Genomic DNA, 144,179 nt, shown 5'->3' on the forward strand with positions numbered 1-144,179 from the left:
TTGGTATCAGGGTGATGCTGGTATCATAGAATGGGTTCAGAAGTGTCCCTTCCTCTTTAATTTTTCAGAATATTTTGAGAAGGATAGGTGTTAACTCTTCTTTAAAATGTTTGGTAGAATCCACCTGTGAAGCCATCTGGTCCTGGACTTTTATTTATTTATCTTTTTAATTACTGATTCAATTTCATTACTGGTAGTTGGTCTGTTCATATTTTGTATTTCTTCCTGATTCAGTCTTGAGAGAGTGTATATTTCTAGGAATTTACTCATTCTTCTGTGTTTTCCATTTTATAATTGTTCATAGTTATCTCTTATGGTCCTTTGTATTTCTGTGGTGTCAGTGGTAACTTTTTAATTTTTTTTTTTTTTTTTGCGGTACGTGGGCCTCTCACTTTTGTGCCTCTCCCATTGTGGAGCACAGGCTCCCGACGCACAGGCTCAGTGGCCATGGCTCACGGGCACAGCCACTCTGCGGCATGTGGGATCCTCCCGGACCGGGGCATGAACCCGTGTCCCCTGCATTGGCAGGCAGACTCTCAACCACTGTGCCACCAGGGAAACCCTGATCTTTTCTTCATGTTTTTAGTCTCTATTTATGCTCTGATACTTATTTCTTTCCTTCACTAACTTTGGGTTTTGTTTATTTTCTTCTAGTTCCATAATTGTAAGGTTACATTGTTTATTTGAGATGTTTTTTCCTGACATAGGCTTGTATTGCTATAAACTTCCCTCCTAGAATGGCTTTTGCTTCACCCTATAGATTTTGGATCATTGTGTTTCTATTTTCATTTGTGTCCAGGTATTTTTGATTTCCTCTTTTATTTCTTCAGTGTCCCACTGGTTGCTTAGTAGCATATATTTTAGCCTCCACATGTTTATATCTTTTGCAGTGTTTTTTTTATAGTTGATTTCTAGTCTCATAATATTGTGGTCAGATAAGATGCTTGATATGATTTCAATCATTGTAAATTTATTGAGACTTGTTTTGTGGCATAGCATGTGATCTATCCTGGAGAATGTTCCATGTTCACTTGCAAAAAAAATGTGTATTCTGCTTCTTTCGAATGGAGATTTTATATATATATATATATATATATATATATATATATATATATATATATATATATAGTTGGTATGGTAAAATGTGTCATTTGAGGCCAGTGTTTTCTTATTTCCTATCTAGATGATCTTTCCATGGAGGTAAGTAGGGTGTTAAATCCCCCACTAATATCATGTGACTATTCCTCCCCTTTTGTTTATTAATATTTACATAGTGTAGCATTTCTATATGTATTCATGTAGTCCCATGTTGGAATATATCTTCTTTCTTGTTGGATTGATTCCTTTATCATTATGTAATGTCCTTTTTTTAATTAAAGTCTTTTTTTTTTTGTGAAAGTCTATTTTGTCTGTTGTAAGTATTGCTACCCAGCTTTCTATTTGTATCCATTTGCATGTAATATCTTTTTACATCTGCTCACTTTCAGTCTGGATGTGTTTTTAGATTTGAGGTGAGTCTCTTGTAGGCAGCATGTATATGGGTCCTGTTTTTTTAATCCATTCAGCCACTCTATGTCTTTTGATTGGAGCATTTAGTCATTTACATTTAAAGTAATTATTGATAGTCTTTACTTGTCATTTTATTAAATTTTTTCAGGGTTTGTTGTAGATTTTGTTTGTTTCTTTCTTCTTCTTTTGTTCTCTTACCTTGTGATTTGATGACTATCTTTAATGGTTTGTTTGGATTCCTTTCTCTTTTTTGTGTATATTTATTATAGACTTTTGTGTATATTTATTATAGACTTTTGGTCTGTGGTTACCATGAGGTTCATATATAACTATATATAATCATATATATGATTATTTTAAGTTTGAACACATTTTTTAAAACCTGCATTTTTACCCCCACATTTTCTTTTTCACATGTTTTATATCTTTTGGTTTTATTTGTCCCTTAAATACTTATTGTTGTTATAATGATTTATTACTTTTGTCTTTTAACCTTCCTACTAGTTTTGTAAGTGGTTGATCTACTATGTTTACTGTATGTTTCCTTTTGCTAGTGAGATTTTCCTTAATTTTCATATTTCTGGTTGTCATCTTTTTTTTTTCCCCACTTAGTAAAGTCCTAACATTTCTTGTAAAGCTGGCTTAATGGGGCTGAATTTTCAGTTTCTGCTTGTTTGTAAAACTCTTTACCTCTCCTTAAAATCTGAATGATGGCCTTGGTGGGTATTATTCTTGGTTGTAGGTTTTTTCTTTTCAACAGTTTAAATATATTGCACCAGTCTCTTCTGGCCTGTAAAGTTTCTACTGAGAAGTCAGTGATAGTCTTATGGAAGTTCCATTGTACGTAACTAGCTGCTTTTCTTTTGCTGTTTTTAAGATTCTTTCTTTATTTTTAATTTTTGCCATTTAGTGAATATTGCTGCAATGAACATAAGAGTGCAAAATACCTCTCTGAAATCTTGATTTCAATTCTTTACAATTTATACCCAGAAGTCGGGTTGATAGATCATATAGTAATTTTAGTTTTAGTTTTCTGAAGAACCTCCATACTATTTTCCATAGAAGCTGCACCATTTTACATTTCCTGGCATAAAGACAGATATATAGAGAAATGGAATAGAATAAAAAAACTCAGAAATCAACCCACACATATATCTGCTATTTGACAAAGGAGCCAAAAATACATAATGGGGAAATAATATACTGTTCAACAAATGGTGGTGGGAAAACTTGATATCCACATGCAAAAGAATGAAACTGGATCCTCACCTTATACCATACACAAAAATTAACTCAAAATTTAAAACATCAAAGTTTTTAATGTTTAAAAACTTTGAAACTACAAAACTCTTGGATGAAAACAGAGGGGAAATTTTTCTTGATACTGGTCTTGGCAAGATTTTTTATATATGACACAAAAAGAACAGGTAACAAAAGCAAAACTAGACAAGTAGGACTACATCAAACTAAAAGTCTTCTGCATAGCAAAGGAAACAGTCAACAGAGCAAAAGGACAACCTAGGAAATGGAGAATATATTCATAAATCCTATATCTGATAAGAAGTTAACATACAGATTATATAAGAAACTCCTACAACTTAATAGCAAAAAAAAAAAAGTAAACCAATTAAAAAATGGGTAAAGGACTTGAACAGACATTTCTCCAAAGAAGACATACCAATGGCCAACAGGTATATGAAAAAGTGCTTAACATCACTAATCATCAGAAAAATGCAATTCAAAATCATTTAGTCTTGATTTATTATTCTTTTCATATATTGCTGGATTTGGTTTGCAAAAATTTGTTGAAGATATTTTAAGCTATGTTCAAAAAGTATACTGGACTTTTCTTATACTGTCTGCTTCAGATTTAGTATAATATTCCCTCCTCTATTATTATCTGAAAGAGATTATATAGAATTGGTGCTACTTCTTCTTTTAATGTTTGGTAGAATTTACAAGTCAATATATCTGGGCCTTATGTTTTGAAAGATTTTAAAATATGGATCCACTTTTTAAAATGTTTATAGGAATATTTAGGTTATCTATTATTACTTGATTGAGTTTTGTGATGTAAGAATATCTTGCTCTCAAGAAAATTACATTTTACTGGATGAATAGCTAGAAAACATAGGCTCTTACACAACACTGTGACATAGGCTAAGAGAAGCATTGTCTAGTGAGCAGTATCATCATGATCCTAGATATGCTCCATAATATAGCCAGACTCGAGAGATTATTCATTTAGGATATTGAATAGATTCCATTCTACAGGAGGAAGGATACAGAAGAAACTGGAAAAACTGAGTCTTAAACATATCATCTGTGGTTCAGAAAATACCTTTGGTCTTTGATTATTACACCTCATTGTTCAGTGAGGTGTTTGGTATAAAAATCACACTCAGAAACTGAATCAATACAGGGGGTTAGAATGGCAACTGGGAATATATTTCATGTCTACAAATTGCTATAGGCACATTGGAAAAGGAACCATGCTAGATAATAGATCCATATCTCACAAGTTTGAATTGTTAAGTTACTTATGTACTTCCTCTTCTGCTCAAAGTGTTTTTTTCTTTCTTTAACAACCAATGTGAGGCTGAGCTTATTGGTAAAAGCCTTCAGGATTAGAGCTTCACAGGGTGAGGGAAGAAGTTATGGAATCAGGGATGGATAAAACACTGTTTCATAATTTATTTTAAAAACTAATAAAACATATTCTATCAAGGAAGTCAGTTAACTGGGGCATTTTTTTAAAGTTTAAAAACATCAATTGATTATTAAGTAAAAGTCAATTAAAATCACTATTATAATTAATAACACTATTAAGTTAAATAAACTAAAATATCATATCAGCCCAACAATTTTGCCAAGATACCCTTCTGAGACAGGGGGAAAGCCTTGGTAATGAAAAAATACAGGGCTTATGAGGAATATTTCTATTGAGAACACTTAACAAAAGATGCTAGTCTATGATATTAGTATAAAATCTAGCAACTTAGAGAAGTCCTAGGCAGAGAACAAAGTATTAATCCAAAGAGATAACAAAGGTTAAAAACTGCAAACGAACCTCGGGAATACAACTGAAAAACAAGTAGCTGAAGTGGGTTTGGAGAGGTTGATAAATATTTATCCTGGAGTGATATGTCTGGGTTGGAAGGCAGAAGTAATGTGGTTCAATATAGAGCTATTAAACGCATCATGATGTTTGGATAATTTTGGTCAACTGTAATATTATGAAACAATAACAGCAATAGGACATCTGGAAGCCCTTAAATCTTTGATAAATGGAGGTCAAAGATTCTCTCCTTGGCCAAACTTTAGACAGGCTTCTCTGTGATGTCTTTTTGACTAGACCTCATCCGTGGGCCTTATCTTCAGCTGCATAGGCGTTTTGACAAGAATCCTACTAAGTCAGTCTAGCAAGAATCTCCATCCTCTTGATGTCTCCTCCTAGTAATATTCCAGCCACTGGCCCTTCCTCATTCTGCTCACTGACTATACATCACCTGCTGTCTTTGCTGTATTTGCAGTTGAGCCCCATCTCTCTCCCTTACTGTGAAAGTCTTGACACCTAATACAATAGTCCTGAATAAAGTCTTCTTCATGATTTTAAAAGTGTCAGAATGATTTTTTCTTCAACAGTTGTGGCTCCTGTCTAATAAAATCATAAAACTCTACAGAAAATTTTATGACTTTTGCATTGAGTGTACTCCAAAAATGGTCTAATGAAGAAAAAATATCATGTAACTCTTTTCTAATCTCCAGCATTTTGCAAAATGCTAGGGTAAGACCTCCATAGAAGGATAATTAGATTTGATAGAATTATACATTTCAACCTGAGTTATGAAAACAAGCATAGTATGTACGAACTTGCAGTTACTCACATAAACTGTTCTAATATCCTTAATGATCATTTACAAGCGTAACAGTCCACTGTCTACACAATATATGTAGGAAAAAAACCCCTCTTTTACTGATCATAAAGTCTTAAGCTTGGCTTTAATATTTTATCATGATTCTTTCTCCTAGAATAAGCACTTCTCACTTTTTCTTTGTTGTTGGGCTCTGCATGCAGAATATTCATTACAGGCACTATGTACTGTTGAACCAAATAGTCATGGTCCCTGCACTCTTGAAGCAATTTAAAAGAGGATTTAAACTTAATTTGTATAACACTGAGAAAGAGCTACTGGTATGGTAGAAATATAATCATGGTATTCTGGAATCCAGATTAAGCAAGTATATTAAACAGGAAGGAGTGGTCAATAGTTTTAAATACTGCTGAGTAGTCATTGATGAGATCAGTTTTGGTAGCATGGTAGGTAAGAAAGCCTAATTGGATAGGCTTATGAGAAATGAAAGAGAAAAACTGGAAAAGTGAAAACACACAATTTGAGGAAGTTTGCTTGGGAGATGACCACAGAAACGGGGCAGTAGTTGGTGGGCAAAAATGGAAAATGGAGTCAGGAGAAAATTTATTCATCTGCGGTGTGTTCATTTTAGGAGGGGAAAGACACCAGCATGTTTTAAAATGATGAAATGAATAAAGTGTGAAAGATAATAAAGTGTAGGATAAATCAGGGAGAATTTCTGGAGCAATGATCTTGAGTAGATAAGACAATACAGGGTATACTGCATAAATGAAGGGGCTGATAACATATAAGTGCATGTATATGTCATCTAACTTAATTGGAGGAAAAGCAGAGGAACTAGATGAACATTTTGAGAAATGCATGAATAGGTGGGAATCTGAGGATGTTCTCAGCCAGTGACCAAGAACTAAATTAGAAAATGCATTTGGAGGGGTTCTCTGGTGGCGCAGTGGTTGAGAGTCTGCCTGCCGATGCAGGGGACATGGGTTCGTGCCCCGCTCCGGGAAGGTCCCACATGCCACAGAGTGGCTGGGCCTGTGAGCAATGGCTGCTGAGCCTGTGTGTCTGGATCCTGTGCTCCGCAACGGGAGAGGCCACAACAGTGAGAGGCCCACGTACCGCGCCCCCCCCAAAAAAAAGACAAAAAAAACAAATAAACAAGAAAATGCATTTGGAGATTGTGAGATTAGGTATAAAAGCTATATTAGAGGACAAAGGCACTCCAAGGGCTAAAATAGTCTTGCTTTCTCTCCTCCCACCACTCCTCCCAACTTCTCCAAGTAAGACAATGTAAAACAACAGCAAATAGAAAGTTTGAGTTAGTCTCTCTACCATTCCCTCTCTTAACTGCCCCTAGTCACAATGAAGAAGTAATAAAGACGTAGAGAATGGACTTGAGGACACGGGGAGGGGGAAGGGTAAGCTGGGACGAAGTGAGAGAATGGCATGGATATATATACACTACCAAATGTAAAACAGATACCTAGTGGGAAGCAGCCGCATAGCACAGGGAGATCAGCTCAGTGCTTTGTGACCACCAGAGGAGTGGGATAGGGAAGGTGGGAGGAAGATGCAAGAAGGGGATATGGGGATATATGTATACGTATAGCTGATTCACTTTGTTATACAGCAACAACTAACACAAAATGTAAAGCAATTATATTCCAATAAAGATGTTAAAAAAAAAGCAAATTTGCCACATTTAGGATTTTTGCTAGATTAATACCATCTGAATATAGAGAGGTAGGTTACTCCTCCTCAGGGGAGTGGAAAAAAGGAGGTGTGGCAAAGAGGCCAGGGTGACAATCCCTACCAATGGAAAAGAGAGAAGTGCAGAAGAAGAACTGTGAGGAAAGGCCAGACAAGCAGATCTATGGTAAATGGCTAGTGAAATCTCCTGCCTCCAAAGACCAAATTTGGTTTCAGAAGAGTTATCTAAGTCATTTATGTTTACTTGTCATATTTTAGATACAAGCCTATCTTATTTACTGACACTACTCCTAGATTATGAAGTCATATCATCAGCTAAAAGGAGCAGATATCTTTCAAAATGTGAAAGATGAGCATCTGTGAAACTTTAGTGTCTTCATTTTTTGAGTTTTTTCTGACTCAACTTTGACTTTCCAGTGAAATAACCAGGGACACAGTGTTAGAAGTAGTGTATGACTTGATTTTAGCGACTTGAGTCCTGGTGCTACTGTGTGACTGTGGTCTAAATAATTTCTAAATGCTCTATGGGTTCTAAATTAGTACAACACAATGGTGATTTTTTCATAATTTGAGTCTTGATATACATTTTCTCCACAATATTTATATAGTTTCCTACCATAAATTATTAACATGCATCTTTACATTCTCGGGAAGATTTCAAGTACCTTGATGAATAGACAATGTCTTCCTTAAAGTTTTTTTCACAGTTCTTGTGCCTAGTACATTTAATAATTTCTAGTAGAACCAAAACAAAAGCATTTTAAAATACAAGGATGGTGGTTTAGGACAAGAATTCTAGTTGATATTGTGTTTTGAATATAGACAGTCTCCCCTTTCTTTCTGAGAAAATATTTGTAGTGTAAGTAGTGTCATCCAAAATACATTACAGTCATTTTCTGGGATATTGTGACAACCGAACATATGAATTTACAAAGCCCATATAAATGGAGTCCTCTTGATGGGGTAGTGCACAATTTGCACATCCAAACATGGAACATCAGGTTTCTGACATGTTTTCCCTATGCCATAGAGAAGAGGGAATACTGGTATACATGACATACATCCTGCACTTCCAAAAGGAGTATAGAGGGAAAAAACAGTGTCTTTTCTAATACACATGAAATAGTCAGTGCAGTTTTTTAATGTGTTTTTCAACATTCGTTACCCTATTTTTAGTCATTTCATATTAAAAAATTAAAATATCCTCTACTGTAATCACGTAAAAAAATTCTAAAGATGCCTCAAATATTTTTAAAAGGCTGCTATTGTGGTTACTTGATTCATATCATAAATAGCTATGCATCTCTAAGTACAAAAAAAAAAAGCTTGGGACTTAAATGAAGCACATACTTTAAAAAGATCTTTCCAGTCGCTGTGCCTAAACAGAGTAGTGAGTGAGCCCCAACTGAAATACCCAGCAATAATCACTGCATATACACCAGTCCCTAGTGAGCTGTATATTAATGTTTGGCAATTGATGGCAGAATTCATAATTTCATGGCAGCTCTGGGGGAAAAAAAGGTTAAGAACGTAAGTAAAATATTTTTGAATACTGGATTGTTTTTAAAATTTTCCTGTTCTGCTTTTGGAAAGTAAGGAAGCATATATCGTGATACTAAAAGAAACTGAATCAACATTTGGCATCATTTTATTTAAGTTCTATTTAACATAGTCCAAAGTCAATAATCCACCTATATTTATACTCAAAATTTATTATTTCTGGGAGAAGAACTAATAATGCTAAGAGTGAGTCCCTTTCTTCAGGTCCTATTCTTCTATCTACCTCCTAGTTTTACCTCCACTCTCTCCCTGCACAATTCCCCACTGACTTCATGATGGCAAAATTCCTGGAGGCTTTTTCCTTTTTTTCATGAAAAACCAAATAGAGAAAGCAAATTAATTTTATATTAAGGGATTTAAAAAATGTATTACTGTGAGCTTCAGTATATAGAAATGCCTTCTCTTTTACCAGAGTTGGAGGGAAATATTTTTTTCCCTCAGACAGACATCAGTTTGGCAGAATGTTAACTTTTATAGATAAAGTTGATTTACATTCATAACCACACTACTGAGATAGCAGATGATTTTGAAAATGAACACAAAAGAACTGATGGTACTGTATCTGAAAGCTTGTATCTTCATTCTCCATTCTCCATGCAAAGTAGTCTTCTATGCCTACTCTAGCTCCTTCTCTGGTAGTCAGTCAGGTACATTTTCAGATCAAGATGAACATGCCTAGTTCTCCACAGACTGAACCATCACTCCAATTATTTTCTATTGCCCCCATGGGAAGCAGAATAATGCCCTTCGCTCAAAGATGTTCACACGCTAACACTTGCAGCCTATAAATATGTTACCTTACATGGCAAAAGGGACTTTGAAGAAGTAATTAAATTTACTGACCTTGAGATGGGGAGAATATCCTGAATTATTCATGTGGACGCAATTTAATCACAGGAGTTGTTAAAAATTTTCCAGGCTATGGTCAGAGAGAGATGTGAGATTAAAGAAAAATGAGAGAAATACAACACTGTTGACTTTCAAGATGGAGGAAGGGCCCATGAGCCAAGGAATGTGAAAATCTAGAAAAGGCAAGGAAATGGAGTATTACCTAGTGTCTTCAAAAAGGAATACAGGTGTAGGAGGGGAAGATGGAGGAAGAGTAAGACACAGAGATCACCTTCCTCCCCACAGATACACCAGAAATACATCTACACGGGGAACAACTCCTACAGAACTCCTACTGAACGCTGGTAGAAGACCTCAGACCTCCCAAAAGGCAAGAAACGCCCCACGTACCTGGGTAGGGCAAAAGAAAAAAGAATAAACAGAGACAAAAGGATAGGGACGGGACCTGCACCAGTGGGAGGGAGCTGTGAAGGAGGAAAGGTTTCCACACACTAGGAAGCCCCTTCGCGGGCGAAGACTGGCGCAGGGGGAAGCTTCGGAGCCAGAGAGGAGAGCGCAGCCACAGGGGTCCGGAGGGCAAAGAGGAGAGATCCCGCACAGAGGATCCATGCTGAGCGGCACTCACCGGCCCGAGAGGCTTGTCTGCTCACCAGCCGGGGTGGGCGGGGCTGGGAGCTGAGGCTCGGACTTTGGTCAGAGCACAGGGAGAGGACTGGGGTTGGCGGTGTGAACACAGCCTGCAGAGGGTTAGTGCACCACGGCTAGCCGGGAGGGAGTCCGGAGAAAAGTTTGGAGCTGCCGAAGAGGCAAGAGACTTTTTCTTCCCTCTTTGTTTCCTGATGCGCAAGCAGAGGGGATTAAGAGCGCTGCTTAAAGGAGCTCCAGAGACGGGCGTGAGTCGTGGCTAAAAGTGCGGACCCCAGAGACGCACATGAGACGCTAAGGCTGCTGCTGCCGCCACCAAGAAGCCTGCGTACGAGCACAGGTCACTATCCACACCCCCTTTCCGGGGAGCCTGTGCAGCCTGCCACTGCCAGGGTCCCGGGATCCAGGGACAACTTCTCGGGGAGAATGCACAACACGCCTCAGGCTGGTGCAACGTCACGTCAGCCTCTGCCGCCGCAGGCTCGCCCACACCTGTACCCCTCCCTCCCCCAGGCCTGAGTGAGCCAGAGTCCCCAAAGCAGCTGCTCCTTTAACCCCGTACTGTCTGAGCGAAGAAGAGACGCCCTTCGACGACCTACAAACAGAGGCGGGGACAAATCCAAAACTGAACCCCGGAAGCTGTGCGAACAAAAGAGAGAAAGGGAAATCTCTCCCAGCAGACTCAAGAGCAGTGGATTAAAGCTCCACAATCAACTTCATGTACCCTGCATCTGTGGAATACCTGAATAGAAAACAAATCATCCCAAATTGAGGAGGTGGACTTTGAGAGCAAGATTTATGATTTTTTCCCCTTCTCCTCTTTTTGTGAGTGTGGATATGTATGCTTCTGTGTGAGATTTTGTCTGTATAGCTTTGCTTCCACCGTTTGCCCTAGGGTGCTATCTGTCCGTTTTTTTTTGTTTGTTTTGTTTTTTAAATTTTTTTCTCTTAATAATTATTTTTTATTTTAATAAATTTATTATATTTTATCTTATTTTATTTTAATTTACTTTATCTTCTTTCTTTCTTTCTCTTTTTCCTTCCTTCCCACCTTCCTCCCTCCCTCCCTCCTTTCTTCCTTTCTTTCTTTCTTTCTTCTTCTACTAATTCTTTCTTTCTACTTTTTCTCCCTTTTATTCTGAGCCGTGTGGATGAAAGGCTCTTGGTGCTGCAGCCAGGAGTCAGGTGGGAGAGCCAACTTCAGAACACTGGTCCACAAGAAACCCCCCAGCTCCAAATAATATCAAACGGTGAAAATCTCCCAGAGATACCCATCTCAACACCAGCACCCAGCTTTACTCAACGACCAGCAAGCTACAGTGCTGGACACCCTATGCCAACAGACTAGCAAGACAGGAACACAATCCCACCCATTAGCAGAGAGGCTGCCTAAAATCATAATAAGTCCACAAAACACACCATGAGACGTGGATCTGCCCACCAGAAAGACAAGATCCAGCCTCATCCACCAGAACACAGGCACTAGTCCCCTCCAACAGGAAGCCCACACAACCCACTGAACCAACCTTAGTCACTGGGGACAGACGCCAAAAACAACAGGAACGACGAACCTGCAGCCTGCAAAAAGGAGACCCCAAACACAGTAAGATAAACGAAATGAGAAGACAGAAAAACACAGAGCAGATGAAGGAGCAAGATAAAAACCCACAAGACCTAACAAATGAAGAGGAAATAGGCAGTCTACCTGAAAAAGAATTCAGAAAAATGATAGTAAAGATAATCCAAAATCTTGGAAATAGAATAGAGAAAATGCAAGAAACATGTAACAAGGACCTAGAAGAACTAAATATGAAACAAACAACGATGAACAAAACAATAAATGAAATTAAAAATACCCTAGATGGGATCAATAGCAGAATAACTGAGGCAGAAGAACGGATAAGTGACCTGGAAGATAAAATAGTGGAAATAATTACTGCAGAGCAGAATAAAGAAAAAAGAGTGAAAAGAACTGAGGACAGTCTCAGAGACGTCTGGGACAACATTAAAAGCACCAACATTCGAATTATAGGGGCTCTAGAAGAAGAAGAGAAAAAGAAAGGAACTGAGAAAATATTTGAAGAGATTATAGTTGAAAACTTCCCTAATATGGGAAAGGAAATAGTTATTCAAGTCCAGGGAGCACAGACAGTCCCATACAGGATATATCCAAGGAGAAATACGCCAAGACACATATTAATCAAACTGTCAAAAATTAAATACAAAGAAAACATATTAAAAGCAGCAAGGGAAAAGCAACAAATAACAGTCAAGGGAATCCCCATAAGGTTAACAGCTGATCTTTCAGCAGAAACTCTGCAAGCCAGAAGGGTCTGGCAGGACATATTTAAAGTGATGAAGGAGAAAAACCTGCAACCAAGATTACTCTACACAGCAAGGATCTCATTCAGATTTGATGGAGAAAGTAAAACTTTTACAGACAAGCAAAAGCTGAGAGAGTTCAGCACCACCAAACCAGCTTAACAACAAATGCTAAAGGAAATTCTCTAGGCAAGAAACACAAGAGAAGGAAAAGACCTACAATAATGAACACAAAACAATTAAGAAAATGGGAATAGGAACATACATATTGATACTTACCTTAAATGTAAATGGATTAAATGCTCCCACCAAAAGACACAGATTGGCTGAATGGATACAAAAACAAGACCCATATATATGCTGTCTACAAGAGACCCACTTCAGACCTAGAGACACATACAGACTGAAAGTAAGGGGATGGAAAAAGATACTCCATGCAAATGGAAACCAAAAGAAAGCTGGAGTAGCAATTCTCATTTCAGACAAAATAGACTTTAAAATAAAGTCTATTAGAAGAGACAAAGAAGGACACTACATAATGATCAAGGGATCGATCCAAGAAGAAGGTATAACAATTATAAATATTTATACACCCAACTTAGGAACATCTCAATACATAAGGCAAATACTAACAGCCATAAAAGGGGAAATCGACAGTAACACAATCATAGTAGGGGACTTTAACACCCTACTCTCACCAATGGACAGATCATCCAAAATGAAAATAAATAAGGAAACACAAGCTTAAATGATACATGAAACAAGATGGACTTAATTCATATTTATAGGACATTCCATCCAAAATCAACAGAATACACATTTTTCTCAAGTGCTCATGGAACATTCTCCAGGATAGATCATATCTTGGGTCACAAATCAAGCCTTGGTAAATTTAAGAAAATTGAAATTGTATCAAGTATCTTTTCCGACCACAACGCTATGAGACTAGATATCAATTACAGGAAAAGATCTGTAAAAAATACAAACACACGGAGGCTAAAAAATACACTACTTAATAACGAAGTGATCACTGACGAAATCAAAGAGGAAATCAAAAAATACCGAGAAACAAATGACAATGGATACACGAGGACAAAACCTATGGGGTGCAGCAAGCAGTTCTAAGAGGGAAGTTTACAGCAATACAATCCTACCTTAAGAAACAGGAAACATCTTGAATAAACAACCTAAACTTGCACCTAAAGCAATCAGAGAAAGAAGAACAAAAAACCCCCAAAGTTAGCAGAAGGAAATAAATCATAAAGATCAGATCAGAAATAAATGAAAAAGAAATGAAGGAAGCGATAGCAAAGATCAATAAAACTAAAAGCTGGTTCTTTGAGAAGATAAACAAAATTGATAAACCATTAGCCAGACTCATCAAGAAAAAAAGGGAGAAGACTCAAATCAATAGAGTTAGAAATGAAAAAGGAGAAGTAACAACTGACACTGCAGAAATACAAAAGATCATGAGAGATTACTACAAGCAACTCTATGCCAATAAAATGGACAACCTGGAAGAAATGGACAAATTCTTAGAAAAGAACATTCTTCCGAGACTGAACCAAGAAGAAATAGAATATATGAACAGACCCTTCTCATTTTGCCTAATTCTCTGTTTGTATCAAAGTATTAGGTAAATCAGTTATCTCAGTCTTGAAGGAGTGGCCTGTGGGGATCAGAAGCACAATTCTGCCTGGCTAACCAGAGCCAGGTACTCAAAGGATGTCCCCTATGTGGGCTGTGTGCATCTTCCTGTTGTGGCAGGGCTGCAGTTGTTGCGGAGTGTTGGTGGGCATGGCTATTGTTTGGCTTACTGGGAGGTTTGACCAAGGTGTAGAGGTAGGCAGGGATCTCAGTGGGGTGCATTCATTGGTGCTAATAAGTTAAATGGAAAATTCCAAAATGGTGCCCACCAGCACTGGCATTAGCAAATAGCCTGAAATCATGAAAATGGCTCCTGCCAGTGTCTCAGTTCCCAGGGAGTGTCCCAACTGGTTTCTGCCTCTCTGGAAGATGCTTCAATATTAATAAGTGGGTCTTCTCCACCTATGGTCCATGAGCTTTTCAAAACGGTGTTTTCGCCCTGGTTTTGGGGTAGAGTGAATCTGCGAGTGAGCCCTTTAAGAGAGGATTTTCTGTTCCCTGCAGTTCTATAGTTTTACTGGGTATATTCCCTCTTGTTTTTCAAATCTAGGTGTTTGGGGAGCTTGTCTTTCCTGTTAAGAATCTAGGGGGTGGGGGTGCCTGATATAGAGATTGAATCCCTCATTCCTTAGGGAAAAGATCTATACCTGTGTGATCTCTCTTGACTCTAGATCACTGTGGCTGAGATGTGGATTTTTCCTTGAAGAGACCATATCTCTGCCTCTCCTACCCACCTCAACGATGTCTTTTTACCCTCTGGTGTGGAGGCTGTTCTTCAAACTTTCAGGTCCCTTTTGAGGGAATTATTTCATATTTAGTTGTAGATCTGTTGTGTCCCTGGGAAGTGGTGAGTCCAGAATCTTCCTATACTACCATCTTTAACTTGATCAAAGTTATACAATGTTTTCTGCCTTAAAAATCAATACGTACAGTACCCTAAAATAATAATTACTGTTTCCCCACTGCTTCTCAGGAGGCTTAATGGCTATCGTTGGTGATTTATGTGTTTTCAGTGAATGCCAAATAATTTGAACATTGTCTAAGCTAAACATAATTAAGAATTTTTCAGCTAGGGCTTGAACAAAATTACACACACTAAAGGGAAATATGAATATGTGTGTCTGTGTATATATATACATATATAGATATATTTTTAAATTTTGGTGTGTCTATGTCTATGTCAAACCTCCCCTCTATTGGTCTGGATAATAAAAAATTATGCTCCCACCATTTTTGACTATAGCTAAAAATCAAAATACAAATAAATCAATAATAAACATATGTTAATGTGGCACTGCATTTGGAACTAAAGTTGACCAAAACCAAGTTAACACGTGTCTATCTAGCTATGTCACTATTTTACTGATAAGCCATTGAATCAGCATAAAACTTAAAGCAATCTTGAGCTAACAAACTTCAATGTTCCCTCCATTTTTTCCTGGCCTTTCTCAAGAACAGCAATTCCCACAAATTCCCATTAAGCAGCATTTATTCTAATCATGCCAGTCTCCTCCTGGTCACCTACGTACCTACTGACACTCCTCCGCTGTTGAAGCTTTTGCTGGTTTTACTACATGACCAAAAACTGCAGGAAGCTGAAAAGCAGTGATGAAGTGTACTTTCTCTCCAACTTATTGAGCTTCTTGAGAAATGCTCAATCATAATGATATCTATAGGTTCTTTTATTCATAAAATAGGGAAGGAATGGTTTTAATCTTTATAACATATGTATGCATGCACATATTTCCAAGTTAGATATAGTTACATGAAAATGTATGGACTTAACTATTTTTCTTCTATGAAAACAAGAATCATATTTTATTCATTTTGAGTTCTGTTGTTTAGAAGAGTGCTTTGCACAGTATGAAAAGCTATAATTCTGTCAGATAAATGTGAAATATATGTACCCACTTAGCAAAAGACTATTGTTTCAATAATCTTAGTCACATACAGAAGTTTTTTGAGATAAGAGCTAAATGTTCTGTGTCTCAATTTCTTTTACTTTATAAATGCATGCAACTATAATATTTTTACATACTTTTTTCCTAGTGAAAATCTTGTACCTTTACATTTATCGTACTGCTACTACTGAGTGTCTGGTCTCTTCTTTAATGTGTTCCAGATGAAACTTTTCACTTATGAAGCCAAAAATTATTATGTACACTGACTAAATCTGTATGAATATCATAATGAGGCTAGAACATTTTCATTTTGTAGCAAAGTAGTATTTTGTTTATTAATAAAAACTATATAGAGATTCTAATGATACTTTTCTTCATAATTATCCTGAAATATCTTTGCACAGTATTTTATTTGATAGTCCAACTGCCTGATGAAATTCTGCTAGATTGTGATTGATGGAAACCTTATCCTGCATCCTAAATAATCCCAAAGTAATAATTTGTAAGTAAAAGAGAACTTCAAGATGCTCTGACAATGAATCTAGTCAAGTCTATATGCCTTTGCTTTTAAATCTCTCAACATTCCATATGCTGAAGAACTGTTCATAGAGATATGTGAGCAAAACTCTTATTTGACTATTCAGCAGATATATTATCATAGCTGGGAAAATAGCCACTCTTCAGAATGCTGACCCTGATTTTTATGTATTTGAATGTTCATAAATTGTTTGATTGTAATGGTTCATAAAATTCTAAAAATGACTGAATATTAAACCCACAGTATAAAGGGATCACTTAGTATTTTTATGGCTCATTTTATCTGTGTAATCGTTTCCAGAATACATCAATAAAATTGATCAGAATGTCCCAAAATATTAGTGACAAAGAAGTATTTTGTGCTGATCTTTTCCCTTCTGTTTTAAGTTGCTTCATATTTTGTCTGCCCTTCAATAAGTCCTGTAAGTAATTCTCCAGCTGATTACTCTTATTCCTTGAGTACTTACTTTATTATATAATTCCCTATTATAAATGACACATATCTCCATTTGGGAATAGCTTTCTTTGGCAACTAATGCACCATTACATCTGGCACATGTTACTAGCAAAGCAGAATATTAGGCACTGGTATTCCTTTGTTTTCATTCTATTTCTTAGCATTTCACAGCCCTTGGTCCATGGAGACCGACTCCATGCTCCCTTTTCTCTTCTTTCATCAGGAAAAGGAGAGTGTGATTTGGCAGATGAACAGCACCTGCTTTGACTGCCTCAAGGTTGGTCATTGAGCAGATTACATACAGCAAGTGTTTTTCAAGGGTTGGATTCTTCATGGTACATTCATTTTAAGTATCAAATGTGCAATACTGTTTCTCTCCTTGTTGCCTTCTCAGATCTCTGTGACCCCTGCTGATGAATTATCGTAAACCTTGAAAGTAATCACTGGAATACTTCCTCTTCAATCATCAAAATTTAGTTTTCATAAGAGTTAAGTGTTCAGAAAGCAACTCAATTAAGCTAGATCCACTAAAAATAGGGGTTTTTTTTTAAAGCAAGAAAATATTCTTTGTTCTTATTCCATGGTTCTTTTATTATTGTGTTCTTCAGTGACTTGCTCCAAGACATTTTACGCTTCCTTTGTAGTGGCATGAACTTCTTGCAAAATGATTTATTAGGAAGGCACGCTTTTATTGATAACTTTAATATATGAAAAAACCATATTTCTAGGTAAACTATCATTTTAGGTTTTCTTCTAGTGGAATAGACATAGGAAGTTGTGCTGTCTGAATGACTGTCACTGATATTTTACTAGGAAACTCTTTTTCCTTTAAATGATTATTTAATGACTGAATGTGGTCTAGGTATTGTGTATAGGACAACAAAACAGTCATTTGCTACAAAAAGGTCATTCTATATCATGTGGAGATAAATGTATAAATAAGTCATTTTCAGATTATATGAGACTATATTAAAATATGTTCAAAGGATCATAGGATCACAGGAGAAAGAAAGACTAAGAATATAAGACATGGAATTTAGGGGCCAGACTGCTCAGAGTAAAGAATTTTGAGCTGGGTATTGAAAACTAGTAGTTGGAAATATGTAGCTGACTCTGACTGGAAATTCTAGAGCAAAGAAATAAAGTCAATAATTATTGGTGCAAAGGTGGTTAGAAAGTTAACAGAAGTAGAACAGTGGCAAAGTTTGGGTGTTTTAGGTGCAAATAGGAGAGTTTATTTTGAAATCTTGTGGAACATCAATTGTTAAAATTTTGGATGAAAAAACAGGGACAAGGAAGACTAAGATGTGATAAAAAAGATGAGGGAATATTTAGTAGAAAAGTGTCAAAGCCTGCTGAATGTTGGAAGGGTGGGAAACATATTAAGATATAGGATGCGGGCTTCCCTTGGTGGTGCGGTGGTTGAGAGTCTGCCTGCCGATGCAGGGGACACGGGTTCATGCCCCGGTCCGGGAAGATCCCACATGCCGCGGAGCAGCTAGGCCCGTGAGCCATGGCCGTTGAGCCTGCGCGTCCGGAGCCTGTGCTCCGCAACGGGAGAGGCCACAATAGTGAGAGGCCCGCGTACCGCAAAAAAAAAAAAAAAAAAAAAAAGGTATAGAATGCGCTCAGCTGTGTCAATGGATGTGGGAAATTAAAATAAAGTCTGAAAAAATACTAGTAAGTATAGCCTTAATAATAAACATTTTCAGTAAAGTAGAAATTAGATTTCTGTGAAATATCTAGCCTTTCAAGTCTTGAGTTGTATAGATGACTTCTTTTGATTTTCCTTCAGTATCACTAAAACAATGACTACTGTCCATGGTTCTTCATGGTAGATATGTAAATAGACACGTTTGTATGCAGTCTATGGCTTTGTGCCATAGACACCATTGGCCTCCACATACACATACACATACAAACATGACGTGGATTAAGCAGAGATACCTTACAGAATAAAAACCTCTATCCCTGTATTGGTTTACATTATTATTTTCTTCATTTCAGAGAATATCTACTATTCATGTCTGCTCCTATAACAGCAGCCCAGCTTTTAAAAAGTTCATATTATTCCTTTACATAATTATACATTAGATTTGACTATTGATCCTTTACCTTTATGATTATACATTAATGTTAAAATAAAATTGAGTTAAACTTATTTTACCTCTATATCTGAACTGTATTTCTAATAGGACACATTTCTAGAACGGTAATGATTAGATAAAAGTGTATATGTATTTTAAATGTATTGACAGTTATAAGAGTTCCACAATTCATACTCCCACCAGTAATTATAAGGAATTCAATTTCCCCAGCTCACCAACCTGCTTATTTTCATTATGGTTAAAATTTTACTAATGGGGTGTATGTTCTATCATCATTTTAACTGCACATCTATTTGATTCATACTGGGATTTATCCCTATTGAACATTTTATTTTTTTTCTTTTGTGAAGTGCCTGTTTCTATTTTGTATTGATTTATAAGAGTCACTTAAGTATTATGGATATGATTTATTTAGATCATAATTTATACAATTTTCCAAATTATTGTTTGTAATTAAAATTTTACTTATCTTGTTTATTTTAATAGCATTTACATTTTTCTGTAAGACACATACCAGTTTTTTGTTTTCTATTTGTTGTGTCCTTCTTTTCACTAATACCATACATATTCCAACCACATATTTAATCTTTTAGTACTTTTTTAAAGCTTATTTTTTATATTTATATTTCAAATCCATGACACATTTTAAAATCCATCAAGCATTTAGTACTATATAAAATGGGGCAGGGATATATATTTTAATATTAATTTATGATGTAGATACATTATAAGAAGATGCCTCATTTATCATATTTCTACATGGACTTTGTGTTGCTTTTAGACTTTTTGTTGATTTATTAATCTGCTTGTATATCCTTATGGTAGAATTGTATTTTGGTTATCGCTGATATGGAATACATTTTAATATTTGAAAAAAACACTTCATAATTTTCAGTAACCACATAATTTGAGGGTTTCTCACATAGGTATTCTACCATGTTAATTCTGGAAAAATAAATAAGAATATCTTTGTTACTGAGATCACAGTAAATTACAGATTTATACTTTTAATGTGTTTACTATGTGACTTACAATGGCATTGTTCTGCCATTTAAAAATTTTTTCTGTTCCTTAATGACTTTTTATCTTAGGCAACTTATTATTTTCTTACTGGATATTTCATATATTGTTAATGTTACACAATAGATTTTATTTTTATTGCATTTTAGACAAGTTGCTGTTGACAGGAAAGCTATCTCAGCTACAATACTATGGCATATATAATAGAAAGGATAGTTTTTCTATTGCTTTTTGCCCTTGTTATGCATCTGTCTCTGTTAGCTCCAATCTCTCAGCTGTCCCCAAGATTAGGACACATCCTCATTGAAGAGGTAAATCTGTGACTTGAAATTCTCACTCTTCTTTTTTTTTTTTTTTTAAACGTCTTTATTGGAGTACAATTGCTTTATAATGTTGTGTTAGTTTCTGCTGTATAACAAAGTGAGAGCAGACTGTAAAGTCAGATTTATGTATGATTTATGACTCAGTAAATGGGGATTATTATTTTTTTAGTTCAAGTGACACAAAAAAGTAGAAAGTATCAATATTTATGTGTGTATATGGAAGGATGTATCTATGTGTGTTTCTATGTGTGTATATAGGTGCAATATTGGATATATAAAAATAAAGAAATCCTCCTATAGTTCACCTTTCACATATTCTCATAGATAATTTTCAGTGATTCTATAAGTATTTCTTCATAAGGATTCAGAATAAGCACTCAAAAATATTTATTGGATGAAAATATCGATCCTAATGAGAAACAAAATTTTTAATCTTTGTAAGTTCCACATCACATATAATCAACAAATATTTATTGGTTGACTGAAGAAAACTTTCTGTGATTTACATGAAGTGAGTGTGAAGAGCTAGCTAAATATATGCACTAAAGAATGATGCTTATATAGATTACTGAACTTTTATTTATTAATATTCTTTGTCTCTCTCCATATATATAGAGAGAGATTTCTCTATATATCTATATAGATATTCAGACATATTATCATGTGATATCTAATGTGGTTTTTCTTTAAGGCAGTGTCAAAAAGATGATAGAAGACGACTGTGGAATTTAAGTATTTATTATTCCAAGCATTTGACTATTGTGAGAAACTCCAAAGTTGCTAACCCTACAGTTCTGCTGAGGCACCAGTTCAGCTTTTAAATGCCAAGAGTTGGTGTGGCAGCAGTTGCCACTTAACTAGTAAGTGAACATACAGTAGTAACAAAGTTTTATTAATCAAGACTTATTCTGTATAAAGGATTTGTCCTTGGTGACTTCAGAAATTAACATAATCAGGTAACTACTCGCATTACTGTCCTATATGAAAAATCAGGACACAGGTACACACACACAGAGAAAAATTTGTTCAATTGTTATTGAGGTCCTCAGTGAAGATTATAATTTGTCTTGAATAGTGAAATGAACTTTTCACTTATTCTCAGTGCTATCTTCATTGATGTCAGTAAGAATGTAGATATATTTACTCATACTGTGATAATAACTATATGCCTAATTTTAATTGCTAATTCTACTTGTCGTGTATTTGGCATTATTTCCTGTAGCATATCATGCTGTGAAATACATTTGCACTTAGTTAATTCCTTCTATTCACATTAACACTGAAGAAAAAAACAGCAGCACATAACTTTTTATAAGAATGGTAAGAGCCAGATGCTAAAGAAACTTGCTTTCACTTACATAGCTCTTTTAAGTTAAGTGATTTTCTACTAGTAAGTCAAATACCTGATACACTGCCTCAGAGAAACAGAATTCAATTATGTTTTACTTGATATAATTGTTTCCTTCTCATGGACTTTTGCCCATGCCATATTTCTTGCTATAAATGTAAAATACTCTAATATATTTATCAAATAATTAAAGATGCTAGAGATGTACCAATGTTCATAGGAATTATGAAATATCAAGCAATGTATGAAATATCAAAATTAAATCACATAATCTTTAGATTCATAAAATCCAACAGGGACATTATGGTCTTTCAGTAATTACTTATTTCTAACTACAAATATAAAGCTTCAAGTCTTAAAGAAATATTTATTTACAGGAAATTTTTTTTCTCTCCCTGTGTCACTCCAGCAGAATAGACAAATCCAACACATAATTCACCATATGTTAAACTCCCCTTACCTTATTTTTATTGCCTCACTTACGGCAAGGCTAGTCAAACATGCAACTAAATGTGGAAGTCTCCTTTTTAAAATGAGGAAGAGACCACTAAAAAATGTTATAGGTTTAATTAGAGTAAATCATTTTTAAAACTGTATTTCTTCTGTGAATATCTGTGGCATGACAACATAAGACTGACTTGATATCTAGATTTTCATTCATTTTGAAAAGCCCATCCTAGATAAAAATACATCTTTTATGTAAGTAAATGGGTTTTCTCTTTAGAAAAATGCATCAGATAGAAATAATTTCAATTTTTATAATTAGAATGCTCATGTAAGACAATTATTTTCTTATCTGCTATGATTTCACACTTTCCTAGGAAATCATCCAAAGAAAAGCCAAAATGATTTGTTATTATGAACAATTTGTTATCATTGACTATGGAATGAAAATGTTCTTTAAAAATAACATATTTTCATGGAATAATAAATTATTATTTAGCATTTTTAGTAACAAATCTTTAAATATTATGAATGAATATGTCAAATCTCTCAAGGGATCTTGATAATAACAGGACTGTGGTTAGGGCAAGAGAATTTAGGTACTCACTTCAGGTATAGAATTTAGGGTGTAGCAAAAACTCAGTTTTCAAGATGAATGTTTTCATGCAATTTTAAAAATCCAACTTAATGCAAAAATTCGATGAGCAAAATATAAAACTTTTAAATAAAGAAAAGATCTAACCCTGCGTTTGCATAACTCAACTGCACTCTATTCCCTGCCCTGCTAATAAAAATACACATTTGCTGAATTTTTAAAAAATGACTGCTCAATCAGAATTGGAAAATTTGATTTCCCAACACTAAATTACAAAGCCATGTGATTAAAAATCATGATACTTTGTGGTAACAAATAGAAAAAGAAAGAAGGATGGCTGATAATTTCATACGTATCTACTCTGAGATTAGAGAACATGGTTGTTCCAAAGAGAAAATAATCTTAAAAAGATTAAGTGTAATAAAATCCATTGATCACTATCTTTTGCTTTCTTTTCATTGATTATTCAAATAAAATAACAGTTTACAGGCATAATTTATTTATATTTTAAAATATATAGCTTATTCATACCATCTAATTTTTATATTGGACATAATTTATTATTCACTAATTTTTATGTGGCTAACTACTGTTTTGTGCTTGCCACGAAGAATCATAAATTTTCACTGTGAGAACCACCTGGAAATTTCATCCTTGTACTAGTTAATAAGTAACCAAGAAATCTAGTCAGATCATCTAGAGTAGCAGCCAATGTTAACTCTAAAACTGGGGCAGGAGTTGGTGGAATTACTTACTAATACCAAATAAAGAATATTTTGAAGATCTTCATTTCCAATAAAACACTGACTCTGTCTTGATCTTTAAATCCAATTATCAACTACTTTTGTGCCACTGCACAAAATTTTGTCCTTTTCACAAAATTCTACTGTTTGTTTAAATCTTGAGTTACTTAAGTAAAATTGTATTCAGAATTGTTTAAAAGCAGAAAATTGCTGATTTAGGAAATAAGAGCACTCAGGTTAGGAATATGCTAAATATGGCAATCTTATTTTCTAAAGAATTACTAAAATAGAGTCTGTAATGAAAATGAGAGATAGTAGAAATAACTTACTGAAAGCAGATGGTTGCTATAGTGACAGGATACATCCACACTGGTGTTGATTGAAAGGAACGTATCTCAGAACTAACAGAGGCCACAGAGGATGGATATCTTTGGGAATCTTTCTTTTCTCCAACTTGTCTGTCCTAGTAAAAGATGGAGAGATTGAAGGTCAGGGAGGGCATGAAGATCTTACAAATGAGAAAATTCTTCTTTAATCCAGCAAATATTAGCAGAAGGCGACTCCAAAATTGTGATGGGGCAAATACTTAATAAAAATTTAGAAGTTGAGTTGAGATTTTATCTCGAGTACATCCTTAATTGATTCATCATGGATGCCTGAAGTGGTAGTGCAGTGAGCTACACTTTTATGCTCCACTCAGCATAAAAGAATGCAGTAGTTAACAGACAAGTCACTGGTTGTGGAGACAGGAGTTGAAAGTACTCCTGTTTGCCTCTGGAATGTGAGCCAGGGAGGGCACACAAGAATCATGCTTTTCAGCAAACAGAACCAGCAAAACAGAAGTAATGGTGTATACGAGAGCCTAAACCCCCAAGCAACTTAGTATTATCTATAACCAGTGCCCCTAGCCCAGAGCTATTCATACCTAAAATACCAGCATACAAAACCACAAACAAAAAAAGAAAGAAATTTCTGAGTTTATAAAAAGTGAGATAGCACTTTTTAAAAAATTTGCTCACTTGGACTACTTCTTGGGTTTTAAGCTATAAAATCAATTGCTTTTATTTTGAGTGTATGCTTGTGGAAATATTTTGAAAATTTTCTCTTTGCATTCTCTATTAAGAACACATTTAATAAGTTAAATTCGTTTTTAATCATTTAATTTGATTGGGAAGTTTGTGTCTGGGTCTGCTAAATCTGCTCATCAAAAGAGAGAACAGACCTAACATAAGAAAAGCAAGTAAATTACATTCTACTGAAAACAAAAATAATTTCCAGAGAAATTCTGGGACTCTGAGGGGATGGAACATGATATATGGATTTGTTTATTGGGATATTCTGTAGTAAGCATATTTGTATTGAATTTGCAATAGAGAACAATTTTACTTGGAAAAATGATATAATAATGGTTTCCAACCATTGTCACATCTTTTCTTCAATAAAAATAATGCAGACTTATAATATACAAAGAAGATAAATGCAGAGCTATTTTGGGTGAATCAGGAATGGAGGAATGGGTACCTCAAATGCTCAGATTATTTTGCCACCACTGCCCCCACCACGACCACCTCACAACAGCCTATGAACTGGCAGAGTAGGTTTTTTTTCAGAGTAGTTTTTAATAACTGGAGATATTAATATCCAACAATAGCTTCCTTTCAACTCAAAACAAATGAATGATAATTAGAAATAAAACAAATAGGCTACTGTGTGGAGAACATGTGGACATGGAAATAACTCAGAGCAGAGAGACTTATTAGAAGACTAAACATTAATCCAGGAAAGAAGTGGTTGTGTTCTAAATCATGGTAGTGGAAATTTTGGGAGAGATGCGATAGAAGAGTGGATAGGTTCAAAAAAATATTTGGATGGTAGGATTCAAAGGATTAGAGGGTTGGAGTGCTTTACTTGCTGTGGGAAAGATAAGAAGGAGGGACAAGACAAGGAAGAAGACTGGAATTTTGGCTGGACAGTGGAGTGAGAGTGATACTATTCACAATATAATAAATTCAGGTAGAGTGATTTCAGTTTGACACATGCTGAGTTTTTGAGGTTCCTGAGAACCTTTAAGTGGAGATGCTGATTTCACAGATTTATAAGTCCATATATCAAGGAAAGAGCCAGAAGGACACAGATATACAGATACACAGAATGTGTGTGCGTATATATATACACACATATATGCACACATACATATATATGCACACATACTTACACACACACACACACACAATGACAGTTCAGGCAATGAAACCTGATGAGACCAAGCACCGTGAAGAATGAAATTGGAAGGCAAAAAAAGGCAGAGGAAAGGAGATGGAAATAATAGAAGGGGATCTACAAAAGAGCACTGAGCACAGAGCATGGGAAGAGTTGCCTACCCAGAAGAGTAAAACAGTGATCACAAAATACGTTCCTACAGAACTATTCTTACTCAGGTGAATATCCTTTTGAAACTTCTGTTTCATCGCTTAGCATCGAAAATCCAGATGCATAGCAATATTATTTACTTTATGAACATCAAAACATATTAATAATTGGATAATGAAGTTTAATTACTGGAAAGCTAGAGTTATAACTCCATTTCTAGATATCCTAGATTCAGAAATGATTTAGCTCTATTTTGACTGGTGAATGGGATTGGAAATTCTATTACATATTGGTTTTTGTTTATAAATTGTAAGTCAAAACCGAATAATATGACTGCTATAACAGAATAGAATCATATAATTGTGTTTAATCTATAAATATAATTTAAAATGAGAAAAAAAACTAATCGCCAAAAAAATTCTGCCTTTCAAAAAACAATTTTTCTTGGACGAAAATCTGGGAGTAAATGAATCAAAATTTGAATTGCATACATCAAAGCAATTCTAAATAGTCAAAGTTATACTTAGAGGAAAAATGATGACTGTTCAGAGATTTAAAGGATAACAAGAAAGTAAAACATATCAAACACAAGATTATAGAAACATAATTTTTGCAAGGGGAAGGAATAAAAAGAGAAATGTGAAAAACTAATAAATTTTAAGTAATTTCGTTAAAAGTTATTTTTAGTAAAATGGATCCTAGGTGTCTCAGGCATAGGGGCTTCCTACTGTACACCAAAACAGTGCTTTCCAACCAGCTGTCTTATATTCTTAAATCCTATTCAAATGATGTCTTTACAACTATTACGAAAAGTTAGTATTATCAAAACTATCTTACACGTTAGAAAACTGAGGTTAATGGACATGAAAATTACCCAGGAAGTAAATACTGCAGTAACAATTTACCCTTTGGTGTGTTAAATATAAAACTTGTGATCTTTCCATTCTATAATGGAAAATATGTTGTCTTCAATTTCTTTTATCAGCATTTTATAGTTTTTGGAGTAAAGGTCTTTTGCCTCCTTAGGTAGGTTTATTCCTAAGTATTTTATTCTTTTTGATGCAAAGTTAAATGGAATTGTTTCCTTAATTTCTCTTTCTGATACTTTGTTGTTACATTATTTACTTTTTTAAGTTGTTATGGCATTGTTTCTAGGTTTACATATACTGAACTAGTTTAGCATAGTTGGGATAATACAATAATTACATTAATACAAATAGTTTCTCCCAATTTGCATATACATGCTCAGAATACTTAGCTCAACAGAAGCTGAGGGCTGAGGTCTAGGGGAGGAACCCACAACATGGCAGGGAAGGAGCTGGGCAGATAACATGTTCTGACTTTGCTATATTCCTATCCTCTGTACCATGCCAAACAAACCCTGTTGCTAAACACAACTAGATGTGGGTAAGGGAGTTCTAATTATTTATTCCATGGAAGTTGGCATTACCAGGGCACAGAGTAGATTGAAGAAAGGTGGAAAATGGATTGGAAAGGGTAAATAAAAAATATTCAACATAACTGCTAATTGCAGGGATGTGATACTCTGAATATTTTATGCACTAATGACATCATTTCACATAAGCCACCAAAGATTACCTTTTCTTTTTCTTAAAACATACACATTTAACTTTATTTCATCATTGTCATTTAAAGCTTGATTTTATGAAACATAAAAGGACATTCTTAAAAGTTTGGTATCATAGCAATTTGAACAGTAGGAATATCCATAGCTTCATGGGTTCAAGTTATATAAATTAAAATCAAATAATTGGAAAATTTTTCAATATGGAAACTATACAAATGAAATAAATGGCAAAAGGACCTAATAAGAGCAATATTTTATTACTTATGGACTATCATTAGTTACTTTCAGGATCTAAACAAATATTCTGAATATTCATATTTCTTTTGCTCTATTTTATATTTAAATATTTCTGTACATTCTGAGTCAAGCTGCTTGACCAAAAGGTCTGATTTAGAAAGACATTTATTTTTATGGCAAAAGTTTTTCCATCTACAGTACTATCTTCAAAGGAATTGACATTACAATGTTAATGAAATCTGCTAGTTCCCTTTGGAACAGTGTGCAATAACTTACATCAGCCATATGGAAAGTGAAACAGGTACCAAGGAATGGAACAATTATGCACAGCTTCAGTAAAGTATAATGTTAAGTTTTCCCCATCTAAAAATTAACCAATGAAATATATCAACTGAAGTTGATTTGGTTTCAGGAAAACCACATTTGAGAATACAAGTACATTACTGTCCTTAGCTCGTCCTCAGTCATTGACAGGAATTTTGTAGGCTACCATGCTACTCACTTTGTGAATTGTAGTAGTAAATGAACGAAGACGAACTTCTTCAGAATTGGTAATGAACTGTGGTCCTGACTCTTCCCACTTTTCAGGTACAACCAAATCTTTGTCTGTATAAATCAAGAGATCAAATGAACAAGAAACTTCCAACAGTGGCAGAAATGTCACTGTAGCTGTGATCTGTCTGATCACTGAGCGAATTTCATCTTGGATAGCTTTCTGAGACTTTTCTTTGGGGGCACTGTCATCTTTTGCGGTCTTGTCACACTCAATACCAAATTGCCATCTTTCAAGGACCCCACCACTTTCAATATTTGAGATGACTACCACCAATTTCTGCACTGAACACTTGTATAACCATTCTTTCAGTTGTTCCACCACATTATTTAGGTATTTTATGAGTTCAGGATCAGTAGTTACAAGCAAGGTGAGTCCATATTTCTGCACTCGAGTAAAGGTTTCGGATGGATATAAGCCATGCTGATATAAAATGCTGTTGATGCCAAATGCTGGTCCAGAATGGCGCTTCCTGAACTCTAGTCCATCACCGTCGACCAGTTTCACCTCGCGGGGGTGATGGTGAGGGGTGAGCTCTGCACTTTAAAGAAACTCTCCCGGCGAAGGGGCTGTACTGCGAAGCAGGCCTCAGCAGCACCTAGGCGTCCTCCTCCATCATTAGCAACGCGTCCGGAGGAGGCGCCTGCATCCGCCTCTTCCCAGATTCCTCCTGCCGGGCAGGAGTCTGGGGCTGAGAGGGCTTGGGTTCCGGCCCACCTGGCTTCCCCCCGCCTCAGAAGCCGAGCCACAGGCCTGATGAGCGGCCTGGGCTCCGTTCTCTCAACCTCTTACATTATTTGAAAATAAGAAGCTTTAGAAGCTTCTTTTACTCATTATGCTTTAATTTACATAATATAATTAGTTCACTGATCATACTCTTATTGGTACTCTGATTTGCCATAACAATCCTTCATTTTCAAATACTTCTTGAATGTTTCTTTTAAATTTTGGCTGCATAATTTCCACTTAACTTCTGCACCTGTGTTGCTCTTTCAATTTCCATAACCAACTATTTTCTCTTTTGAGTAATGTACTATAATCCTTACTGGTTTTACTGACTTTTATTTATAAATTGTAATCTGTCCTGTATGTTTTCCTTTTGTCACAGAAAAATTGTGAATCCAGAACAAAACAAATATTTCAAGAGATAATTTTTCCACAAGAAACTTTTTTTAGATAACTAGAATGAGTTACATTGATAGAAAGTGTTCTTCAAAAGACAAATCACTTAAATAAGATATTCCTCACCTAGTAGTCAGTTGTACTTCTTTGGTGTCCTCAGGGAAATACTAATGTCAGATTAATACACCTATTTTCTGTATGTAGAAATTTTAATATATATCTGCATATTATATTTTCTCAACATATATGTTAACTTGTCTCAATGTTTTGCAGATGAGTAAATTGAAACTCAGAAATCCTATGTATACTGCCCAAATAATCAGCAAAAAATGACAAAATAGCAATTCCAGCCAGATTTACTGTCTCAGTAATTTGCACATACTTCACTGTATGTATACATATTTAAGATTTGTGTACAGAGACTCTTAGCATCTCACTTTTAGAGATTAAAATATTAGTAGGTCTTCCATTTTGTTATGATACGGAAGTCCAGAGTTTCTAAATATTTGTAAAAAGGAGCAACTGCTCTTGGAGAGAAAAACAGCAGGCACATATTTAACTTATCAGTCCTTTACAAGAAAATAATTGGACAGCAGAGAGAAATATAACAGGTCACCACCTCAAAAAAGGACAGCATTTACAAGAGACCATGGCATGATAAGAACAATCATATTATGAGTTTGCAACTGTTGTCATCCATCATGTTGGGAATACAAATAAGGATGAGATATGGAAAAAGAATATATGCGGGTTGCTAAAGCTTTTCTCAGGAAGTATTTTTTCTCATTAAAAGCAGTTTAACAAATAACATCACAGGTAGGGCAAATGCAAAATGACAGGCCTAGCAACAGAGGGCAGACATCATTTCTATAATCAAATGGAAATCTCACGAGCATTATGAAACTAACCAGAGCAGCTGCCTTTGAATTTTGCCAAAAAGACATATGCTCTTGGAACAGCCCCTTCCACTGTTGGTGGCTGAAACCCAGTAGGGTACTATTGTAATGCTATTCCACTTATATTTTATTATTTTACTCATAGCCACATTTTACTCAGAATATTGAAACTTTCATGGAAATTAAATGCCATGTGTTCACATTAGACTTCCACTGGCAGCTCCATTCTATGTGAAACAGTCTAGTCTAAGAAGAATTTGACCCCAGTCTTGCTGGAAACATTCCCTCCTTAGTTATCTAAATGTCAACTCCTTCAAATTTAGCACTAATATTTTAAAATACAAAGGTCTCAGTTTTACATACATAAAAGGAAACTATTCAAACTGAAACCAAGCAGGACCCTGCAGGGCCCTCTTGGGGACAGACAACCTCCCCCACCTTAGATCCCCCAGCTCTTGTTTGTAGAAAGTTTTAGCCTCCTCTGCCTTCCATGAGTTACAAAGAGCAAATTTAATCAGAGAAGTGAGCAAATGCAAAAATAAAGGAAAGCAGTCAAGCAAGACAAAATAATAGTTTAGCCATAAAACAAAGTCAAGGACCTTTTAGTTCCTTCTCAAGGGCCATAGATAATATCTTGAGTCATATCCTTGAGTTGTTTTGCTGATACTAAAACCCCTACCAAGCAGAGGAGGTTAACTGCATGCTGACCACCAGCACAAAGACCCCAGGCCAGGTGGAACCAGAAGGTTGGTGTCTGAGATCCCTGAAACAGCACCTTGTTAGTTACCTCAGCATCAACCAATCAGAGAATTGTGCATGAGCTGATCACATTGTCTTTAAAAAACCCTTCCCTGAAATCCATCAGGGAGTTCAGGTCTTCGGAGCACAAACTGCCTATTCTCCTTGCTTGGTGCCCTCAATCAACACTGTACTTTCCTTCACAACCCGGTGTCAGTAGATTGGCTTTTTTCCACGTCTGGTGAGTAGGCCAAAGTTTGGTTTGGTAACAAACCCCGTAGTCACTAGCCCTAAGAAGTTTTTTTACAAATAACATTGTAAAACTATGTCAGAAATACTGAGTAGGAAGTTGTATTTATCAAGGACAAATATTAAATCCTATGTTTCCCATATGCAATGTGCATTGACTGTCATTCCTTCACATTAGGACTAATTGCTTCCTAATCCTTAGGGGGAAAACCCTAAACCATATTGTTCTAATCAGCAGCCCAGAAAGATTTAAACAGAGGAAAATAGTAGCCCAACTTCCTAAGTTGTGTTTGTAAAATGCATTCACAGGTTTTGTGGGGTTTTTTTAATTGTTGTTATTTTAAGATGCTGTGAATTTGAAAGAATGAACATAATCATAAAATGCACAGGATTCTAAACCCATAATCAGGATATTTAGAGTAATTCTCAGTTTCTTGGTTATAACAAGAGCACATAAGCCAAAATAATTTTTAAAATTAAACAAAAATATTGGCTTAGTGGCTTCCCTGGTGGCGCAGTGGTTGAGAGTCCGCCTGCCGATGCAGGGAACACGGGTTCATGCCCCAGCCTGGGAAGATCCCACATGTCGCAGAGTGGCTAGGCCCATGAGCCATGGCCGCTGAGCCAGCGCGTCCGGAGCCTGTGTTCTGCAATGGGAGAGGCCACAACAGTGAGAGGCCCGCGTACCACAAAAAAAAAAAAAAAAAAAAAAATTGGCTTATTTGAGCCTGAAGTTTATTCAGACTATCAAACATGTTGCCCTGAAATTAGCAGGCTTAAGAATGATAAATACAGTGTAATGATTAAGATCATTGGTTTGGAACCATAGTGCTAGGCTCAAAGTGTCTGCAATATAATAACGTGGTGACCTTTGGCAAGTTATTTAAATTCTCGGTATCCCTTCATCTGCAAATCATACAAAATATATGTATGCATATCATGGGGTTATTGTGAAGATTAAATGAGTTAATGATTTTAAGTACTTGGAAATTATCTAGTATACATTAAATGCCCCATTTTTTAAAAAAAACTTAATTTCCAGCTACATGAGTATGTATCTTTTAATGTGTGGAGATTCCTCAAAAAATTAAAACTAAGGGCTTCCCTAGTGGCGCAGTGGTTGAGAGTTCACCTGCCGATGCAGGGGACACGGGTTCGTGCACCGGTCCAGGAAGATCCCACATGCCGCGGAGCGGCTGGGCCCATGAGCCATGGCTGCTGAGCCTGCACGTCCGGAGCCTGTGCTCCGCAATGGGAGAGGCCACAACAGTGAGAGGCCCACGTACCACAAAAAAAAAAAAAAAAAAAAAATTAAAACTAGGACTATCATATGATCCAGCAATCCCACTTCTGGGTATATATCCAAAGGAAATGAGACAGATTCTAAAGAGATATCTGCACACCCATGTTCACTGCATCAATATTCACAGTAGTTAAGATGTGGAAACAATCTAAGTGCCCATCAATGGATGAATGAATAAAGAAGATATGGTGTGTATATATATAAAATGGAATACTATTTAGCTATAAAAAGAACATCCTGAAATTTGCACAACAGAGATGCACCTTGAGGGCATTATGTTAAGTGAAATAAATCAGACAGAGAAAGAAAATACTGTATGGTATCACTTATACAATCAAAAAAAGCTGGACCTGTAGAAACAGAGAGTAGACTGATGGTTGCCAGGGACTGGGGAATGGATAAAATGGGGAGATGTTATTCAAAGGGTACAAACTTAAATTATAAGTCCTGGGTATCTAACGTACAGCATGGTGATTATACAAAATAACAGTGTATTATATATTTGAAAGTTGCTAAAAGAGTAGATCCAAAATGTTCTCACCACAAAAAGAAATGGTAATTATGAGAAATAACTGAGATGTTAACTAATGCTATGATGGCAATCATTTTGCAATATATATGTGTATCAAATCAACATGATGCATACATTAAACTTATACAATGTTTTATACATGTATAATACATGTTAATTATATTTCAATAAAGCTAGAAATACAAATTCTTGGCAAGTGTTCTTTTCTCCATCCCCTATATGCTTTTCTACTAAAAATATGATTAGGTTTTATACATGTATAATACATGTTAATTATATTTCAATAAAGCTAGAAATACAAATTCTTGGCAAGTGTTCTTTTCTCCATCCCCTATATGCTTTTCTACTAAAAATATGATTAGGTTCTCAACTACTGAGACTTACTGGGACAGATAATAAAACGTACAATATGAGCCATGCATAAGATGCACTGAATTGAGAGCAGGTGAAGTGGGTTCAATTTCAACCTCTACCACTCAAAAGCCCTTGTCCTTTAGGCTCACATTATCATTTGTAGAACTAAAAAAGTAGATGTTTGTAAGTAGGTGATATGTTTAGTATAGATGTGAAAGTATAAATGTGACTAGTACTGATGAAATTCATAATAAAGTGCCTCTTCCAAAATATAAAGATATTTTAAAAATATAACGAAGATATATACATGAGAATTCATTACCTTGTATTTGTTATGGTGACATTTGTACAATTTATTCCTATTTTTTCCACATAATATTATGAACTGGTTTAATTATTTAACCATTTAAAAATAAGAAAAAAGAAAATCACTAAAAACATTAAAATAGATGACAGCCTTTTGAACTCCTTATATAAACCAAAGCTGTAAGTTAGGAAGATTTGTTCTTGACACGTAAAGTCACAAAATAAATTTATGACACATAGCAGGTACTAAAAAGTAAAATGTGGAAATTTAAATGTGGATAGACTCCTAGAGGGAAGAATTATAGGTCATGAAATATATCTTCACTGATTGAGGGTTTAAGGCATGCATTAAAAACAGAAACCAATTCTCCAAGTAGTTTGTATTTATATCTCATTACAGCCACTATGATTAGTTGACTTTCAATAAAATAAGTCACAAAGGAAAAAAAATATGCCAGGAATCAGATTAACATGGCGGAGGAGTAGAACATGGAGCTTACCTTCTCCCACAAATACATCTACATGTGGAACAATTCTCACAGAACATCTAATGAATGCTGGCAGAAGACCTTAGATTTCTAAAAGGACAAGAAAATCTCCATATAACTGGGTAGGACAAAAGAAAAAAGAAAAAAAGAGAAAGGAATCAGGGCAGGACCTGCACCCCTGGGAGGGAACTGTGAAAGAGGAAAGATTTCCACACACTGGGCAGTCCCCTCACTGGTGGAGAAATCAGCCAGGACAGGATGGCAGGGGGGAGCTTTGAAGCCTCAGAGAAGAGGAGTGCAACCAATTTGCAGAGGGGAAAGCAGAGAGACACCTGCACAGATGGTTGGTGCCACAGCCCTGCACTCCCCAGCCTGAGACGCTCCTGTGCTTGTGCAGGCGGGGGCTGGGTGCTGAGGCTCTGGCTTTGGAGCAGACCTGGGGAAAGGACTGAGGTTGGCTATGTGGAGACAGCCTGAGGGAGCTGAGGTGTGGTGCACCCCAACGAAGGGAGTACAGGAAGAAGCATAGGCCTGGCAGAGAAGCAAGGTGCCATTGTTGGGGTGCACAGGAGGAGAGGGGCAGGACCACCATAGGAGCTTCTTTCTCTGCATGTATGTACTCTCAAGTGGCAGGGTACTGCCTACAAGAGCTCCAGGGGCAGGCGCGAGCCGCTGCTGCCATCTCAGACTCCAGAGGCAAGTGCAGACCTCTGCCACTGCCAAGGGTCCCATGAGCCAGTGCCAGTCTCTGCCCCCGCCTTCCTGGGAGCCTGCAAGAGCAACGCACCTGCACACCCCCTACTCAAGGGGATAATGGCCAGTACGTGCTAAAGGAAGAGATAGCAAGCATCCAAACTAAAAGCAGCCCTTGCACCAAAAAAATATTATACCCACATAAGCTACTCTGGGACACTCCGGCATATAAATAGCCCTCCAAGACTACAGTAGATAACTGTTTCTCCTAAACTCACAAAGTAAAAGAAATATAAGTAAAATGAAGAAGCAGAGGAACCATTCCCAGTTAAAAGACCAAGAGAATACCCCTGAAAGAACAATGTAACAGACCTCTTTGGTCTAATAGAAACCAAGTTCAAAAGAGGAGGTAAAGAAAATACTGAAGGAATTAAGGCTATCACAGAAATGTAGATTACTGTAAAAAGGAACTAGAAACTATAAGCAGGAGCCAAAAAATATTAGAAAATTCATTTGCCTAGAAGAAAGCTGAGATAAAGGCAATGAATAGCAGAATTAATCATGCAGAAGAAAGAATAGGTGATCTGGAAGTAGAAATACTGGAAATTACACAATCAGAACAGCAGACAGAAAAATGAAAAAAAAAAGAAAGCAATATAAGAGACCTATGGGATAATATAAAACATGCCAATCTATGCATAATAGGGATTCCAGAAGGAGAAGAAAGAGGAAAGGGGATTGAAAATGTATTTGAAGAAATTATGGCTGAAAACTTCCCAAACCTAAAGAAGGAAACATATATCCAGATACAAGAAGAGCAGAAGGTCCCAAACAAGATGAACTCAGACCTACACCAAGACATATAATAAAAATGGCAAAAGTTGAAGATAAAGAGAAGATTCTAAAGGCAGCAAGTGAAAAACAAAGAATTACAAAGGAACCCTCATGAGGCTACCAGCTGATTTCTCTACAAAAATATTGCAGGCCAGAAGGGAATGGCAAAATATATTTAAAGTCTTGTAAGGGAAAAATCTGCAAACCTACAATATACTACCCAGCAAGATTGTCATTTAGAATAGGAGGAGAGATAAAGAATTTCTCAGACTAGCAAAAACTAAAAGAATACAGCAATACAGAGCCTATTCTAAAAGAAATACTGCGAGGTCTTCCTAAATAGAAAAGAAGCAAGAAGATATAGGAAAGAAGAAGTCACAATTGGAAAATAAATCACTTAAATAAGACAATATACATATTAAAAAAAAGAAAAAAAAACTTACTTGTGAAAGTGATGAAAAACCCAAGGAACAGCAAAAGGATAAACGTGAAGATGTAAAAAAGGATATCAAAATCAAGGGGAGTAAGAAAAAAAAATTTTTTTTTTTTCCAGAATCTGTTTGAGCCTATATGACTATCAGTCTAAAGCAAGCAGATATTGGAAGGGGTTAACATACTTGTAAAACAGGGTAACCACAAATCAAAAACAGACAAAAAACAAAAAAAGAAGAGAATACAAGCATAAAATGAAAGGAAATCATCAAACCACACACACAAAAAAAGGAACAAAGAAGAAACAGCATCAACTGTAACACAAGGTTTAAAAAGGCCATAAATACAGATGTATCAATAATTACCTTAAATGTCAACAGACTGAATTGTCCAATAGAAAGACAAAGACTGGCCGACTGGATTTAAAAAAAAAAAAAAAAGAGCCTACAATATGCTGCCTACAAGAGACCCACCTAGGGTAAAGGACATATATAGATTAAAACTGATGGGATGGAAAAAGATATTTCATGAAAATGGAAATGATAAGAAAGTGGGAGTCGCAATACTCATATCAGACAAAATAAACTTTAAAACAAAGGCCATAAAGAAAGATAAAGGAAACTAAAATGATGAAAGGATCAATACAAGAGGAGGATTTTACACCTGTACATATATGCATCTAATAAAGGAGCACCCAGATACATTAAAAAAAATACTAATGGACCTAAAGGGAGAAATTGATGGGACTATAATAAGAGTAGGAGACTTTAACACCCTACTCACATCAATGGACAGATCTTCTAGACAGAAAATCTTAAGGCAACAGAGATCCTAAATGATACAATAGAACAGTTAGACTTAATTGATATTTTCAGGACATTACATCCAAAAAAACACCAGAATACACATTCTTTTTAAATGCACATAGAACATTCTCTAGGGTACAAAACTAAGCTCAAAAAACATAAGAGTATAGAAATTATTTCAAGTGTCTTCTCTGACCTCAACAGCATGAAACTAGAAATCAACCACAGGAAAGAAAATGATTACGTGGAAACTAACAACATGCTACTAAAAAGCCAATAGGTCAATGAGGAAATCAAAAAGGAAATTAAAAAATACCTTGAGGGCTTCCCTGGTGGCGCAGTGGTTGAGAGTCCACCTGCCGATGCAGGGGACATGGGTTCATGCCCCAGTCTGGGAAGATCCCGCATGCTGCGGAGCGGCTGGGCCTGTGAGCCATGGCTGCTGAGCCTGTGCATCCGGAGCCTGTGCTCCGCAACGGGAGAGGCCACAGCAGTGAAAGGCCCGCGTACCGCAAAAAAAAAACCAACAAAAAAAACCCTTGAGACAAAGGACAAAAAAAACACAACCATACAAAATCTATGGGATGCAGCAAAAGCAGTTCTTAGAGGGAAGTTCATAGTGATACAGGCCTTCCTCAAAAAACAAGAAAAATCTCAAACAACCTAACTTGTCACCTAAAATAATTAGAAAAAGAAGAACAAAGCCTACAGTCAGCAGAAGGAAGGAAATAGTAAAGATTAGAGAGGAAATCAATAAGAGATTAAAAAATAATAGAAAGAAATCATAAAACCAGGAGCTGGTTCTTTGAAAGGCTAAACAAAATTGAAAAGCCTCTAGCTAGGCTCACCAAGAAGAGAGAGGAACCACATAAACAAAATAAGCAATGTGAAAGGAGAGTTAATAAACAATAATGCAGAAATTTAAAAAAAGAGAATACTATGAACAATTACATGATAACAAATTGGACAACCTAGAGGAAAGGGAAAAGTTTCTAAAAATATACAGCCCACTGAAACTGAATCAAGAACATATAGATAAGTTGAATAGACTGATCACTAGAAGTAAATTAGACTCTGTAATAAAAACAACAACAACAACAATTCCCTACAAACAAAAGTCCAGGACCAGATGGCTTAAGGGTGAATTCTACCAAACATAAAAAGAACTTGTACCGATCCTTCTAAAAGTCTTCTAAAAGACTGAAGAGGAAGAACACTCCCAAAGACATTCTATGAAGCCACCATCACCCTGATACCAAAACCAGACAAAAACATTACCAAAAAGGAAAATTACAGACCAATATCTTTGATGCATATAGATGCAAAAATTCCCAACAAAATACTAGCAAACCAAATCCAACAACACATAAAAAAGATCATATATCATGACCAAGTGGGATTCATCCCAAGTTAACAAGGATGGTTCAACATATGCATATCAATCAGTGTAACATCTATGATCATCTCAATAGATGCAGAAAAAGCATTTGACAAAATTCAACATCCCTTCATGATAAAAACTCTTACCAAGGTGCGTACAGAGGGAACATATCTCAACATAATAAAAGCCATTCATAACAAACCCACAGCCATATAATACTCAATGGTGAAAAGCTGAAAGCCTTCCCACTAACATCTGGAACAAGACAAAGATGCCCACTCTCATCACTTCTTTTCAAGACAGTATTGGAGGTCCTAGCCACAGCAATTAGACAAGAAAAAGAAATAAAAGGTATCCAAATTGAAAGGGAAGAGGTATAATTGATACTATATGCAGATAACATGATATTATATAAAGAAAACCCTAAGGACTTCACACAAAAACTACTAGAACTGATAATAAATTCAACAAAGTAGCAGGATACAAGATTAATATTCAGAAATTGATTGCATTTCTTTATAATAATAATGAAATATCAGAAAGTAAAAGTCAAAAAAACAATACCTTTTAAAATCGCACCAAAAAAAAAAAAATGCTTAGGAATAAGGCTAACCAAAGACGTGAAAAACTTATATGCTGAGAACTATAAAACATTATAAAGAAAATTAAAGAGGATGCAAAGAAATGGAAAGATATTTCATGCTCTTGGATTGGAAGAATTAATATTGTTAAAATGGCCATACTGCCCAAAGAACTATATAGTTTTAATGTGATCCCTATCAAATTATGCATAACATTTTTCACAGAACTAGAAAAAATAATCCAAAAATATATATGGAACCATAAAGGACCCAGAATTGCCAAAGCAATCCTGAAGAAAAAGAACAAAGCAGGAGGCAAAACTCTCCTGGACTTCAGACAATACTACAAAGTTATAGTAACAAAGCTACAGTAATGAAAACAGCAGTGTGATATTGGTACAAAACCAGACATATGGATCAATGGAACAGAATAGAGAGCCCAGAAATAAACCCACACACCTACCATCAATTAATCTTCGACAAAGGAGGCAAGAATATAAAATGGGGAAAAGACAGTCTCTTCAGGGAGTGGTGCAGGGAAAGTTGGACGGCTGCATGTAAATTGATGAAGTTAGAACATACCCTCATACCATACACAAAAATAAACTCAAAATGGCTTAAAGACTTAAACATAAGACATAACACCATAAAACTCCTAGAAGAGATCACAGGCAAAATATTCTCTGACATAAATTGTACCAATGTTTTCTTAGGTCACTCTCCCAAGGCAATAGAAATAAAAACAAAAATAAACCAACGGCACCTAATCAACCTTACGAGCTTTTGCACAGCAAAGGAAACCATAAACAAAACAAAAAGAAAACCTACAGAAGGGGAGAAAATATTTGCAATCAATGTAACTAACACGAACTTAATCTCCAAAATATACAAACAGCTCACACAACTCAACAACAAAAAAATAAACAACCCAACCAAAAAATGGGCAGAAGACCTAAATAGACATTTGTCCAAAGAAGACATACAGATGGCCAGTAGGCACATGAAAAGACGATCAACATCACTAATTATTAGAGAAATCCTCAAATGAAAACTACAATGAGGTACCAGCTCCCACTGGTCAGAATGGCCATCATTAAAACGTCTACAAATAACAAATGCTGGAGAGGGTGTGGAGAAAAGGAAACACTTGTACACTGTTGGTGGAGCCACTATGGAAAACAGTATGGAAGATCCTCAGGAAACTAAAAATAGAATTACTATATGAGCCAGCAGTACAACTCCTGGGCATATATCCAGACAAAACTGTAATTCAAAAAGATACATGCACCCCAATGTTCATTGCAGTGCTGTTTACAATAGCCAAGACATGGAAGAAACCTAAATGTCCATCAACAGATGAATGGATAAAGAACATATGGTGCATATATCGAATGGAATACTATTCAGCTATAAAAAAGAATGAAATAATGCCATCTGAAGCAACATGGATGAGACTAGAAATTACATACTAAATGAAGTCAGAAAGAGATAGACAAATTCCATATGATATCACTTACATGTGGAATCTAAAATATGGCACAAATGAACTTATCTATGAAACAGAAACAGACTCGCAGACATAGAGAACAGACTTGTGGTTGCTAAGTGGGAGTGCGGGAGGGAAAGGGATGGAGTGGTAGTTTGGAGTTTGGAGTTAGTAGATGCACACTTACATTTAGAATGGATAAACAAGGTCCTACTGTATAACAGAGGGAACTATATCCAATCTCCTGGGATAAACCATAATGGAAAAGAATATATATATATGTGTAAAACTGAGTCACTTTGTTATACAGTAGAAATTAGCACAACATTGTAGATTAACTATACTTCAATTAAAAATATATATATATGGTACTGCACACCTTTGTTAATGTTATCCTGTAATGATTAACTTATTTTGAAAGTCAAATCTCATCCTATTTTGTTTTTACTCTCTCTCTCAATATCTCTCCACCCTTTGTGTGTATATAATAAATAAACCACACAATCTCAAAATGTATCAATACTAGGGAAAAAAACAAAATTTCTAATTAGAAAGGCGTTTATTATGTTCATCCTAAAAGTAATACAATTTCACCCCTATCCAATTTTTGCTTAATAGTGTCACTAAGTGTTTATTTTAAAACTTTCTACTAGTCTACTCTTTAAGTTTAACCAGTTCTGAAACATATACTGACCCAGCCCTTTAAATGTCATACATAAACATTACATTTCAGAAGAATTGTTGCCTAATAGAAGGTAAAACTTTGTCCCTCCTAGTTTTAAATCTAAATAACATATGCTTTTTGCTTTAGTGAATTTTAATGATACTTACTGATCATGAACTACATGCCACAGAACAAACACTAGTGAATAATTTATAGATAATATTACCTGAAGCATCACAAAGTTATTTATCCTGAATTTATAGATTAAAAGCAGAGATGGAAATACTACCTCTGTTGGGATTTATCCTAGTTATTTATTGTTACATAATAAATTACTCCAAAAAATTAGTGGCTTAAAATAACAAATAATTATTCTCTCATAGTTTTTCTGGGTTAGTAATCTGGGCACAGGTTAGTTTTGTCTCAGGGTCTCTCACAAGGCTGCTTATCTGAAGTTTCACCTACAAGCAGAATTGTTGGCAGAACTTAGGCCCTCACGGGTACTGGCCAGCAACATCGGTTCCTTGCCATGTGCACCTCTCCATAGAGCATCTCACATGTCAACTGATTTCTATCAGAGTAAGAAAGTGAGAGAAGGAAGAGCAAGACAGAAGTCAAAGTACTTTGAAACCTAATCCCAGAAATAACATCCCATCACTTGCTGTGTTCATTAGAAATGAATAAATAAATAAAGTGCATCACTAAAATCAGCCCACACACAAGGGGGAGAGGATTTATAAGAACTTGAAAAACACAGGGTGGGGATTATTTGGGACCATCTTAGAGGTTGTCTACTACAGAATTGTGGCAGAAAAAAGCCTAGTACTGAGTAAAGTTTTGAGTTTCATTTCATGACTAGTTTTAGATTAAAAGGTTGTAAAATTTTGTCAATATATTAGATTGTTAAACATTTTGAAAAATTAGGATTCTAGCCAGTTTTATATTTTGCCACAATTTCAAATATATGAAATGATGCCTTCTTAACGCTCTTCCTCTTGATTAGAAACATAATCACTTGGGCTCCAGTGATTTCCCACAACTGCATGTTTCATGTAATTACTTTATAATTACATAAAAGTAGTGAAATTTAATAGAAATAGAGCCAGAACTAGAGATTATGAGTAATACAGAAATTAATATTTTATAGCTACTTTATAGATTCCCATCTGTTTGGTCCCTTCAGTATCGTTAATTTGTTGACTTTGCTTATTATTTAAATTTAAAGTAAAAATTTATGCTATAATAAGGAAGTTCTACTAAATTTTCAAGTTATGGCTGTCTTCCTGAGCTCAGGCAGTATTTTAGATAGCTTTTACTGATATTAGGATATTTAATATCTGTTTACACATAGAAGACAAAACTGAATTTATTACTATATAAACATAGCCAAAATCTTGCTGCATTTGGGAAAAACATAAATTCTTATGGCCCTGTCAAAGGAAAAGCCCCTCATGTCATCCTGGCCCAAATTATTACTCCTTTTATGAAACTATACTTGGTCCCAGCACTTTAAAATACGTAATACATGAGTACTTCTAAAACATAATATTCTTTTTATTTTTAGGTCAAAAGTTTTGCCTTGTTTGTGTTATAAAAAAGTTAATGTGTTTTCCCCAAACTATAAGCAACCTGCATTTTCAAGGGTTTCTACTTTTATGAAACTTTCTAAAACATAATAGACCTAATTTGTTAAACTATGTTTTTCTATATTCAAGTCTTTGGATTTGGATAATGTTTTTTGTCCTGAGCACCTGGATGAGGAGTAGAGAAATTTGCTAAGATGACGAAGTCTATACACAGAACAGGCTGGGGCCACGGGTTGGAAAAGATCAGAGAATGACTTAGAATGTGTTGAGTATGAGAAGTTTATTGGATAGTAAACTGGAGATACTGAATAGGAAATGAATATGAGCCTGAATTTAAGGAAAATAAATGTAGGCAATTATTAGCACACGAATAAATGTACAGCCATTAGACTTGAGTAATTTTTAGTATTACTACATGTGTACATGTCAGCAAAGGGCTCACTGCCTGACACACATAGAAGCCAATACTATGGCACCGGCTTTTAAGAAAAGAAAAAGCCTTATTGCAAAGTTGATTGGTAAGACAGGAGGTAGGGCTCAAATCCGTCTCCATGGTGGCAAGTGAGGTGGATATTTAAGGGTTAGGGTTTTGCAGTGGTAAAGAAAGGAAAAGAGCAGCTGGATACAAAGTTCCAGGAAGTGCTGCTAAGTTCTTATACACAGGTTACAAGCAGGTTTCATGCCTCTTCATGGGTCACATGTGCAAATTTTGGGAGTTGGTATTAAACATGTGGGGGAACTTGGCGCTGTGACATCAAAAGGTCATCTATAGACAAGCAAGTCTATTGTGCAGACTTGGTTCAGACACACTGGTTCCATCCCAGTTTCAGCCAGTTTTGCTGTATTACAAACAGAGGGGTTTTTAACCAGCTGTTCCCTTATTTGCTGTTCTGTAAGACAAGCTCAAGGATTTCCGTAGGTCACCAGTTTCTGTTAACACTATGGGGCATGGCTTCAGAAAGGGATTTTTAACCCTGAGGGCATGGTTTCACATAGATTAAGAAACAAGTAAACCAACTAAGAGATAAGGTTAGTATTAGAGGACTGACAGTGGCATCTGTGAAGCCAAGCTAAGGATGTGCTTCAAGAATGAGCAATTGTATCAATAGCTACAACCAGGTAAGATGAAAACTGAAACTTGACCTTGAATATAGTGATATGTCACTGTTGACACTGACAAAGTATATTTCATCATTCTAATGGGGTCAAAATTCTTACTGGAATGGGATCAAGGCAAAATGAGAGAAGACAAAATAGGGACGATAGTATAGATAAATGTAATTAGGATTTTAGTGTAAAGGGATCAGAAAAGAAGAAAAGAGTGTAAGTTATAGTGAGATATTTGGTTAAGAGGATGTATAGAAAATGTCCCCTTATGTTGAGCAAGACGAAGGACACTTGTTACTGTGACAGATTTTTTTAGTTCTGTGGTAGTGATTAATGTGTAAATATAACAGATTCTTCTGAAATAATAAGAGTGGAATAAAGATAGCAAGCTTAGAAACTGTTGAGGTATATTTGTGTGAGTAAATCCATGAACTATATAGGGAAGTAGACAATAGCAAAAATATAAAAAAACAAGGCTGGTTCTTTAAAATGCTTAGTATGATTTATAAATCTTTGGCAGCATTAATAAAGGTAAAAAGAAAGAAAATAAGAGTGAGCAAAATTCAGGATAAATGTAAAATAGCTTCTGACATATCAGAGATTTATAAAATGATAAAAGAATATAAGAAATTTAATCACTGTAAATTTGCAAATATATTTGAAAGGAAAGCATTTACGTAAAAATATAAAATACAAAAATTTACAGGAAAATAGAAATCATGAATCAGCTACTGACTTTTTAGTAACTAATAAAATAATTAAAATGTCACCACACCACCCTAAAATTCCTTAGTCCTACGTGTTCCTTTTTTTTTCCCTGGTGAATTTCACCTAATACACAAGGATTATATAAACCCATTGTAATACACACTGCATTTTTTAAGCTTGTGTAGCATTCATTTCAGAACCATAAGAAAAGCATGAGAATAGAAATCAAAGTTCTTTTCACTTATGAACATATATTCAAAAATTTTAGATAAAATTTTCAGTTAAGTGAATCCCATGGTATGTTAAAAATGCTTTGTAAATTTAAGCAGAAGACATGGGCTAAGAGAACAAGCCAGCATGTGAAGAAGAACAGGAAGAATTCCAAGTAGCAAGAAGAGCAAATGAAAACTCTGAGTTTGTGAACATCTTGGAACATTCAAGAAATCTAAAGAAGGGAAACACAATGACATCTGTCAGACACTTTGAACTAACAAGCTTCAGGTAGTTGGCAGTTTTAACGTCTGATTGTGCTCCATGTCTTCGATATGTCTATATTTTTGCAAAGCTGAGTTTTGTGTGATGCTATGATAAAAAAGAAGTATCCCGAGAAAAATCAGTGTGGAAAAGGAAGTGAAAGTGGTGGTGTCCAACGCAAATACAAGATTTAAAAAGATGCACAAAATCCAACAGCCACACACATTTCCTTGGAGAAAATGCAAAAATGGACATGTAGTTCTGGGTGGTGAAGACACAGAGATGAATGAAAAATCAGAAGACTGGAAAGATCATGCCTTCTCTCAACATTTCAGGTCCAGAACTTTTAAATTCTTGCCATAGAATGAAAAGATAACATTTAATAGATGCACAAAGGTCCAAACACAGATAGCCAAAGCTAATTGAGTATTTGTACTCCTTCTATGTCACTGAGTATCTACAAAAAAAGTTTATGAATTGGGAGAGGGAACTATTTTGTCTAGTTTCCTAAGAAACAGATAAAAAAAAATTGGAACTAGTAACAGAATGTATAATAAGATTCAGCTATTAATTCCTGCTGACTTTAAAATCACCAGAATACTTCATGATCATAAAAAATAATAAAACAATATTGAGCATTAGGTGGGGAGAACACTGATCAAAAGGCTTATCACTACAATCACTGTATTTTTAAATTTAGCAGATAAGTTAAAAACAATGTTTTAGAACACATTTAAAATAATTATCCTTTTTTTTTTACTTTTTATTATACTACACGCTCAAAAATATGCACACAAACAATAAATAGAAAGGAAAACAAAGGTTGTGTCATCTTGGAAGATACTTCTTTTGAAAAAGGAATCAGATCTGACATCAAACTAGAGAGAGTAAAAACTGAGTGTTTTAAGCCAAATGTAATAGCACTTTTCCTAAATTTCTCTATTCTCTTTAGAATACTCTTCCATTCTTCTGCACAAGATGCCATATACTTTCCAGCATGAGCAGAAAGAAAGATATGGGATACAATACAGAACACTCGAAGAGAGAAGTTTCTAGTTCAAAATCCTAGTTCAAAAATGATACCTATGGGGCTTCCCTGGTGGCGCAGTGATTGAGAGTCCGCCTGCCAATGCAGGGGATATGGGTTCGTGCCCCGGTCTGGGAAGATCCCACATGCCACAGAGCGGCTGGGCCCGTGAGCCATGGCCGCTGAGCCTGCATGTCCGGAGCCTGTGCTCCACAACGGGAGAGGCCACAACAGTGAGAGGCCTGCATACCGCAAAAAAAAAAAAAAAGAAAACAAATGATACCTATGAAGTACAAAACATTAAAATGTTTCTATCTCTCACTGTTACTTATCTTACAGAATTTCTTTGTCCAATATGGTAGCCACTAACAACACTGGACTTCTACGAATTAGAGTAAATTAATTAAGTATAAATATGATTAAAAACTTAGTTTTTTAGCCATACTAAGCCACATCTCAACTGTTCAATAGCCATATGTGATTAATGAATCTTGTATTGAAGAGTGAAGATATAGAATATTACCAATGTTGCAGAAAGTTCTACTGGACAGGTCTACTACAGAATGAATGGGATATGGGAGAGCATCAATCCCATACTAAATGTAAACTATAAGATCATAGCAATCCTTTTTCTAGATAATTTAATGTTCTGTAGTGTGCTCTGAAAATATACAAATAGACAAGCAGATAATTTTTAAAAATCCATGTATTAGAAATTGATATATTATTAATGAAGCTCCATAATTAAGTGGTGAAATGATGGACATTTTAGTAGATGTTATTAAGAAAAGGTGCACAATATATGGAGAAGAATAAAATTAAAACTACCATATGATTCAGCAATCCAACTTTTGAGTATATATTCAAAGGAAATGAAAATAAGATCTTGAAGAGGTCTTAAAAATTGAGGGACAAAGGTTCAAAAAACTGATACTGAAATGGAAAAAATACATTAACAGATAATTTACAAAAATACATATAAAATTTGTCCTCAAATATATGGAAAAATATTCAAGCTCACTCAATGGTAAGTCATACATATCTGGGATGATGCTGCTGAACCAAATTGGAGAAAAGCTTGTATTTGAAAGCAGAATGCTCCCATCCGTCAGTTTAATGTCTCCATGGCTTATAATGGAATGTGTGAAATATAACGTGTTGTAAACTGGTAGTTTGAACTGGGAGGGGATTTTAAAAGTATGCTGAAGAGAGATGCTCTCTCTCACATACACACATATTTTTTTTTTCTTTAGGAAAACTTACTCTTGGCAGCTGGTCTGACTAATTCCCTGATACCTGCTTCCACACAATAATATCCACAGTTCATTAAAAGTAAAAAGCATGAAAACACATTCTGTTTGTGAGGCCTGGGGAAAGAGGTACTTTCATATGTCATAAATATTAAAGCTGATGCCTATTGTGTTAGGTTGGGCTCTCAGGAAACAGATACCATGATGGAATGTGATATGCAGGGATCAAGACCTGTGAAAAAAGGAGAGAGAAAGCAAATTTGGATGGAGGACGAAGTCTATGATGCAAGACCAGTAAAATCTAGCCAGTCTACAGGAAGACTTGGAACATATATAACACCTAAGAATTGTCTTTCGGAAGCTGAAAAGGACAGGTCTTTATACTCCTGCTCTGACTGGTTATTCAATGTGGGTGGTCCCTGGTTCTCTGCAGCTGAGTCAGATCCTAATGATATTAACAGTTAGAGTCTATGTGCTGACAGCTGGGGTCACAAGTACTTCTTGAGCAGGTAATCTGAGAGATTCTGTTTCCATCACAGTACTTATAATGAGGATAGAAATGAAATGGAAATAATGAATAGGAAAGGAAAATAATATAAGAGGTATCTAATGATGGTAATGTGCCCTGTCCTGAGGCGTATTCTTAAGTCAGTCTTACACATCTGGCATTATTTATTGATACATGCCACAGGGTTAAGTCCCAAGTCAGCCTAATTTGCTCTCTGGGAATTCACATCATTTCCCTGAGCCACTGTGGTCTTCCCTTTGAGGCTTGAAACTTTGTTTTAAACATCTTTATGCAATAAAATATTATATACTGTACATAAACAGTCATGGATATACTTTTTTCTTGGTTAAATATAGTAAATATGTTAGAAGTCTGATTATTCTCATAAAAGCTGACAATACCAAAGCTCAGTCAAAAAATGTTCAGATATCAAAGCTCAGTCAAAAAGAATTTACATAGTGAACGAGGACTGAAATCTCAATAGAAAGTGTTATCAGGCAGATTAGATGCCAAGTTCTGAGAAGTCAAGAAAAGTAGAAAGACTGATGATCTAAGAAAGAAGGCTCAGAAAGACAAAGGAAATGAGTATCATTAGATACATTCTACATGCTAGGCACTGAACCGGGTATTTAAAATATTTTTTCCCACTTATATGCACTTATAACTTTGTGAATTAAGAATGATTACTCCATTGACAGGAATACAATAATAGTAGGAGACTGTAACACCCCACTCACATAAATGGACAGATTTTCTAGACAGAAAATCAATAAGGCAACAGAGATCCTAAATGATACAATAGAACAGTAGACTTTTAATTGATACTACATCCAAAAAAAAAAAAAAAAACCAGAACACACATTTTTTTCAAGCACACATGGAACATTCTCCAGGACTGACCACATACTAGGGCACAAAACAAGCCACAACAAATTTAAGAGTACAGAAATTATTTCATGTATCTTTTATGACCACAACAGCATGAAAGTAGAAATCAACCACAGAAAAAGAAATGAGAAAAAAACGATTATGTGGAGACTAAACAACATGCTACTGTTGTTTAGCAATGGGTCAACAGTGAAATTAAAGAGGAAATTAAATAATACCTTGAGAAAAATGACAATGAAAACACAACCATATAAAATATATGGGACACAGCAAAAGCAGTTCTTAGAGGGAAGTTCATGGTGATACAAGCATGGCTCATGGTGATACAGGCCTTCCTCAAAAAACAAGAAAAATCTCAAAGAAACACCCCAACCTACCAACTAAAAGAATCAGAAAAAGAAGAACAACAAAACCTATAGTCAGCATAAGGAAGGAAATAATAAAGATCTTAGAGGAGATAAATTTTAAAAGATTAAAAAGCAGTAGAAAAACTTAATAAAACCAATAGCTAGTTCTTGAAAGGGTAAACAAAATTAACAAACCTCTGGCTGGGTTCACCAAGGACAGGAACCAAATAAAATAAGACATGCAAAAGAAGAAATAATAACCAATATCTCAGAAATTTAAAAAAAGTAGAGAATACTATGAACAAATATATGACAACAAATTGGACAACCTAGAACGGACAAGTTTCTAGAAACATACAGCCCACCAAAACTGAATTAAGAACATATAGATAATTTCAGCAGACTGATCACTAGAAGCAAATTAGACTCAGAAATAAAAACAACAACAACAACAAACTCCTTACAAACAAAAGTCCAGGGCCAGATGGCTTCACAGGTGAATTCTACCAAACACACAAAGAAGAACTTATACTGATCCTTCTCAAACTCTTCCAAAAAACTGAAGAAGAAGAACACTCTTAAAGACATTCTATGAAACCACCATCACCCTGATACCAAAACCAGACAAAGACACTACCAAAAAGGAAAATTACAGGCCAAAAGCTTTGATGTATATAAATGCAAAAATTCCCAAGAAAATACTAGGAAACCAAATCCAACAACACATAAAAAAGATCATATATCATGACCAAGTGGGATTCATCCCAAGTTAACAAGGATGGTTCAACATATGCAAATCAATCAATGTAATAAACCACATTAACAAAAGAAGAGTCAGAAACCACATGATCATCTCAATAGATCCAGAGAAAAAACATTTGATAAAATTCAACATCCATTCATGATAAAAACTCTTACCAAAGTGGGTATAGATGGAACATATCTCAACATAATGAAAGCTACTTATGACAAACCCAAAGTCAATATAATACTCAATACTGAAAGCCTTCCTGCTAAAATCTGGAAATAAGACAAGGATGCCCACTCTCACCACTTCTATTCAACACAGTATTGGAAGTCCTAACCACAGCAATCAGACAAGAAAAAGAAATAAAAGATATCCAAATTGGATGGAAAGGGGTAAAATTTTCATTACATGCAGATGACACGGTATTATATATAGAATACCCTAAGATTCCACACAAAAACTACTAGAACAGACAAACTCAGAAACGTAGCAGGAAACAAGATTAACATACAGAAATCAGTTGCATTTCTTTACACTAACAATGAAATATAAAAAAGGGAATGTAAAAAAAAAATCCCTTTCAAAATTGCACCCCAAAAAATAAAATACTTAGAAATAAACCTAACCAAGGAGGTGAAAGACTTACATGAGAACTATAAGACATCAATAAAGAAAATTAAAGAGGATTCAAAGAAATGGAAAGATATCCCATGCTCTCAGATTGGAAGAATTAATATTGTTAAAAAGGCCATACTACCCAGAGCAATCTACAGATTTAATGTGATCCCTATCAAATTACCTATGACACTTTTCACAGAACTAGAAAAAATAATCCAAAAATGTATATGGAACCATAAAAGACCCAGAATTGCCAAAGCAATCCTGAGGAAAAAGAACAAAGCAGGAGGCATAACCCTTCCAGACTTCAGACAATACTACAAAGCTACAGTAATCAAAACAGTGTGGTATTGGCACAAAAAATAGACAAATGGATCAATGGAACAGAATAGAGAGCCTGGAAAGAAAGCCACACACCTATGGTCAGTTAATCTTTGACAAAGGAGGCAAGAATGCACAATGGAGAAAAGACAGTCTCTTCAGGGAGTAGTACTGGGAAAGTTTGACAGCTGCACGTAAATCGATGAAGTTAGAACATATACTCACACCATACACAAAAATAAACTCAAAATGGCTTAAAGACTTAAAAATAAGACATGACACCATAAAACTCAGAAGAGAACATAGGCAAAACATTCTCTGACATAAATTGTACCAATGTTTTCTTAGGTCAGTCTCCCAAGAAAATAAAAATAAAAGCAAAAATAAACAAATGGGATGTAATCAAACTTACAAGCTTTTGTACAGCAAAGGAAACTACAAACCAAAGTCAACCTACAGACTGAGATATTTTATTTGCAAATGATGACACTTGATAAGGGCTTAATTTCCAAAATACTCAAACTGCTCATACAACCAACAACAAAAAAATAAACAACCCAATCGAAAAATGGGCAGAAGACCTAAATAGACATTTCTCCAAAGAAGACATACAGATGACAAACAGGCAGATGAAAAGATGCTCAACATCCCTAATTATTAGAGAAATGCAAATGAAAACTACAATGAGATACCACCTCCCACTGGTCAGAATAGCCATCATTAAAAAGTCTACAAACAACAAATGCTGGAGAGGGTGTGGAGAAAAGGGAACCCTCCGACACTGTTGGTGGGAATGTAAGTTGGTGCAGCCACTATGGAAAACAGTATGGAGGTTCCTCAAAAACTAAGAATACACTTGCCATCTGATGCACCAATCCCTTTCCTGGGTATATATCTGGATAGAACTATAATTCAAAAGGATACATCCACCCCTATGTTCATAGCAGCACTATTTATAATAGCCAAGACATGGAAATAACCTAAATATCCATCAACAGATGAATGGATAAAGGAGATGTGGTACATGTATACAGTGGAATACTACTCAGCCATAAAAAATAATGAAATCATGCCATTTGCAGCAACATGGATGGTCAGAGATTATCACACTAAGTGAAGTAAGTCAGAAAATGAAAGACAAATACCATATGATATCACTTACACATGGAATCAAAAATATGACACAGATGAACTTATCTATGAAACAGAAACAAACCCACAGACATAAAGAAGAGACATGTGGTTGCCAAGGGCAAGGGGGTGGGGGACGGAGGGATTGGGAGTTTGGAGTTAGCAGATGCACACTATTATATATTGAATGGATGAACAAGGTCCTACTGTACAGCACAGAAAACTATATTCAATCTCCTGTGATAAACCACAATGGAAAAGAATATAAAAAAGACATATATATATATATATATATATATATAAAAGTGACTCATTTTGCTGTACAGCAGAAATTATATATATAAGAAATATATAAGAAATTATATATATAAGAAATTATATATATTATTTATATATATATATAAATATATATATTTATATATATATAAATTATATATCAGTGATACTTCAATTAAAAAAATTAGTATTGCAAACTTATAGAAAAGGTAACTGAGGTAGAGAGGAGGAAATTAAGTTGTCCAAGACCAAAGAGCTAGTAAGTGGTAAATTCTATATTCAACACCAGTCACTCTGAGCCCTAAGCCATTATTCTTTACAGTTAATAATTTCACAGTTGAAAACTACTGTTAAGCCAAAATCTGTCTGTATTTTGTGTTCAGTGTACCAAACAACCAATAAATAAAACCCTTTATTCCTGGTTGTGGAGCCTAGTTATTTTCCTCAAAAACTGGCAGGGCACCTAATTGATATTCTATTGGCTGTATCATTTTCAGGTAGGCAGTGGTTATTTATTTTACCCTCCTAGGTATGTATGACTTGGGATATGAGGTAAAAGATAAGGGTTATAGTAAACTGAGCTGGGTGTCAAAGTGGTTCAGAAATGATGTTAAAACAGCCCCTTGAAGAGTCAAGGAAAATGGGAATGACTACATTGGAGGGCAAAACAGAAAGTAAAGGTAGAGAGTAAAGCCAGAACATCAAACCAAATGCTCTGGATTTAAAGGCAGAAACTAAATGCTAGCTTTTAGGATGGAAACCAGACACAAAACTTAAGTAAACAACTATGAGCTACCACTACACTCTTACTGGAATGGCCAAAATACAGAACACTGACAATTACAAATTCTGACACTGATGTGGAACAACAGGAACTCTCACTCTTTGCTTATGGGAATGCAAAATGGTACAGAAACTTTCAAAGTTTGGTGATTTCTTACAAAATTAAACATGTTCTGATTCAGTAATCATGCTCCTTGGTATTTACCCAGAAGAGATGAAAACTTATATCTATACAAAAACCCGCATACGGATGTTTATAGCAGTCTTATTCATAATTGCCAAAACTTGAAAGCAATCAAGTTGTATTTCAGTAGGTGAATGGATAAATTGTTTTGAATCCAGATAATGGAATCTTATTCAGGGCTAAAAAGAAATGCGCTCTCAAGCCCTTAAAATACATGAAGGAAACTTAAATGCATATTACTAAATGAAAGATCAACTGAAGAGGTTACCTACTTTATGATTCCAACTCTATGACATTCTGGAAAAGACAAACCTTGGAGACAGTAAAAAGATCAGTTGTTGCCAGGAATTAGGGGTGAGGGAAAGATAAATAAGCAGAGCACAGAGCATTTTTAGACCAGTAAAAATACTCTGTATGGTACCATAATGTTGGATACATGTCATTATACATTTATCCAAACCGATAGAATGCACAAAACCAAGAGTGAGTCATAATGTAAACTATGAGCTTTGCAGGGTAATGATGTGTCAATGTAAGGCCATATATTGAAACATATACCACTCTGGTGGGTGATATTGATAATGGGGGAGGCTATCCATTTATGGAGGTAGGGGGTATATCAGGAAATCACAGTACCTTCCACTTAATTTTGCTGTGAACCTAGTGATGATTTTAAAAAGCCTATTTGAAAAAAAATAAACAAAAACAACTATTACGTGAATTTGGATAGGTGATTTTCTGTGGTGTCTGTGTAGTTACAGGGACATTTTCTGGGATACTCCAGGATTTGCCTTTAAGTGGGATGAGAGCTAGTAAGGGCTCCAAACCAACTTGTTCAATTCTCTGCTATGAAGTCCCTTATAAGTTATCTAGAGCAACATTCTTAATGTGGGAGTAAGGAAACAGGCTCAGAGAGGTTAAGTAACTTATAGCAAGTGACATAGCTATTGTATGTCAGTCTTCATCTATAAAACATCAATGTCTTATTTGAGAAGTGTCAATGTCAGCAATGACCGCTTTTTTGATAGAAAATTAGTTGTGTATTATAAATGTATGCTAAATAAGCAAATTCACCCTACAGAGCTTGGTGAAGGAATTTCACTAAGAAAATTAAGTGATAATCAAAGGCCACTGTAATAATGTGTTATAAGTCCAAAATCAAGATGTGTTATCTATAAATTCGGTATTCTTTCAATTTTTGTGTATTTGCTTGCCATAATAGAATAATATTTCTTCAATAAAAGAGATCTGAGGTCAAATGTATTTGTAAAATGAAATGTTTTATATAGCATTCCTGGAGATTCACAATATACATCAGTGCAGTAAAGGAAATATTTGGTTGTTGCAAAATAATATTACATATCTACAGTTAGCTCTCAATCACTTAGCTAATGAAAAGAAATTTTTTGTAAAACTTTGTCACTAAATAATACTTTGTTATATAAACAATTTCCCAACTCCAGAGCAGTTAAGAAGCAGAAGATCATGAGTTATTAACCATGCTCAGGCTCTGGGACCAAACTTTGGGATCAAATCCTGGCCCTGGCACTCACTAGTCATGTGACTCTGGAAAAATTTCTTAGTCCTTCTAGGCTTTAGTATCTATTAGATAGAAATAATAATTTGATATACCTCATAGACTTTTCAGAATTAAATCAGCTAATATTTATAAAAGACTTTGAATAGTGCCTGGCACAGAGCTATCACACAATGCATGTTAGCTGCTGGAGTTATCACTCACTAGCAAGCAGGGAAAACATCTAGAAAATGGGAGGGCTTCCTTTGCAACCTGGATCTTTATTCACCTCCTTTTTTAATATATTTTCCACAATATATTCTTTTTTCCTATTCCTTTCTTTCACCTTGTCTATCGTGAGAAGCAGTGTGTGGACAAAGATAAGTTTAGGACATGTGATATTAGAATCAGAGATTGAGGGAAGAAGAAAACAAAGAATGAGAAGAAAGAAAAGTACACATGAATGCTCAGACGAAAAAAGAAAGACATGGATTTGAATGAATAATTTCATGGAGTTACAGCCTTACAGGTTCAGAATTCCTAGTTCTGAAATATACAACATCTACTGTACAAGATGGGCTACTTGTAGGATTCATAAAACGGTAATGAAATAGATTTTTTTAAAATATATTTAACTGATTTTCACTTGCTTATGAGTGATACTTGAATTGTCAGTTTCAGCATCCTAACATAGTCAGTACCAAGCAACATTACAGTTCCTACCTCACTTGTTTAGTTCATTGCTATGAAATAAATTTGACCTTCATAAAATACCATTTGCTATAAAAATGATTCTTGTTTCGCATAAGTAAAACTGTATTATGGGAGGTACTTATTTATTGTTTCTTCTTAATTGATTTTCTATTATTTTGCAAAAACTGCATTCCAGAATGTTGAAAGATATGGTCCTACTCTGATTATAGAAGTTCAACTATTTTTTCTAGTGAAAATCAGTACCAGTAAGGGGATGTGACAAAAATATATTCAAGCAATATTATGACATAATAACATGTGATTAACTGAAAGTATTGATTCATTTGAAGGCAAAACATATTAGGAACAACTGAAAAGTAGATCTCAGGAGATAATTAACAATGGGCTTCATGGAAGAATTATCACCTTTGGAAAAATCATTATTAGAGTAAACAGTACTACAGAAAATTTTTCACAGTATGGAAACAAATGTGATACACAGTCTAAAAATTAGGTTGAGAAGCAATGTTAAATAAGTCAAAGATGGTAATGAAGACAGTATTCACAGACACAGAAAATGACTCGGACACCAGGTAATGGAAATAACAATTATACTTAATAGCAGACAGCAGTGTAGGTGTTAGCTGCTACTTGAACAGAGAAGAAATGCATTATTCAAAATTATTTTTCTTAATTGTAAAACATATGAGAAAAAAGAGAAGACGCAATTTATTCTAGAAACGCTGTCGTAAAAAATCTAATATTCAGATCAAAAGACAATTCAAGCATGGTTTACTGGCAAACCTATAAACAACTATATATGTTTGACATTTTCTTTCAAATGTCTGCATTTTAAAGACACCAGTTACTGTGATGATGTTTTTAATATAAATGCAACATACATTAGTGGACATTATATATTAGAAAAAACTTACTTGGAAAGTAACTAAAATATGATAACTGTAAAATAATACAGTGTATTTCAAAGACTTAGTATGGAAAATGTAAAACATCTTATTTGTAGTACTTTTCTTTTTTTAATGAGCCAAGCTTTGTTTGGGGGCTTTTGTTTGTTTTAATTTTTATTATTTATTTATTTTTGGCTGCATTGGGCCTTAGTTGTGGCACGCGGGATCTTCACTGTTGCATACGGGATCTTTCGTTTCAGCACGTGGGCTCTTCCTTGCAGCACACAGGCTTCTCTCTAGTTGTGGCATGTGGGCTTCTCTAGTTGTGGCATGTGGGTTTTTCTCTCTCTAGTTGTGGCACATGGGCTCCAGAGTGCGTGGGCTCTGTAGTTGTGGCATGCAGGCTCTCTAGTTGAGACACGTGGGCCCAGTAGTTGTGGCATGTGGGCTTAGTTGCTCCATGGCGGGTGGGATCTTAGTTCCCCGACCAGGGATCAAACCTGCATCCCCTGCATTGGAAGGCTGATTCTTTACCACTGGACCACCAGGAAAGTCCCTGTGGTATTTTGTTGATTACAAGTTGAATTGAAAAACATCTTTAACATATTGGGTTAAATAAAATATATTACAAAATTTAATATTACCTGTTCCTTTTTATTTTTGTGTGGTTAACAAAAAAAATGTGAAATTAAAGAGCTAGGTCTAATTATCTTTTAATTGGTCAGAGCTGATAGAGATGGTAGTTTGAAAACCATCATACAGTTTCTTGGGAGATGATTTCACGTACTCTTAAAAAGAATTAAAAGTTGATTTCTTTTCATGACACGGAATTCAGGCCTTGACCATGACAATCAAGAAACTAACAAAGGCATCCAGATGATACTTTAGAGATCCTTACATTAATTACATTTTTACAGTCTATGCCTGTATTGTTTATGTATATTATAGTAACTTTGAACTGAATCAATTAGATACCACTTTCCAGCTGAGACCTTTAAACTCTCTAAGCCTATGTATTTATCAGTTAATCACAAAAAAAAAAGACTTTTGGTCTTTTATGATTGCTGGTTGAAGGTTTTAAGAATTTAAGTAATAATCAATTTGTATTACATTCAGTTCATGTTAAGAATTATTATTAGATATTATTACTATTATTGTTATTAGTAGAAACTTTAGTTTTTTCTGAGCTTATGAATACCTGGAATAGCTGGCAGACTCTATTCATGCCCTTCCTTTTTTTTTTTTTTCCTACCTATGTTATAAAGGGCACAGCAGGGAAATCACCAGCTAGAGCATGAAGCTAGAGCTATTTTGCATTCATCTTCCCTTCAGGAAGAAATATTGAAATGCCAGTTGCTGTGCTGCCCGATACACTGTGAAATCATTTACTGCCCAATGGAATTAAGAGACCTGGTGATGTGTTGCTTTTTCTGAATATAATTTCCCTGAGACAGCTGCTGCAACATAGCCATCTGATTGGGTATCATGGCTGAGACATATTTTAGAAGCCTATCTTCCTTTTTCCCTATTTCTCAACATGGGCAATTTATATCCATAAACCAATGACTTAAAGTGTTTTGCTCAGAGCAACTAGTCAAGAGAGCAATGCATTTAGAGTCAGGAGACCTAGTTTCTATTCCAGACTCAGCCACTAACGAAATTGATGACTTTGAGTTATTTAATTTCTCCTGCCCTTAATTTCTTCCTGTATACAACAAAGAGTCTGAACTGAATTTTTTAAATACCTCTTTCAAATACAGTTGCCTAAACTTTTCTTGTCACGTTTGAAATGAAAATACTCTGTTATTTTATGATTTTTCTGCTATCTCCCTGATGTTGTCTATTTTGCGTCATTGGCATTTATTGATCCATTCAACAAGTATTTGAGGGCCTGCTTTTGATAGTGTTCTAAGTATTAGGAAAACAATAGTAAACAAAAATATATCCTTGTGAACTCTATAGTCTGGTGAGAGAAAAAAACATTAATCCAATATTTATACCTACATCTCCACACAAACACATATGATATAATTGTAACAAGTGCCATGGAGGCATAAAATTCAGAGATATGAGAGTAAAAAAGAAGTATGTAGCTTTGGGGGGAAGAGAGGATATGTGTGTGTATAAACAAATATTATTTATTTTCCTTTTAGAACATTATATATTCTCATTAATGTACTATTTATTCATTCATTAAAATTTTGAGTCTAATTCTTGTTATATCTGAAGTGTTACATACTTCAATTTACAGTAATAAATAAAACTTTATGGTGCTTACAGTGTAGTTAAAAAGACATAGCAAATAATCAACAGAGTTTTGCTTCCACTTAAGATGTGGAAAGCAAGGGAATGTGACTTCTATCCTAACAACCAAAAAAGGCATACCATTTACAAAAGCGTAACTTCCCTGGAAAGTACAGAATACTTGTCTGTAGACCACCAAGGGACTTAATTTCAAGTGACAAACCTCTCCCAGGAGAAAAGGGACAAATGAACTGTTTCATTTTTCTCAAAGCAGAGAAGATATAGGTGCTTCAATAGAAGGATGAGACATTGGCTGAAATGATGAATCACTGTGACCGAGCTGGGCTATCCTATCAGTTTAGCATAACTGAGAGCCACAGACATGTGGAGAGCTCTTCCCACAGGCTTCCTCCAGATACTTAGATTAGGCAGGGCTGAAGACAAGAGTGAATTCCCTCAGTGGCACAGCCATGTATGAGATGATTTTCAGCCATAATGCCTGCCCTGGAACTTCTTCCCATAGGAAGCAAGCCTTTAGCCACTGAAGTGGAGGTGACAGCGAAAAACACCCTCTCAACTCTATGGTCTTTTGGGGAGTGGTAGAAGTGAAATCTGTCTAAGGATAGGAAATTCTCTTCACTGATGCCATAAAGCAAGCAAATATATACAACTTCTAGAGGAAGGATAAAAGTCCTTTGTGCCTAGGAAAGGTCCATGAAAAACCCCTGGACCCAGCACTGATATAAACAGAAGTTTGCTACTATTTAGGGAGGAACAGGGAATTCTCTTTTTCTCCTTCTCTTCTTTCTAAAACCTATCACAGATAGAAATCAATTTCTAGTCATAGAGAGTGCTGCCAGAAACACTGAGAAGGTGCTAGGCTTCCCACAGCCTAGACACATAAACCCTTACTAAGACTGAGGTTGCACCAGGAGAAATGCAGTGTGCTGCTGCAGGACAGAGCATGGAAAGAGAAACTACCTCTGTGCACAGCTGTGCAGAGGCAACTGAAAGCAGAAAGTGGAAAAGGAACACAGAGAAGCCTTCCAGCCACCTCAGGGCTAATGCTAAGCACAAGGTAACAATAACGTGTTGCTGGAAGAATCTGAACAAACAGAATGTGAACAGAAGGGATGGGGCCACTTCTAACCTTGGGTGATAAAAAATGACCCTGAATAGTTTTCCATTCTCCTTCTCCTTGTACTGTCTTGAGATTAATATGTACAGTGACTCTGAAAGACACATGGTAAAGATAGCATAGGCATCTTCCCTCATGACAGAAGCAGCTTGGTGTTTTGTCATGTCTCGGAAGAGAAGAACTAACAGATTGGGGACACCAAATGAACTTTATATGAGCTTAAAATAAAATCCTGTTATGATTGTGCCACTACACATTTTTGTCTGTTATCTAGCAACAGTGCTTTCTTAATTATAAAAATGGTACTTTGAAGTAAAACAATTTCACAGTATAAACATAAACTATATGGCATTGGCCTAGCAATCAGATACAGTATCTGAGAAATTGATACCAGAGCTCAGAAACATGTCAACTCCTTGGACAGTGGCAGTACATCATTTAAGGCTGTTGCCCTTGATATAGTAGACTGACCACACGCCTACTAAGTTGTAGTTCTAGGAAATGTGAAAATTAAAATGATAGTATGCACTGGTTTTTATTTTATGCTTCCGGAATATATTTTATGAAAGAGATAAGTTCAAGAAATAATTATATGGTTTACAAAATGAAATGAAAGCAAACAAAGGGTCCTAACATTTGGAGACTCTCAAAAGTTAGGAAAATTCTGGCTGCTTCTGGACTTATAACAGTCAGATTTGAGCAACAGATTATCAGGAAAACAAAATCACACAGCCTTGTGCAAAGCTTAGATTAACAGTTTTTCTAAATAGATAAGCCTATTATTTCAGATAACCTCGAGGTGTTCAAAGGTGTTCAGCATTTAAGAGAGAGAGAGGAAAGAATTTACGATTAGAATTAGGAAATTATTTTGGATGTGGTTAGGTAGTTGCTGGTACATAAATGGATAGGAAGCAGATAGATCTGAAGCTCAATGTCTTTGAGGAATTCTCTTGTCATTAGATCAAAGCCAATTTTTAAAATGCATTGCTTATTTTAATCTTAAATCAACCCTCCACCTCTAAACTTGAACCAGTAAGAAATGGACTCTAAAAACTGGGAAGCCCCCAAAGAAGGATACACCCTAGCAGCCACTTCATACATGTCTATGGATAATAATGGAGAAGGAACAGGAACAGTCCCACAGGGTGGCATTAGAAAGCCTTGGAGAATAGTGTACTGGTGAGTTACTCACAAAACAGAATTAAGATCCTGTTATGCCAGGGTTGAGAGATTTTCCACATTGGGCCCAGCAGTAATTTATTATTTCTATGATCCAGACTGCTGTGTATTTCTAAATATTTCCTTTTTTTTCTTTTTTTTTTTGTAGTGGAAGTTTTCACTGCAATTATCCTGTTTTCACTACACCATTGTATTTTGGGTGTGTGTTGAGGAGGGTGGGTGCAGATAAGTTCTCTTTATCATGCATATATTATTCTGTCATAAAGCACAACCTTCAGTTGTAAAGAAAATGACTGTAAATCACCCAGAAACCCTGAACTTCCATTTGGATAATGTATGCTAGGGTTGCATCACTTGAGAAGGTGGTGTGGGAGGGAAGGTAAAACAGATATTCCATGACCAGAAAACCGAACTATAACAAACACTGACTAGTTGCTATGGTTGCACTGTATTTTTTAATGTAGTGTTTTTTTCTTTTTTTTAACATTTATTGAAGTATAATTGCTTTACAATGGTGTGTTAGTTTCTGCTGTATAACAAAGTGAATCAGCTATACATATACACACATCCCCATATCTCCTCCCTCTTGCGTCTCCCTCCCACCCTCCCTATCCCACCCCTCTAGCTGGTCACAAAGCACCCAGCTGATCTCCCTGTGCTATGCGGCCGCTTCCCACTAGCTATCTGTTTTACATTTGTTAGTGTATACATGTCCATGCCACTCTCTTACTTTGTCCCAGCTTTCCTGGGACTTCGTCCCCGTTTCCTTAAGTCTTTCTCTACATCTGCATCTTTATTCCTGTCCTGCCCCTAGGTTCTTCAGAACCATTTTTTTTTTCTTTAGATTCCACATATATGTGTCAGCATACGGTATTTGTTTTTCTCTTTCTGACTTACTTCACTCTGTATGACAGACTCTAGGTCCACCCACCTCACTACAAATAACTCAATTTTGTTTCTTTTTATGGCTGAGTAATATTCTATTGTATATATGTGCCACATCTTCTTTATCCATTCATCTGTCGATGGATGCTTAGGTTGCTTCCATGTCCTGGCTGTTGTAAATAGAGCTGCAATGAACAGCTTTTTTTTGGGGGGGCAGGATATAAGATGTATTTCTCACTATAGATCATACTCAAAAAGGCTTGAAAGCCACAGATCTAGACAATTCTCAGTAAGATACCAGCATACTTGTTCTTCTGATTCCCATTTGACAGATAGGGAAAACTAGGCTTTCAAGGAGTGGGTGAGATGGGGCTCCTGGGTCCCCTGGGTGGGGAGCCCTTGCTCTGAGCCCCTCTGAGGGGTCTGCAGGACTGGCTGTAAAGGTGGGACCCCCGGCTTGCAGCTCTGGTCCCTGGTCCTCCTGTTCAGCAAAGCAGGGCTGGCCTGCGTCCCACATCTCAGCTGTCTAGGGACCAGAGGGCGTGGATGTCTGGAGTTTGGAGGAGGTGCTAGGTTCGAATTCCAGCTCTATTGTCTCCTGCCTGGGAGACCGTGGCCCTCAGGGACAGAGGAAAGTGCCTTGAAGGAGACGGCCCTCCTGCCCACCCACAGCCCCCATGGAAAGCCAGGGCAGAGGCCAAGGCCATGCTCTCCCCAACCTGGACACAAGTCTCCTGCCTATCCAGTGGAGGGCGGATGCCCGGGACTTGGCCTCAATGGTCCGTATCCCTCTGTGCAGGCCCTGGTTCCGACCAGCCATTCAGACACCTGAGCCTGGGGCTGCTGCTCACCTGGCCGATCCTGGTGCTGAGCAGGTGGGGACCACAGGAGCGCGTGATGGGCAGGAAGAGACAGGGCCACCACCTCTCAGGCCTCAGCTTTCTCCCCCAGCCATCCTGTTATTTCTTCCTTTGGCTATGACCAGACTCCAGCCCTTTCTCCGCCCCCAACACCTCTGCCTCCTGGTCCAGCCCCATCCTGGGACTCCTGAATCACAGCCTCCATGCTGGTCTCCCCATGTCTGCCACTGTCCTGGTCATTGTGGTACATGACTCTTTGAATTATGGTTTTCTCAGGGTATGTTGCCCAGTAGTGGGATTGCTGGGTTGTATGGTACTTTTGATTTGCATTTCTCTAATGATTAGTGATGTTGAGCATCCTTTCATGTGTTTGTTGGCAATCTGAATATCTTCTTTGGAGAAATGTCTGTTTAGGTCTTCTGCCCATTTTTGCACTGGGTTTTTTGGTTTTTTTGATATTGAGCTGCATGAGCTGCTTATAAATTTTGGAGATTAATCCTTTGTCAGTTGCTTCATTTGCAAATATTTTCTCCTAAGCTGAGGGTTGTCTTTTCATCTTGTATATGTTTCCTTTGCTGTGCAAAAGCTTTTAAGTTTCATTAGGTCCCATTTGTTTATTTTTGGTTTTATTTCCATTTCTCTAGAAGGTAGGCCAAAAAGGATCTTGCTGTGATTTATGTCATAGAGTGTTCTGCCTATATTTCCCTCTAAGAGTTTGATAGTTTCTGGCCTTACATTTAGGTCTTTAATCCATTTTGAGTTTATCTTTGTGTATGGTGTTAGGGAGTGTTCTAATTTTATTCTTTTACGTGTAGCTGTCCAGTCTTCCCAGCACCACTTATTGAAGAGGCTGTCTCTTCTCCATTGTATATTCTTGCCTCCTTTATCAAAGATAAGGTGACCATATGTGTGTGGGTTTATCTCTGGGCTTTCTATACTGTTCCATTGATTTTTTAAATGTAAAGTCTGCTTGCTTTTTTCCTATTAAGGGACTTTGCATTGATATTCACAAATGGAATTAATGTGTATTTTTCTGTCTTGTGCAATCTTTATTAGGATTAGGCATCAAATATACCTGTTTAAGAAATAGAATCTGGATGATTTTAGTCTTCTAGGCTATAGAAAGAAGTCAGGTAACCAGGAATCATCTATTCTTTGAGGTTTAATAAATTCCCCTGAAAAACATCTAGCCTAGTGCTTTTTAATGTGTTTCTTTGTGATAACTTTCTATAATTCTCCTGTGGAAATTTTTTATTATCTCTGTATCTCTACTAGTGTCCACTTAATACATACTAATTAAATTACTTAGAAAATATTTATTATAATATAAGTTTACATAGTATTTATAAACTTTTATGCAAATTTATCACAGTTTTTCAAAATTTTCCTTCTCTCTCATTTTCTCATTTATTTCTCCCTCTTATTTCCCTCTTATTTTGTATATTTGTATTTTCTATCTCTTCTTAATTGTCAATGTTTGATTTGTTTATTTTGTCAAAGAACTAATTTTTGATTTATTCAATAGTTCTACTACTTTTCTCTTTTAGTTAATTTCTACTTTCGTTTGTAGGTATCCCACCTTTTTTGTTTGTTCTCTATGTTTACACTGGGATGTGTCTGTGTTCCAACAGCTTTGTTATGAAATTCTGTTCATTTATAAAATATTTAAGACTATGGGCATCACTTGGAGATATTGTGCATTTGGTTCTAAAACACCACAATGAAGCAAATATTGCAATAAAGCAGGTCAAATGAATTTTTTGGTTTCCCAGTGCAAAGAAATGTATATACTATACTACAGTCTGTTAAGTGTGTAATAAATAGCATTATGTCTAAAAAACAATGTACAAACCTTTAAAAAATACTTTAGGCTAAAAAATGCTAAACATCCTGTGAGCCTTCAGTAGGTCATAATCTTTTTGCTGGTGGAGGATACTGCATCAGTGTTGATGGCTGCTGACTGGTCAGGGTGGAAGTTGCTGAAGCCTGGGGAGGCTGTGGCAGTGTCTTAAAATAAGACAACAATGAAGTCTGTCACATCAGTTTACTCCCTTTCACGAACGATTTCCCTGTGGCATGCAATGCTGTTTGAGAGCATCTTACTCACAGGCCTTCTTTCAAAATCAGAGTCAATCCTCTCAAACCATGCTGCTTTATCAACTATTTTTATGTAATATTCTGAACACTCTGTTATCATTTCATCAATCTTCACAGCAACTTCACCAGGAGCAGATTCCATCTCAAGAAATCACTTTCTTGGCTCATCCAGAAGAAGAAATTCACCTCCTCATCCATTAAAGTTTTCTCATGAGGCTGCAACAATTCAGTCACATCTTCAGGCTCCACTTCTAATTCTAGTTCTCCTGATATTCCCACCAGATACTTCCTCTGCTAAAGTCTTAAACCCTTCAAAGTCACCCATGAGGGTAGGAATAAACCTCTTCCAAACCCCTGTTAATGTTGACATTTTGACCACTTCCCATGAACTGTGAATATTTTTAATGGCATCTAAACGGGTAAATCCTTTACAGAAGGTTTTGAATTGACTTTGCCCAGATCCATCAGATGGATCACTATCTATGGAAGCTACAGCTTTAAAAAATGTGTCTCTTAAGTAATAAAACTTGACTCCTTGATCCATGGGCTGCAGAATAAATGTTGTGTTAGCAGGCATGAAAACAACATTAATCTCACTGTACATCTCCATCAGAGCTCTTGAGTGATCATGTGCATTGTTAATGAGCAGTAATATTTTGAAAGAAATCTTTTCCTGAGAAGTAGATCTCAACAGTAGGCTTAAAGTATTCAACAAGCCATGTTGTAAGCAGATATGCTGTCATCTAGGGCTTTGCTCTTCCATTTACAGTGCACAGGCAGAGTAGATTGAGCATAATTCTTAAGGCCCTGAGGATTTTCCAAATGGTAAATGAACACTGGATTCAACTTAAAGTCATCAGTTGCCTTAGCCCCTAACAAGAGATTCAGCCTGTCCTTTGAAGCTTTGAAGCCAAGCATTGACTTCTCCTCTCTATGAAAGTCCTAGATGGCACCTTCTTTTAATATAAGGCTGTTTTGCCTACGTTGAAAATCTACTGTTTAGTGGGGCCATCTCCATTAGTTATCTCAGCTAGATCTTCTGGATAACTTGCTGCAGCTTGTACATCAGCACTTGCTGTTTCACCGTGCACTTTTATGTTATGGATATGATCTCTTTCCTTAAACCTCATGAACCAGCCTCTGCTAGCTTCAAAGTTTCCTTCTGCAGCTTCCTTACCTCTCTCAGCCTTCACAGAATTGAAGAGAGTTAGGGCCTTACTCTGGATTAGGCTTTGACTTAAGGGAATATTCTACTTTGTTTGATCTTCTATCCAGACCACTAAACTTTCTCCGTATCAGCAACAGAGCTGTTTCCCTTTCTTATCTGTACGTCCATTGGCGTATCACTAAATTTCCTTTAAGAACTTTTCCTTTGCATTCACAACTCGACTTTTTGGCACAAGAGGCCTCACTTTCAGCCTCTCTTGGCTTTAGACATACCTTCCTCACTAAGTTTAATCATTTTTAGCTTTTGATTTAAAGTGAGAGACATGTGACTCTTTCACTTGAACACTTAGAGGATTTTGTAGGGTTATTAATTAGCCTAAGTCAATATTGTTGTATTTTAGGGAATAGAGAGGCCTTAGGAAAAGGAGAGAGACAGGACACTGGCCAGCTGGTGAAGCAGTCACACATTTACTAAGTTCCCTGTTTTTTATATGGGTGCAGTTTGTGGCACCCCAAAACAATTACAAGAGTAACATCAAAGATCAACAAATATAATACTATGAAAAGTTTGAAATACTGTAAGAATTACTAAAATGTGACGTAGAGACATGAAGTGAGCAAATGCTGCTGGAAAACAGCACCGACAGACTTGCTTGAGGCACAGTTACCACAAACCTTCAATTTGTAAAAAATGAAATATCTGTGAAGTGCAATAAAATGAAGCACAATAAAACAAGGTATGTCTGTACATACTAGAATTTTCCTGTGCTCCTAATATTTGGATTATTAGCACAATTTTTACATGATTTCTTTGACTACTTACTATTAGAAAGAATATCCTATTTTCCTTGTCTCTTTCAGTTCACCCAAATTTTCCATTGTATTTTTATCAAATATGTAATATTTACATGCTATTCTGAAATGCTGTCCCTACTTTTATAAGTATTCAGTTAATACATTCAATGCTGAAACTCAGCTGCACTGCCAGAATTTAATAGGATAAATCTTGTCCTTAATTCTTTTTTTTTTTTTTTTTTGCGTTGTGCAGGCCTCTCACTGTTGTGGCCTCTCCCATTGCGGAGCACAGGCTCCGGACGTGCAGGCTCAGTGGCCATGGCTCACAGGCCCAGCCGCTCCGCGGCATGTGGGATCTTCCCGGACCGGGGCACGAACCTGTGTCCCCTGCATCGGCAGGCGGACTCTCAACCACTGCGCCACCAGGGAAGCCCGTCCTTAATTCTTTAGAAAACATTTTTAGAAATAGTATTCCATGAGTCTTGTGTATTTACTTACTTGTTTACTACAGCTCAACTATATATGTATTAGACTCTTTTAATTTTTTAAGTTTTAGTAAAATATACAAAACATAAAATTTGTTATTTTAACTATTTTTATGTGTACATTTCAGTGGCCTTAAATACATTCACATTGTTTTTAAAAAATCACTACACTCCAACTCCAGACTTTCTTCATCTTCCTAAACTAAATTCCATACCCATTAAACAATAACTCCCCCAGCCCTGGAATCTACCATTCTAATTTCCGTCTCTATGAATCTGAGTTCTCTAGGTAACTCATGTAAGTGGAATCATACAGAATTTGTTCTTTCGTGACTGGCTTAGTTTTCATAATGTCTAAAAAGATCATATGTGTCTTGCATAAAACAGAATTTCCTTGGTTTTTGGTAGATAATATTCTACCAAATATTATGGTAGATAATGGTAGATAGATATGGTAGATGGTAGATAATATTCTACAATGTGTATATGCTTCATCTTAGTTATTAATTTGTCAATGTGCACTTGGATTGCTTCCTTATTTAGGCTATTGTGAATAATGCTGTTGTGAACACGTGTATAAAAATATGTTAGAGTCCCTATTTTTAGTTACTTTGGTTATAGACCCAGAAGGGGAATAGCTGTATTATGCAGTAATTCTATGTTTTTTTGAAGAACCACCATACTGATTTCCAGAACAGTTGCTCCATTTTACATTCCCACCAGCAACGTAGGAGGGTTCCAATTCCTCCATGGCACCACCAACGCTTGTTATTTTCTGTTTGTTTCTTTGTTTTCATAATAGCCGTCTTAATGGTTGTGAGATGGTGTGTCATTCTGGTTTCAGTTTGCATTTCCCTAATAATTAGACAGGTTGAACATATTTCATGTGCTTATTAATCATTTACATAACTTTGAGGAATGTCTATTGAAGAGCTTTGCCAATTTTGTAAATGGGTTCTTAGGGATTTTGTTTTGATGTATAGTTTTAGGAGTCCCTTTTATATTCTGGATATTAATTCCTTTTCAGATACATGGTCTGCAAACATTTTCTCCCAATTCATGGGTTATTCACTCTTTTAATAGCACCCTCTGATGCACAAAAGTTTTTAATTTTGATGAAGTCAAATTAATCTATTTTTTTTATTATTGTTGTCTATGCTTTTGGTGTCATATCCAAGAAATTACTGCCAAACCCAACGTCATGAAGCTTCCCCCTTATGTTTTCTCCTAATAGTTTTATAGTTTAGCTTTTACATTTAGGTTTTGATCCATTTTGAGTTATTTTTTGTATGTGGTTTAAGGTAAAAATCCACCTTCATTCCTTTGCAGGTGGATATCCAGTTTTCTCAACACAATTTGTTTAAAAGAGTGTCCCTTCCCTGTTGAATAGTATGAGCACCCTTGCCAAAAATCATTTGGTCATATATGCAAAGGTTTATTTCTGGGTTCTTCATTCTACTCCACTGGTCCATATGTCTGCATTTATGCCATATTACACTGTTTTAATTATTGTAGTTTAGTATTAAATTTTGAAATCAGGAAGCATGAGACTTCCTAATTTGTTTTTCTTTTTTCAAGATTATTATGCCATTTGGAGTCCACTGAGATTCCATGTAAATTTTAAGATGAAGTTTTCTACATCTGCAAAAACATCATTAGGATTTTGATAGGGATTTCATTAAATCTCTAAATTGCTTTGGGTAGTACTGACATAATATTAAGTCTTCCAAGCCATGAACCTGTGATATGTTTCCATTTATTCATTTCTTCTTTAATTTCTTTCACCAAAATTTTGTTTGTTACAGTATACAAAGGCTTTCACCTCCTTGGTTAATTTTATTCTGAAATATTTTATTTTTTATGCTCTTATAAATAAAATTGCTTTTTAATTTTCCTTTTGTGATTGTCCTTTGACAGTGTATAAAATTGCAAATGATTCTTGCAACTTTGCTGAATTAATTTAGTAGACCTAGCAGGGTTTTTTTGTGTGTATGGAATTTTTAGAGTTTTCTAAATATAAAATGCCTGTGAACAGAGATAATTTTACTTCTTTGTTTCCAATTTGGACGCGCATATATATATATATTTATTTTAACTTCACTGCTCTGGTTAGGACTTCCAGTTCTGTGTTTACTACAAGTGGTCATAGCAGGCATCCTTGTCTTTCTCCTGATCTTTGAGGAAAAGCTCCCAATCTTTCACCATAAAGTATGATATTAATTTGGGTTTTTCACACATGACTTTTATTATGTTGAGGTAGTTTTCTTCTTTTCCTAGTTTGCTGAACATTTTTATCCCAAAAAGGTGCTGAATCTTGGCAAATGCTTTTCCCACATAAGTTGAGCTGATTTTATGGGGTTTTTTTCTTTGTTCTGTTAATGTGGTATATTACATGACTGATTTTCATATGTTGAACCATTCTTGCATTCCAGGAATAAATACTACTTGGTTATGTTAAATTCTCTTTGCTGGTATTCTGTAGAGAATTTGTATTTCAACATTCATCAGATGTATTGGCCTATAACTTTCCTTTCTTGTAATATCTTTGTCTGGCTTTGGTATCAGAGTAATGCTGGCCTCATAAAATGGCTTTTGAAGTGTTACATCTTCTCCCTGTTTTCATTGCATCCCATAAGGTTTTGTATGTTTTATTTTCCTTTTCATTTATTTCAGGATATTTTCTTAATTTCTCTTGTTATTTCTTCTTTGATCCATTGGTTGTTTAAATCTACGTATTTTTAATTTCCACATATTTGTGCATTTTCCAGTTTTCCACACATTTCAGTTTATTTCTAGTTGCATTCCACTGATATCAGAAAATATACTTTGATTTCAATCTTTTATAAGTTATTAAGATTTACTTAGTGACACAACATTTGGTCTATCCTGGACACTGTGTATTGTTCTGTTGTTGCATGGAGTGTTCTATAAATGTCTGTTATGTCCAATTATTCCATAATGTTGTTCAAGTCTTCTATTTCCTTACTGATCTTTTGTCCAGTTGTTCTAGCTACTATTAAAACTAGGGTACTGAAGTCTACTGCTATTACTGTAGAACTGTACACTTCTCCCTTCAATTCTCACAATGTTTTCTTCACATATTTAGGAGTTCTGATATTTGCTGCATATATATTTAAAATTTTTATACCTCCTTGATGGACTGACCCTTTTATATAATTGATCCTTTTATATACAAGGTCCCTTTATCTCTCTTAAAACAATTTTTATTTAAAGTTTATTTTTTTCTGAAAATAATATAGTCACCCCTAATCTCATTTGGTTACTATTTGCATGAAATATCTTTCTCCATCCTTTCACCTTCTACCTATGCATGGCTTAGAAATAAAGTGAGTCTCTTCATTTCACAGAGGGGGATCAAGATGTAAGAGGACATGGAGCTCACCTCCTTCCACAAACACACAAAATACATCTACATGTGGAACAAATCTCGCGGAAAACAAATTGGAAACTGGCAGAATAATTCCTATAAACCCAAAGCTGTAGGAAAGATCTCCATGTAGCTGGGTAAGATGGGGAAAAAGAGGCATTTGATCGGCACCTGAACCCCTGGGAGAAATTTGAAAGGCAGAGAAGGTCCACATGAGTGGACCTTCACCTGGCAAGCAAGCAGGTTGAGCAACATTCTGACATCCTGGTCCTAGGGTCCTGCATGGAACAGACCAGCCCACTTACCTGCAGGGATAACTGCTAGGACAGACAGAAGGGCTGGAGAAGCCTAGACGCTACTTGTGAGAAGTGTGCACACGCTGACTTGACAACAATCAGGGCAGAGAGAGCCTTGCAGTGGTGACTGCCTCCTCACCACACTTCTCAATCCAAATGGAGCTAACACCATGGCCCTGCTCACTACGCAACATAGCCTGGTGCAAAGTCTGGGCCAACCAAGCACTGAGAAAATACTCAGTCTAGCTGTGCAGGGACAGACTGTGGGGACCTGGAGTGTGATCCTGGTGTAGTCATGGTGGACACTGTCAGAGTGTGCATGGGGTGGGGGTGGGGGGCACCACAGGAGTGCAAGGCAGTGAAGTGCTGAATATTGTGCAGACACACCCTAGGAGAGGACTCTGGGAGAGGACTCGATCTAGCACATAGAGACAGCCCAGGAGGCATGGGATGTGATCTAGGCAGGGCAACAGCAGCCATTGTCAGTACACTCAGGAGTACACAGCGACTCCTCTCCCAGTGAGTGTACCCCAGATCCGCCACTACACATTCTACATTAGCACTAGATCTGGGGCAGACAGGTCCTGGGAGAAGACTGCCAGAGGAACAGCCCAAATTTCTGGTGGCAGTGCAGCTACTTCAATTCCTGTAGCCACAATGCTCCTACCCCCAGGCCCAGCCTCCTCCACAATTCAGCCTTGCACTAGATCTGGGACTAACAAAACAGAAAGAGATGTGACCTTGGGCTTCTTCTGGGTGGAACCATAGATGCCTACAGAGGCAGCGCATAGGTCGTCTGTGACTGCACAGGCCTCACTTGCTTCTGCAATCACCTCCTTGGGGCCAGGGTATGCACTCAAGGGCAAGGGAGCTTGACTAAACCTGACCCTCAGGGGTTCTATTCCAACAACTGGGGAGCAGACTGCACCCCTGACAGGGCAGCAGCAGTCATGGAGCAGAGAGGAAGCCTCAACTCACAACTGACACAAGATTCAGATATACCAACAACAACAACCACACGTCCTATCAAGGAGATAATGGCCAGAACACCCTGAGGAAAGACCTGGCTTGTATCCTACAAAAACCAGCCCTCATGCCAAAACCACTGGACACACACAGTCTACGCAGGGATGCTCCCACATTAAATATCCCTTCAAGACCACAATAGATAACTGTTTCTCCTAAATATATAATAACAGAAAAGGGCAAGTAAAATGAAAAAGCAGAGGAAGTATTCCCAATTAAAAGAACAAAAGAAATCCCCTGAAAGAACAAATAATGAAACAGAGCTCATCAGTCTACTAGACCCTGAGTTAGGAAAGGTGGTAGTAAACATGTTAAGTGAATTAAGAAAACTCATCAATAAAACCACAAATCACTGTAACAAGGACTTTGAAACTATAAAGATGAACCAATCAAAAATAGACAATTCAATTGCCAAGATAAAAACCAATCTAGAAGTAATGAGTAGCCCACTAAATGACACAGAAGAATAAATAAGTGATCTGGAAGATAGAATAGTGGAAATTACTCAATCATAACAGCAGACAGAGAGAGAAATTAAAAAAATAATAAAGTAACATATGAGATCTATGCAATAATACAAAACATGCCAACCTATGCACAATAGGGGTTCCAGAAGGAGAAGAGAAAGAGAAGGGGATCAAAAATGTATTTGAAGAAATTATGGTTGAAAACTTCCCAAACCTAAAGAAGAAAACAGATATCCAGGTACAGAAAGCACAAATCAAACAAGATGAACCCAAGACATACCTCCAAGGAATATCATAATCAAAATGGCGAAAATTAAAGGCAACAAAAGAAACAGTCAGCTACAAGGAAACCCCGATAAGGCTATCAGCTGATTTATGTGCAGAAACTTTTAAGGCCAGAAGGGAGTGGTATGATGTATTCAAAGTCCTGAAAGGGAAAAACTTGCAACCTAGGATACGCTACCCATCAAGATTATCATTTAGAATAGGAAAGATAAACCATTTCTCAGGGAAGCAAAAACTAAAAGAATTCAGCAATACTAAACCCGCCCCCAAAACAAGATTGAAGAGTCTTCTCTAAGTAGAAAAGACATAAAAATCTATGAGAAAGGGAAAATCGTAATAGGAAAGGCAAATATGTAAAAGAATTGAAGATCACATAAATAAGACCATATAAAGATTTCTTAAATATCAAAAAATTATAAAAATGATTATAACCACAATAAACAGTAAGGGGGTAACCATGAAGACGTAAAACAGGACATCAAGATCACAAAATGCAGAGGAGGGGAGTATAAAAATGTAGATGTTTTAGAACGTGTTGAACTTGAATGAATACCAGTTTAAAGCAAGTAGATATAGTTATGGGTTAACATACTTGAAAACCAGGGTAATGACAAGTCAAAAACCTAAAACAGATTCACAAAAACCAAAAAGAAACTCAAGCATACTACAAAAGAAAATCATCAAATTACAGGAGGAAAAGCAAAAAGAAGAAGTGAACAAAGAAGAACTAGAATGACAACTGCAAAACAAGGAATAAAATAGCAATAAACATATACCTATACTGACTTACTTTAAATGTCAATGGACTAAATGTCTGATCAAAAGACATAGAGCAGTAGACCGGATTAAAAAAAAGAAAAAGATTTAAAAAAGAGACAACAAGACCTTTCAATATACCACTTACAACAGACACTAGTCAGGGTGAACGTCACTAGTGTCAGACAGGAGACACTAGTCAGGGTGAAACACACACACAAACCAAAAGTGAGGAGATGAAAAAGATATTTCACGCAAACAAAAATGAAACCATGGGTAGCAATACTCACATTAGACAAAATTGACTTTAAAACAAAGACCATAAGGAAACACAAAGAAATGTGTTATACGCCATCCCTCCCGGGAGCCTGCGCAGCCCACCACTGCCAGGATCCCGGGATCCAGGGACAACTTCCCCAGAAGGATGCACGGCATGCCTCAGGCTGGTGCAACGTCATGCTGGCCTCTGCCACCACAGGCTCACCCCACACTCCGTGCCCCTCCCTACCCCCGGCCTGAGTGAGCCACAGCCCCCGAATCAGCTGCTCCTTTAACCCCGTCCTGAGCGAAGAACAGACGCCCTCAGGCGACCTACACAAAGAGGCGGGGCCAAATCCATAGCTAAAACACGGGAGCTGTGTGAATAAAGAAGAGAACTGGAAATTTTACCCACCAGCCTCAGGAGCAGCGAATTAAATCTCCACAATCAACTTGATATACCCTGCATCAGTGGAATACATGAATGGACAACGAATCATCCCAAATTGAGGTGGTGGACTTTAAGAGCAAGATATATTAATTTTTCCCCTTTTCCTCTTTTTGTGAGTGTGTATGTGTATGCTTCTGTGTGAGATTTTGTCTGTATACCTTTGCTTTCACCATACGTCCTAAGGTTCTATCCATCCGTTTCTTTGTTTTTAACGTAAAAAAACATTTTTTTCTTAATAATTATTTATTATTCTAATAACTTTAGTTGATTTTATCTTACTTTATATTATATTATCTCCTTGCTTCCTTCCTTCCTTCCTTCCTTTCTTTCTACTTTTTCTCCCTTTTATTCTGAGCTGTGTGGATGAAAGGCTCTGGGTGCTGAACCCAGAAGTCAGTGCTGTGCCTCTGACGTGGGAGAGCCAACTTCAGGACACTGGTCCACAAAAAACCTCCCAGCTCCATGTAATATCAAAAGGCGAAAATTTCCCAGAGATCTCCATCTCAACACCAAGACCCAGCTTCACTCCACAACCAGCAAGCTACAGTGCTGGACACCGTCTGCCAAACAACTAGCAAGACAGGAACACAACAACCCCCACTAGCACAGAGGCTGCCTAAAATCATAATAAGGCCACAGACACCCCAAAACACACCACCAGACGTGGACCTGCCCACCAGAAAGACAAGATCCAGCCTCATACACCAGAACACAGGCACTAGTCCCCTCCACCAGGAAGCCTACACAACCCACTAAACCAACATTAGCCACTGGGGACAGACACCAAACACAACGGGAACTACGAACCTGCAGCCTGCAAAAAGGAGACGCCAAACACAGTAAGATAAGCAAAATCAGAAGACAGAAAAACACACAGCAGATGAAGGAGCAACATAAAAACCCACCAGACCTAACAAATGAGGAGGAAATAGGCAGTCTACCTGAAAAAGAATTCAGAATAATGATAGTAAAGATGATCCAAAATCTTGGAAATAGAATAGACAAAATGCAAGAAACATTTAACAAGGACCTAGAAGAACTAAAGAGGAAACAAGCAATGATGAACAACACAATAAATGAAATTAAAAATACTCTAGAAGGGATCAATAGCAGAATAACTGAGGCAGAAGAACAGATAAGTGACCTGGAAGATAAAATAGTGGAAATAACTACTGCAGAGCAGAATAAAGAAAAAAGAATGAAAAGAACTGAGGACAGTCTCAGAGACCTCTGGGATGACATTAAACACACCAACATTCGAATTATAGGGGGTCCAGAAGAAGAAGAGAAAAAGAAAGGGACTGAGAAAATATTTGAAGAGATTATAGTTGAAAACTTCCCTAATATGGGAAAGGAAATAGTTAATCAAGTCCAGGAAGTACAGAGAGTCCCATACAGGATGAATCCAAGGAGAAACACACCAAGACACATATTAATCAAACTATCAAAAATTAAATACAAAGAAAACATATTAAAAGCAGCAAGGGAAAAACAACAAATAACACACAAGGGAAACCCCATAAGATTAACAGCTGATCTTTCAGCAGAAACTCTGCAAGCCAGAAGGGACTGACAGGATATATTTAAAGTGATGAAGGAGAAAAACCTACAACCAAGATTACACTACCCAGCAAGGATCTCATTCAGATTTGATGGGGAAATTAAAACCTTTACAGACAAGGAAAAGCTGAGAGACTTCAGCACCACCAAACCAACTTTACAACAAATGCTAAAGGAACTTCTCTAGGCAAGAAACACAAGACAAGGAAAAGACCTACAATAACAAACCCAAAACAATTAAGAAAATGGGAATAGGAACATACATATTGATAATTACGTTAAATGTTTATGGATTAAATGCTCCCAGCAAAAGACACAGACTGGCTGAAAGGATACAAAAACAAGACTCATACATATGCTGTCTACAAGAGACCCACTTCAGACCTAGGAACACATACAGACTGAAAGTGAGGGGATGGAAAAAGACACTGCATGCAAATGGAAATCAAAAGAAAGCTGGAGTAGCAATTCTCATATCAGAGAATATAGACTTTAAAATAAAAGCTATTACAAGAGACAAAGAAGGACACTATATAATGATCAAGAGATCGATCCAAGAAGAAGATATAACAATTGTAAATATTTATGCACGCAACATAGGAGCACCTCAATACATAAAGCAAATGCTAACAGCCATAAAAGGGGAAATCAACAGTAACACATTCATAGTAGGGGACTTTAACACCCCACTCTCACCAATGGACAGATCATCCAAAATGAAAATAAATAAGGAAACACGAGCTTTAAATGATACATTAAACAAGATGGACTTAATTCATATTTACAGGATATTCCATTCAAAAACAAAAGAATACACATTTTTCTCAAGTGCTCATGGAACACTCTCCAGGATAAATCATATCTTGGGTCACAAATCAAGCCTTGGTAAATTTAAGAAAAATGAAATTGTATCAAGTACCTTTTCTGACCACAACGCCATGAGACTAGATATCAATTACAGGAAAAGCTCTGTAAAAAATACAAACACATGGAGGCTAAACAATACACTACTTAATAACGAAGTGATCACTGAAGAAATCAAAGAGAAAATCAAAAAAATACCTAGAAACAAATTACAATGGAGACACGACCACCCAAAACCTATGGGATGCAGCAAAATCAGTTCTAAGAGGGAAGTTTATAGCAATACAATCCTACCTTAAGAAACAGGAAACATCTCGAATAAACAACCTAACCTTGCACCTAAAGCAATTAGAGAAAAAAGAACAAAAAATCCCCAAAGTTAGCAGAAGGAAAGAAATCATAAAGATCAGATCAGAAATAAATGAAAAAGAAATGAAGGAAGCGATAGCAAAGATCAATAAAACTAAAAGCTGGCTCTTTGAGAAGATAAACAAAATTGATAAACCATTAGCCAGACTCATCAAGAAAAAAAGGGAGAAGACTCAAATCAATAGAATTAGAAATGAAAAAGGAGAAGTAACAACTGACACTGCAGAAATACAAAAGATCATGAGAGATTACTACAAGCAACTCTATGCCAATAAAATGGACAACCTGGAAGAAATGGACAAATTCTTAGAAATGCACAACCTGCCGAGACTGAATCAGGAAGAAACAGAAAATATGAACAGACCAATCACAAGGAGTGAAATTGAAACTGTGATTAAAAATCTTCCAACAAACAAAAGCCCAGGACCAGATGGCTTCACAGGCGAATTCTATCAAACATTTAGAGAAGAGCTAACACCTATCCTTCTCAAACTCTTCCAAAATATAGCAGAGGGTGGAACACTCCAAAACTCATTCTACGAGGCCACCATCACCCTGATACCAAAACCAGACAAAGATGTCACAAAGAAAGAAAACTACAGGCCAATATCACTGATGAACATAGATGCAAAAATCCTCAACAAATACTAGCAAACAGAATCCAACAGCACATTAAAAGGAGCATACACCATGATCAAGTGGGGTTTATTCCAGGAATGCAAGGATTCTTCAATATATGCAAATCAATCAACGTGATACACCATATTAACAAATTGAAGGAGAAAAATCATATGATCATCTCAATAGATGCAAAGAAAGCATTCAACAAAATTCAACACTCATATATGATAAAAAACCCTGCACAAAGTAGGCATAGAGGGAACTTTCCTCAACATAATAAAGGACAAACCCACAACCAACATCATCCTCAATGGTGAAAAACTGAAAGCATTTCCACTAAGATCAGGAACAAGACAAGGTTGCCCACTCTCACCACTCTTATTCAACACAGTTTTGGAAGTTTTAGCCACAGCAATCAGAGAAGAAAAGGAAATAAAAGGAATCCAAATCGGAAAAGAAGAAGTAAAGCTGTCACTGTTTGCAGATGACTTGATACTATACAGAGAATCCTAAAGATGCTACCAGTAAACTACTAGAGCTAATCAATGAATTTGGTAAAGTAGCAGGATACAAAATTAATGCACAGAAATCTCTGGCATTTCTGTATACTAATGATGAAAAATCTTAAAGTGAAATTAAGAAAACACTCCCATTTACCACGGCAACAAAAAGAATAAAATATCTAGAAATAAACCTACCTAAGGAGAGAAAAGACCTGTATGCAGAAAATTATAAGACACTGATGAAAGAAATGAAAGATGATACAAATAGATGGAGAGATATACCATGTTCTTGGATTGGAAGAATCAACATTTTGAAAATGACTCTACTACCCAAAGCAATCTACAGATTCAATGCAATCCCTATCAAACTACCACTGGCATTTTTCCCAGAACTAGAACAAAAAATTTGACAATTTGTATGGAAACACAAAAGACCCTGAATAGCCAAAACAATCTTGAGAATGAAAAACGGACCTGGAGAAATTTGGCTCCCTGACTTTAGACTATACTACAAAGCTACAGTAATCAAGACAGTATGGTACTGGCACAGAAAGAGATATATAGATCAATGGAACAGGATAGAAAGCCCAGAGATAAACCCAAGCACATATGGTCACCTTATCTTTGATAAAGGAGGCAGGAATGTACAGTAGAGTAAGGACAGCCTCTTCAATAAGTGGTGCTAGAAAAAACTGGACAGGCACATGTAAAAGCATGAGATTAGAGCACTCCCTAACACCATACACAAAAATAAGCTCAAAATGGATTAAAGACCTAAATGTAAGGCCAGAAACTATCAAACTCTTAGAGGAAAACATAGGCAGAACACTCTATGACATAAATCACAGCAAGATCCTTTTTGACCCACCTCCTAGAGAAATGGAAATAAAAACAAAACTAAACAAATGGGACCTAACGAAACTTAAAAGCTTTTGCTCAGCAAAGGAAACAAGACCAAAACACAACCCTCAGAATGGGAGAAAATATTTGCAAATGAAGCAAGTGACAAAGGATTAATCTCCAAAATTTATAAGCAGCTCATGCAGCTCAATAACAAAAAAACAAACAACCCAATCCAAAAATGGGCAGAAGACCTAAATAGACATTTCTCCAAAGAATATATACAGACTGCCAAGAAACACATGAAAGAATGCTCAACATCGTTAATCGTTAGAGAAATGCAAGTCAAAACTACAATGAGATATCATCTCACACCAGCCAAAATGGCCATCATCAAAAAATCTAGAAACAATAAATGCTGCAGAGGGTGTGGAGAAAGGGGAACGCTCCTGCACTGCTGGTGGGAATGTGAATTGGTACAGCCACTATGGAGAACAGTATAGAGGTTCCTTGAAAAACTACAAATAGAACTACCATGTGACCCAGCAATCCCACTACTGGGCATGTACCCTGAGAAAACCATAATTCAAAAAGAGTCATGTACCAAAATGTTCATTGCAGCTCTATTTACAATAGCCAGGAGATGGAAACAACCTAAGTGTCCATCACTTAGGATAAAGAATGGATAAAGAAGATGTGGCACATATATACAATGGAATATTATTCAGCCATAAAGAGAAACGAAATTGAGTTATTTGTAGTGAGATGGATGGACCTAGAGAGTGTCATACAGAGTGAAGTAAGTCAGAAAGACAAAGACCGTATACTAACACATATATATGGAATCTAAGGAAAAAAAAAATGTCATGAAGAACCTAGGGGTAAGATGGGAATAAAGACACAGACCTACTAGAGAAGGGACTTGAGGACATGCAGAGGGGGAATGGTAAGCTGTGACAAAGTTAGAGAGTGGCATGGACATATATACACTACCAAAGGTAATATAGATAGTTAGTGGGAAGCAGCAGCATAGTACAGGGAGATCAGCTCGGTGCTTTGTGACCACCTAGAGGGGTGGGATAGGGAGGCTGGAAGGGAGGGAGATGCAAGAGTAAAGAGATATGGGAATGTATGTATATGTATAACCGATTCACTTTGTTATAAAGCAGAAACTAACATACCATTGTAAAACAATTATACTGCAAAAAAGATGTTAAGAAAAATAATGGTGTTATATAATGATAAAGGAATCAATACAAGAAAAGGATATTACACTCGGTAATATAATGTACGCCCAGTATTGGAGCACATAAGTATATAAAACAAATACTAGCAGACATAGATGGAGAAACTGACAATAATACAATAATAGTACGAGACTTTAACACCCCACTGACATAAATGGACAATACTGCTTCATTATCATTTGATTTGCATGCTGCTACATACATCATCTGTCTTTTCTTTCCTTTGTAAGTGATTAGTCATTTTATCTGGAAGATTAGAGATTTCTGTTATGTTTATTTTTAATCTATTTGTTACATACCTTTATCTCAAGATTCATCACTCTGAGTCAATTTAACAAGATTTAAGTGAACCCTTTCAAAATGTTGATTCAGGCCATCTTTGAATTCCAGAGACTTTTCTTTGATTATAATGCTGAACATTAGTTTAGTTTTATTCTTGTGATTTTTTCTTCAGACATTCCCATGATACTTATGATGTGTCTTTGTTCCCTATATTCCAAAACGATGGCTATCTCTCATGTTTTTCTCTCATTTTATTTCATTATAGTTCTCTTCTTTGTTTTTACTCCTTTCTTCAAGTTCCCTTACTATACTTTCAAATTATTCTCCCTTGAGAATTTTTAAATTCAGTCTTTGTTTCTGTCTTTTCCTTTGATTTCTTTCCTCAGTTCAGTAAATCTAATTTCAAGTTTTGTGTGTGTGTGTGTGTGTATTTTATAGCTTTATTAAGAAATAATCCACATACCACAAAATTCACAAATGTAAAGTGTGTAATTCAGTGGTTTTTAGGATATTCACAGAATTCTGCAACCATCACCATAATATAAATTCAGACCACTTTTACCATTTCATCCCCCAAAAAAATGCCCATTAGCAGTTACTTCCCAACCATCTCTCCAGCCCTAGATAACCATTAGTCTACTTCCTGTTTCTAAAAATTTGCCTATTCTGGACATTTCATATAAATGGAAACAAAAGATATGTTGTCTTTTACGATTGGCTTCTTTCACTTAGTGCATTGTTTTCAAGGTTAATACATGTTTCCTGTTTTTTACCTTATTTATGAACCATTTATACTCTGAATTGTTGACTTTGATTCATAAAGTTCTTTCATTTTTGTCATTGCTTATTTAATGTTATTTAATTTATATTAGAGTTGTACTATAATTTTCTTCTGCTCCATAACTGTTTTTGGTGTGTGTTTTCATCTGCTCAAAGGTTTTGACAGTCACCTTCCTTCTCCTTATAGTAGATCTGAAGTGGATGCTATGTGATTTTTTCTGTAAACTTTTAAAGTACCTTTTATTGTTCTTAAACATTAATTATAGTTAATTATAGATGAGGCTGAATGGTTTGGTTTGCTAAGATTCTTAGTTCAAGCTTACCATATTTGGATAGCACAGTGAAGTTTCTTTACTAATCGCTGTCTTTTTCCTGTATGTGTGTTGGGGGTAGGGGAAATGTAGAATGTCTTCTGATCCTGTGATATTCTTTTGTTTCTGAAGGTTCCATATTTTTCACTGCTTTTCCTGTACCCCTTTATCTCTTTACTACCAAGCTTCCAATAATCCCTCCTCTTCATGTAGCCTCTATCATCCACCAAAGTGATGCTTTTCTACTTTTCTTAATCTCTGACCACACATATGTTCCAGTCTTCCCTTTTGGTTCCCCAATAGTCATTGTACTGATCCACAGGCACTGACCACGTTCCAATATTTCTGTCACTCAGTGTCAGACTTTCTCCTTCAAGGATAATGCTATCTGTGTCTCCTACTATAAAGATTCTGTTACTCAATCTATTTCACAGATAATCTTCCTGTTTCTCTACTTAGAAAAAGGTTACAGAGTAGGCTACATTGATTTTGGATGTTTTCCCCCATATGTAGATTGGAGTTTTTAGCAGACTGTGTCTCCTAATTATGTTCTAGGCATGGGTTATAGTTGGCTTTATTTATGTGGAGGTTATGTGGAAAACTTTATATTTAGGAGCCAATCATTTTGCTAGCCAATATTTTACTTAAAATAGGATATTTCCCCTCATTTGTTTTGCAAATCTATTAGATTCATTGTGGAAAATATACTAAATGATCCTACAAACCAGTTTTATCTAGTTCCTCGTGTCATTGCCCTAGTATTTGACTGATTTTACTTTCTTAAGCAAGAAAGACTGTAAATTTAGGTTAAGTTTTTGAGGTAGAGATTACTAGTGCTCATCATTATATCTATTTTTCCTTTCCTTGTACAAAAGAGACTGCAGTTCAATATTTCTTTTAATTAGGAAGTACTCACTTGTCATTAAAATGTGAGAGGGAGAAATGTGTCATTTCTAGGCTAAGACAGAAAATAAGTCATTAGAGAGTTCTATTCTCTTGCTCCTCCCCTGCCAAGACAATAATGGATAAGGCTTTACCTCGAAAGAGTGGAGCCATAAGATGGAAATTATTTAAACTTCCGTTGAGCTTCCACGTAGAAGACATATTTTGCTAAGAAACACCCAAAACTGCACAGAAATTATTATAGAATGAGCAAAGAATACACTTTTGTCTAGCCACTGAGATTTAGCAGAAAAATCGGTACTACAGCATAGGTCTAGCCTATTCTGATATATATAGTTTAGAGGGTGAAACAATCTCCTCAGAGCAAGAATAGGTATATAGGCTTCTATATTTCACAGATAAACAAAAACAAACTTTAAGAGCATAACTCATAAAATCATTAAACTGGTAAAGTTCTTTAGTGAAAAAATTAAAGGAAAGTCCACATACATAATGCAATTAGCAAACTGAAAGCTTCTTTTATCCTTCTGGAAGTCACATTTTTTATATAGAAAGTTTCAAATAAAATGATATACTATTTAAAGTAGAAATATACTTTTTAATTAGTGTCTTAAAAGATGAACAGCTGGCAACATTTGTGAGCAATATTTTACAAGACCTTTGCAAATCTCCAAATTTGTGAAAATCACTAATATATTTAAACCCCCTCATAAAGTATTATATTTTAACAAACATTTAAATTAAGCTTCAAACTGCAAGGTAGGAAATATTAATTTGATTTTAATTGAATTGATTTGATATTGAATTAATTTGTTTTTTCTTGTAAAATAAACAATATTCTATAATTTAATGTATGATTATTATAGTAATATAATTATGAGCTGAATTGACAAACCTATAACTTGGTAAATAATTGTGATTGCTGCTGTATCCTATGTGTTTATGTGTTCACTAAAAACAGCATGAATGTATATTTAGAAACAGATTTTCTTCCATTTTTGAATGGTTTAATTCTAAGCGAAATTTGTTCTGCCTATGGCTCATCTCTTTGTGTTAGAATTCTGCCTTAGTAGGGAATACTTTCTCAGTTATGTATTCAACTGATGCCTCCTTTCCTACTAACTTCACATTATGCAAATTAAAATGGTTCTCAAAATTCTTGAACAAATCTTTGCTCATAAATTTGGTTTCTTCAAATGCTGTGCTGGTACCTTCAGCACCTGTGGTTACATGGAAACTTTTTTTTTTTTTTTTTACAGACTTCTGGCTTCTTCCTAAATTATATTTGCATCCAGAATCACATGTTTCCTGTGCACATCTTCATACCACACAATAATTATCTTTTTAACTCTCATAAAGTATTCTCTTTTAAGCTATGAACAACCATGCACAGGCTAGAACATTTATGAAAGATTTTCTCTGTATTTCTGTATAGAGCATGTAGAGCTTTCTGAGTCACAAACCAGATTTATAGAAACCATCTATGTTCTAGTTAAGAAGCTTTGCTTTCAGTTCCATTTTCGTATCTTGCAAGGAGAACTATCTTGCTTTTCTAGGTAATTCTCAGAAATACGTATTATTATTTATTAGTTTTTACTTTTATCTAGCCAGGGTACTAGATATGGAATGAATAACTGAATGAGCAACACTGTGATGAAACATAGATGTGTGCAGATTTACTCATTAGTTAAGTGAAACAAGCCTGTAATAGAGTCTCAGGTGTTCTACCAAAATTTACAAATATATAAATATCACATTACAAATATACAAGGGAACTTAAACACACATACATCCTAGAATTCCTTAGTCTCTGCTCAATACTAAAACAGTTGTTTATAATGTCCTTGAATACCAAGAATGTAGTGTATTTGGATTTAACATATTCTTTTAATACAGGTTGGGTAGATTTCAAACTATTCTCATCCCTCTAGCAGAGAGGGATAAGCAAGTAGGCACTTGTTTCTGTTCCCTAACTCTGAGTCACACCAACAAAAGCTGGACTCTTTTACCTATTTTACATATTTGTTTTACATAAAGAAGTAGATATACAATAATTACTTAAATATGGAACCCATTTGATTGAAATAGCAAAGGTACTATTAGTTTTTAATTCATTTTGGTTCTATATTATTAAATATTAATTTAAAAAGTAGACCTTCCTACCCCAAAATTTGATCACCAATGAGACAGTCGTAGAACTCACGATTAGTTGAAGAAGAGCCTTTTCGAATATTTTTCAAGATTGTTTTATGTCCCAAATCAGGACTAGCAATATCTTTGTTTCTTAAAATGGAAATTAAATATGTCAAAGTTTCTAACCATATATTTTATTCTAAGCTCTCTTTACTTTGAAGACTAATATAGAGTAGGTTTGAAACTGTTCTTTCGCAGTCAAACGTTTTCAGATTCAATTAGGCTATTTTTTTTGTCCAGTATCAGCAAATACGCTCCAAGGAATCAACTCAAACCTTCCTGGTGAGGCTTCTAAATTTTTCCTCACGTGCAGGGTAGTCAATGAGCTGAGCAACCAAGCATCTATGGTACCATATCTCTCAAAATTTAATATGCTAACAATCCCATTACCCATGTACTATAGTAAGAACATCTGTCAAAGTGCATGAGTATATGAACTAATGGATTCCTGAGTATTTCTGTCATTTAGTTGAAGACCTGTCCTGAGATTTGGGGGTCAATTATTGGCAATATATTATTCAGTCAGATATAGGTTACAAATTTGTTTCTTGGCAAAGTCATTCTCTAGTGTAGACAATGGGCCTCAAATATAAACTTGTATTAGAATTATGTCAGAACCTTTATAAATATTTAGATGTTTCCCTGATTTACTGTGGTTTTGATTCAGCAGTTTGGGAGCTGTTTCACAATATATGACAAGTTCTCTCAAATGATTAGTTTGAATATAAACATTTGAGAACCTTTGCTCCAAACAAAATGTTAACTATATGAGCTCCATATCAGGAGTCAGAAGAAACAGAATCAGCATAACTAGTCACTTCAAGTTTTGTTACCATGCGTGTATCTTAGAGCCTCTTTTATCTTTTTTTCCCCAATGGGTCAGAGTCTGGCAGTTTGATCAATAAGCAGTTTCTGGTCACTTGCTTCCTCCCACCTTCAGTTAAGAAGCTTGAATGGGGTCCAAAATATTCATATATTACAAATTCCCCAGGTGAATCCTTATGATTCAAGTCCTCCAATGTTGAGGACAGGGTAATTTTTATTTATTCATTAAGTGAGTATTTTGACTTATCATTCTTAATATTTCCCTTGATTTCTCAAGGCATATAATTTTGTTTGTTTTTGTTTTTGTTTTGCAGCACGTGGGCCTCTCACTTTTGTGGCCTCTCCCGTTGCGGAGCACAGGCTCCGGACACGCAGGCTCTGCGGCCATGGCTCACGGGCCCAGCCGCTCCGCGGCATGTGGGATCTTCCCCGACCGGGGCACAAACCCATGTCCCCTGCATCGGCAGGCGGACTCTCAACCACTGCGCCACCAGGGAAGCCCTCAAGGCATATAATTTTAAAAATCGTGTTAAGGGTCACATAAATTAAAAGGGTACATCCTTTCTCAGATTTACAGGGGCTCCTTATCCCAGTGAAGAAAGTAAAAGGGAAGGGAAATAGACACACTTTCATGCACCATCTGCTTCACATATTTAATCCTCCACATAATCTAGTCTTTATTAACCATGGTTTGCATTTGAGGAGACAGATCTCCCAAGAGTATGAGTAACTTGATCACGTTCATAAAGTCAATAAATGGCAGAAGTGGGATACTAATTGAGATCTTACTGATGCCAAGTCCCAAGAACTATTTATTACACTATGCTGCCCTCCCCAAATATGGTGATAATAGTGAAAAAAATGAAAACTTCTTATGTAATGCTAGACTGGATTCATCATTTGACTATTCTCTCGGTAAAACTCATGCTGTAAATACCTGGAACTTTTAAAAATACCAACATTAAAATCTGCAGCTATTTTATTTTTAAACTATATCCTCACTTTTGGATTCCATGTTCTAAAAAATTTATTATTATGTTCCCAATTTATTAGTATATTGAAATAAGAATTTTAATATTTTAGCAAAATGCAGGGTTAGCAGTAATTCAGGAAATTCTTGAGAGATGAATTTCAAGGGAAAGAATGAAATAAATCTGTAAAGGATCTAGAACATTTAGAAGAAAACCTACTAGCTTTTATCATATATAAGATCACTCTCATGCTCATCCTTCCTCTATCAGACAGGCATATTCAATGTAACATAATACAAATGTATCAAACTATAAAATACTTATGCTATAGTTTGATATAAAACTTGGATTGCCTTGATAAAGCACATCTTGACATTGTGTTTAATACTAAAGTTCATCTAGAACCTAGTGCTACGCTTGAGTACATCATTTAAGATATCTCTAAAGGCACATTTTAGAGGGTTCTTCTTTAAGGAAATGTTTCTGTATCAGAAATGTTCACACTGTGTGTAAGTCTGATCAAACCAATACTTTCCATTTGCTTGCAATCCACGTTAGACTAATGTAACCTATGCAGTCTTATGGCAGCAATTAGACCTTGAAGTCCATAAATCATTTGCTTCATTTTTCCTAAGAGGAAGAGCTTTCATTCTCATTTCTTTTCCTTTCTCACTTTCTATTCTATTCTCCTTATCTCATTTGCTTTTCATATTTCTGTCCTTTTTCCCAAAGAACTATGCTTAAGCAGAACATTATGCTACATTGGCAACATACAGGAATCTCTATCAGCAGACACAAAATGTACACTAGCTCTTGTCAGCTCTAATCACAATGACACTGTCAAGTGCACTGAAGTTACAATAATTTAGTTTACAGCACTTCAATTATAAATCCTGACGGTGGTATGAATATTGGTTTACAGAAGTGGTCTCTAAGTAGATACTCTGTCACATAAGGGAGAAACCTTTAAAAATTAAAGCTAATGATAACTTTAATGAAAGAAACTCCCTGGATACACTCTTTAACCATATAAATTCAATTTAGATTAAATGTGAAAGTTTAGAATTTTTTTATTTTAGGTTAAAGTACTCTAGACTCTTTGTGATTATTGCTACATTTATGCCTGGTTTGGTTTCCAAACTAACTGCATCATGACTAATTATTGTAATAATTTTTATAATGCATTTTATTACTATAATCAAATACTAGCCTCAATAAACAGGCAAAAAAGAGAATCACATAGTATGTTGAAAAATTAATGGCTATTATTTTGCAATTAATAGATTGTTTTAAATATATTTTGTATTAATGTTTAGCTTTTTTAATATACAATTCAAAGTAACATATTCTTTTAGATTAACTACAGAATATAAATAAGATTCATTCTAACAAAATATAATGTATAGAAATATAATTTAAATTTCTGTTAAAATTGGGGACAGATATTAACTTTTAGAGAAATAAGAGGTCCTAGGTTCTATTACAGATTACAGTACTCTCTAGTAGAGATTTTGGGAAAGCCATCATATATTATTTTCTTCTAAATTCTACAGCAATAAAATGAGGTATATTAAACCTTCTTAAGCAAAGTTCTATAATTTAAATTATAAGCAGTTTGGAAAAAAAACAGTTTTACAATGCAAATAAATCAGCCTGAATAGCTAATTTTGTTCAGCTATCTTTTGCTATTTCATTTTAACCTTTTGTTTACATAGGCAAGCACAGTTTCTGTTTCTTTTTCATCTAAAGAGTGTCCATTATTGGCATAGATTTGGAACAAATCAACTGTGTGAGAAAAAGTGGAACAGAAGGAAAGACACGTAAGAGCCAAAATTTGCTATGCCTTTTTTTTTCCCTCTAGCACCTGGAATATAAGCATTGGCTTTACCATGGGAAAAAAGGGGCAAAATACTTAAGACCATAATAAATACATTGTAACTTCTGACTATTGCCTCTTATATTACAGATGTCTAATATACAAAGTTCTCTCTGCTTTTGCTTATAATACCCAGTAGGGCTGTGCTCCTTTCTGGAGGCTCTAGGGAGGAATCTGACCCCAGGCTCATTCAACTGGCAGGATTCATTTTCTTTCACTTGTTGTAGGAACCCATTTCCTTGCTGGCTGTCAGCAAAGGGCTGGTCTTTGCTCCTAGAGGCCACCCACCTTCCTTCTCATGTTTCCATATATCCCCACTTCCTCCAAAAATGGCAGGTGGAATCTCTCTCATGCTTCATATATCTCCCCTTCAGGTGTACCCTTCTGATGGATTCCCCAAATAAAAGGGAAAGTATTGCCTTAGTTTTTTCTTACCAATATTTAGTATTTTCAGTGTCCAGTACTTGCATCTATTTTGCTACATTTATTTTTTTTATTTTCTATTTAAGATAACCATTTTCCCACAACAACTATAAATTCGACATTCTCTGCTCTTTTAAGCCACCACGTTTGTGGTGATTTTTTACAGAAGGCTCAGGAGATTAATACATCATACATATAAAATTCTAGAGGAAGCAAAACTAATCTATAGTCACAGCAGATATCATCTGAATCAGGGATAAGGGAAGGGTTGCCTGCAAAGTGACATACAGGGACTTTTTGGGGAGATGGAAAATGTTATGTATCTTGACTGTGGTTATGGTTACATCAGTATGTATATTTGTCATAACTCATGGAACTACACAATTAAAATACAGTTAATTATACTTTAATAAATTAGAAATATGATTCATCAATTCATTGATCATTTAATCTTATAGGCAAATCATCACACTGCCTCTAGGCAACGTGGGTAGGACAAAATGCACAGAGGTGAAAGTAAGGTTTATCCTCTCACTATGGTCAAGTCCTATAAAGATATCATGGTCTCACTATATTTATGCCTGAATGTACGATACATCTCAAAGAGGTGCATAATCTGGGAAGCAGAGAGATAGCAACCCTTGGTCTCAGAGGTGTTCTTTGTTGGCTCCATAGTGGTTTGCTACCTTTATTTTGCCTTACCATTGCTGAAATTTGATTATAAATCACCCCAGCTTCTGAACAAATGAAAAGTCACAAACAATAATGAAACAATTTTCTTTGTTTTGGGTAACAGAAGGTGGTCAGTCAGAGCAAGTCAGTGGAGCAATAATCACTGCCAGCCTGTATTATTTTGTTTTAATAATGTTTCTGAGCATAGCTGAGGAATCAATTTACTACTCTAAAAATTTTGCAAGGGAGAGTGAACAACTGATTCTATCAATAATTTGAGGAACATTTATTAACTCCTGAGTGGGTGAAACGTCAAGATATTTGCTTATCTCTAAATCAGGAGGACACTGAGTTACTGTGATTAACTTTAACATGTGGGAGGGAACTCTTACACTGGATTGTGGAGGATATAAAAATAGCACAAAGACATAGATAAAATTGTTCATGAAGCACTGTCAGAATGAAGAGGAGATTAGAGCAGGCAACGAGGAAATACTAATTAGCAAACAAGCCTCTTGCTTTACTTTAAGCATCTCTCCCCACTACCTCTCCCTTCACCTATCTTGATTCTGTTAGTGACTCTAAACATTACATTTTGGCATAACTGGAAAAATATCCACCCATTTATATAATTTTATAAGTTAAAGCAACTACGTCATTGACCAGAATTATGAGAGATACGGAAGTCCCACAGTTTACCTTACAGAATTTGAAAACTGCTTCATGGTGTAACTTCTGCTAATGATAACATGAAGACCTTTGTCCTAAACTTTTAGTATCTAGAGTTCAGACTTGGGCATGTGGTCATATTCATAGGCATTTTAACCTCTTGGCCCTAATATGTGTTTTCGTTTTATTTTATAACGTTCATATGCAATGTTGGGAGAAAAAAGGCAAAGGATCAGATTTAGAGTGTAACCGGAAAATCTGACCAATTGGCTGCCAGCTTTATTTCGGAGGAATGCACTTTCCAGAGTAAATGATATATAATAAAAGAATACATATGACTATACGTTAGCTTAGTGAAGGCACTGAGGCAGGTGGATTCCAGCAGAGGGAAGAGCATATTCAGATGTCATGTGAAATAACATAGAATAAAGATGCAGACCTACTAGAGAATGGCCTTGAGGATACGGGGAGGGGGAAGGGTAAGCTGGGACAAAGTGAGAAAGTGGCATGGACATATATACACTACCAAACGTAAAATAGATAGTTAGTGGGAAGCAGCCACATAGCACAGGGAGATCAGCTCTGTGCTTTGTGACCACCTAGAGGGGTGGGATAGGGAGGGTGGGAGGGAGGGAGACGCAAGAGGGAAGAGATATGGGGACATATGTATATGTATAACTGATTCACTTTGTTATAAAGCAGAAACTAACACACTATTGTAAAGCAATTATATTCCAATAAAGATGTTAAAAATAAATAAATAATAAATAAGTTAAAAAAATAGTACTTTTAAAGAACAAAAAAACATTCAATATTACTGAAGAATAGAGCTTTGGATGAAGAGTTTTTGAAAGATGTAGCTGGAGAGATATAAGAACAAGAAAATAAACCAGAGAAAAGGATTGTGATTTGACTGATACTAAGAGCAATGAAGGACTCATGGGTTTTCATCAAGGCAATGGAATGTTCAGATCTTCCTGTACTGGAGAAACTGAGAAACTTTCAATCTTGGGACCTAGGGTAGACTTCTTCACATCTACTATTACTAAGTACAGGAAGTAGCAGAAGTAGATTGAGAGAGATCAAAGCTCCCATGACTGTCAGAGGTTATATGTGAAGTTTGAGGCCAAATCCCTGAAGGGGTAGGCTGAAGTCTGTAAGGCTAGAGAGTTAGACTGTGGAAACTTAATATTATGAACTCTGAAAATTCAATATCCTTTTTCCTTATAATGAAAGCTTCTTTTTTTTTCTTTCAAAAAAACTTACCTCTCATGCCTACAGAGATGAACCTAAAACCCAGACTGGCCAATCAGAATATTCATAATGATTAGCTCAGAGGTAGACATATAAATTAAGCAAAAGCAGTTATTTGGGGCAATTAAGATGCATACTGAGGGAGGAGATTAGCTCTCATTATTTTTTAATTGTCAGCTAAAAGAGCATTATAAGTCTAAAAGCTTTATTAGCAATTTCTGCCATAATATGGACAGAAATTAATTGATTTTGTTTAAGTTACTTTGAGATTTAGTGCTGTCACCACTGCAAATATCCTAACTGATATGTGTATTAATATATCCTAGCTGATATGTGTATTAATAGAAAAACAAATTTACTTGGCATCAGAATGTAATAACATTCTGATATAAAACTATCTATAATTTCATTAAATATATGTATATATGGTATAACTCAGGACAACTTATAATTTACAAGAGAAAAAATAATAATCAGAGGATATTAACTATAAGCAAAGTAATTAAAATCATATACTGAGTATACATTATGTGCTGAAATGTAGAAATGAGATGAACTAATACATTTTAACAATTTAAGGTCACACCCTAATGGTATATACAAATATTTAAAACACATGCAAAATCCATGAAATTTATTGCTGTGTGTTTATTTAAGAACCTTCACTTGCATCTTTGTATTGAAGTCCTGTTTTAGCATTAGGTCAAAAATATTTTGTCCTGAAGCAGAACAACCTTTAAAAAGTATTATTTGCATTCCATACGAGATTACTGCAGGGGCCTTAGGATTTTTTTGAGTCTTCTGTGAAGACTGCTTTGAAGGCCAAAGTGCATGTCACTGTATTCCAGGCGACATATCTTGCTCTCACTCACAAATTAAACATTATATGCCAACTCTGTAATGATGCATGCAGTGACTACACCTGAAGAGTTCACTAATTGTTTGGTTAGAAGAAGCACTTTGGGAAATGTATGTTACGGTATCAACATTACCTATTTTTTCTATTTCCCAAGAGAGTAAAATAAGAATATTACCTTCAGAGTTGCCACCGCTGCCATCATGGGCTCCAGAGGTGGACATGGGCCGCCGCTACAAGACCGGTGAGCAGGCGCCAAGTGCTGCCCCTGCTGTCCCAGAGTGTGCGGACAGCAAGCAGCTGCCCACATGAGACCGGTGAGCAGGATCCAAGCCCTGTCCCCACCATACTGGAAGCACACAAGGGCCACTGCACCTGCACACCCCCATATCAAGGGAAAAACAGCACACGCTGAGGAGTCAGCAAGCATCCAAACTAAAAGCAGCCCCTCAATTCCAGAAAAGATGGTGAAGTATAAGGATTTCACCAAAGTTCACCTTCCCTCACAAAAACACCAAAATCACAACTAACTGCTGAACAACCATCAACAAAAAAGACCGGAACCTACCAGAAAAGATATTTTACATTTAAAAGACAAAGAAGAAGCCACAAGACTGTAGGAGGGGCACTTTCACGACATAATCAAATTCCATCCCCACCATGTGGGCAACCCACAAACTGGAATATAGTTATATCACAGAGGTTCTCCCACAAGAGTGAGAGTCCTGAGCCCCATGTCAGGTTCCCCAGCCTGAGGTTCTGGCATCAGGAGGAGGAACCACCAGAGCATTTGGCTTTGAAGGCCAGCAGGGCTTGAGTGCAGGAGCTCCACAGGACTAGGGGAAACAGAAACTCCACTCTTGAAGGGCACACACAAGGTTACACATACAGTGGGACCTACCACACTAACTCTATATTGTGAAAATGATTATACTACCCAAGGCAATCTACAGATTCAACGCAATCCCAATCAAATTGCCAATGGCATTTTTCACAGAAATAGAACAAAATATTTTTAAATTTGTATGGAAACACAAATAGCCAAAGCAAACCTCAGAAAGAAAAACGGAGCTGCAGGTATCAGGCTCCCTGACTTCAGACTATACTACAAAGCTACAGTAATAAAAACAGTATGGTACTGGCACAAAAACAGAAATATCGATCAGTGGAACAGGATAGAAAGCCCAGAAATAAACACATGTACCTATGTTCAATTGATCTATGATAAAGGAGGCAAGAATATACAATGGAGAAGACAAATTCTTCAATAAGTGGTGTTGGGAAAACTGGACAGCTACATGTAAAAGAATGAAATTAGAACATTCTCTAACACCATACACAAAAATAAACTCAAAATGGATTAAAGACCTAAATGTAAGGCTGGACACTATAAAACTCTTTGAGGAAAACATAGGCAGGACACTCTTTGACATAAATCACAGCAAGATCTTTTTTGATCCACCTCCTCAAGTAATGAAAATAAAAACAAAAATAAACAAATGGGACCTAACTAAACTTAAAAGCTTTTGCACAGCAAAGGGAACCATAAATAAAACAAAAAGACAACCCACAGAATGGGAGAAAATATTTGCAAATGAAGTGACTGACAAGGGATTAATCTCCAAAATATACAAACAGCTCATGCAGCTCAATATCAAAAAACAAATAACCCAATCAAAAACTGGGCAGAAGATCTATATAGACATTTCTCCAAAGAAGGTATACAGATGGCCAAAAAGCACATGAAAAGATGCTCAATATCATTAATTATCAGAGAAATACAAATTAAAGCTACAATGAGGTATCATCTCACACAGGTCAGAATGGTCATCATCAAAAAGTCTACAAACAATACATGCTGGAGACGGTGTGGAGAAAAGGGAACCCTCCTACACTGTTGGTGGGAATGTAAATTGGTACAACCACTATGGAGAACGGTATGGAGGTTCCTTAAAAAACTAAAAATAGACCTACCATATGATTCAGCAATCCCACTCCTGGGCATATATCCAGAGAAAACCATAATTTGAAAAGATACATGCACCCCAATGTTCATTGCAGCACTATTTACAATAACCAAGAAAAGGAAGCAACCTAAATGCCCATCGACAGAGGAATGGATAAAAGAAGATGTGGTACATATATACAATGGAGTATTCCTCAGCCATAAAAAAGAACTAATGCCGTTTCCAGCTACATGACTGTACCTAGAGATTATCATACTAAGTGAAGTGAGTCAGACAGAGAAAGACAAATATCATATGATATCATTTATATGTGAAATCTAATTTTTAAAAATGATACAAATGAACTTATTTACAAAACAGAAACAGATATTGAAAACAAACTTACGGTTACCAAAGGGGAAATGTTGGCGGGGGGAGGAATAAATCAGGAGCTTGGGATTAACATACACACACTACTATATATAGATAGCCAACAAGGACCTACTGTATAGCACAGGGACCTCTACTCAATATTTTGTGATAACCTATATGAGAAAAGAATCTGAAAAAGAATGAATATATGTATATGTATAACTGAATCACTTTGATGTACACCTGAAACTAACAGAACATTGTAAATCAACTATAATCCAATATAATTTTTAAAAATAATAAAAAACAAAATCTATTTCTTTTTGAAAGTCAAAGAAAGAGTATCATCTTCAGTTCAACGAATTACACCTAACATGATATTCTAACAGCAAAATTCATTAAAAGTAATAAACACTGTCTGAATGTTCATGGCTCTATTGAATCAATGACAGTGGGAGTCTATAAAAATATTTACTAATTTTACTCAAGTCTATATGGCACCAATGATGGTTATACATGTAGAAAACACAAAAGCAATATTAAGTATACTTTTTAATTTTAAATAATCTAGTTATATTTTTAAGAAATTACTAATAGAACTATTGCAAAAAATAACATTGTTTGAACTTCATTTGTTTTGTTTTGATTTTAATGATCCATGAAATATTAATTTCAGTGGTTATGAGTGTTATCACCCTTCTATGATTCAAAGTTCAATCAATCACAAATCAAATCAGGACATCCAGAATGTGCTCGGTTTTTTGTTTGTTTAGAACTTCGGTGTCGTTGGGACCCAGACCACATCAACCATCATAAATTGCTGACCACCATGCTTCAGGTCATATTCATACATACCTTGGTCCTGGCTGTGGACCCTGCAGTGCCCTGTAAACTGGCTCTCATCCTTCAGCGTGGTCTGGGAGCCCCTGGAGAACAGAGTTAGACCCAAGGATGAGAGTGCCTTTGTAGAAGTCCAGGAACCCTGTAGCGTACTTCCAGCATACTGTTGGAGGAAAAAAAAAAAATGAGTTTGGATGCACTAGAGAGGGTAAAAGGGACAGTCTGACTTTACCTGCATAACCCCTCCCTCAAGACAGCACAGATTAGTGCCAAAAGAGACCATCTTGGCCCATGATTTCTCACATGGAGAAAGTGAAAGCAAATGAATGAGTACTCAGATTCCCTAGCCAAGTGAGATGCTGCCCAAGAGGCCCATTTCTTCTTCACCCCATCCAGAGAACTGAGTCACGAGCAGCACTACTTGGGGTAGGGAAGATGCTGTGAGAGTGGCAGAGAGGAGTCTCAGAGGGGCTTAGAGGGACGTGGATCCGGATCCTGTTTACTGCATCTTGGACTCCATCAAGAAGCCTGCCCAACAGCCACTGGGGAAGCCTCACCGTGGATCTTCCCAACTGGTCCATGGGCACCCCTAGTGCTCTGTGCAACTCACCACACACCCCCCAAACTGTGTGGCGAGCTCCTTGTGCACACTCCTGATGGAGGCAAACAAGCTTTGGCAGATGGCTAGTGAGCACCGCAGAAAATCAGTCTCAATCTGCAGGCCAGGAAGCAACCACTAATTTGAGCTCTAGCGTCACCACTGGGAAAGCAAAAGGGAGGCTAGCAACCTGCCTAGTGTGTTGCAGGATGGAGAGAAAGCACATAAGCTTAAGAATTCTGCCACAAGGGGAAGCAAGAAGTGTGAGGCAGGTGTATCCACAGAAGGACTGAGAAAGCCTAAGAATTCCTAGCAGGCAGTGGGAAGGTATTTCTTTCCTAAAATCCGTCAGTAAAGACTAGAAGTGACTTGTTACTTCTAATGGAAGGACAGCAACCGCAAGAAGTACAAGAAACATAAAAAATCATGGAAACATGACACGAACAGGGGATCGCAATAATCTGCTAGTAACCGATCCCAACAACATCCCTGATAAAGAATTCAAAACAGCTGGGGTTTTCCCTTGTAACGAGAACTTCTAAGATCCACTCTCTTAGCAACTTTAAATATACAATACAATATTAACTGAAGTCACCATGCTGTACTGTTACATTCCCCATTAGTTGTTTATTTTATAACTAGAAGTTTGTTCTGGTTCTTTCCTGTCCTTGCCCAGCCACTCGGCTGCACAAGGTCAGAAGGGCCCAGCCAGCTGCTGACCCGCCATGCTGTCCCGCTTCCAGGGAGGCCAGGAAGGCAAGGACAGGGCTTTCCACTTCCCAGTTGCAGGGGTCCGGGTGTACTTCAACCGGCGAGCGCAGGTGCGCGCCCCGGCAGAGCGCAGCGTGGGGTCCAGTAGTGGGACCCCTGCCCTCCCTCCGCGCCCCCCCAACACCTCGCAACCCGCCTCAAGGCGGCGGCGCAGGCGCAGAGGCGCCACCCCTCCCCCGCCCCTCGAGCAACAAGCCCGAACGCCAGCCCAGCTGAAGCCGAAGCCTGAGCAAGATGCCAGGCAGCAGCGAGCCCAGCCTCCTACAAGGGGACGGAAGGGGCCGGAGCCCGAAGACGAAGCACAAGTGCCACTACGCAGGCTGCGAGAAAGTTTTGGGGCTGGGAACTCACACAGGCACACGGCCCTTCGAGGGCGGCTGGCAGCACGGCTTGCTGAAGTTCGAATTCCGCGCCTCCGGCGAGCTGGCGCAGCACCGCCTCACTGCGCACGCGCGAGAAGTTATGAGGCCCACCTGTGGGAAGCTCGTCGGGCGCAGCCGAGGACCTCCAGAGGAAGCTCGCGCGCAGCCGCACGGCTTTCAGCCCCGGCGGGACCCGCACCCTCTCTCTCCGTTTTCGACTACAGCCGCTCCGACTTCAGCAGCACCACCGTCAGCGCCCCCAGCTCGCCGAAAGCGCCGCCCGCTTGGGCTGCCGGGCCGCTGGGGCCGATTTTCTGTGGCAGCGCAACCTCCGTCAGCCTCTTCCGCGAGCTCCGCGCTCCCCGCCCCTCATCCCGTGGGCCCGAGGCCTGAGGACCCTCCCCGCCTTGTTACCGCCGTGGGGAGGGGCTCTCCCTTCCTCTCGGGATTCCGTGTCTTTTCCTTCGGTAATGAGAAAGAAGAAGGAGAACTTCATGAAGTCAACAACAATGAAAACAAGTTTCTTCACTTCAGGGGTCAAAGTAAACTTGTAAAACAGCAGCGACAACCGCAAAAAACACCATGTGCAAAGAGCACAGTACACATACCCACGAAGGTGAGAGTCAGCGGTGTTGAACCCCACTTTCTTAGGGATGGACGTGTTCCAGGGGTCGGTAAGGAGGCTCTCCGCCTCCCCCCCCCCCCCCCCCCCCCCCCCCCCGCTCCTGCTGCCTTACTAGGAACATAGAATGGCACTCCCGAGTTTCCGAGAACACACTGGGGACATGGCCCCAGGCCACTGCAGGTGGAGTTGAATGTCTGCCCCAAGGGTCAGTGGATGGTCAGTTCGAAGCAGATATTTGTGCTCTCAGGGCAGATCCCTAAGCTGGGGGACCCTGCGTCTCCCTCTTCTTGCCCACCTGCCCAACCTCTAGCCACCACTCTAGTGCCAGTCCTGGCACAGAATGCAGACTGTTCTGAAGGACAGGCCACCTCAGAGGAATGCCTTAAACCATGGTGGGCAAAAGGAACACTCCCTCTGCCCTCCATGGCACCCTGCCTGTCTTCCTCTCCTGGACCGTCTCTCTGGGACCCCTCGGAGCACTGGAAACAGAGATGCAAACTCGGGTTGGGTAGACGATTATAGGAGCCCATGTCCAATGTGTTAAGTCCAGGCCACCCACCTGACCCTCAGCCTACTTGAGGTTCAGTGTCAGCACAGGGACACCTGCTACTCTGAGTCCCTGTAGAAGGCAGATAGGGACCTTACACTATTGTTCCACATGGATGTTGCCCTCATGGTCACCACCCACCCCTACCTCAACATCAAGTTGGAACTTGTATCCCTAAGCCATGAGCACAGCCGTGCTTGTGCCCCTCCAGCTGTGTTCTGGGTTACCCTCCCCCCCCCCTTTTGGTAGAAATTTGCTTATCACTTGAGATACGTGGAGACATCTTGGGATGTCACAAAAGAAGGTGAGGAGTACTTACCTAGGGATCAGTTTGCACAATGCTGAAGAAAGGGTCAGTTTTCAACAAAATGATGCCCATCAAATGTGATTCAGAAACGGGTGATAAGCCAAGTTGTAGATTGTGCCTGGGTCTCAGTCTCCTGTAATAAATGAGGGGGGGGGGGGAAAGCAACAGGTTTCAATACCTATGTTTAGCCAGGGGGAAAATGATTTTGATCCATCCCACTGTGAAGTGGGATCCAGGAAGCTGCAGGGAAAATGATCAAAGCAGAAAGGAGCAACATCTCAAACATGGGGAGTTGGCTTGATCATTTGTTGACCAAAGTTACTTCCTGGAGAGGATAGAAACAAAGGGACCTGGAGGAGGGACTTCCCTTTATGATTGTCCACATTGTCTCTATTGCTATTCCATTTCTAGGTCCCAAGGAGGCAGCAACTGGATGGTGCACAATTTCCACCCATGGGTTGGAAAGGTGAGCAGAAAGCAGAATTTTGGGAAGCTATGAGTTCTTGCCAAGCATGGGCTGTGTGGTAAGGTAATTTAAATCCTTGAAAAGGTGCCTAAGAAGCTGAAAGAGGTTGTCTGCTGCCAGGAAAGTTGAGAGTGAAGTTCTTTCTGTTGGGAGCACAGGCCCAACCCTGTCAAGATGTCTCTTGTCCTCAGTAGACACCTAGATTTTTCTCTAGTCCCAGGAAGTGATTAGGAGATGCTCACTGTCAATCTGAAGGTCCCAGAAAGTGCTTAGGAGATGCTCACTGTCAATCTGAAGGATATGGAGATTATGGAGTAAACCAGTTTGAAAAACTACTTTCTTCCTAGGCACTAGCCACCTTCCCTTCTGGGGGCAGATGGTGGGGAGAAGCTTAAGGTATCACTGGGGGTGTCTAATGTCAGAAGAAAAGGAGGCTATGCAGTGACCATGGAAGGCCCAGAGAGCTCAGGCAAGGACATCTCTTCCCACACTGAGCTCCACAAATAAAACATTAATGAAATAAAGGGGGCTAAGAAGAACAGATGGAGTCATGGTCTGCCAGATTTTCACCCTCTCACCCATATGCACACATACATGCACATATACACCAAGCAGGTGATGAGATGATCTAGGGTTGGCTGCCTCACCCCAGGAGTCCGTTGGATGGGCAGCCTGACTGCAGATTGTCATTTTGGTCTAGCACTGTCGCAGGGTGCAGAGTAGCAGAGGCCAGTGAGGTATGTGTGGTGGAGGATGGAGGCCACTGAGGACTCTGGCACCAGGACCTGGACTTTCAGACTTTAGACCTGGATGTTATTTCCAGAAAGCTCTTTTAGCTGCATGAGCCTATCCATATATAGTGCATGGGTTCTTGTTCTTAGTCATGAGAGGATTCCATCACAAATGCATCTGAAGGGGATATATCCCACTCCAAAACGTTATACTTTCAGCCCTGTGGCTGGGGTGGGACCCCATTGCCATGGTAACTGAGTGTGCCAGCTGATAGGCCTCTTGTAGTCCACTGAAGACAAGGACTGCTGCTTCTTTTGGCTGTTATTAAACCCAGCTGGCACAAGTGGCTGGGCCTTCTACTGCTCCTCCTCACAGTCCAGAAAAACCTGGTTTATGATCTTGTCCTTCTCCTCAGGGGAGATGAAGTTCTTGATGATTAGGTACTTGAACTTGAGTTCTCAGGTCTCCTCATTCTGTGCCTTCTGCAGGTCCTGCTACATGCAGATGTACTCATCATACTGGTCCTGGATCTCCACCTTCACTGCTTGCTGCTTGGCATGGAGCTTCTCGAGTTTCTTGGGTTTGACTTCTGCCCCAGAGCTACATGATCTCTTCATCTCAGATCATCACCTCCTGCTGTATTTCCTGCTCCTGGCATTTCTGCTTGGCAGTCTCCTCACTCTTCAGTTTCAGTATCTTCTGCTGCTGTTTGGTGTGATCCATGACGTTCTTACCCCAATGGAGAAGCTTGCTCTCCATGGCCTTGTACTTGGCTGCAAGCAGCTCTGTGGCCTGCTGTTCCTGCCGTAGGTCTTCCAGCATCTTCTCCTTCATCTCCAGCAGCTTCTGCTTCTCCTCACTCACCAGGCTGCAGTCATCCTCTACAACTTCTGCACCTGCAGGTAATTATCCATGTTTTTATCCAAGGCTAGTTCCAGGAGGCTGGGTAGGTGGTAGTTGTTGTTATTGTTATCCTGCTCTTTGGCCTCCCAGACCTTGATTACTGGTCCTTCATGGTATCCCACCAGGGCTGACATGCTGCTTTTTATGCTGCTGCTTTTTATGCTATAGCTCTTTATGCTGCTGCTCTTCCTCCAGAGCCACTTTTCCAGAATCTTCTCCAGATGAGATTTCAGGTGGGTGATTTCCTGGAATTCTTACAGCAGTGTGTCCTTGGGGTCCTCGTGCACTCAGAGCTTGTTCTTGATCTTCTTGGCTCGGTGGGCAAAGCTTGGTTTTGGAAAGGCTCTTCTTGTAGCCAGCAAGAAACTGGCCCCAGTGTGGCTGCCATGACCATCTGGTCATTGACCCGTAGCTTAACTTAGATTGCCTAGAAAATAGAACCTGAAGCAAAAATATAATGTGCTAATACTTTATTAAGGGAAAGCTTATAGCTCCAGGGAAGTATCAATAGAAGTGAAGGACAAAAGGGACTGAGGAAAGAAAGAAGGGAGAACAAAGAGAAGTACAATGCTAAACAGACTGCAGTTTATGGGTTGCATGTGGTATGTTCAGAGAGGTCATATGAACTACTGTTTCAGATGATTTCTTGCTTTAAAAAAAAACTGTTTTAATGATTTGAGATATTTCCTGAATTATATCCTTAATTTTTATGTATATTTTCATTAGCCTCTTTTTTATTGTGTTCTATGGATCTGTCTGCCTATTTGTGTGGTACCTTGCACACTTTTAATTACTAGTTTAATTGGATATATTTGGGCTAGTCCATCTAAATATTTTGCTCTTCTTTTGAAGAACTCCCTAAGGTAGTTGTTTGCTCATTTTTTCCTAGATGAATATTAGCATGGATTGTCTAATTCCATTTTCTTAAAGTTTGTATTATTTTAGGATCACGTTCATTTTGGAAAGTAAATAAGAAGGACCTGAATCTTTATGACATTCTCTTTGAAAGACTGTCATGAAAGTGCTATATGACAATTCTCCTCTATTCTCGTTTGTTTAAAATGAAAATCATGTAGTCTCAGGATTCTTGTTTAATGATTTCAGACTGGGCTTGCCTTGTGTGGCACTACACTTCTCATGGAAATCAACTATGGGTTGTTTGGGGCAACTCTCCTCATTCTCCTTAGATAACAGTATTACCAGGTGCTATGGTCTAAATGTTTCTGTCCCTCCAAAATTCAGATGTTGTAATCCTAACCCCCAGGTGATGGTATTAGGAGGTAATTAGGCCATGAGTGTGGATCCCTCATGATTGAGATTAGTGCCCTTACAAAAGAGGCCCAGAAAGCCCCCTCACCCCTTCCACCATGTGAGGGTGTAGCAAGTAGATGACTATCTAAGAATTAGGATGGGAACTTTCACCAGACATTCAATCTGCTAGTGGCTTGATCTTGAATTTCCCACCCTGCAGAACAGTGAGATACAAGTTTCTGTTATTTATAAGCCACCTAGCCTATGGTATTCTGTTATAGAAGCCCAAACAGACCAATACACCATGATATTCTATTCATGGGCAGTGGCATGAAGTAAAGCAAGTGGAAACATGTAAGATCACTTAATTTCTAGCATTGGAACTAGCATACTGTCACTTCCAGATATATGACATTAGCCAAAGCAAGTCATAGTCAAGCTAGAAGTCAGATAGGGAAGTACACTATGACCACTTTGAGGCCATTGTGTGAATGCAGGAATAATTGAATATTGGATCAAAACATTCAATACACCACAGTCTGCCTCCTTGGTTTCAATTATTCATGTCATTCCTGCATGTAAAACACATTCATTTCCATTCCATAACTACCATATGTCTCATCTAATCATGGCATCAAGTTAGAAATCTAAGATATTGTGAGTCTCATTGGGTGGAAGGCAATTTCTCTTGGTCCATAGACCTATGAACTAAAAAAAATTATCTGTATTACACATACCCTATATAAAATGGTGTACAGGGAAAGAATACACACACAATACACACTCTCATTTTACAAAGGAACAGTTAGAGACTCATAACAGTCATTACTCTATATTAATTTTGAAACACTAGGCAAGTGTTACCAGGTACCCAGACTCTTGGGTAGTGGATATTATTTGCTTAGGCATTCAATTCTAAATCCTGGGATGATTTCCCAGATCCATATTTTTAAGGCTCTTGGTTTGACATCATGGAAAATTTCTTTTTCTATCATCTTACACGGCCACTTCTAAAGAATGCATCAGGGTGTGTGTGTGCGTGTGTGTGTGTGTGTGTGTGTGTGTGTGTGTGTCTGTGTCTGTGTCTGGTGGCTCCCATCATCCCCTAATTCCTGACAGTTGAAATTTTGGGGCCCAGGCCAAGCATTTGTTGTTTTGGGGTCTAGATTGAAAGTGCTTTGCTTATAAAATTCTCTCTGAAACTTTGCAGGGTTTTATGTGTCTGAGCATACCCAGTTCTGTGCCAAAGGCCACATACACAATTTTTTTAAATGAGTCTTTTTGTTGGACTTAGTTATTAGTACTCTGATATTATTATTCTTATTTGTTACTTAATGTTTTTTAGGAGGCATTTTGCCCCTCTAAAAGAAGAGAAGGCTCATTCTTCTTAAACTGGTGTCTAACCAGAATATGTTCCTATCATAGTGTTCCTAGAGGGGAAGAGAAAGATGTGGTCCAAGTAAGTCACTAGGCCAATCACAATGTGGAATGGAACCTTACATTCATGATGAGGCCATGGCATGGATAGGAATTCAATGAAGGCTAAAGAATTGGTGCCAGTAATTGCATAAATCATAAAATCCCCCCCTAGAGGCAGTAACTTTCCCATTTGTTCAATTATTCAGAGTCCTTTTTGAGTTCATTAAAATTTTACTTTTAAAGACATTACACATTTCTTTTTGGTTTTATCCCTAGACATTTTAACTTCTCGTTGCTATTTTAACTGGAGTTTCCTTTTGCTCTCTTCTACCCATTGTTTGTATAAATAAAAGTTGTTGGGTTTTAATATTAAAATAACTTATCCTGCCTTTTATACTAGCTTAAGGAGTTTCTCCTAGTAATTTTCAGTTTGTTTTCTTGGGGTTTCCAATCACATCTTTTCTACAGCGGATGTTCTCTGGCAGTCATTAATACATGAGACAAAGATCCTAACCTTTATGTCAACTCCTATTGGTTCAATTACATGTTTCTTCCCCAGATGTCCTTGAACTCAATATTCCAACATTACCTCTTCCATGCTCTTGGCCACATAGTCAAATAATTTTCCAATATTTATGAATCCAAGTGTGATGGTTAATTTTATGTGTCAACCTGACTGGGCCATGGCATGCCCAGATATTTAGTTAAACATTATTTTTGGTGTGTCTGGATGAAATTAACATTCAAATCATTTGACCGAGTAAAGCAAATTGCCATCCTCAGTGTGGGTAGGCCTCATGCAATCCACTGAAGGCCTGACTAGAACCAAAAGTTGGAGTAAAGAATAATTCACTCTTTCTGCCTGTCTTTGAGCTGGGACATTGGTCTTTGAACTCAGATGAGAATGTACAGCTTTGGTTCTCATGGTACTCAGGCCTTTGAACTCTAACTGGAATTATACTGTGGTCTCTCCTGGATCTTCAGCTTGCATCTGCAGATCTTTAGACTTTTCAGTCTCTATAACCATGTGAGTTAAATCCTTATAACAAATACCTTTATATGTATGTATATATCACTAACATATATGTATATGTCATCTATATATGTATATATAATATATATAATATTATACAATGATAGGTTAATTGTGCAATTAGAAAAAGATAGGGGAGAAAAGTTATGAGTTATGCACTAAACTTAAAACCAAATCTTCTTTAACATTAGTGCAGGTCCAATTTTGTAATTGTCCAACAATGGAAAGATACAGTAATATATAAAAGTTATAATTTAAAATTAGAAAATCCTGTGAAACACTTCAAATTATATAAATATTCTGAAAAAGTAATCATAGATTAACACCCATAAACACTTCGAGCATGACTTTTAAGGAAATAAAAGGTATCGGAAAGATAATATCCTTCATTATGTATCCTAAGATAATGTTTAAAGATAAGAATCACACTTATAGAAAGCATAAAAAGGCGGTTATTAAAAGCTACCATTCTGATGTGTACTCAGTGTTTGCTGGTCATTGGTGTTTCTGGTGCAACAATATCAGGCACTGTGTCCTAGATAATTATGCATTAAAATCTTTCACAGATGCCAAATATTAATAAGTATTCAAAATGTATTTTTGTCTCAACTAACTATATGTAATGCTATGGATATGTCTGCCAAGAATTTGTCTAGATTTTATGTTCCTTACTAATATTAAGAGGCAAGAGTTTAAAAAACGAATTTAAAAACTTCTTCCCTGGAATCCAGTAGAAAAGGATCGGGGCTCAAACCTTAAACTTTAGTGACAGGGTTGAAAGATGGTCAAATGAACAAAGAAAGCATTGTCACTGTTTATAGAAACCATGAAACATACCAGAAAATAATGATTTCAACACAGTTATTACTGATTGTTTAGTGTTTTTGAGATTGAAGCCCTTCCATTGTGTTCACAAAAATTCTAGTTTTTGGAATTTTGTCCTGAACAAAATCCATTGAGAATGCCTGTTCTAGAAATTTGAGCCAGTTAAGTTTTTTTTTTTTTTTTGCGGTACGTGGGCCTCTCACTGTTGTGGCCTCTCCCGTTGCGCAGCACAGACTCTGGACGCGCAGGCTCAGCGGCATGGCTCAAGGGCCTAGCTGCTCCGCGGCATGTGGGATCTTCCCGGACCGGGGCACGAACCCGTGTCCCCTGCATCAGCAGGCGGACTCTCAACCACTGCGCCACCAGGGAAGCCCGAGCCAGTTAAGTTTTAAATGGTGAACATTTTATGATTAGGGGTAATAACATTTAATTTTCAATTAGAATGTTACCTTTTAGGTGGAGATATAGCAGGCCCATTCACTGTCACTCAAACATCTGGCAAACCCTCAAATTATGCAGCAAAGATGCCAGCTGTAAAAATTCTCACTGACTACTTTGGAGAGATTTCCTTCACATTATTTAAGAAGTATGAAAGTAAAAATTGTGCATCAGGGCAGATGCTTAGTTAGTTCATATGTAACATTGTTTTCCTGGGATTATTCATAAAACTAAGTTTTGTTTTGTTTCAGTTTTCAAATTAAATCAGAACAAAAATAAGAATTAAGTTAAAAAATTTAAAAATCTGTGTATTATAGAATATATTTAAATTATTTATAGAAATTAAATCCTTTTAAAATTTATTAAAGTAAGACCACTGTAGATTATTTTTTTAATTTAAGAGAGAAAAAAATAGCTTAGATAAAGCTTTTTGTGTTTCATTAATTTTCTGTGTAAAGATTTATACCAGTCAAGAATATAAGCCTGTAAGTACAGGAATAAAAGTAATAAGATGAGTTTAATAAGAGTGTCGTCTAAAGTCAAATTAAAAAAGCAATAATTTTTCTTAATTTCCTTTTAACATTTACCTATTTGAAATTTTGCATTCATTTATTAATGGCATATATTTATTAAAAACTTTAATTAGGGCTTCCCTGGCGGCGCAGTGGTTGAGAGTCTGCCTGCTGATGCAGGGGACACGGGTTCGTGCCCCGGTCCGGGAAGATCCCACATGCCATGAGCGGCTGGGCCCGTGAGCCATGGCCACTGAGCCTGCGTGTCCAGAACCTGTGCTCCGCAAAGGGAGAGGCCACAACAGTGAGAGGCCCGCGTACCAAAAAAAAAAAAACTTTAATTAATGTAATGTTTCCCTCCTAATACAAGATCCTTGAGTAGGAAATGGGAATGGCTAATATTAGCCAAAAGTACCCTTTGTGTATATTGGTGGCATCCATTGATACTTTTTGAATTATATAAAAACTTTATGTTTTTTAATATAATTTTCAAAGCTGATGTAAAAAAATAATTTTTCCCATAACTAACTCAAATCATTTGGTCTTACTTTGACTATATATCATAAAATAGTATGTGAGACTTACAGAGAAGTCTGTTGTAAGTTATTTTTATTTAGAATTCTCTTCCAGATAACATATATTTAATTTGATGCTGACTTTATTTTATTTTGCTATATAGCTTAATTCAAGAAATGTTAACTTTAAGTATTAAAAATAACATTGGGAATTATGGAACTTTTGTAGATATTTTACCTTAAATACATAGGCGTAATCAGAAGTCTGAAGAAGATTTTGCCAATCTGTAAATATCAATGAATTAGAGCTAGCATTGATTTATAAATGATAGTTGGCATTATATTTGCTTGTTGTTAGATTTTATTTGTGTTCCCAGCCACAAGCTACTTGTCAACCCATTATATATGGTGTGTAATAAACAGAGCAAATGAACAAGCCCATCTGGCATAATGTCATAGAATCTTAAAATATATGTGAAAGTTTGGTATGTAGACCATAAATATTATTGTAGGAATGGTCAAGCTATACTTCTTTTTTTTTTGACACCGTGTTTTTTTAAAGAAAGATATAGTATCTCATACTGTGGGAATTTTCTACTTAACTTGAGCTATCTACCTGATATAATTATGCTGACTGGGAATTTACATATTTTTAGCTATGATGTGATACTTTGAACATCTGACATGGCACACACGCAGGACATCATTACTCCCTTTATTGTAGGGTGATCTCAGAATGGTGAAAATTCTGGATAAGTATTTTAGAGTAACAATGTGGGCTTCCAGGTAGGTTTAAAAGTACCCAGTGCTAATGATTAGAACCAGGAAAAAATTGTATTACAAAACCTATTCTTAAAGGAAGATTGTGTGCTTTCTCCAAATGGCTGGAGTTCAGGGCCATTTGGATTAATATGCATTATACATACTCTGTAGATTAAGCTAAACCCCCTGGGAAATGGATGGCCAATGAACCACTTTATCTGTATGCTGCAGATACCTTGAGCAGTTTGCTACCTGCAGCATAATTATAATTCTATTTTGATGTAGGCAGTGGTAGAGTAGTTAAAATAATTTTTTTTCTTCCCAGAATTTCCCGCAGAGAAATGCAAGGTAATGCAGTCTATTTTAAAACAGTATTGTTTCCCTGGATTTAAGCCATAAGATGTAACCATAATTCAGAGCCAGCAAATATATCCTTCAATAGAAAAGGGAAGAATTATTGTCTATGTTGAGGAACAGGTACAGAATTAAATGTAGATATTGTAATTTCGTTAATGAGATTGCTTTGGTGACTTTTTTTTTCCTAAAGTAGAGGGAAGGATTTTTTATTTATTTATTTATTTATTTTTGGCTGTGTTGGGCCTTTGTTTCATGTGAGGGCTTTCTCTAGTTGTGGCAAGTGGGGGCCACTCTTCATCGTGGTGTGCAGGCCTTCCACTGTTGTGGCCTCTCTTGTTGCGGGGCACAGGCCTCAGACGCCCAGGCTCAGTAGTTGTGGCTCACGGGCCTAGTTGCTCCGCGGCATGTGGGATCTTCCCAGACCAGGGCTCGAACCCATGTCCCCTGCATTGGCAGGCAGATTCTCAACCACTGCGCCACCAGGGAAGCCCGCTTTGGTGACTTTTTAAATCAAAATCATTCATTCAAAGATGTTTGAATTCTTAAAATATGTTTTGAGTTTTTCCACACACTTAAATGAAATGTAGGGTTGAAGCAATTAGGAAGTAGATGGAAAAATGTATCTTGGCATCAATGATTTAGACATTTGGGGGAATACATGTGCACATGAATTTATATGAATATATGTATATATACATATGTAAATATTTTACATGCACTCAAATTTGATTTGAGTAATTTGGGTAATTTCATTTTGTTTTTAAAAGTATACTTAGGAAATTTGCTGTATGTGTATATCAGAATAGACTTACAAAGGTGTCTATACCAAAATCCCTAGAATTTATGGATATCTTACATTTATATGGCAGAAGGAATTTTACAATTGTCATTAAGGTTATGGACCTTAATATAGGGAGATTATTTTGGATTATCTCACTGAGTCCAGTCTAATCACGTGAGTCCCTAAAGGCAGGTAACTTTCTAAACTGGAGTCAGATGTAGCAAAATGAATATCAGAGATATTGAAAGCATAAGAGCAGCTTGATCCAGTCTTATTGGAGGCCACATGGAAAGCGTGAGAAAGACCACAGATAGCATTTAGGAGCAATGACAAATCTCTGACTGACAACTAGGGAGGAAACGGGGACCTCAGTCCTACAATCACAGGGAAATGGAATCTGTCAACAACTTGAATGACTTTGGAAGCAGACTATTCTCCAGAGCCTCCATTAAGGAAGGCAGCCCTGTCAACACCTTGATTCAGCCTTATGAAACCCCACCCCACCCTAACTTCTGACCTACAAAATCTGTGAGATAATAAATTTGTGTTGTTTTAGTCCACTAAATTTGTGGTAATTTGTTACTGCAACAATAGTACACTAATACACATGTTTTAACCTGACAGACAGAGATGTAATTTAGTCTGTTTTATTTAGCTAATTTTCATGTTAGTTCCTCAGCACTGTGGAAGTATAGTTCATGTGATAATTACCTGTAGGAGCATGGCCCAAATGGAAGACCATCCATAGTCATTACTGTTTCTACCCCTCTGTTAGTTCCCCCATCACAACTCCTATATTGGACCAATATAGGTGGCTGCATCTCTATACCTCTTTGCCTAATCATTTTGATCTCATTCTGGAAAATCTGTATATTTTTTTCAGATTGAGTTGAAGACTAACCCTCCCACCCTCTCCCCCCCCCAAACAACAACAACAACGACAACAACAACAAAGAAACAAAAATAAAGAAATGAATGCATTATTGGGGGAAAAAAGTCTTTTTAAAATTTTACCTCAAGGAGAGTCCAATTACATACTGTTTGGATGACCCCGTGAATAGTTTCCAGGCTTAGTTCTTTTAATCTTTTTAACTTTGAGAGTGTGTGTGTGTTAGCTAAAGCCCAACCTTAGTTTGGGACGTATGATTTCCACATATGATAGGCTTTCTAGGCCTCAGAATTTGTTTCTCATTGCTCTCTTCAAATACAGTCATTTGACATACATCTGTTAGGATGGTACTGTTGCCATGCAAGGCTTATTGTGTCATCTTGCCCTAGAAGAAAATTATTCCCCATATTTCACCCAAAGATGTAGCCCCTCAACTAAAATTTGTAATATATGACAGCCATAGAGGTGTGCCTTGCGATGCTGGTAAAGAGAAAACCAGCGGGGATTGAAACCACGGTCTCCAGCTGTGATTGCCTTAAGGGTCTACCTCAGCTTGCCAGCTTAGGCCTTGTGCATCCCAGAAAGTCCTCGTCAGTGAGTGAGTACTACAGTAGTACAAGGACTCACCATTTCTCGTCAGTTAAGAAATCCACTGTGGAGTTGCAAGGTGTTTTGAGGCTCTTGTACTCAATTCTCCTTTCCTCCCCCTCTCCTTTCAGAGATATTGGAAATTATTTGCTTTCCTTGTAATCATTTTTCTCTTTAATTTGGCTTAATCTATATGATACTACTGATCATTTGTAAGATGCTATAGTCTGAATGTTTCTGTACCCCCAAAATTCATATACTGAAATTTAATCCATAAATTGATGGCGTTAGGAGGTGGGAGATGATTAGGGCATGAGGGTAGAGTCCTCAGGAATGTGATTAGTGCCCTTATAAAAGAGGCTCAGGAGCTCCCTGGCCCCTTCCACCCTGTGAGGACACAGCGAGAAGGCTTTGTCTGTGAACCAGGAAGTGAGCTCTCACCATACACAGAATGGACTGATGCTTTGATCTTGGATTTCCTAGCTTCCAGAACTGTGAGAAATAAATTTCTGTTGTTTATAAGCCACCCAGTCTGTGATATAAACTGACTATGACAGAGGCATACTTCAGGTTTTCTTTCTGGGGGGAAAAACACTAAGTTGAAAATATATGTTTAATAATTAGGATTAATCTGTGCAAATATATTTTTTCTTCAGGATTCATATATTCATTTAACCCATGTTTATTGCGCACCTGTTATAGGTTATATACTATTCTAGGTGGTGGTATATAGCAGTGGACAATACAGATAGAAACTGCCTTCACTGAGTTTATATTCTACTGAGTGAAAACAGAAAATAAATTTTCAAAAAAGTAAAATATATTCTATTTTAGATGCTTTTAGGTAATACGGAGAAAAATAAAGATAGAGATTTGGTGCACAGAGTTTCCTTATTCTCCATAGAATTATAGGGAGTTAGAATTCAGAGGCTTAGGAATGCCTTGGGAGCCACGCAGTTATATTTTTGGATGGATATAAACAGAGATAAAAGGCATACTGAGATTAATAATGATGCTTACAAATTAAATGGTGACCATGATATTACTAGTGTTACGAGGGGGAAAGGAGTGAAAGTCTAGACAGGAGCATACAGATTTAGTAATGCAGTACGAGTCTAAGCTTTCTGTGTATTCTAACCTGAAAGACTCTGAAAATCACTTTTGTTTGTGCATGATATTACAATGATGCAAAACTTTTTAAAACCAATATTTAAATTTGATGTATACTGAAAAACATGAGTTTTCTTGTATTTCTTATTTAGCTATTATCCCTAGGTCTCTTCAATTGAATTACGTTGTTCCAAACTCCCACATTCAGAAAGCTCTAATTCTGAGATATTTTGGCAATATCAAAAAAATAAACAACCCAATCAAAAAATGGGTGGAAGACTTAAATAGACATTTCTCCAAAGAAGACATACAGATGGCCAAGAGGCACATGAAAAGATGCTCAACATCACTAATTATTAGAGAAATGCAAGTCAAAATTACAGTGAGGTATCACCTCACACAGGTCAGAATGGCCATCATCAAAAAAATCTACAAACAGTAAATGCTGGAGAGGGTGTGGAGAAAAGGGAACCCTCTTACACTGTTGGTGGGAATGTAAATTGATACAGCCATTATGGAGAACAGTGTGGAGGTTCCTTAAAAAACTAAAAATAGAACTACCATGTGACCCAGCAATCCCACTCCTGGGCATATACCCAGAGAAAATCATAATTCCAAAAAATACCTGCACCCCAGTGTTCATTGCAACACTAATTTTTGCTGTTTTTGATTGTATTACCATGTGCTCAACTGGTAACATCCAAATGCTTGGCAGTTTTATTTCAAAGGTGCTTCAGAGTTTAAAATTTTTGAAGATATTATAAGTCTCATTAAACATTCATATTTAATTAAAAGGAAAATATCCTGTGGTACTATCAATACAAATAAATGAATTCAGATGACAGATTAGCATATAAATTCTATGAATTAATAAGTTAGCAAACACATAGGAAATTCACATCTTACACCTCTGTCTGGAACATTTATTTTGGCACCAAATGTAAGATATGTTTGGCTTTCATCAATATTAAGATATTAAAAACTACATCTTTATATTGCCTCTATATAAAATTATTGCTTCAATTTGCATTTGCACCTAATCATGCTAATAGCTCACGTGACCTAAAAAAATGCCATTTTCCCTTTTAAGGCATAACTTTTTCACTTTCCAGTGATTAATTACAGAGTCCATGTGCATGTATTTGCAATGGGTTTGATTCGTCTTAGACTGCATTCCTCTTTGTGTCTAAGAAATACCCCAATTCTCATTTCATTTCTAAAGAGAGATAGACTGATGAGTCCTAGTCAAATTAACAGTCAAGGTAATCACTTATTGTCTACTCAGTCTGTTTTTATGTCATATGATTCAGCTGTTGGATGGAGCCTCTTACCTAAAGGAAGCAAACTTCTGTCATTAAATTATTATTTATTTTAAAAGTTAATACTGCTATATATTCAATATCAGCAACAGACTGAATTTCTAGTAAAAGTAATGAGTCATTTTCCCCCAGCACCAAATATAATGTATAGATTGTTTATAAATATTCTATTAGTTTACTACAAAACGATATAGTTGTGTCAGCTCAAGTAGTATGCATTAAAATCTGAATATTTGAAAAATGTGGCTTAATGGGTATCTAAACAGTATAATTCTTGTATCCAAAATGATTGTGAATATTACTAGTAATTTCCTCAATACAGAGTGATCTTTAGTTTTACTTTACCTGTAACTAGAGCTAATATTTAGAATTTGAAATAATTAAATCATACAAGTAAAAACTAATGGGAAGTTGCATGTTGAAATTACAGATACTTAAATTATGAGATATTATTTGAGCATCACAAGTACTCTTACATATTTTTGATGAGCATACCTATGTACTGTGAAGAAAAAACAAATACAGGAAAAAGGAAATCTCTCAAGCTAGCATAATTAAAAATACATTGGGAATGTTATAATTAATAAAATTAGAAATAAGTTAGTTATTGTTTAAATGCTACTTAAAATAGAAATTTGATAGAAAACTTAGGACTATAAAAAAGAACCTTTGGGGCTTCCCTGGTGGTGCAGTGGTTGGGGGTCCGCCTGCCGGTGCAGGAGACACGGGTTCGTGCCCCGGTCTGGGAGGATCCCACATGCCACGGAGTGGCTGGGCCCGTGAGCCATGGCTGCTGAGCCTGCATGTCCGGAGCCTGTGCTCTGCAACGGGAGAGGCCACAGCAGTGAGATGCCCATGTACCGCAAAAAAAAAAAAAAAAAGAAAAGAAACTTTACAAATTATTATTTTTTGATTATTGAAATATATCTGACATATAACATTATGCAAATTTAAGGTGTACAACATATTGATTTGATATATTTATATGTTGCAGTATGATTTCTATTGTAGTGTTAGCTAGCATCTCTGTCACATTACATAACTATCATTTCATTTTTTGTTGTGGGAATAATTAAGATCTAGTTTCTTAGTAAGTTTGAAGTTTATAATACAGTACAGTTGACCCTTGAACAACACAGGTTTAAATTGCAGGAGTCCACTTATATGTGAATATTTTTCAGTAGTAAATGCTGCAGTACTGCTTGGTAGTGATTGGTTGAATGTGAGGATGTGGAGGAACCGTGGATAAAGAGGACTAACTATAATTTATATGCAGATTAAACCCCACATTGTTCAAGGGTCAACTATATTTTTACCTATAGTTGCTGTACTGTGCATTAGATCTCAAGGACTATTTATCTACTAATTGCAAGTTTTTCCCCTAAACACCATTTCTTCTATTCTCCCACTCTTCATCCCCTGGCAACTACAATTTTACTGTTTTTAGGAGTTTTTTTTTAGATTACACATGCCAGTAATACCATATAGTATTTGTCTTTCTCTGTCTGACTTCTCTTACTTAGCATAATGTCCTCAAGGTCCATCACTATTGTGGCAAATGGCAGGTTTTCTTTCTTCCTCTTGGCTGAATAATATTCCATTGTGTGTAAATGCCATATTTTCTTCCTCTACTTCTTCTTTTTTTTTTTTTTTTTTTTTGCTGTGCTGTGCAGCTTGTGGGATCTTAGTTCCCCAACCAGGGATTGAACCAGGGCCCACAACAGTGAAAGCACCGAGTCCTAACCACTAGACCACCAGTGAATTCCCAATGCCATGTCTTGTTTATCCATCCATTAATGGGTACTTAGGTTGTTTCTATAGCTTTGTTATTGTGAATAATTCTGCAATAAATATGGAAATGCATATATCTCTTCAATAACCTGTTTTTATTTCCTTTGGATATATATCCAGAAGTGGGGTTGCTGGATTGTTTGGTAGTTCTATTTTAAATTTTTTTGAGGAAACTCCATATTGTTTTCCATAGTGGCTGAACCAATTTACATTTCCACCAATAGTGCACAAGGGTTTTCTTTTCTCTACATGCTCACCAACACTTGTTGTTTTGTGTCATTTTTTAATACCCATTCTAACATTCCTTTGCTTTTCGTTTTTTTGTAAAGCTTTGGGTCATGTTTCACCTGATTGAAATAAGACAATGTAATGTCTTTTAGTTCGTATAAGAACATGCTTAACATTCATTAAGAAAAAGAAAAAAGGTAATTCATTCTCTCCAATGCTGATAATTAGAAACAAATGTTTCAGAGGCAAATTAGCCCTTTATATCTAGCAATCAGGCCAACAATATTATAATAATTATTACAACAAAATTGAAAACTTTATTATGTAGGGTTTAAGACACATACTATCTTTGAAATGGAAAATACCTTTCGTATATCCCCAAATCACTCTCTATGATTACTGAATCTCTTGAGATTTTTCTTATATTTGATTTCAGCAGATCACTAAGGACTTTCTGTTTATATCTTTCATTTAATGAATTCTAATTTCACTGTGTCTTCCTATATTAAAATGAATCATCCATTTAACATATACGCAATGCCAGTTAGAATTAAATAGTACGTAAAATCATCCTTGCATATATCAGGCAAGTTTGACACAGTTTGTGTCTTTTGTGATTATGCTTATATACCTGCATTAACATAGTGTATGTGTAGCCCACTAGAGAATGTTTTAATTTATTGAACCATGTTACCATTAACAGAAAGTGTCAGGATAATAAAGTAGCTGCTTCTACATTTTTGCAGGGACCTTAAAAACAAGGTCCTTCATCTCACAATATAATTCATCTTACTCATTTTTTCGATAACATACACATTACAATAAAGTTGATTTCTCTGAATATAGTATTACAGTATCAGTGTTCTTGCTTGTTATGCTCAAGACACATATTAGTGGTTGGATCAGAGACACAAGACACATGAAATAGTTCAGAAACTACACTGCTACACATAACTGTCTTTAAATTTGATGTGTTGGCCTATAGAGGTATTAATAACAAAAAAAAGTAATATATTTAAAGTCCCTGATTATTGTGGTATCTACACAATACCAAAAATTCAATTTAAAAATTCATTTTGTAAGGACAAAGAAAAGGTTTGTTCTCTTCCTTTGTATTTAGAAATCAGGTAACATAGCTTTCAGAAACTTGCAATAAAAATAGAAATAACACTAAAAAGAAATAATGGTGTTATCATAATATTGACTGTTTATGAAGTACATACTTTATTTCTTTTAATCCCATTAAGTGAAGGATTACTAATTCCATTTTAGAGAGGAGAACATTGTGGTTCATAAAGGACTAAAACTTGGAAAGGGACACAAAGCTAATAATAACAGCTGAGATTCAAGCCTTGGTTTGTGTGTATTAAATTATGCCATGCTACTTTGAAAATATTATTTACCTTTGTCTTTAAGTAAATTTTATATGTTATTTTATTATTTATCACTTTATAGTTAGAACAGTTTTAAATCTTTAACAAATTGAGTTTGGACTCTCTCTTCCATGAGGAGTGTATAAGAGGATTAATGAATAAAGAACTTACCAGCCTTGTAAGGAATGATATGAAGCAAAGGGCAGATAGTCACAAATTTTGAGTATCTAAGTACTTTAAAGCCAGTTATTTGAGGTATATTAAATAGGAGTCAACTAGATATCTGATTTTCACAAATAAAACAAATCAAAAAACAAAAACTATTTAATACATAAAAACAATTTTAAACAATTTTTAAAATCTATTAATAAATGTGAGGCCTTCTGCTAGTGAACATGATGGCTTAACTACGACCAGATTTGACGTCCTGCAATACAGCTGGCAAACAAACAAACAAAATGTGTAATATAACTCTTTTCAGACACTGGACAACAGGCAATACAGGGCTGTGATCCCTGAGAAAAGAGAGACAATGGGATAAGACCTGTAATTATCCTGGCTTTCATCTTTACGGCATTTTCCAGGGCACAGTGCAAAGAGGGGAATCTCAAGCTGAACAAGAAAGCTTTACTGAGGGGACCTTCAAGATGGCGGGGGAGTAAGACGTGGAGGTCACCTTCCTCCCCACAAATACATCAAAAATACATATATATGTGGAACAACTCCTATGGAACAACTCCTAAAGAACCCCTACTGAACGCTGGCAGAAGACCTCAGACTTCCCAAAAGGCAAGAAACTGCCCACGTACCTGGGTAGAGCAAAAGAACAAAGAAAAAATAGAGACAAAAGAATAGGGACAGGACCTGCACCTCTGGGAGGGAGCTGTGAAGGAGGAAAAGTTTCTACACTCTAGGAAGCACCTTCACTGGTGGAAATCGGGGGTGGGCTGGGGGGGAAGCTTTGGAGCCACAGAGGAGAGCACAGCAGCAGGGGTGCAGAGAGCAAAGTGGAGAGATTCCTGCATAGAGGATAGTGCCAACCAGCACTCACCAGCCTGAGAGGCTTGTCTGCTTACCCACCGGGGTAGGTGGGTGCTGGGAGCTGAGGCTCAGGCTTCGGAGGTCAGATCCCAGGTAGAGGACTGAGGTTGGCTGCATGAACACAGCCTGAAGGGGGCTAGTGCACCACAGCTAGCCAGGAGGGAGTCCAGGAAAAACTCTGGACCTGCCTAAGGGGCAACAGACCATTGTTTTGGGGTGCACGAGGAGAGGGGATTCCTTCTCTGTCTGCCCACAGAAGGCAGAGCACCGCCTAAATGAGCTCCAGAGACGGGCATGAGCGCAGCTATCAACTTGGACACCAGAGACAGGCATGAAATGCTAATGCGTCTGCTGCAGCCACCAAGAATCCTGTGTGCAAGCACAGGTCACTATCCACATGATTCACATCTGCCCCTGGGAACCTGTGCAGCTCACCACTGCCAGGGTCCTGTGATCCGGGGACAACTTCCCTGGGAGAACACACAGCGCACCTCAGGCTGTTGCAACATCACGCTGGCCTCTACAAACGCAAGCTCGCCCCACATTCTGTACCCCTCCCTCCACCCAACCGGAGTGAGCCAGAGCCCCCTAATCAGCCTCTGCTTTAACCCCGTCCTGTCTGGGCAGGAACAGAAGCCTGAGGGCAACCTACATGCAGAGGTGGGGCCAAAACCAAAGCTGAATGCCAGGAGCTGTGCAAACAAAGAAGAGAAAGGGAAATTTCTCCTTGCAGCCTCAGGAGGAGAGATTAAATCCACACAGTCAACTTGAGGTACCCTACATCTGTGGAATACCTGAATAGACAGTGAATCAACCCTAAAATTGAGGTGGTGGACTTTGGGAGCAACTGTAGACTGTAAAACTCTTAGAGGAAAACATAGGTAGAATACTCTTTGACATAAATCACAGTAAGATCCTTTTTGACCCACCTCCTAGAGAAATGGAAATAAAAACAAAAATAGATGGGACCTAATGAAACTTAAAAGCTTTTGCACAGCAAAGGAAACCATAAACAAGATGAAAAGACAACCCTCAGAATGGGAGAAAATATTTGCAAATGAAGCAACTGATAAAGAATTAATTTGCAAAATACACAAGCAGCTCATGCAGCTCAATATGAAAAAAAACAACAACCCAGTCGAAAAATGGGCAAGAGGGGCTAAACTGACATTTCTCCAAAGAAGATACACATGCTAACGCACACATGAAAGGATGCTCAACATCACTAATCATTAGAGAAATGCAAATCAAAACCACAACGAGGTATTAAAAGAGTGAGCAAGTGGCATGGACAAATATACACTACCGAATGTAAAATAGATAGCTAGTGGGAAACAGCTGCATAGCACAGGGATATCAGCTCGGTGCTGTGTGACCTCCTAGCATGGTGGGATAGGGAGGGTGGGAGGGAGACGCAAGTGGGAGGGGATATGGGGATATATGTACACATCTATCTGATTCACTTTGTTATACAGCAGAAACTAAGACAACATTGTAAAGCAATTATACTCCAATAAAAATGTTTTAAAAAGAAAGAACGGTTTACTGAGTTGAGGAATTAGCAGTAATAGTTAGGGAAGCTGAAGTGCTTGGAAATTTGAGCATAGTGTTCTGGGCATAAGGGATCTGTGTAGAAAAAGAACTTCAGAGATTCACACTTGTGTACTGTTGAGTGTTTGCTAACTACCAGATGACACATGAGAAGTATGACACTCCCACATATAGACAAAGAAAGAAAAATCAGAGAATTATAACTGAAAATTCTCAGAACTCCTCACAAGGTGAGAGGATGTTCCATCTCTGACCAGACAGAATGGAACATCCTCAGAGATCACTCATATCATTCCTAGAGAGCCCAGAAGAGTCATGAGTTAGTAGTGGGAGTGAACTATGTCTGAAGTAAAGGTTCTTTTAAACCCACCCCAGCAAATTTTAAAAATGAAGCTCTAAATGATTAAAGTACTCAGTATATAACTCAATTCTCTGTCAAAACAAATCATTATGTTCTTTAAAGGAAGACATAAATACAGACAGTAAAAATATAGCATTTGCAATGTTAATATCCAATCAAAAATTCCTTTGCAGGTCAAGAAGAAGAAAATGTGACTCAAAACCAGGAAGCAATAAGTAGAGAAATAGATCTATAAATGACAGATATAGTAGAACTAGCAGGAAAAGATAGAGAAAAGAACTATTATAACTATGCAAATATGTAAGGAATTCCATACTTCTTTGCCATGTACCCTCCTCAAAGAATCTATCTTTCTGACTTCTCCCACATTACTTTATTTAAAGCCATTTTTGAAACCTATATAAATGTAGTAAAATTGCATATACTTACTTGTAACTGATTATTTTACCTATTTTTTAATTAAAAAATTATTTTTTGGCTGTGTGGCATGTAGTATAATTTCTTTAATTTTTAAAAAATTTAAAAAAATTTTGCTTGCGTGGTATGTAGGATCTTAGTTCCCCGACCAGGGATCTAACCGGCGCCCCCTGAATTGGAAGCGTGGAATCTTAACCACTGGACTGCCAGGGAAGTCCCTATTTTACCTAATGTTACCTTAGTGCCATTCATTATTTTTATTGCTTGTAGCAGTAAGTTGTTTCTCACCCATTGACATGTTGTATTACTGAACATTCTACTCTATATATTTTGTAATATTAATATATTAATACATATATGTAATAATTATTTATAATAATTATTAATTGCCAAGTGAAATGTTTTCAGTTTTTGGCTACTGTAAATTATGTTGATATGAAGAATCTTTTTTTGCGGTACGCGGGCCTCTCACTGTTTTGGCCTCTCCCGTTGTGGAGCACAGGCTCCGGATGCGCAGGCCCAGCGGCCATGGCTCACGGGCCCAGCCGCTCCGCGGCATGTGGGATCTTCCCAGACCGGGGCACAAACCCGTGTCCCCTGCATCGGCAGGCGGACTCTCAACCACTGCGCCACCAGGGAAGCCCCAATGAAGAGTCTTTTGATACACAATTTGCACATTACTTTTAGTTAGTAGTAGAATGACTAGAGGTGGAATGGGTGGGATACTGGATATTCATCTATTTACATTTGGTAAACCCTGCCAAATAGTTTTCCAAAAGGATTCTAACAATTAGAAATCACAATTACAATGCTTGGGAGTTGCAGTTGTATACATCCCACTGTCATTTGATATTACCAGTGGTATTTCCCTTTGTAGCCATTCCTAATGAGTAAAATTCTTGTAGTTGTAGTTGGAGGATTATCTCACTGTCCCTTTAATTTTTATTTTCCTCTGACTAAATAGACTGAGCATCTTTTGGTATTCTTATAGGACATTTGTATATTCTCTTTTGTAAAGTAGCTGCTGAAATATTTTGCTCAATTTTTCTTGGAAAGTCAGGAGAGTTTATCCTTTCTTTCATTGATTTATAGGAAAACACTATGTGTTTTGGATATGTGTTATTTTTAAGGTATATGTATTGCTATATCTTCTCACATTCTGTGAATATTTTCACTATTTAAAGGAATCTTTTAATGCACAACAGTTTTTGATTTTAATGGTGTTCAATTAATCAGCTTTTACATTATATGATTATTGATTTTTATATCTGGTTTAAGAAATCTTTGCCTACTTGAAGTTCATGAAGACATTTTCCTTGTGTTATCTCTTAAGAGTTTAATGATTTTACTTGTATATTTAGGTCTATAACATACCTGGGATTCATATTTGTGTATGACATGAGGCGGGGTCAAGGTATACTTTTTATCTGTAATTTGGCACTTCACTAAATCCAGAACTTTTTGTTGAAAAGAACATTTTCTCACTGCATTTCAGTGGTACCTTTGTTATAAATCTATCACACATATATGTGTAGGTCTCTTTCTGCACTCTACAATCTGTTGCATTTGTCTATCTATCTATCTATACTCTATTTGTCCCCTCTCTATTTGTTCCCATTGCCTTAATTATTGATGTTTTGTAATAAATTCTCCAACTTTCCTGTTCATATTGTCTCATTTCTTGGCTTTTTGCATTTCTGTGTGAACTTTTATAATCAATTTCTTTATCAACTTTATAGTCAATTTCGATAGTACTTTTATCTGGAATTGCACTGAATCTAAAGAGTAGGTTATAGAAAATGCACAGTTTAACCTTGAGTTCATCAGTGTGGTTTATGTCTGATTTAAATAGGTTGCATAAATTTCTCTCAGTAATGTTAAATAGTTTAGAGTATATGTCATCACAAAGTTTGATATATTTAGTAGTTATTTAATGCCTATTGATCTTATTGTGATGTTTTTACCTGAGTTTTCTAATTTTTTGTTGCTATTATATAGAAATATAACTGAGACTGGACAGTTTTATTTTTGAAAATAAACTGTAATTTGAGACAAAATCTAAGAGTAACCAATAAATACAAGGATTCTGCCATAGTTCCCTTTCAATCAGTAGAAAAACTGACATTACTGAATGCACTTAGTGGGAGAATAGAAGACAACATTGCATGATTATCTGAGTCCATGAGTTGTGTTTGTTCGGCATACAACATCTGGATCCATGGTAAACCATCCCACACAAATTAGATCATTTGTCAAATGCTCACACTGGTAAAGCTGTATATTTGGAGATGAGTTCTTACTACTATCACGCTAGTGATGTACATGTCTCAGTGAGGTGATATGAGATAAATAGTTGACGGTTTTAAGTGTTACTTAAAAAACAGATATTCAGTATATATATTTCTATTTTTTTTTTTGCGGTATGCGGGCCTCTCACTGTTGCGGCCTCTCCTGCTGCGGAGCACAAGCTCCAGACGCGCAGGCTCAGCGGCCATGGATTACGGGCCCAGCTGCTCCGCGGCACATGGGATCCTCCCGGACCGGGGCACGAACCCGCGTCCCCTGCATTGGCAGGTGGACTCTCAACCACTGTGCCACCAGGGAAGCCTTATTGTATTTTTTAACTTTAAGTCACTTTCTATTATTAAGATCTTAACAGCATGTGTATCCATGACTGCTGCTTTCATGATTTTCATGATGGTTAAAAGAAAATATTAAAATAGAGCTGAGTCATTTTCAACTGCTGAGATAGATAATGTAATACTTCATTTCACTGGAGTATTAAATAAAAGGCAAGTTCCCACACCTTATTATACTACCCGACAATGGGCACTTGTAATTATTTAGCACTATTATTTGAGTTTCTTCTTCAACTTCTGATTTGATTTCAAGAATAGCATATTTTCCCCAGACATAAGAACTCTTTCTAGTCTAATTTTATCTTCCAATTCTATAGAGAAAAATAATATGCTCCCCACCAGAATTGCAAAGAGAAATTACTCTTTTCATGTACCATCTTTCTCCCTTTCTTCTCTTTTGCTTACTTTTTTGTTTCTTTTTTGTTAATTGAATAAATTTGACACAATTATATGTTGTGTAAGATTAAGATAGATAGCATATTACTTTGATACATTTATGTGTTGTAATATGATTGCCAATGCAGCGATATTTATTGCATTTCATATTTTTCTATAGATGTATTAGGCCTGATAATTCAGAGTTGAGGGAGCTCTTTAAAAGTTTATATCAGGCAGTCCTTGGGGAAATATTTTCAATCCAAGGTAAAACCTCAATTCTACCTGCAAATCCTAACCTTAAGGAAATAGTTACAGAAAATAAGTACATGTATTTATTAAAGCAGGAAGATTTTATTAAAGCTTAGCATATCCCCACTTAGCAACCCTAATATAGCAAATAAACTCTGAGGACCTAAAATTTTTCTCAAGCCTGAAGCTAAAATCAACTAATTGTAAAGAACTCTCTCCATGTCTTTTGTAACATTTTCATCTATTGAATATTCTATCAAAAAATCTTTTTAACTTAGTAGAAAGTTCTGTTGAAGATCTGTGGCTGTACAGATGAAGTGTTATATCTTGGAAAATATTATAGTTGACAAATTGGATGACGTAGCTTGAAAGCTCCTTTAAAGATAGGCATTAAAGAAATATGATCTGTTTATACATTTCTACGTTTTAACTGATCTTGTTTGAATATTTGCAAATTTGATTGGCAAGGATGGATGACATATGCCTAGTTTATACCTTCTCCCCCTCTGGCTTGGATCCAAGAGCCACCTGGTTGGAATGGCTTGTCAAAGAATTTGTTTTCTGTACAAATTCTTCATGTAATGAAATTAGATTATTATTTTTAAAATTCTAATTTTCCATGTGACATATCATCTTTAGAGAAAGTAGTTTGTATTCCAAGTTGTTGCCACTAGCAATAGATATTTAAGTCAGTAATCTAAACATATTAGATTGTGGAAAATAATCAGTGCTCTTTGGGGAAAATAAAGCAAAGGAAATTGATATTTCTATAAAAATGAAAAATTTTGAGTTTCTACATTTTAGGGAGCCACACATGGCCTTGCGTAAATTATTTAACCTACCTGGATTTCAGTGTCTGCATTTATAAAATAAAAATAAAATTAATACCAGTCCCATAGCTTATTTTGAGGAATAAATTAGAAAATATTTGTAAACTGTTTACCACTCTTCCCAGCATCTATTATATACTATATAAATTTTAGCTATTATTGCTACTAACATAGAATTCTACTCAGTTTAATTATTCAAAAAATTAAACTTGCTATTCTCTAATGAGCCTACATTACTTAAATCTTTTGTTACTTTGATTTGAAGATAAGAGCAATTATGTTGAACTGTTAGTTGAATTGGCGTCTTGAGTAATTAAGACACTAAATTTTAAGATAGAGATTAATAGAAATTTATATTTCTATAATACTCAATATGTATTATGATTCATAAATAATATTTGTTAAATTAATAAACTTGCAAGTAAAGCATGAGGCTTGAAAGTGAAAATAATAGCTGTTATATATGTTCAAAATGAATTGTTCTGAAAATAAACTTGGATGGAAATAAAGTAGTAAGAAGACAGACGTACACCTACAATCTATCAACATTTATTTTAGAAAACAGTGCAAACGTTTATCTCAGTAGCTGCTAGCAAGCAATAAAATATAGAAAAAAAATACCAGATTAGAGTCAGGAGCTCAGATTTTATTCCTCATCCTTTCCCCTACCCCAAACTTTTCCATTAACTATCCAGCTTTGTCATCTTCTGAAAGTGCTTTGTTTTTCTAGGATTAGTCTCCTCACCTGAAGAAACAAAATGAAAATATTAGTTCTAAAGGTTTCTAGGGTAACTTTCAGTCTTAAATATCTATGATAAACTTTCTGATGAGTAATACTTAGGTCTAGGCATAGATACCAGGAGTTTGGTAAAAATTAAAGATAGATACCAGAACCAGAGAAGGACTTGCAGGAGAATTGTAATTAGGTAAGAATTGGTGATTGGTACCTTAATTGACAGTTTTAATGTAAATTATTGAGAGAAAGAAATAATACTTATGATTTCCAAAATATTTGGAAATTATAGGAAACAGCATCTCCGAAACTGACTACAATTTTATATTTAACTATCTTCAGCCTATGGGAAATATATAAACTGAAAAAATTAGAATAGCTAATTGACTTGGGCAATGCAATTAAATAATCTGTACCTCAATTTCTTTTGTTTTTTAAAACATTTTTTGTACCTCGATTTATTCATTAGTAAAATGAGAGTAAAAATATATATCATTGAGTTAGCATGAAATATGGTGATATAGATGATGCCAATTGGTAACATATAAGAATTCAACAGATGCTAGTTATTATTCTCTCTCTCTAGACTGTGAACTTTTTGGTTATTTTCAGGGGGAAGGAGTGGGGGTTGGTTTCATTCACCATTGTCATAGGGTTTTAACCTGTCCCATAATAGGCACTCAATAAATGTTGCAAACTCACAGACTTTGCTCTCTGCATTGGTAGATTTTAACTCTGGTTGTGCAGCCTTGATTTTCCATGTTTTATTTTTGTCTGTATGGAATTGTGATTGATACTGTCAGCCAAGACTATTGAGAATAAGGTGAAGAAGTTGTATTAACTTTTAAACAGGCTCTCAGCCTTTCTGGAGAGCCACTGGTGGTGAGTCATCATGCTATTTCTGTATGGTTATCAAGTGTGAGTTCAGAATAGAATCTCTGGTTGTGGCATGCCTCATTTTTATAACTTTTTATATAATGCTAAAATGATAATTAAATTTATATTGTATCCCATAAAAGAATACTCCTGAAGAAAAGAGCAAAAGAAGCTTAGAAAAAATGTTACTTCTGGAAAACAACTACGTAGCTTCATAAGATAAATGCAGTCTTCAACAACATGTTGTCACAGAAAGCTATAAATTAGGAGTTAGCAGACTCAGATTCTGGTCCTGATTAATTTAGTAACTATTTATCTTGGACAAATTGTTATCCTGTTAGAAGCTCAGCTTCATTAAGAGGGAGATTTTTGAAGCCGACAGTTTCCAATATCCCTCACAGCACTGTGAGTATAAACACTGAAAAGAATTTTCATTGCATTCTCTTCTTGATATTCATGACAACCTGTTTGGTTCAGAAAAAATTTCAGGCTTACAGTACAAACATACATTCTAAGGTCATACCTTCTAATTTTTAAATTTTTATTTATCACCAGTGAAAAAAATTCAATTTGTGTATTGAGAGATTCTGTTTCAGGGCTTTTAAACTTTCAACCATCATAATAAATTGACTCTTTTAGAAATATATTAGGTCAACATAATTTATTCACTTGTTTTGTGGGTAGTGCTGGTGGTATCATATAACAGTCATATAAACACAGACTAAATTCCCTTTTTGTAGGAATTTAGGAGTTATTCCTGTATCTTTTTGTGTGACACACTTAACCTCTGGATTAAGAGCCTCTAAAAAAATGCGACTTTTATTTCAGGATTTAAACCAATGTCAACATTTGTTTTGATCACCAAAACATAAGCTTACATAATATAAAAATATTAAAAAGGCAAATTTAAAGTGTCTGATGCCATCCAGATGTACTCGATGATGGTAAGAAAATCATAATTAGAACCATTTCAGAGTAGTGCTAGGTGAAGCATCTCTGAATGCTAGCCAGTTCACCTGGCTCATGCCCAAACTGTATACATCAAAATAATTTCAATTCCCAGTTTACCTGAGGCACTGTGTTTTCCCGTGTAAGATATTTTCACAATTATAAATTGAACTTACGATAGTAACATTTAAATTAGTACTCATGTAAATTTCCTATTGTGACAAGTTGTCTTCTCTTTAAAAATGACTTCTTCACACAATGGATGGTTTTACAGTGAGCATTGCACATGCTTAGCACACGTTACCTGTACTTCAAAAGCAAATTTTACAGGCTGAGTGTAATGAAGGATTCGTGGAAAGGCCATTATTGACAAGGGAGAACAAATTATTAATCTGAAACGTCTCTCTAAGGGATCCATGAGTGTATTCACTAGGTCTACAAAACAACAAAATTAAATCAGAAATGGTATTCCCTCACATTCTTATCTGAACGCAGCTGATCACATGTCACATATAGCTATTGACATATACCTAGTTCCTGGCTGAACACTTTTTCCTCTGCTATTCAAGGAAGCATTTTGGTTGCAAGTTTCTATGTTACTGTAGAAAAAAAACCCTCACATTTACTCTAATTAAATTTGTCTATATAATTATTTCTGTTAGTGTATTTTTAATTGGGAGATATATGTATAGAATAGTGAGTAAAATCTAAATGAGCAGACTAATGTGTAATATAAGAACATAATCATATACTACCGTCCAGTCCACAAATTAGAAACTCCCCAATAACCCTGATGTTGTTTTTTATTGTTTGTTTTGTTTTCATTTTTTTTGTTTTTGTGATCACATCTGCCCACCACTCCTAAAAGTAATCATTGTGTTGACACTTGGGTTACATTTCTTTTTACTTTGTTTTAGATTTACTGTCTCTGTGTATATCCCCTAACAATATCTAGTTTTCTGTCTCTGAAGTTTATACAAATGGAATTACACTGTACACATTTATGTTTGTCTTTTTCTTAGCTTTGTGTTACATTTACTAGAGCCATCTACGCTGTTATGTGACTGTTGTTCATTCAGTTTCATTGTTTTAACAATGATGATGATACTCTCATATTAACTGTAGATATTATTATTAAATATAATAATATCGAGTTGAGTTTATTTGAGATGGAGCTCAGATATGAATCTCTGTAATCTAGCTCCAAGTACAGTACTCTTGTTTTGTTATACAACATCTCACTAGACTATTTCATAGTATAAAGTAGCATGTTTTCCATTCTGTTATTGGTGGAGGCAGGTTGTTTCCTGCTTTTCCTGTAACAAATAATGCTGTTTTGTATACTCTTGTACAAATATCCTAGTAGATTCGTATAGCAGATGTATGAGAACTTACCTAAGGTATAAATTTATGACTGAAATTGATGGGTTGTAGTGTATGTGACAATGCAAATTTATGAGATGACTTCATTTTCCAAAGTGACAATAACAGTTTTTATACTCAAAACAGCATATAAGTGTTTCCCTTGATCTACGTTCTATTCAGATTAGAATTTTAAATCTGTTCCTGTTTGATGTTTGTGAATAGATTTACATTGTGATTTTAATTTGAATTTTTACTAACTCGTTGACATCTTTTCATTTGTTGGTTGTCTAATTGGATTTCCTCTTTTGTTAAGTGGCGATTTAAGGCTTCTGCCTATTTTTAAATAGATTCTCTCCTTTTTGGAATTAAATGTAGGAGTTTTCAATATATTTTAATTGTCAGTTAATTTGTTGGTTAAAGATGTTGCAAATCTTTATTCATACAGTGTTTTTACACTCTTCGTATAAGAATGACTTATAATACTATTGAATGCATTAGTCCTTTCTTTTATAATTAGTAACTAATTGTGTTTAGTTTTAGGAAATTATTTCTTACCCTTAAGTTATGAAAATATTTTTTATTATCTTCTAAAATATTCATAATTATTCTCTTCACTTGTAGAGCTCTGATGCACAAGAAATTGATTTTTATGTATGGTGTACAGTAGGGAAACAGTTTAATTATTTTCATATATGAATACCCAGTATTTGAAGGAGGTTTTAATTGAAAAGTCCCCTTTTTGTCAATGATTTCTAGTACCACCTCTGTCATATATCAAGTGACCATCTGTGCATGGAACTGTTTCTATTTATATGTTATTGTCTTTATCAGCACCTTATTCTTCTCCAAGGGTTCCTTGGTTATTCTCAGCCATTTTAACCTCCAAATGAATTTCTAACTCAGCTTTTCTAGTCTTTCCAATTTATATTTTAAAATAAATATTTCACAGCATAGGTGCCATAACTATTATTAGTAGCTAAACCATGATACATAATTATGGAAAAGGCAAGCCTCAATATATATCTTAGGCCATTCAGACTGTTAGAACAGCATAGACTGGGTGACTTATGAACAACAGAAATTTATTTTTCAAAGGTCTGGAGGCTAGGAAGTCCAAGATCAGTGTTTCAGCAGATTTGGTGTCTGATTAGAGCTTGCTTCCTTTTTCATAGATGACTATCTTTTCACTGTATTCACATGGCAGAAAGGACAGAGTAGCTGGACTCTGTTTTATAAGGGCACTAATCCCATTCATGAGAGCTCCACCCTCATTACCTAGTAACTTCCCAAAGGCTCCATCAGCAAATATTATTGTGCTAGACATTAGGATTTCAACATACAAATTTTGGGGGGGATACAAACATCCAATCTATAGTATTCTACACCTGGTCTCCCAAATTCATGTCCTTCTTGCATGCAATATACATTTATTCCATCTCAGTAGAAAAGTCTTAACTCATTCCATAATCAACTTTAAAGTCTTAGTCCAAAGTTTCTTCTAAATATCATCTAAATCAGATATGGGTAAGATTTAAGGTACAATTTATCCTGAAGCAAATTGCTTTCCAGCTGTGGACTGGGGAACCCAAATAAGTTATGTGCTTCCAAAATACAATGGTGTGACAGGCCTAAGATAGACATTCGCATTCCAAATGAGAGAAATGAGAAAGAAAAAAGGAGTGACATTTCCCTTTAAGTTCAAAACCTAATGGGGCCAACAATGCTCATTAAACCTTAAGGCCCAAGAATAATCCTCTTTGTCTTGATGCTCTACCCTCCAGGCTCACTGGGGTGGAAGAATCATCTTCTAGACACACTGAAGTAGCAGTCCTGATCATGTAGCTTGCTGGGCAGCCCTGAGCCCCAGCTTTGGGTGGCCCTGCCTTCAAAGTGTCTCTGTTTCTAGGCCTTGCCCCCATGATGTTTCTCTGAAGTGATCCCATCTGGAAGCAGTTCTGTGCCTGGGTTGCACACCTGTGACTCCAGGCAGCTCTATTCTTGAAACGAAGGTCAAGCTCTATAGGGCTCATGTATCTCCTTGATGGAAAAATGATGCCACACTGAAGCTACCAAAGTTTGCTGCTTGCACCCTCCAGAGGGGTGGCCACTGTGACCCATCTCACAACAGAGCCTATAAGAACCTCATCTGGAGTGGCCAAGGAACATGGAACCAGAGTGCAGGGAGCCTGTGATGGGAGGCAGTGCCAGGCCATGCTCACTGAGGTCCCACAGGCACTGTCAGCCCCTCCTTTGAAATTGCTCTGTTTCCTGGGTGCTTGCTTGCACTCTGAGCCTATGATGGGAGTGGCAACTTTGGTGATCTTTGAATTGTCTTCAGGGCCATTCTTCCATATTTTAGAGAATAACTCCTGGCTTCTGTTGAAATAGCTGATCCATACTATCTCATTATCAAAGGATCCTTGGCCACACCCTTAGTGTTCTCATTTTTTTGCAATATTGATAAGCTGAGAATTTTCCAACTCTTTAAATCCTGCTTCTCTTTTGGTTAACAATTCCATCTTTAAGTCATTGCTCTTTTCTTGAATGTTACTGGAAGGAGTCAGGAGAAGCTAAGCCATACTGTCAACACTGCTTAGAAATAGCTACAGATAAATATTCAGTTTCATTGCTCACAAGTTCTATCATCCAGAAAGGGCAAACACAATTCAGCCAAGTTCTTTGCCTCTTTATAACTAGTATTACCTTTCCTCTAGTTTCCAATAACATTTTCCTCATTTTCATCTGAGACCTCATCAGAATGGTCTTTGCCATCCATATTCCTACCAACACTGTTGAAAATGTCTTAGATACTCTTTAGGAAAAGTTGAGGCTTTTTCTTAGGTATGTCTTTTCTTTCTGAGCTCTCATTAGAATCATTTTTAAAGGTCCGTTCATCAGCCATAAAAAGGAATAAAATTGGTCATTTGTAGAGACGTGGATGGACCTAGAGACTGTCATACAGAGAGAAGTAAGTCAGAAAGAGAAAAACAAATACTGTATATTAACGCATATATCTGGAATACAGAAAAATGGTACAGATGAACCAGTTTGCAAAGCAGGAATAGAGATACAGATGTAGAGAACAAATGTATGGACACCAAGGGGGGAAAGCGGGGTGGTGGTGGTGGTGGTGGGATGAACTGGGAGATTGGGATTGACATATATACACTAATATGTATAAAATGGATAACTAATAAGAACCTGCTGTATAATAATTAAATAAAATTCAAAAAAAAGGTCCATTCATGACTATGACAATTTCTGTCTTAGTTGATTCAGGCTACTATAATAGAATACCACAAATCGCGTGGCTTTTAAACAACAGAAATTTATTTCTCACAGTTCTGGAGGCTGGGAAGTCTAAAATTAAGATGCTAGCAGATTCAGTGTCTGGTTCCTAGGTCATAAACAGCCATGTTTTTGCTGTGTCCTTACATGGCAGAAAAGTCAGGGATCTCTCTGGACTCTCTTTTTTAAAGGCATGATCCCATTCATTAAGACTCCGCCCTCATTACCTAATCACTTCTTTTTTTTCTTTTTAAATTTATTTTTTGGCTGCATTGGTTCTTTGTTGCTGCACGCAGGCTTTCTCTAGTTGTGGCGGGAGTGGGCTATTCTTCGTTGCCGTCCACGGGCTTCTCATTGTGATGGCTTCTCTTGTTGCAGAAAATGGACTCTAGGTGCATGGGCTTCAGTAGTTGCAGCACGCAGGCTCAGTAGTTGCAGCACGCGGGCCCTATAAAGACCCAACTTCCAAGCAGAGTCACATTTGGTATTGGGATTTCAACATATGAATTTTGAGGGGGCAGAAATATTCAGTCCATAGAAACATCAAAATCAAGGAGTGCCTTAGAGCTGTAATTCTTTAGACAGTTATTTAGTTCCACTGTATTCCAGGGCTGCAGTCTTTGCTTTCCTTCTTACTGAACCAACTTGCAAATACAGTCTTATACATGAGAATGACAAATGAAAACAGAAAAGTGATGGAGTAGTAGTTTATGCAAAAAATAATTAAATACAATTTTATGTGACCATTGACTAACACCAAACTTATCGGACACACTGTATTATTTTAAAGTATTAGAAGTGACCACAAAGGCCTTAAAGGCCTCAACTTGACTAAACAGGAAGAAGCCTGTCTTCCTTTTCTTAAAGCACTTACTTTAGAAAACCTTTAAGTACAAATTCTTTGTCTGCCTTTTTGGGATGTGAATGTTCTCTCAATCTCTTGCCAGTTTTATAACCCAGGAATATCTTTCTGAAGGACCTGGATTATCTTTTCCAATATAATCATCAAGGAGGATAGTGCCCCTCTCTTTCTGTCTCTGAAGGAGAGTAGGAACCAAACAAAGTGCCAGTTGGCAAGTATAGATGGCCTAATCACACTGACTAATCTCCCTCCCTCAGCCCAGCATCCTCTAGTACTTTTCCACTAACTCAGGCAAGCACTTAAAAGCCCATGAGCCTTTTGTTTCTGTGGGATAGAGTTCAATCTCTCTTCCCTATTATGATAGTCTCAAATTCAGTCTTCCTTGCCTGTTTAACTTATCCTGTTCAGTTTTTCTTTGACCAGAGGGTATTTAATTAATAAGCATCTAATTTTGTAAGAACCAAGACATTATAAACAATTTTGGAAATATATATTTATTTGCTTTAACTTACAGAAGCAAATTTCTAGGGAAAATAACTTTGAAGTAGTTGAATATATATAGTTAAAATTTAAAGAAATTTAATAGTGAATTTCTCTTGCTGTGACATAACATGTTGTAATGAAATTTGTAAGACGCTACAGATAATATTAGCTCGGCTCTGAAAATAAGTTCTCTCCAGCACTGGAAGTCTTTTGCTAGCATATGTAGATCTAGTCTACAATATCATGGAGTTTAAAATGTTCAGTTTCATCAAGGTCTCAATATGTTATTTTTTTTTTGTAAGGAAGCTGAAACTGGCTGTTATTAACTAAGGAGTAAGTCAGGGACATCTGCTTATCTAAGGATCTTAACTCAGAAAAGAACTTAGGCAGAACTAATGCATTTTTCAATTAAATTATTTTCTTATTCATAAGCACCTTCTACAAATGTAGGGAACACAGTACAGATATCTTTGAAACTGTCAAGGTATGAACATGAAATAATTGCTCTCTTTTTGCTAGTCCTACTTTTTAGCATATTTTGTTTGTCTTCATAAAGCTACACTCACTGGTGTGCTATAAATGTTTAACAATTGGCTCTTGGGGGAGGAAAAAGCCCTAATTTGTAGTGTTTGCCAATATTCATGATATAAACATCCAAGCTTCCAAAGATATATTACTAAATACGGGGTTGGGAAGAGATTCACAAAACCAACTCTTCCAAACTGCTATGAGCAAATTTCAGCATACCTCTGGTTATAGATATAATTTAACGTTAATGAATTATCTACTTGCCAATCAGTTAATTCTGGTTATTTCTCCTAGACTGAATTGAGCTTTCTTGCCCCCTTGTGGTTGAATGAGCCCCTGTGATTATTTCTGGTCAATGAGTGATAGCAGAAGTGTTAACATATCAAATTTGGTCCAGATTATGTAATTGCTTTTGCAAGACCCTCCAGAACTCTCTTTTCCCTCTACCAAGGTCATGAGCATCTTCCAGATAGTGACGTGTCATCACCTTCAGTCCTAGAGTAAAGATGAAAATCACAAAAGCAAAACTGATCTATGATAGACATTTGATATGAATGAGAATTAAATCTTTGTTATATTGAACCACAGAGTTGCGAGGATTGTTTTGTTATTGCAGCATAATCTAACCTATCCTGCCTGATAAATCCTATTACCAGTGTTTATAAAACGTCTTTCCATTCATAGACTTTAAAGTACTAAATTAGCTTATGTCAGACATTGCAATTTGTTAAAAAATACATTTCCAGATACCAATTGGACACAGTCAACCTGCTCTGTTTACCTCAGCCATTCTGTTTCCAGTAGGTAGTTTCATCTTGTCTTTTTGCCAAAAATATCAATTTGAACTAAAATTTACTTTTTCAAATATTCAGAGTCAGGTAATGTTTTTATTTACTTAAACATCATGTATGCAAATAACTCACTTATAATTAATGGTACCACTGAATATGAAAGAATTATGAAAGATGTATCATTTTCCTAGAAGCACATTTATTTGTGTATAAAGAGAGCAAAAATGAAAGAAACTGGTCTGCATGCAATCCTGTGAAAATCAAAGCCAATACTAAAGACCAGTTTTAGATGGAGTGGCCTGAGAACAGTTTTCACATGCTGTTTAATGATAGTAAATACATCTTAGAATAATTGTATACATTTTACATATAGGTAGATATCAATATTAAGCACACAATTGGATGAATGTCTTATTTTTATAAAATTTTCAGTAATATCAGAGTTAAAACTCTCTTGATCTTAAGAAAACCTCACATTCATTATTGTCTTTACTTCTTGTGAGATGTATGCCCTTATGCTTCTATAGCTATATGGTTGTGGGAAAAGGTTCAAATATATGGCTAAATTAAAAAACATAACTAGATTACAGATAAGAAGATACAGTAAGGTACTGTTTTTTACATATACACCAATAATGAGTGTAAAAAGTTTTAATTTAATAGCTGATACAGAAATTTCTGTTAGTCAGGAACATTGAGAAGGATGTCTAGATGAAACTAACACTGGCAGAAGAGAGAAACCTAAAGGATCTGGAATTAGCAAAGAGGATAAAAGAGCCAACCTCTTCACAATGTAAACTCTACATTGGATAGGAGAGGAAGCGTATAAAGTCAGACAACTATTTGGGGACTTATGAGCCTGGGACAGTCAGACTATGGGAGAGGAGGTCACCTGGGGAAGGGCAAGTTAGAGAACCATAGGTGTGACATGACCAAAATAAAAATTAAAACACATAAATAGTTTTTATTACATGTCCAACACTGTTCTTTATCTCCCAAAGAACTTTAATAAAAACAAGTGCATAGTATTGAAATTAAATCAATTTGCATTGCTAAGATATAAAATGACTTTAGCTACATATTCTACAAGTCCTCTGTCCGCAACATGCATAAAGTCTTTGAGAGAGTCTACTGAATTCAAAATTTTTTAGTGAATGACTTTTTGTATGGGAAGGCCTGACTTTCAAATCTGGGTTGATAGATTGCAGAACAGAAATTAAATTTCAGAATAAATACGCTATGTGGTATTTGTAAACAGGACCCAGAGGCAAAGGTGACCATGTGAATTATAACAATACTTCAGACATATTCACAGACATCAATGGGTCAAAGCCTGGCTTACCTAGATCTCAAGGCTCTCATAAAAATCCCATCTCAATTTAACATTTAACTATAATAGTAAAAGTTCTAGGTGGTAAGAATGAGAATGGTTTGTGGTTTTTTATATTTTGATTATCAGATTACAAACATGGATAGCTTGTGTAATTTTTAAATTATTTATAATCTTTGGAAATTAATGAAAATGATTATAGAATCACAGTAGCAATAATAGGAAATAAAGCATAGCTTTGTGCTACTAAAATTTTTACATAAACCATTCCCTAGTTTGGAGATATTTTTTCCCCTTGTAGCTTAAAAGGACACACATACTGATAAGTCTTCCATGACTATAGAAATATATTTTGTTCTAAAATAAGTTTGCCTTATTTTGACAAGCAGTTTTTAAAATTGTTCAAGTTTAGGGGAGATACTTGTGTGCTCAAATTATAGCCCACTGGAAACCTGTAGGTGATAATCATCCATTAGTGAAGAAGCAAGGTAAATACAGAGTTTGTTCAGAAAAGCATTCTAATTTTATGGGGAAATGTGGCAAAGTGGAGTCAACAAATTTGTGTGGAGTTTCTCACTGTGTCTTTGTTAATCTTTAAGTCTGATGCATTACACATTCTCATTATAAAAATATTATTGCATATATTTCCTTATAACATGTTATAAAAATGGGATTTTAACTCTCTGGAGAAAATTTATATGGCAAAAACTTATTATACCTTAGTTAATTTCATTTTTATTTTAATAATTTCATATGAATTGTATAAGATTTAGGAGAGTACATTTTAATACATTTAAAAAAAAATGTACCCAGCTTCTGATGGATTGATGGTGCCAAAAATTCACTTTTCCTCTCATCTGACCTAATGAGAAGTCACTAATAGACTGAGATAAAGTATGTGTGTGTGTGTGTGTGTGTGTGTGTATGAGTGTGTGTTATTGGTAATTTTAGCTTGGAAAATGCAAGTAAGCATCTATCTTTTGCCTTGATTTGAACTTACCTAGTTATAGCCAAAACAATTTGCGAATGGTTATCCTTCTTCACAGTGAGGGGAAAGGGCTTTATTAGGAGATCTTACCACAAAAACAAATAAAATTAGAGGGGATAAACACTGTGCTTTGGGAATGTGTCTAAGAAAAAAAGAAAAAATCAGAATTAGACTACCATTGCCCAATTTCAGTGCAATACCCAGATGCATGGCTCAATGAATACAGACTTGCACTGATATCACATACTTATGTGGGTTATGCCTCACTTTATATGTTTGAGGAGAAATAGACATTTTAAATTAAATACTATTTAATTCAGAACTCCCTCCAGAGCAGTGGACAAGGAAATGAATGCCTGCTAAGGAAAGGAACAGTAAGGTGAATGAGAATTCCCTCTGAACACTCCCCATCATATTTTCAGAACACTGGGGTTAATAACCAAACCTATGGTCAACCTGGACCTGTGCCCACTTGTGGGAAATAAATAACTACTTACCAAAAGTCATGGCCCAACTCTGGGACTCCTCTCCCTATATCTACCACAACTTCTTATTTACCTTTCAGAACCCCTGTAGGACTATTCAGCTGTTGTCTCCAGAAAGCTGAAGTGAATCATATACCACAATTTTACCATTCATTTTGTTTCTCATCTCATGTAAAAGCAGCCATGTTATTCAATAACTCACTTGTGTTGATTATATAACTCAAATAATAGCATAATATCCTAAATAATATGACACAAGTAATAAAATGATTCTCAAACTTGAGGACTGTGAATTTCCCCATCATTAAACTTATAGAAATAAAGTATAAAATATCTCCTCTCCTCCTTGAAAATTGAAGTTCAAAAAAAAATCAATGTTTATAATTTTTTTTCAATTTCTTTATCTGCTCGGGTCCAATGATATCATCTTATTCAGAAGACATTTATTTATTTGTTTGCTTATGTACATATGCATGTATGTATGTATTATAGAAGCAGTTGCACCTTCAGCCCACTCCTGTGAATTACCTCCAACATTAAATGATTTCTCACCTAGGCTTCTCTTGTTCCCTCCTTTACCCTAGAGTCAAATGGCTATATAGCTTCAGAACCAAAAAAACTTCACTGGACCCATCAACAAGTGCAGTAAAGAATATTTTCTTTTCCCTTTCACATTTGTCTAACCTGGTCTTTGAGATTTTTACCATTCCCCTAAGGATTTTTTTTTCTTCTGCCAACATAATTAGCTTGTTTGCTTAATTCCATTTCCCCTTTTCACTGTTGTTCCCTTTTTGAGTTTAACAAAATTTTTTCTTTAAAAATATTCACCCTTTAATCTTAAAACAAATTTGATTCTTAGAAACACATTCAGACTCTATGCTTTCTTTTTCTGAAATATGTTTGATTTACAATGTGTTAATTTCTGTTGTACAGCAAAGTGATTCAGCTATCTACATTCTTTTTCGTATTCTTTTCCATTGTGCTTTATTGTAGAATATTGAATGTAGTTACATGGGCTACACAGTAGGATCTTGCTGTTTATCCATCCTATATATAATAGTTCGCATCTGCTAACCTCAAATTCCCACTCCATCCCTCCCCACCTCCACCCTCCCCTTTGACAACCACAAGTCTGTTCTCTGTCTGTGACAGACATATATTTTCAATAACCTCCTGTGCCTTTGCATTTCTAATAAAACTCTAGAGATTTACTTCTTTAACTCATGAAATGGTATATATCTTTTACAGGCAGTTTCTTCTCCCACTGTCTCTATGTATTCATTGATAAAAATTTTCACACCCTATGACTGAAACCCCAGAGACACTGGGAAATATGTCTTATAAATCTGTGGACTCAAGGCAAGTTTTACTACCACTGCTCCATCCTTAGTCTTAGATGCAGTTGCTGACAGGGAAAAGAAACACAGTTTGGAATAGGTGTTCAGGCATTGCCTATCAATGACTAATACAGTCATTAGGCTCAATTTCCCTTTCTCACTTTTTTTCCCATTTTGAATTCAAGAAAAAATATTCTTAAAAAGATTTCCACTGGGTAGCATCTTCCTTATCTCATACAAATTAAGAGAAATTAATTATTCCTCAAAATACTTTGTAGCTATCTGCTGAAAAAAAATTATACAATAAATATCCAAGATTGTCACAATCACCATGACATAAAGAGCACTCCCTAGCATTGCATTGTGTACATCCAACATTAAGGTTCTTAACCACATTGACTTCATCTGATTTCATGGTTCAAATACCAGGCTTTAGTCCTGAATGAGATTAATTTTAAGGAGAAAAAAACACCAAATTTATTATACTTCTAAGAAAATGCCCAGTAATCCCCAAATCACTCACTGTAAGCATCAGCTAATACTCACCAGAGTCACAGTGACTTTCCATATGGGATTTGAAAATCCCTGGAAAAAGTAAATTGCTCACCTGCTGAAGGATCATGAGAGAACATTTTCTTCACTTCACCATACTCCTGCTCATTCATTTGAAGTAATATAGTAGCTTATCTTGACACTCAAGAGATACCACTTTTCTACCCAAGCAAACTCTGCAGCCATATTCCAGAGGACACCAGCCAATGTTGCTCTTAATGTTTGTACTGCCAATATGGAACACAAAGCCACATAGTTGGTACATGATAGATCTATCACCATTGCCTTGTTCAAAGCCTTGGGCTTCCTGATAGGTATTTTGTCTCTAAGATGCTAGAGATCCTGAAGATATCTTGGGTAATGGTCCTGAAGATATCTCAGGTAATGGTTCATATTTTGGAAGTTAAGGACTACCTACTCAAAAGCCCTTCATTCCAGATTCTAATCAATTGAGAGCATTTTTAAAAGGTGCCAAATGATACCACAGAAAATGACACAGTAGAAAGCTCTAATGGTTTGTCCTCTCACTGAAGCAACCATTTATCTGGAAAGATCAATTGGAATCAACTACTTTGGAACCATGCAACCTGGATGGACAGTTATAACAATCAAGGTAGTGCTTTATGAAGGGAGAGACTGCTGTTCTTTGGTAAGAGAGTGGTGTGCATGAACCAGGAGCTACCGTAACCCATTCCTCAGCCTGCTGTGCCAATAGGAGCCCACATTACTGGAGCAAGTGGCCAGTACCAGGGTGGACATTAAGGACCTTGTCCTCCAAGAATTTGAGATTATACATTTTGGTTGGCCTGGAAAATAACAAGCGTTGTGGATGCAGAGGAAAGGAACCCTCATGCATTGCTGATGAAACTGTTGCAGCCACTATGGAAACAGTTTGGCCATTTCTCAGAAACCTAAACATAGATTTACATTATGCAACAATCCCCTTCGTAGTTAATTATATACCCCAAATAATTAAAAACAAGGACTCAAACAGCTACTAGTACACCAATGTTCACAGCGGCATTTTTCAAAATAACCAAAAGGTAGAAACAACCCAAATGTCCAACAATACATGACAGATTGAAAAAAAGTGGTATATTCATACAGTGGGATAAATTTCAGCCATATAAAGGAATGAAGTTCTGGTACATGTTATAACATGGATGAACCCTGAAAATATGCAAAGTGAAATAAGCCAGACACAAAAGAACAAATATGATTCTACTTACATTGGGTGTCTATTAGAATAGGCAAATTCATAGAGATAGAAAATAGAAGAGAGGTTACCAGAGGCTAGAGGTGTGGGTAAATCTTGAGTTATTGCTTAGTGGATATAGAATTTCTTTTTGGGATGATGAAAAAATTCTGAAAACAAATAGTGTTGGTTATACAACATTGTAAATGTACTTAATGCTGTATAATTGTATACCTAAAAATGGTTAATATAGAAAACAATTATGTATATTTTACTGCAAATAAAAGGTATATAGTGGAAAGTGTCTCTCCACCCCTGAACACTCCATACCACAATCAGATAACCACTCATCATTTTCTTCTACATCCTTACACAGTTTATTCCCACTTTTATTTAAGCAATAATTTAAATATTCTCATATTTTAACATTAGAAAAGTAATAAATGGTGCCAATTTCAGCAGCAAAAAAAAAAAAAGAAGAGGAGAAAAGAAAAAATACCATTATACATCCAGCTATACTAATTAAGCTATGTTAAGCCCAGCTGTGTCTGTGTTGAATCAAGACAGAAACCACACAGTGAGTAAAGCAGGGAACACTTGATATAAGGAAACTCTATTTGTTACCTTACAGCTGAGGGAGAGAAAAAGGAGAAATTTAAAAGAGAACCTCCCTACTCCTGAAGGCTGGGATCCTGATTTTATTAGAGAAGGTGTAGTTCTGATTCTACTGGGAATCAGAAATATTCACTGATTTGCCTAGGCCAGAACTAGTCTGAAGTCACTGGGCAAGAAGTAAGCAACCCTCCAAAGAGCAGGAGGGGTACCGTTCATCAATAACTAATTGTGCAGTTAGCAAGAAGGGGTAGTGGTTTGGAGGGAACCCTCTGGACTGCAGGCAAGCAGTTCAGGGACATGCAGAAGGAATCAAGAGTGCCAGTGTGGGTAGAAGGTCTTTGGGACACTGATTTCTGTGTCAAAAGGACCACATGAAGGTAATCACTAGACACATTGGGCTGCAATGTCACTAAGTGAGCATGCTTACTGGCCACAGGCTTGGGCAGAACTCCACCTGATGTCTTCACCCCCCCACCACTGACTTAATAAGCAACAACTGGAAACCTAAGGTGAGGTATTTCTTTTGCAATGTCCCTCTAGTGCCCTCTATTGAGAAAACTTGGTATGTATTATGCTCATTATAAAGGAGAGATGGTTAAAAGGAACTCTACATGATGGGAAAACATATATATATATATATATATATGTATATATACACACACACATATAAATAATATATATTATATATTGTATACAAAGGCACACATATATTATACATACATGCATGCATGTGTAATGTATGTGTGTGTATTTTGAGATGAGAGGCAATAAATTGATAACTGACACAGATAATATAACAAAGCTTCCTACACCTACCCAAATTCAACTTAAACACTGGGATTGAGTAGTGTGGTGTCAAAAATAGGGAAATAAGATGATGATTTCTTTTTGGCAGAAGATGCGAATGAGTGTTCAGTTAACTGGGTTAGCTATGTTGTTGCAATGATGCTAAGAAAGGAAAACAAGTCCTAATAGGTGTTAGGCTCTCACCAAAATTCTGCTTAGTTAGTTTCTCCTCCTTTCAAGCGAAAGAGTAGGGAACACCCTTGAAAAACAGACCAGGATTGATCTATTTCCTTCTGCTCCATGAAAATGTTGAAACAGAGGAATGTTTTCCCCCGCTGACTTCAACAATCTTTGAAGATCACATGAATAGTGAGATTCACGTGACAAACTTTTTCCATCCTCAACTTGAGTATAATTTTACAAACTCAGGGCTGTTTCATAAGGCTTAGAATAATTCACATTACAAGGAATAGCATTTATCATATGAAAAATAATCTTGAGTAGTATACCATACAAAAGCAGCAGTTAACCCTTTTTTATGCTGTTATAGGAAATCAGATTCTTAATTATGATTCTATGCGAAATAGAGGCTACACTTTGTGATTTTTAATTGTTCCATAGGTTATAATGAGGATCTCATTCATCAGGAGCCTTCTCTGTGTACGTGACATGGAGCTAGAAGCAGCAATTTATGAATAGGCAAAGAAATTACGAGATTGGAAGATAATGTGTACTAGTTACCTAAATTTTTAGAGATAAAAATGATATGAACAATTTGCTCCTTTTAAAACTTTCTTGAAGTACAATTTATGTACAATAAGAATAAAATTCAATATCTTTAGTAAATTTATAAAGCTATGTAACCAGAACATCATCTAGTTTTAGAACATTTCCATCATCTTGAAATGTTCCTTTGTGTCTATTTTCAGTCAGTCTCCACTCCCATCCTTAGCTCCAGGCAACTACTGATCTCTTTCTGTCTCTATAGGTTTGCCTGTCTAGGAAATTCCATGTAAATGTAATGTCTTTAGTGTCTGGTTTCTTTCATTCAGCATAAGGTTTTTGAGATTTATCCATGTTAGACAACATATCTATAGTTTGTTCCTTTTTTGCTAAATCATATGCCTTTGCAGAGACATGTAACATTTTATTTATCCATTCACAGTTGATAGCCACTTGAATTATTTTCTGATTTTTTGCTATTCTGAGTTATCCTACTATGAACATTCACATGTTCAGGCTTCGTGTTAACAGTAGACATATATTCATTGCTCCTGGATAGAAATCTAGGAGTGGAATTGCAGACTTATATAGTGAGTTTCCATAAAATCTTTTTTGTTCTTTTTTCTTTTTTTGAATTTTATTTATTTTTTTATACAGCAGGTCCTTATTAGTCATCAGTTTTATACACATCAGTGTATATATGTCAATCCCAATCTCCCAATTCATCACACCACCACCACCACCACTTCCCCCCACCCTTGTTGTCCATCTGTCTCTCAATTTCTGCCCTACAAACTGGTTCATCGGTACGATTGCTCTAGGTTCCACAAATATGTGTTAATATACAATATTTCTTTTTCTCTTTCTGACTTACTTCATTCTGTATGACAGTCTCTAGATCCATTTACGTCTCTACAAATGACGCAATTTCGTTCCTTTTTATGGCTGAGTAATATTCCATTGTATATATGTACCACCACTTCTTTATCCATTCTTAAGTCAGTGGGTATTTAGGTTGCTTCCAAGACCTGGCTATTGTAAATAGTGCTGCAGTGAACATTGGGGTGCATGTATCTTTTTGAATTATGTTTTTTTCTGGGTATATGCCCAGTAGTGGGATTGCTGGGTCATATGGTAATTCTATTTCTAGCTTTTTAAGGAACCTCCACACTGTTCTCCATAGTGGCTGTGTCAATTTACATTCCCACCAACAGTGTAAGAGGGTTCCCTTTTCTCCACACCCTCTCCAGCATTTGTTGTTTGTAGATTTTCTGATGCCCATTCTAATTGGTGTTAGGTGATACCTCATTTTAGTTTTGATTTGCATTTCTCTAATACTTAGTGATGTTGAGCAGCTTTTCATGCGCTTCTTGGCCATCTGTATGTCTTCTTTGGAGAAATGTCTATTTAGGTCCCCTGCCCATTCTTCTTAATACTGAGCTGCATGAGCTGCTTATATATTTTGCAAACTAATCCTTTGTCCGTTGATTCGATTGCAAATATTTTCTCCCATTCTGAGGGTTGTCTTTTCATCTTCTTTGTAGTTTCCTTTGCTTTTCAAAAGCTTTTAAGTTTCATTAAGTAACATTTGTTTATTTTTGTTTGTATTTCCATTACTGTAGGAGATGGATCAAAAAAGATCTTGATGTGATTTATGTCAAAGAGTGTTCTTCCTATGTTTTCCTGTAAGAGTTTTATAGTGTCCGGTCTTACATTTAGGTCTCTAATCCATTTTGAGTTTATTTTTGTGTATGGTGTTAGGGAGTGTTCTAATTTCATACTTTTACATGTACCTGTCCAGTTTTCCCAGCACCACTTAATTGGAGAGATTGTCTTTTCTCTATTTTATATCCTTGCCTCCTTTCTCATAGATTAGTTGACCATAGGTGCATGGGTTTATCTCTGGGCTTTCTATCCTGATCCATTGATCTGTATTTCTGTTTTTATCCCAGTACCATACTGCCTTGATTACTGTAGCTTTGTAGTATAGTCTCAGTCAGGGAGCCTGATTCCTCCAACTCCATTTTTCTTTCTCAAGATTGCTTTGGCTATTCGGGGTCTTTTGTGTCTCCATACAAATTTTAAGATTTTTTGTTCTAGTTCCGTAAAAAATGCCATTGGTAATTTGATAGGGATTGCATTGACTCTGTAGATTGATTTGGGTAGTATGGTCATTTTCACAATACTGATTCTTCCAATCCAAGAACATGGTATATCTCTCCATCTGTTTGTATCATCTTTAATTTCTTTCATCAGTGTCTTATAGTTTTCTGCATACAGGTCTTTTGTCTCCCTAGGTACGTTTATTCCTAGGTATTTTATTCTTTTTGTTGCAATGGTTAATGGGAATGTTTCCTTAATTTCTCTTTCAGATATTTCATCATTAGTGTATAGGAATGCAAAAGATTTCTGTGCATTAATTTTGTATCCTGCAACTTTACCAAATTCATTGATTAGCTCTAGTAGTTTTCTGGTGGCATCTTTAGGATTCTCTATGTATAGGATTATGGCATCTGCAAACAGTGACAGTTTTACTTCTTCTTTTCCAAATTGTATTCCTTTTATTTATTTTTCTTCTCTGATTGCCATGGCGAGGACTTCCCAAACTATGTTGAATAATAGTGGTGAGAGTGGACATCCTTGTCTTGTTCCTGATCTTAGAGGAAATGCTTTCAGTTTTTCACCATTGGGAATAATGTTTGCTTTGGGTTTGTCCTATATGGCCTTTATTATGTTAAGGTAGGTTCCCTCTATGCCCACTTTCTGGAGAGTTTTTATCATAAATGGGAGTTGAATTTTGTCAAAAGCTTTTTCTGCATCTATTGAGGTGATCATATGGCTTTTAAACTTCAATTTGTTAACATTGATTTATTTGTGTATATTGAAGAACCCTTGCATCCCTGGGAAAAATACCACTTGATCATGGTGTATGATCCTTTTAATGTGTTGTTGGATTCTGTTTGCTGGTACTTTGTTGAGGATTATTGCATCTATGTTCATCAGTGATATTGGCCCGTAGTTTTCTTTCTTTGTGACATCTTTGTCTGGTGTTGGTATCAGGGTGATGGTGGCCTCACAGAATGAGTTTGGGAG

General features: G+C 36.4%; 1 protein-coding gene across 1 annotated transcript; it reads right to left on the bottom strand.

The window, feature by feature from the left end:
- Positions 1–28,248: 28,248 nt before the first annotated feature.
- Positions 28,249–96,558, bottom strand: LOC309960722 (mitotic spindle assembly checkpoint protein MAD2A-like; the record flags this gene model as incomplete). Its single annotated transcript, XM_082837666.1, has 3 exons — positions 28,249–28,848; positions 92,254–92,450; positions 96,552–96,558. 3 exons carry the CDS (start codon positions 96,556–96,558, stop codon positions 28,249–28,251), a joined length of 804 nt encoding a protein of 267 aa, XP_082693792.1.
- Positions 96,559–144,179: the final 47,621 nt, after the last annotated feature.

The sequence above is a fragment of the Leucopleurus acutus genome, assembly GCF_964270905.1.
Source record: "Leucopleurus acutus genome assembly, chromosome: 4".
Lineage (NCBI taxonomy): Eukaryota > Metazoa > Chordata > Mammalia > Artiodactyla > Delphinidae > Leucopleurus > Leucopleurus acutus.